The sequence below is a fragment of the Theropithecus gelada genome, unplaced genomic scaffold (genome assembly GCF_003255815.1).
Source record: "Theropithecus gelada isolate Dixy unplaced genomic scaffold, Tgel_1.0 HiC_scaffold_15883, whole genome shotgun sequence".
In the NCBI taxonomy this organism is placed as follows: domain Eukaryota; kingdom Metazoa; phylum Chordata; class Mammalia; order Primates; family Cercopithecidae; genus Theropithecus; species Theropithecus gelada.
The window spans coordinates 4043702-4187880 of NW_020257640.1; the positions used below are offsets into that span (position 1 = coordinate 4043702).

General features: G+C 43.8%; 1 protein-coding gene across 2 annotated transcripts; it reads right to left on the minus strand.

Annotated features, from left to right (window-relative positions):
- Nucleotides 1-12024: 12024 nt before the first annotated feature.
- LOC112617109 (macrophage receptor MARCO) lies at nucleotides 12025-71795 on the minus strand. 2 transcript variants are annotated; one of them, XM_025373823.1, is made up of 17 exons: nucleotides 71564-71795; nucleotides 38421-38522; nucleotides 37347-37571; nucleotides 36159-36194; nucleotides 31959-32066; nucleotides 31834-31878; nucleotides 28983-29027; nucleotides 28571-28678; nucleotides 24943-25041; nucleotides 24798-24833; nucleotides 24207-24305; nucleotides 24051-24113; nucleotides 16075-16119; nucleotides 14845-14943; nucleotides 14245-14289; nucleotides 13410-13586; nucleotides 12025-12296 (listed from the first exon to the last, which is right to left on the minus strand). In XM_025373823.1, the coding sequence occupies exons 1-17, from the start codon at nucleotides 71658-71660 to the stop codon at nucleotides 12163-12165; spliced, it is 1563 nt and encodes a 520-aa protein (XP_025229608.1). In that variant the 5' UTR covers nucleotides 71661-71795; the 3' UTR covers nucleotides 12025-12162. The 2 variants fall into 2 exon arrangements, with proteins under 2 accessions (XP_025229608.1, XP_025229609.1); XM_025373824.1 differs by lacking the exon at nucleotides 24051-24113.
- Nucleotides 71796-144179: the final 72384 nt, after the last annotated feature.

The window sequence follows — 144179 nt, forward strand, 5'->3', positions numbered from 1 at the left end:
GAGCCTACCAAGGGCTGGAGCACATGGCACTGTAGGATGGAGAGTTTGGGCCTTGGAGTCAGATACCCCTGGATTTGAACCTCTTTTCCTCTCCTCACCAACAGTGTGGGCTAGAACAAGCCAGTTATCCTTTCGGAGGGTGGTTTCTCCCACTATAAATTGCCTTCTGAGTGGTGGCACAGATTAGAGATGCTTCCTCTCAGGGATCTGGTAGATAGTAGATGCTCAATAAAAAAATTCATATGTTTGCACCAGAAAGTATGATAGGAGAGCACAGTGTGCCCTGCTTCCTCCCCTTCTTCAAGTCTTCTCAAATGCCCTTCCTCTAGGCATTTATGTCACCATCCTGTGACTGTGTGTGTGATGTGTGTGTCATGCCCTGCTGGAATTGCCTGATGTCCACTAGATTGTGAAGTCCTGAGGGGCCTGGATCTGGACTTTCATCCCTGGATCCCCAGTACCTGGCCCAAAGAAGCTGCTCAATACACTTTTCTTAAGTAAGTGCATCCCTGTGGTTTCTTGCCACACGTAGGCCTGAGAAGCCTGCAGTCTTTACAGGGTAATTTTCCCTCTGGTCTGCCTATGCCCCCGCTCTGTAAGTTAACCCTCTATGGATGCGAGTGAAGAGGGCTCTCTGGGCACACTGATGTAAGCAGTGACACCTTGGTCTCCTTGCCCCATGGGGATTTGGCCTTAGGCTGTTAGCTTCTGCAAGAGTCAAGTCCATTCATCCAGGAGATAGAGTGCCATCGGGTGCAGAGCTGGGAGCATCTGTAAACGCAGCCCGCCCGGGGAGGAGGCTGATTTTTAATTGCAGCCTCTTTTATCAATGGCAGCAGGGGCCACAATCAGCATCACAGAGTCGCCTTTATTGTCTCTGAGAACTTTCCACACTTGGGGTGCCATGGGAGGGCCTCCTCAGCAGGCCCAGGTAGCCCCAAAGGGTCCCTGCTGCCCATACCAATTGGACAGCTCTTCTCAGGCCCCGAAGGGAAACCCAAGCCTATCCCTCCCTGACTTGCCTGTCTCCCTCATTCTCTGTTTTGGTGACATTCCTGGGCACCGCAGCTGGGAACCTGGAATCAGCTAGGACCGTGCCCGCTGTTCTGTGCATTGCGGCCCTCCCATCCCACGCCCCTTGGCCTGTCCCTGCCCCATGCTGTCGTGGCTGGGCTGCTGGGCTGGCCTCCTCCCTGGTCGTGTCCCCCGAATGGCCAGCCCCATACTGGCTTATGCAGCTCCCTCCTCCTGTAGTGTCTGCTTCTCCCCTTGTTGCCTTGTACTCATTTTCCAACTCAGGTAGGGCTCCCAGGGGAAGGCTCTCCGCCCTTCACCAGCCCAGGCGGGTTCCCATCCTCCTGTGTGTCCCTGCGCCTCATACTAGATCATCTAGTTGTCTGTTGATGGTTCTGTCCCCGCAGTGGGCTGAGCACCTTGAGGGTCCGGCTAGCCCAGGTCACATGCCCAGCACCTGCTGCAGGCCTGGCACTTAGAATGAGCCCAGGTAAGTTTGTTGAAACATAATTAAACCAGAAACACTCCTCAGGAAAAGAGCTGGAGGACAGAGGCAGCCTCCAGCAGGGGGAAGGGGGCTATCAAATGCCAGAGGGCATGAGACAGCAGGTGGTCACCGAGACCATGGGTGAGTGTCCGCTGGAGTGGGCCTGTGCTGCCCTGCCACCCAGGCAGGCCTGTGGCTGGGGCCACTCTTCAGGGTCTCTGGGCCTCTGGTATCCAGCAACCTTACTTCACAGATGGCGCAGCCCAAAGATGGGTTGTGTGACGGCCTCCTCTTGGCTCCCTTCTCTTCTCACTAACCAGCCCTGATCCAGGAGTCTTCCGTGCACAAACTGTAGGAGATGGTGGTGGTGTTTAAATGACCCAGTCCCACTCTTCCTAGTCCAAAGGAGGAAAGGGGACCTGGAGGAGAAAGACTTGGCTTGACGCCATAACCCACTATTTGGCAGACAAGGGACTAGAACTCAGGCTCCTTGACTACTTCGATGCTTTCCCACTACAGAACTCCTAGTCTCCCCAGGCTCTTCAGAAGTCCCTCCAGCAAACCTGCTGGAGTAGCCACCTCCTCCTGCCCAAATTCTTTACCCCGTGGGGGTTGGCATGGGAAGAGGGCGACAGGTATAGGGGAAGACATGGCCTTCTGGGTCAACCTTAGGTTTCGACCACCAATTCTATTGCTTACCGGCTTGCTGTGTGGCCCTGGGCAAATAACCTAACCTCTCTGAGCTTGTTTTCTTCTTAGTAAAACGGGCACTCTAGCGTGTCATGGGATTGTTCTGAGGAATTAATGTCTATAAAGAACCCCACAGAGTACCAGTTCACAGTCGGGGGAGTTTCCCAGCGTCCTAAGAGTGATGGCCCCCTGCACGTAGCTTTTTGAATGCCATCTGACCAGGGTCAGCAGTGGATTTGTTATCACGGGGGTTCGGAAGGAGAGGGCGAGGAGGGGGTTTGGCGGAGCCTGGGGCCGGTACAGCTGAAGAGGGGAGTATCTCTTCCGAGGTGGGAGGGCTGGGTCCAGGAGGCGCCGGCCGGCCGCAGGAGCCTTAGCGGGGAGCCGCAGCCTCTCCCTGTCCCAGCGCCGCCCGCCAGCGCGGAGACGGGCCGGCTCCTGGAGGGTTGAGCACGGCCTGCAGCGCCCCCGCGTGCCGGCAGAGAGAAAGCAACCTCCTACAGCGCGGCCGGCAGCCACTGGACGAAACCCCCTCTTCTACTCTGCAGGGACAGGGGCCGGGCAGCCCAGGTCACGTTTGTGGAGCCCAGCGCCCCGAAACTCACCCTTCCGCAAGCTGTTCCCCAGTCTCCAGCCCTGCCACTACCTGCAACAGCCAGTCATCCGCCCAGGGTTTGCCAAGTTCCTCCGGGGCCAAGCACCCGTGTGTACCAAGCAGCTTCTGTGTGCCATGGAACACCTGCTACGTTCTTCCCAAGCCCCGCCAAGGTGTGGAGATGTAGAGAAAAGCTCTCATCAGCGGATCCAAGCACTGCAATCAGAAAATCCAGGAAAATACTGTTTTAACATGCATTTGAACAAATCTGCAAATTTCGCGTTTTATCTTTAATGTTATTTTGAGGAGACAAAATAGAGCAATTTTGTCCGTGTTCATTAAGGTTGTACTATATGGAGTTAGGGAGCGGGGTGCAGGAAGGAATCCCAATCTGGCCCTGGGCCTGGTAGAAGTTCACATCAGAGGGCCTGCTGGCTCTCACCTTCCTGGGCCACTCTAGCTCATCACTGTGCTGAAATCACACTTCCTAGTGGTTTTCTGTGGACCCCGGCCTTGGCGCAGGAACTGGGGTTCTGATCTTCCTATCAGCGGTGTTCAGCACAGTGCCTCATGGATAGCAGGCATGTGTCAATATCTGCTAAGTTGTGGTGGGGAAGATTCAAGCGTGAGATGGTGAGGTTGGGGACACGGTTGTGACAGGTACAAAGGAAAACAGAGGGGCGGCACAGGATGAAGCAGTGGAGAACCCTTGGGTTAGGACATTAAACTATCAGCAGCCATCAATGTATTAGAGCTCCCAGATTTGCCCTTCTTGGGAAATGGGACTTAACCAGGAGGCTAGCCATGGCAAGACTTGGTGCCTAGCTGGGTAGAAAGGAGAGGGAGCAGATGAAGGTGCTGCACAGGTGTCTTCTGCAGGATGAGTGGAGGACCACTCATCTCTACACACACCTGGGTTCAAATCCTGCCTTGGCCTCCTACCAGCTGTATAACTGTGAACACACAGCTCCTCATCTGTAAATGGTCCTTGCAGTATCTACCTTGCAGGTTGCTCTACAGATTACATGAGAGAGCGTGTGCCTGGCACAGGGTGAGCCCTCAAACGATGGCCTCCTGAGGATCCCCGACACTTTCAGGAAAGGCAGCAGCACACCCTCCCCAGTCTAGAGTTGGATCCTTCTCCCTTGACAACCCGCCAGCCCCTGTTCCTCCCCATCCGCTCAGCTGCTGACTTTGGCTCATGCCCTCTAAGAAAATAGAAGCAATTTTCAGATGAGAACTCCTTCATCCCTCATCTTCCCACCACCAGATCCACCGGTGACTGCATCTTTATTCATAGTTTTGTCTTCCTTACTGCTGTACTGGAAAAACTATTCCTGTTTCCACCGATTGCTCAGGATCCTTTGCCCTCTCGTCTTCATAACGACTCTGCTCCTGAAATTATGCCCTGTCTCTTGAATTATTGATTTCTTCCTCTCTATTGGGTCATTCCCATCGGCATACAAACAGGATGTATTATATTTTGCTCTAAAACATCAAGTTCTCTCCTCCACCCCATCTCTCTCTCCCCCATCTTCAGCCTCATTTCTCTTCTCAGCCCGCCCAGCATCCGTGTTCTCTGGACACTGTACCTTCTGTTCTGGAGTGGGCCCGCCCACCAGTGACACACAGCAGACCTATGGTGACCAAGACTGAAAGTCTGAGCTCAGGAGGAGGAGAAGGTTTCTGGGTTTTTTGATGATGCATATTGCACTTTTATTGTTTGCTTTAACTGGCATTTTTTTTTTCTGTTTATAAGCTTACACTCATGGTAGACAACCCCCAAGCCATGGAAAAGTATAAAAAATAAAATTAAAATCAATCATAATCTTTTTACCAAAGAGAAATATTTTGGTGTGTTTTCTTCCATTTCTTTGTAATTTTCCCCTCAGCGTGTACATTTTTTAAACAATTCATTTGTTAAATATGTATATATTCACTGTGTGCCATGCACTGTGCTCAACAATGGGGTTGCAGCAAGGTAGATACGGCCCCTGCCTCAGAGCAGAGAGAGACAGTGAGCAGTTCCAGACCTCGCTGAGTACCATGATGTTAGCAGAATCCAGGTGTCTGAGCCTCAGGACAAAAAGGGTGGAGGGAGAGATGAATGACCACAGGCGCTCTGAGTACTTAGACTAAAGCTGACATCAGGCTGGAGAGTAGATTCCGGATAGGTGGAAAGTGGTGATCTGAAAGCTGAGAGGTCATCAGGGCCAGATGACTAAGGATGTCTTACACTGTGGCTGGGAGTGGGGACTTCCTTGTAATGGCAGCAGGTGGTCTTGGAAGGGTTTTAAACAAGGGAAGTGACTAGATCTGAGGTCCTTCTGGCTGTTTTGGTCTAATGGATAGAAGGGAGCATGACTGAAGGGAGAGAGACCAGTTCAGAGGCTATTGCAGTCTTCTAGGCCACGAATGGTGTGGCTTGGGCATGGAAGGGGTAGGGGTGGAGTGGCTGGGGATGGGGAATAAGAGGACAGACCCAAGAAGCATCGAGGGAGACTCACAGGTCTTTGGTGCTGGATTGAATCTGGAGTGGAGACAGTGAGGGAGAAGGAGGAAACTGTTCTTATTTCATTGTAGTCCTTCTGTACATATTGTTTTACAACTTTTTCCTTAAATATATCGTGAATGCTTCCCCATATTCCTAAGCATCCTCTGTAATATGGTTTATAATAGTTTTGAGTCTATAATTACATTTAATGTACTATCATTTAGTTAACCAAACCTCTACTGTTGGTCATTGACTATTTCTAATTCTTCTCTAGAATAGAAGCAAATCTTCACTCATACATATTGTCAAATAAAGTGAAATACCTTGGAAAACCCCTTAAGTTATCCATAAAGTACAGTATTCATTGTTTCATATACACACCACATATACTAATGTATATGTGTAAAGATATAATGTGTAGCCTATAATAAAGAAGATACATATGAAATAGCACTTTAGACTACTGTTTAAATGGCCGCTTTCTTTACATGTTTCTGAACACAGGTGGGAGAATTTACATAAGTTAAAGACACATTTGTGTGACTCCACAGCACTCTTCATAATACTCCAAAGAGCTCACATATACTTCTGTGGGTTGGCAGATTGTCTCATTAGCCTGGTTCTGTATCCCTCCTGTCCACGCCCTTTTCTATGTGGCTTTACCATCCTTTCACTCTAGGTACAGTGAACTTCCTTGCTCTGACTTTGGGCTTGATCATGTGACTTGCTTTGACCAGTGAAATGTGCCACTTCTGAGCCCAGGCCTTAGGAGAAATCAATGTCTTCCTGCTTGCCTTTGTGTCCACTGCTTTCACCAGAAGAGCTCCAGAGAGATGACAGATGGAGCAGACCTGAGCCTGAGCCTGAGCCACAGCAAGGAACCAAGTCCAGCTGGTCCTGTGGCCTGAGGCAGAGCTGCTTAGTCGAGTCCAACTTAGCCAATCCCCAGCTGACCCAAAGATGTATGGATCAGCATAAATAATTGTTGTAACCTACCATCTAAGTGTGATTTGTTACACAGCAATAGCTGACCAATACAGTTGGCATTTTGATTAGTTTTTTTGTTTGTTTCAAAAAATCTTGGATTGCGGAAAGGATTCCCTATTTAATAAACGGTGCTGGGAAAACTGGCTACCTATATGTAGAAAGCTGAAACTGGATCCCTTCCTTACACCTTATACAAAAATTCATTCAAGATGGATTAAAGACTTAAATGTTAGACCTAAAACCATAAAAACCCTAGAAGAAAACCTAGGCAATACCATTCAGGACATAGTCATGGGTAGGGACTTCATGTCTAAAACACCAAAAGCAATGACAACAAAAGCCAAAATTGGCAAATGGGATCTAATTAAACTAAAGGGCTTCTGCACAACAAAAGAAACTACCATCAGAGTGAACAGGCAACCTACAGAATGGGAGAAAATTTTTGCAATTTACTCATCTGACAAAGGGCTAATATCCAGAATGTACAAAGAACTCAAACAAATTTACAAGGAAAAAACAACCCCATCAGAGAGTGGGCAAAGGATATGAACAGACACTTCTCAAAAGAAGACATTTATGCAGCCAACAGACACATGAAAAAATGCTCATCATCACTGACCATCAGAGAAATGCATATCAAAATCACAATGAGATACCATCTCACACCAGCTAAAATGGCAATCATTAAGAAGTCAGGAAACAGGTGCTGGAGACGATGTGGAGAAATAGGAACACTTTTGCACTGTTGGTGGGACTGTAAACCAGTTGAACCACTATGGAAAACAGTGTGGTGATTCCTCAAGGATCTATAACTAGAAATACCATTTGACCCAGCCATCTCATTACTGGGTATATACCCAAAGGATTACAAATCGTGCTGCTATAAAGACACATGCACACGTATGTTTATTTCGGCACTATTCACAATAGCAAAGACTTGGAACCAACCCAAATGTCCATCAATGATAGACTGGATTAAGAAAATGTGCACATATACACCATGGAATACTATGCAGCCATAAAAAAAGGATGGGTTCAGCCAGGCACGGTGGCTCACGCCTGTAATCCCAGCACTTTGGGAGGCCGAGGCGGGTAGATCACGAGGTCAGGAGATCGCGACCATCCTGGCTAACATGGTGAAACCCCGACTCTACTAAAAAAATACAAAAAAATTAACCGGGCGTGGTGGCGGGTGCCTGTAGTCCCAGTTACTCCGGAGGCTGAGGCAGGAGAATGGCATGAACCCGGGAGGCGGAGCTTGCAGTGAGCAGAGATCGAGCCACTGCACTCCAGCCTGAGCGACTGAGCGGCACTCTGTCTCAAAAAAAAAAAAAAAAAAAAAAAAGAAAGGATGGATTCATGTCCTTTGTAGGGACATGGATGAAGCTGGAAACCATCATTCTCAGCAAACTATCGCAAGGACAAAAAACCAAACACTGCATGTTCTCACTCATAGGTGGGAATTGAACAATGAGAACACTTGGACACAGGAAGGGAACATCACACACCAGGGCCTGTTGTGGGGTAAGGGGAGTGGGGAGAAATAGCGTTAGGAGATATACCTAATGTAAATGTCGAGTTAATGGGTGCAGCACACCAACATGGTTGCATACATATGTAAAAAACCTGCACGTTGTGCCCATGTGCCCTAGAACTTAAAGTACAATTAAAAAAAAAAAAAGCTTGGGTTACGTCTTGCCATTTTGCCCCTTTCTGTCACTGAAAATACATCTCTATTTCTATTCACAGTGGGTACTGGGGCCTGTTTTCTCCCTGTCTCGTCAACATCAAGGATTTTTTTAAATTGCCAATTTAACATGCAAATAAATGTTCTCTCTTTTTTGCATTTGTTTTATTATAAGTGAGAATAAACATTTAGAAAATATGTTTACTAGCCTATCGTCTCTCTTTCTGTGAGTTTTTGGTTTATATTCCTAGGACTTGGCCTTATTCACTTCTGATTACCCTGCCGCAAAGGGGAACTGAAGAGTGTTTCAACAAATTCCTTGAAGTCGGCTTAATCACCTGGCTAATCCCACAGACTTAGAACAACACCATCAGGTGAGTGCTATTTGTGTACAATTGTAATAATAAAGATTCCTATATACTGTCTGATTCATTTTGCAACAATGCATGTTTTCTGAATGCCTCTTGAATCTAGCATGGTGCAAGCAAAAATGTATTTAAAACTGAAAGACCAGAAGATGAGTTTTAAAGACTAAAGACAAAAGGAAAATCATTTTATTTCTCTCAGCCTCCGTTTTTACATTTTTGAAATGGAGATAATAATGGAATTTTTCACGAAATGTTGCTGAGAGGAATAAAAACAATCATGGGTATTTAGTGCAAAGATATAACGCATCTAGCATGTAGCATGTTACAAACCACATGGTAAGTAAGTCTTAGATTCTTGCTGAACTTTCCTTCTTTATGTGGGTGGGCTATATGGATAAAGAGAAAGGAAATATTTCTCTGAAGTGAGAGCAATCAAAAAGGTTTTCTAAAGGAGGCACAATTTGAACTGGGCCTTATAGGGTGGGGAGAATTCTGGAGTGATGGAAGGAAGAAGGGAAGGTATGCTGGGTGGAGACGTGGTAAGATTGAGGCTTGGTATCAGAAGCGATTCTAATCAAGCTATGGTTATTCAGTCCCCAGTATGTACCAAGAGCACAGCAGTCACTCCAGATGGCAGTATTTTCATTATCATTATTCCCACCTTACAGATGAGAAACAGAAACTCAGAGAGGCTTTGTGGCATTCCCAAAGCCACACAGCTGGTCACTAGTGCTGGGATCTGAATCTGATCTCAAATCCTATTCTCTTTTCAGCAAACCATCTAGCAGCCAGGGATTCTCTGAATCTCTCCAGTGTTTTGGAATCTCTGGCCTCTGGAGAGAACGTGCCTTCGGGCCACAGAGAGCATGGGAGCCTCCAGCCCCGTGGTGGCACCTTCAGGACTCCCTTCCACTCCCCAGGCAAGGCTGTGCATTTGGGGCAGCCCCAGGCCAGGGACCGAGCAGGGCAGGGCAGGGCACTAGGATCTGTTACTCCTGCCCACCCAGGACCCCTCTGAGAGGCCATCTTTGCTCTGCATCTCCTTGTCAATGTAGCCAAGTCAGGGCATGTCTGCATCACAGTCTGAGGCTCTCCTGTTCATCCCACTCCCTCCACTTTTTCTCTTTCACAGACACTACCCCCAATATGTCTCTTGCACTCCTCACTCCATCTCTGTCAGCTTCTGGAGGAGCCACAGACTCACCATCCTAGACCTCCCAAGCCTGGTGCTGGTGGGAGGGTCTGAGAAGACCTATCCACCTTGTGCAGAGGGCTCAGTGGGGCCAATGTTGGGGAGGGGTGAGCTGGGAAGGGTCTTAAAGGATGACTACAACAAAGGCTGAGTGCCTACTGTGTGCTGTCTTTTTGTTTGTGATTTCAATGAATCCTCACAAGAACTCTATGAGGAAGAAACTGTTACTATTTATTTTACAGGGAAGGAAACTGGGCCTGGAGAGGCTTGATGCCGTTCTTGTGCAGATGACAGAGCTGTTGTACAGCAGCACCAGGACCCTAATCTGGGCCATCGGAGTCCAGAACTTTTGTTCTCAGCCACACCACTATGATCTGCCCTGTGGGTTGCCCTGCTAGGCGAGGGAGTGGCAGGAGGGCTTGTGCACAGGGTTTCTTTTTGAGAGGCCCACCATCTCTGTCCTGCCCAGCCAGTCTGCAGAGAGCTGCAGGCCTCAGCCAGGAAAGGAGCATAGGAGGGAAGACACATTTCAAGTGGACAGTGCAGCCAAGTCTCCCGCCACAGAGTCATGTGGAGACCATGCTTCACATTCAGCGGCCCTAGATGACGTCGTAGTGCTGATTTTACCCAGTTGTTCACCAACTACAAAACCAGTGTCCTGACACATGGCAGTCATGTGCATGCGGTAGCCCCTGTGGATCTGAAAGAGAAATCTCTTCAGCTTAGCACAGCCTGAGAGCTTATGGGTGGAGTCACCTGGCAGAGATGCCAGCAGCAGCAACCCTCCTTTCTCTCAATCTTATTGGTGTCAGACAGACCTGAGTTTGAATCCCAGCCTTGCCCTTCCTAGCTGTGTGTCCTCTGTAAACTAATTTTTATCAGTTGCTGCATAACAAGCCACCCACAAACCTAGTGGTGGTAAGCCACAGCCATTTGTGATTTCTCAAGAGTTTGTGGGTTGGTTGGGCAGGTAGTTCTTCCGCTGTGGACTGAACTTGACCAACTCAGCTGGGCTTACTAATGCAGCCGTGGTTAGCTGTGAGCCAGCTGGTGAACAATGGTCTCAGCTGGGGCAACTGGGCCCCCTCCACCTGCTCACTCCCCCGCTAATGGGCTAGCCAGTCTTGTTTTCATAACACAGCTTGGATTCCAAGAGAGAGCAAGCCAGTGCAAGGTCCCTTGAGGCCCAGGCTTGGAACTGCTTCCCAGCACTTTTGCCACTTTCTGTTAGCCAAAGCAAGTCTTTGAGACCAGCCCAGAGTCAAGGTGTGGGAAGCAGACCTTGCTTCTTGGGAAAGGAGCTGCAGTCACATTGTTAGTGCCATGAATATAAGCTGGGCAAAGCACAGCCAGCATACCACATTGCTTCACCACTCTGAGGTTGAGTTTGCTCATTTATAAAATGAGAATAATATTATTTATATTATGTGATACCCTAGTGTAAGGGAAATGGCTGCACTTTAGTCAGGAATAGGCCGAGGCAGCCAGCCGGTGCAGCGTGACTCAGTGGGTTTGGAGTGCAGGCGCACACGCCAAACATTATGTAACCATGCCACGTGAGGCACATTATGTAACCACTCACACATGCTCATGTGAGGCTCAGAGCCACTGTTGTCTGTAAAAGGTATAACTACCTTGCTGACGCTGTACATATGGCTTGCACTCATGGCTTTCTTGTGCCCATGGCTCACTCATGCCCACAGCTGGCTTGTGTCCAGAGAGAGAGAATAAAACCATATCAAAACTCCTTACGATTCCTCGAGTTGTTCTTCCAGCTACCTGCCACTTGCCCACTGACTCCCCTCGGACCTCAGTCAAAACCTGACACCTAGCGTTCTGTGTTCTTTCAGTAGATGGTTAGTCAGTTGTTGCCACAAGAAGGGACACAGGATAGGCTCAGGAAAACAAAGTCTTTTATACCTACAGGTCCTAGAATGACAGAGTCACTGTATGCCAAGAAGGGGTCACATCCTCCCCACCCTTTAAGGTCCAGTTCAAATTGTGCTTTTTCAGAAAACCTTTTTGATTACTCTCACTCCAGATAACTATTTCCATTCTGTAAATCCCACTTGTGTATGGAAGGGAAGTTCAGTGAGACTCTAAGACTGATTTCAAGCTTACTATGTGGTTTGCAACATGGAGAGTGGGCTTAGCCCAGCAGGCAGGGAGCTGAGATAGAGCAAGGACCCGGGGGCAGGTGGAGTCAGGGTGGAGCACAGAGCACAGGGCATGAAGAGAGTTCATGTGTGTGCTGGAATGTTACCAGGTCACGGTCAGGGGAGGACAAAAAAGGGGAGAGAGAGCTCACCATGAGAGATGTATGTCTGAATGACTGAAGAGATGGTCAAGACTAAGGTTGACCATAAGTGACCTTCACCTTCTGTGTCACCACTTCCACCCTCTCCTTCCCCTGGCTATGGACATGAGAGAATTCAATGAAATGTTGTGGTGCATGGAGTGGGCACATCAATGGGGATGAGAGGTATGAACACACTGACACTCAGCCACAGTCAATGATGTTGAGCTTTATTAACGGCCCCTCTCCGGAGGCTGCTCAGTTGTCCCTAGGGAACTCCTCAGAGATCTTCTGCCTTCCCATGTGTGAGCCCGAGAACACTCAGGAGCAGAGCAGTGAAAGGGTTTCCCGGTCAGATGCTGCACTCCACGCCTGCGTCCTCCTCATGGCTGCAGTCGTGAGAGCCCCAGTTATTCTTGCTGCAGTTCCACAGGGTACTCTCCGTGCCCCGACACTGAACATTATCCAGCCAGATCTGCCCAGTGCCTTGATAAAGAGAAAGCAAGAGAGAGAGAGAGAGAGAGAGAGAGAGAAAGCAAGAAGGGTAGGATTAGTCATAGCAAAGCAGCCACATGTGTGCCTGGGAGATTCCATCCGGGATAGACTGCCGAATTTTCTCACAGTCATTCTGGCCCATTCTGGCCCAATGTGCTGATGGCTGGCTTAGCCTACCTTTTTTTTTTTTTTTTTTTTTTTTAACAATGACTCTGCCTCCATTCTATTCTCTACCCTTTGACGAAAGTCTCATGCAAATATTTAATACTTAAACCCCACACTATTTGAAATATCTTCCTGGGGGGTTGGGGGTATCCTAATGTTTAGTCTCCTCCCTGCTAATTCACTCCTACTGTGTCCACCTTTCTCACATGCCTCTGTAATCATGCCATCGCCCTGCTCTAAAGCTAGCATTTGCTTTGGGTTGGAGTAAGGACAGGGAGCACTTGGGGTTGGGAGCAAGCGGGGAAACAGGCCTCATGTCCTGCTGGGGCAGCTTCTATGGCCAGAGAAAAGGGCTCTGCCTGGGGACTTAACTCCTTTGCTCAAGGTTTGAACTTTTGGCTGAAAGACATAGGCTGAGTCTCTAGCATCTGAAGACATTTCCCCCAAATTTTAGTAAGTCCCTGCTCTGATTTGTTTCCTCTTCCCTTCCCATCTTCTCTTTAAACATGATCACAGCCAAGACTGCTGGTCAATCCAGGATGCTAGTTTGCAGATAGCTGGAGTGAACATCTGTGTTTGCCTGCCCTGAATCTTCTCTCTGTTCTTCTAGTTCCAGCAACTCATCTGTCCTTTGGAGAGCCATCTCCGGCAAACACCCTCAGCCATGTGGCATTCTGACTCCAGGGCTGGATGGACATTGACTGAAGCAAGGCCAGCCTTTACTGTCAGCGCTGGAGAAGACAGGTCATCTTTCTGCTGGGGTGGCCAAGCTGGAAGGACGCATACCTGGAGCCCTGTGCTGCAGAGATTTCTGGTTGCTTGGACCAATTCTTTTCTTTTAAGGCAAACCACACTGAGTCACTCGCCAACACCCCACCAGCGAGAGAAAGCCACATCCACACCTCTGAGGAAGAGGCCCTTGGCTGGTGACTCACTTACCAGCTCCCACTTTGTACAGGGCCCTTCCTCTGGAGTAACCCAGCATGCGGCAGAAGACAGTGGCGTCAGAATTGTGCCATTCATCATCGCAAATGGTCCCCCAGATACCACCGTAGTAAACTTCAGCCCGGCCTCGGTTACCACTGCCAACAATCCTGACGGACACTGCGTTTTCACCTGGGTGAAGAAACACACGTGGGAGAGGTGAGGAAGGCCCCTTGGCGCTTTGGGTAAGTGTGGGCTCTTTCTTTTCATTTTGGAGTTCTACAGTTAAGGAAAAGAAATACCCCTGCTTGACTGTCACCAGAGCCTGGAAGATCCCACTTTACAGCACCCACCCAACCTGGCATGCAGCCTCCGTGCACCTGGGGCCTGCGGGCACAAGGCCAGGGGGGCAGGTGCCCCTGTGGCTGGTTTGCAAATTGCATACACCAGGTCTTGTCACGTGTTGTGGAGAGAAAAAAAAGAAAAATTGATAAAAGAGAAGGAAGGAAGGAAAGAATGGAGGGAGAGAAGGAGGGAGAGAGGGAAAGGAAGGAGGGAGGGAGAGGAAAGAAAGAAGGAAAAGGGGAGGAAGGGAGGGAGAGAGAAAAGGAAAGGAAGAAGGCGAAAGGGGGAAGGAAGGGAGAGAAGGAAGGAAGTGAGAGTGGCTGGGGAGGGAAACTGCTAACTGCTGCTGTGTGCCGTGGGCACGCTCATTCACAGGACTAGACCCTCAACTCTTCTCCAAAATGAGAAATTTATTTGAGAACCGTCTTTTCCCCCAACACACACAATTTTCAGGTACAGAATTGACTTTAAAGCACACATTAAAGAGAATATAAATAGTGATTACCTGTTTCACCTTTTTCTCCCTTTACTCCTCTCTCCCCAGAAGATCCTGTCATGAGGAGAAAACCCACACGGTTTGAAAGAAATCCAGGCAGGATGCCTTTGCCTGCATTTGCAGGAGTGGGGAGCAGGTGGAGGGGTGGGGGTGGTCAGACTCTCCCTGGGTCTCGCCTGTGGCCTGGCATTGTGGGTATAGGACGTCCTGTGGGTGTCAATGATTAAGCAGGAAGAAACGGGCCTGAGCTATAGCAAGAGGGGTTGAAGTTAGATTGGTGAGGGACGCTTGGTCTGGTCAGGGATATGGAGTGGGATGGGCTCATCTCCTTCATGCAAACCGTCTAGGGGTGTTGGGTCATGGGGCATGGCTCAAGTGCACATTCATATCCCTGCCTCGGATTCTAGAGCTGTGCCTAATCCACTGCTGTGTGCTCCACGCCTAGGACAACCCCTAGGCAAGACTTGCCAATTAAAGAAATAAACCTCTACCCTCCTGGGTTCTGAAAACCCCCAAAACTCTTAAAACAGGGCGTTTCCTGTTTTCAGGTACAGAACTGGCTGTAAAGCATAGTCCTAAGAACCAAGGAATCAGATACAGAGGCCTTACCTTTCACTCCCTGGTCTCCCTTCTGGCCAGCTTGTCCAGGGGCTCCCTTGGAGCCTGCCAGCCCCGGGCTCCCCTGTTCTCCCTTCACACCTGCAGGGCCTGGAAGGAGAGACAGTGCCCTGGTCAGGTACCCTGCTTTGCCTTTCCAAGAGAGACCCAAGGGCCTTGCTGTTTAACAAAAGAGTTATTCTTAACTGCCAGACCGCCCCCATGGCTGGGCTATCTGAACGTTCAGCCTGTCTTTGGTCCATATGGGGGCTGCACTGGTCTCTCAACTCTTAGGTAAATGCTGTCGAGAACAGGCAGGCTAAAATAGCTGGTGGTATTCCACAGATTGTTGGTCCTTCTGGAATTACATAGTTATGTGGAAGTTCTAGCCACGCTGGGAGAATTTGCTAGAATGTTTCTAAGCCTCGATGTCTCCTTTAGTGAATTGAAATAGTAACAGAGGCCGGGTACAATGGCTTACTCCTGTAATCCCATGCTTTGGGAGGCCAAGGTGGGAGGATGACTTGAGGTGGGGAGGCCAAGGCTGCAGTGAGCTATCCTGGCACCACTGCACTCGGGCCTGGGTGACACAGAGACTTTGTCTCTAAAAAAACTGAAAAAACAAAACAAAACACAACACAAAATGGTAATAGAATATCTAGCTTAGCAGGAAGAAAAGTTGTTCAAGAAATGTGTCTGAAAAATTTCACTTTTGCACTCACAGGGGCAGGGCTGTCGAGAGGCCTAGAAACACCCTGCAGCTGGTGCCGGCTCAGGACCCAACTGAAGCACAGGCTCTGGAGGTGAGGATAAGAATAAGAAAGCCCAGTGACAGGCAGTGGGAGGCAGACAGGAGAGGCTTGGGGGCCAAGAAGAAGAGGCAAGTGGGCCACAGCTGAGGCGGGGAAGCAGCAGCCGTGGATGGAGCAGAAGGGGCACATCTCCATGGCAGCTGTACAGCCTGGAGCCTCCGCCTGCACCCCTAGCTCTCCTGACATTTTCCCCCTTTGCCATCCTCAGCCCCTGCCCCACAAGCTACACCCCTCAGGATGCTGAGTTCCTGTTATTCCCAGGTTTTGCAGTGGAGAAATCTGAGACTTGAGTGACAGAGCCCTGGAGTCTTAACCTCCACTTTGGAAGAAGGTCACAGCTGTGCGTTCAAAGTCAACAAGACCTGCCCTCTGAGTGGGCAGGCCTTCCCCGTCATCACTCTGAGGGATGAAAATGCAGTCAGCCCTTTACCTGGAACTCCTGGTTCTCCTTTTCTTCCTTGCTGTCCTTGAAGTCCTAAGATCAAAACAAAAAAAGGGGGGGAGGAGATAATAAAACTTAGATATTAGACATTTTTAATCTTAGACAACCTCTACCTTTTGTCTGATTAATGCAGATGGAAAGATACATTGGTTCTCCACGATTGTTTAAAGCCTCTTCAGCAGATCATAAAAAGAGACAGTCTGCAGATGAATGAGAACAGGTATACGGGGGGTGAAACAGCAAGGTACTGGATGAAAGCCTGGATTAGACAGACCTCAGATGCACCGCTGGCCTTCCCTGCCCACCAGTAACCTGACCTGGCGTCTAAACCCAATCCCGTTCCCTGCTGTTGCATTTATATTGGAAGAGAATTGGGAGATATCTGGTAAATAAAGTAATTGCCAAAATAAAGTTATTGCCAAAAGACTGTGGAGGGGGCTCAGTGGCCACCAGGAGCTTTGGGGGTCCTCTCCCTTAATAGATGCTCTACAAGTATTTGTTGGTTTATTTCATTGCGGCCCCCAGTGGCTAAAGATTCACATGGCTAAAGGGTCTAATGTCCAGAAAATGGAAAAATAATAACCACAATCATTGGTGATTATCCTATTGTAGTTAATGTTAAAGTTGCCCCATTCTTCCTTCTTTCTGTCCATTCATCCTTTTTTTTCAGTAAAGTTTCATGGAAGACCCACTGTCCCCAGCGCCCTGCTGGGTCACTGTGAGATAATAATTTGTCCATTTAGCAAGATCATGTCCTCTTGATTCTAAGTGCCAATATTTATTTTATTTCAGAGAAATAGGACTCCTCAAAGCAGTTACACAAACTTGGGAAAATGCAAGCTCATTATTGACTATCAATAAAAGTTACTAGAGGGTAACAAGGGGAACACCAACAGTGAGTCATAAGTATCTGTGCCCCTGGCCAAGCACGGAGCTCAGTCAACCTCCTTGCAGTTGCCTTGGGGAAGTTTCTGCCGCCCTGCCCCACCTCTCACTTCAGTCCCTGGATTTTCCAAGCACCTGCAGTGTGTTGGTTAGTGGAGGGAGAGGCAAGGGGCTGGCAAGACTCTTCAGGGCCCCTTCTTGGAATAATGAGCAAGAGCAGTTGTGAATGCCCCTGAAATCCAGGGGCATTTCAGATCCCACCCCCAGGCTTGGTGCTGCCTGGGGAGGAGGGCGGGAGAGCCAAGGCAACAAGAGAAGCAGGAAGCACCAGAAGATTCTGAGAGGGCATGTACTTCTGTTCCTCATGTTAGGGAAAGGGACAGAACTGAGGCTGGGATAGGTTTTTGTAAGAGCTGGAGGTGCTTAGAGGTCAGCCCCTGGCAGACGGGCCCTAGCTTACACTGGGCCATTTGTGTACACACCTGTCCCTCTGAATAGAATGCCTCACCCCTTTGGTTCACCTAGAGAACTCACATTTAGCTTGTAAACTCTGCAAAGATGATATCAGATGTCACCACCTGTGAAGCCTTCCCTCTCTCGCCCAAGACATGATATCCTTTCTCCCAAGGTATTAAAGCAAAGTGGTTCCACAGTCTGACAGCCTGGGCTTGAGTCCACTTCTGTCTTATACTGACTTTGTGACCTTGAACCAGGTGTCCCTGCTCTGAGCCTCAGTCTCCTTCTCTGAGTCTCCTTGTTGCCTCCTGAGGCAGTTGTGAGGCTGAAATGAAATTGTGTGTGTCAAGTGCTGAGCCTGGTGCCTGGCCAGTGCTAAATAAATGATGTCACAGGACCCTGTGCCCCCTCCAGGTGGGGGAGCACCTCAGGTACTGAGGTTGAGTCCACACATGAGCACCAGGATTGCTGCACAGCTAGCACCCAGCAAATGTCTTCTATTGACCTGAAGGGCTGAGCTGAGATTGTCCAGGAGAAGCGACAGATGTTTCCCTTCTGCTTACCTGCATCTGAACGGCATATGTCAAGATGGGTTAGGAGAAAGATCACATTCTATATGTCTATGATGGTGATGAAGTAGGAAACAGTCTACATCACAGTGTCTTGGGGTCCCTGAACCCTGTCTCTAGAGACATGCTCTTAAGGTAGAGATTTCTGCAACATGGCACCCTCTGGGATGCAGATAGAAGGGGCCGAGAGTCTGGATGTGGACTGTTTCCTACTTCATCACCATCATAGACGTATAGAATGTGATCTTTCCCCCTACCAGTCTTGACATACGCTGTTCACATGCAGGTAAGCAGAAGTGGCCTCAAAACACTGTGACCTCCCTTTATTGTGACCACCCAAAGAGATGCACCCCTCCAACTGTCCTCTAAAGCACTGAACAGTAAACGCCCTCTAAAGACAGGAATCATAGGAAAGCCCCTGTTCACCAGGTTCGTGGCCCCAAGCCTGACCCTCCCTCTTTGCTTCCCATACTCTCCCTTCCTAGCTCCTCACCTCCAGGGGACTCAGCATTTTCTGCTGCCTGCATTGTGCCAGGCACTGTGCCAGGGGCTTTACATACATTGCCTTGTTTGATCTTTCTGCCACCCTCCAAAGCAGTGTGATTTCCCTCCTTTACAGAGGAGAAAGTACACCCTCAGAGATGCTAGGTGAGTTATCCAGGGTCACATAGGAATGAATGGGGAAGTCGGGGCTGTCACCCAGGCCCAGCCTCCCACTGTTCCCTGAAGACACCTTTGTTCCACTAGTACTAGGCTCACTCCTCTCCAGAGTTTCACTTGGTCTATGCACTTGGTTCCCAAGACACCTCCAGCCTTCCTGCAACCATTTTTCCCCCTAAAAGAGGAGTAGTCAAACTAGAGTATACATCAGAATCATCTGGGTGCATCTTGTTGGTAAACAACTTGCTAGGGCCCACCCAGAGTCACTGATCCAGTGGGGCTGGAGTGGGAATCCAAGAATCCACATTACTAACAGGTTCCCAGGTGATGCTAATGCTGCAAGTCTCAGGACCACATTTTGAGTAGCACTGCCCTAAACAAGTCTCACTCATTCTTGAGGGATCAGCTCACAGCCCACCTCCTATGAGCAGCCTTCCTTGTCTCTACAGGAACTTACAGCCCCTCTGGCATCTGAACCCTCCCAGACCCACAGTTCATATGGCAGAGGTTGGACCTTGATGAAATGTCTTCTGATATGTGTTTAATGGGTATTGGAAATTAGCATTGAGGTTTGTGTGATTTCTCTCCAAGCCTCACTGGACTCTAAGAGAACACTGGCTGAGTGGTTGTTCATGGACTAATTGATGGAGGAACTAGTAATTACTTCACTATAAATCAAGGCAGCATCCTGATAGGATCAGCTCCTGCAGAGTAGAGGGAGAAATGGCCAAAAAAATAGGTTCCAGAGCTGCTTGTTGTAAAACTACACTGGAGAGCAAATAAATGCTGGATTTTTCTTCTTAACCATAAGTAAGCTGGCTTTCCCCGAGTATCACAAGCTTATCAAGCTGAGAGGGCTCCAAATATTTACTTGCAAAGTATTTTTACAGAAAAAATTTTCCCCCAAGAAACATGTGTTACCGTAGAAAACACATGCCTTCCAGTTGTTTAGTGTTGAGCTGGTATTCTGACTAAAGTCTTCAACTGTTCCTGCTCCCAGGGAAGCTGCCTATTTCAAACCTAGAATGCTGTGAAACTGTCAGGGATCTGGTGTTTTTCTACACTGCTTGCACGCCACAGAAAAGGAAACAGGATCAGCAAAGTCAAGTAGCTGAGCCTGTGGTCACCCAGCAGTCAGGGGTAAGTTCAAGTTGAGGCTCAGGTCTCCTGATTCTGAGTGAAATGGAGAAATTTCCAATACATTAAAATAACTTCCTTCCTTCTTCCCTCCCTCCCTCCCTCCCTCCTTTCTTTTCTTTCTTTCTTTCTTTCTTTCTTTCTTTCTTTCTTTCTTTCTTTCTTTCTTTCTTTCTTTCTTTCCTTCTTTCCTCTCCTTTCTTTTTCTGACAGGGTCTCACTCTGTTGCTCAGGCTGGAGTGCAGTGGTGCAATTATAGCTCGTTGCAGTCTCAAATTTTTTGGCTCAAGTGATCCTCCTCCTCCTCCTTCAGCCTCCTGAGGAACTGAGACTACAGGTACATGCCACCATGCCCAGCTAACTTTTTTGTATTTTGTAGAGAGGGGGCCATTGCTGTCTTGCCCAGGCTGGGGAAACCTTCCTAAATACCATGCCAACTTGGAGGCTAGGTGCTACCTGGCAAATTGAGGATTGAGTGAATAACTGACAAATTGGCCTTGTGGTAAGAAGTGACATGAAGGATAAGGGACTCAAAATTGGGGTATATGTAGACTTCTGCAGAGCTCTCTAAGAAACTTAGAGAAAAATGAGGAAGAGTTTTATAAATGACAATTTAGTGATTTGACTTAGTAGAATTTAATAAATTATTGGACTATCTCAGTACCTAGATATGAGGAATGGAATTAACTGAGAAATTATACCTGCTAATACAGATGAGAAACATCTTCCAATACAGATGAGAAAATGGATTTTGTGTTATTTGCACTTCGGTTTTGCCCGAAGAGGAAAATAAAAGGGCATGGAAAATTCACACTGTTATAGTTTAGACATAAAGGCCATTGAGATAAAGAATTTCCAATCAGATTGATGTTTTGGAGTTTAAATGTTTTGGCTGCTTCTAATGTTATTTCATGAGGTAGAAACAGTAAAAAGAGAAATGTCATGATTACAAGCTGAAATAGAGTCCTTTCTTATTTCTAAACAAATATTATATCAAAATAGCTAAGACATGCAGAGCTAAAATTGGATTATTCTTCTGCAATCGTTGAAAGTGAAAATGTTAGAAATACTAAGTGATGGAGACTGGACAGGGTCTGTTTCTAGCAGGTAAAAAAAGTGACCCTGAGAGAAGGTTCTGCATGCCTTGCTTGATAAAATGTGGAGGTTTTCTTCCCACCAGAATGGAAGGAATTTCCCCTTTGTCTTATTTAATATGAGCTGGCTCCTCTCTCTCAAGAGGGGCAAACAAGAGGAAGCATTTCACCTGAATAGGGTAGAGTATGGTCAGTGGCTGTGGGGGAGGTAGAAAGGCTTGGTGACCAAGCCAGGATTTACCCATTTATGGAGGAGTGGAAGGTGTGGCTGGGGTGGGGACAGGGTGAAGGTAACTGATTTCTCTCAAATCATACACTCTACATTCTTCCATAAAACCGAATCTGGAAAAGCACAACTCTGGAATCAGACTTTGGGATTCAATTCTGAATTCAGTTCATGCTCCCTGTGATACTGTGAGCAAAGGGTTTACTCTCTCTGAGCCTTTGCTTCCTCGGTTGTAGAGGAGAATGGTAAGTTCAGTGTGATCATAGGGGTCAAGACCCAGGCACAGTGCCTGGCCCAGAAGCACTGATAACAATGAACAGACCACTCATCTTTTAAAAATAATTAATGCACAGTCATGAAACCTAGCTGTCACCTAGGTCAAGTCAACACACAGTAATTTTTCTGTTTTCATTTAAAGTGGCTAGATATTCTCTTGAGAGATTAATGATTTTATTTGCAAAATGGGAAATATGTCAGTTTGGAAACCTGGCTTGATATATCAAAACTGGCCAAGCACTGCAGTGGCTTTAGTTTGGGGAATACCGACATCCGGACATTGACAAGTATACACTGTCCTCCATGATGGGGAGATCGGGCTTCCACTCTCCGCGTGCCCCTCCTTCTCCCACTTTGGAAGTTGTCAAATGTAATCTCTCCAGAAGTTTATTAGCCTGTGACTCCAGGATGATCTACAGACCCAGCCAGATTAGTCAGATTCCTATTGGAATTCCCCTCTGCGATGTGCATGTGGACTGTCAGCTACTTAGTCAAGGCAAACTTTTGGACTTGGGTGGGCAACCTGCACAGTTTTAGATAAATGGTAATTATCACAAGCCCCCAACTTGAAATGCAATTCCTCATGTTTACTTGGTCAGCCAGGGGTAACCCCTAGAATTTGCTGGCTGGTATTCACTACTAGGCCTAATTATTGGAGAACTCCATAAGAGTGCTCAACAGATATACAAGGTCTCAATGGTGATGAAATTAAAACAATCCCCAAGCTATGGGCCAAAAGTCTTTTGCTAAAATGGGTGTGGGGTCCTGGGTACATAACTAAGAACTGTGATAGGGCCTGAGAGCTTCATGTTTCCTCCCAGGAATGGAACAAGCTGCTACCTTCTGCTCTGATCCTTTCTGAACTGGGATGAAGGGAGGAGGTGTCACTCATCAGCACACCCTGATGGTGGGGCTGGGGAGGAAGACCTCATGATAGACTATACTAATAAGACCCCAAGCTTTGTCTTGTATGAGCTTAGATTTGAACCTGGCTGTGTCTCTTAATGGCTGTTTGACTGTAAAGTTGCGCTACGGAGAGTGCTTGTCCCACTGGTGTCAAGAAGATGCTCATTAGCAGGACTGCTTTTGTTCTGCAAATCCTCCCAAGATGCAAAGGGCGGGGCAGGATTCCCTACCCTCAGACTGTGGGAGACCCAGGCTTGGGGCTCGGAGACTGAGCACAGTGCTCCTGTGGGCAAAATCATGTTTTACCTCCAATACTCTTGGTTAGTCAAGAAACATTAGTCTAGCAGTCGGGGCGGGGACAGAGGGTGGCTACCATTTACAACCGAGAGATTAAAGCAATCATCTCCATGAAACCACACAGAAGGTTCAGGGGCAAGAGAGCATCAGGACTCATAGTCAGACGGATTCTGAGACTGGGGACCAGTGAAGATGGAATTATAAGATCAGAATGGACAGTGAACACGCCAGGAACGTCTGACGACCATACCCAGATGGAACCTTTCCCATGGTGAGACCTTGCTGGTGGCCTTCAGGTGGCATCCACATGGGATCAGGTAGCAGGGATCCTCCCATACCGACACACCATCCATAAAAAACACAACTGCTGTGGGGCTGGACAGATTACAAGGACGGAGAGGGTGTAAAAGCTGCCCTTGCCATGGCTCCCGACAGCTTTCAAAAAAACCCAAAAGTTCAGACCCAGGGTCCAAGGTTTGCCGGGAGGTGGTGATGAATGAATCAATCAATCAATTAGAACCGTGGAGGACCAGGTCCCAGTGTGGGTCTCTAGCACAGCATGGGGGGTGAGGGCATCCATAAGCATGACCTTCTTCTCAGGCAGAGGACAGGGGTGGAGGCAGACTGTCTACAGATGTCCTTGGCAGACATGCAGCTTTACATCATAACCCTGCCTTCCCCATAGCCCCTCCCGCCTGCTCCTGGCTTTCCAATGTATGCAACAGTTCTCCATAGAAATACCCAATCAGAGTGTGCCCACACCATCAGGCAACAGTCTCTCTGTTCACTGCAATACCCTGCATGTCTGAGGGCAGAAAGGCAGGAATTGGTCTTATGCATTGTGATAGTAGTCTGGACTTTCTAGACCAAGTGAGCATACTGCGACTGGACCAAACTGGCTTATAAAATAGACTATATTGGTACAATGGTTTACGACCTAGACTAAATGGACATGATGGTATATAACCTAGATTGGGTTGGCATTATGGTATAAACTCGTCTTTGTGAGTTTGGCTAGTGTGGGTCAGTGCTCCCAGGCTGCTCCCTTAGGAAAATGTGGAAGAAGAGTTTTCTGGATCCTCCAGCCTGAATCCAGACTCCTGGACCCCCTCCTGGGGGTCCCAATGAAGGGTCAGCAGGAGAGAGCAGAAACATACAGCTGGGAGGCAGACCAGGGAGATGGTATGAGCAAGGTGCTTTGCTCTCCTCCCTGATGCAGGAGGTTTGGTCATGGCATTCAAGGCCTTTCATGAGCCATGAGAAGAGAAAGAACAGCCCTAGGCCGTTGGGCTTAAGTGGTCCTGGCAGGGGCAACTGCCCTCCATAACCAGGAACCTCAGAGGCCAAGGCGCAGAAGATCCTCTGCCTCCTCCGTGGGCCTAACAGGAGGCGGTTTTTCTCCCTATCCATCCTGCCACCCAGCAAGCCCACCTACTCACCCACCGCACCCTCTGTTACCTGTGTCCCCTTTGTTTCCTTTCAGGCCCGCGGCTCCTGGACTCCCGGGGCTCCCTGGAAGTCCTGGACAACAGACACCACAGAGGGCATAAGGGCTGGACTAGGCAGGTTTTCACACATCACTCTCTTTGCTCGCCACGGGACCCAGGATCTCACCTGTTAGCCCACGGGAGCCAGCACTGCCAGGCTCGCCCTTGGCACCTGGCTGTCCCACTGCACCAGGAGGGCCTGGAACACCCTGCAGTCCAGGTTGTCCTGAAAGGAAAGTAGTGACTGCCAGGCTGTGGTGGTTGGCAGAGGGCCCGGCTACCCCAACCCCTGGTGCTTCTGTTCTCAGCAGTGAGACATGTACCTCTTAACACCTTAAAGTCCTCTTGGCAGATTTAACACCTCTCTTTAGAAGCCATGAGCTAGCCCTCTTAGTAGTAGGAAAATGATTCTCAGCAACTTACTAATCTTTTCCATCTGCAGGGTTTGGGACTTATGGACTTACTAGGAGCTCTGGTGTGACTGTCTAACTTCATGCCATGGGTGGCAAAATGGGGTGAAGTCTAGAAAGAAACATCAGTGAGGCCTGCCTCCCTCTGGCTGCTCTGTTCCTGTTAGTCAGGGCCAGGTTTTAAAGAAACCCCAGGTGCTCTGGGTGAACACCAAAATGAAGCAAAAGATGGTGGAGCCAGGTCCCCAGCTTCACTCTGCCAGGGACAGTGGTAGCTGGGATGACGCCAAGATTCCTGTAGTTCTTACCTGGATCTCCTTTAGCTCCAGGAAAACCAGCCAAACCTAAGATGAAAAAGAACTTTTAGGAATTTTTTTTCCCTTTGGCTCAACCAGCCAGAAGAAAAAAGAGAAATGCCTAGAGGTCAATGGATGTGACCACGCGCTGTCTTACCTGGTGGGCCTGGCCTCCCTGAGTCACCTTTACTCCCCTGGGCTCCAGGAGGCCCCATGACCCCTGCATCTCCTTTCATGCCCTTGTCCCCTTTGCTTCCTGAAAAACCAAAAAGTCTCAGTCAGGTGTGGGAGGAACGCCAATCAGGCCACCATGTCCTCCTCTGACACTTCCCATTCCACTGAAATCCTAAATCCTAAACTCCTTGGGCTCCTACTTGGTGCCCACAAGTGGAAGATATGACCGCTGCCCTCAAGGAGCGGACCACTCTGCCCCAGAGACAAGAAAGAAACTCATGAAAATTTGGTGAGGAGACCTGGTATGGCTGACAGTCAACAGAAAACCCTGGTCCCCTTGGGAGGGACAATAGCCCAGGCTCAACCAGCACTGTCTGGCTCATTTTCGTGTCTGCATTTTGGCAATTATTTGACTTCATTTCAAAAATTGAAACCTGAGTATTCCAAAAAGCAGATCCCAAATGCCGAGAATAGCAACTTTGAGGCGTCAACAGACAGAAAAACATTGCAACAGCTCATATTCCTGCCAGCACTTCAGACATGGGCTTTCCTGGTACCCAAGATTTCAAATTTTCCACTTATCATCAGAATTCAGAGCTCATCCTAGCCTGTCCCCTTCTGAGTCCTCTGTCGCTCCCTCGTCTCTTGCTGGTGCCTGGTGCATATCAATTGACAGAGGCTCCTCACTGGGGTAGGGCTCTGCGACTTCTTTGGTTTAAGGGTGGACTGCCTGGACCTTGCCAGGCACTCAATGCAGGACACTACTGGTAGGCTGCCAAAGTCCCACCATCAGCTGGGCGTCCGTGCTCAACTCCACTCCCCTGGGGTTGGGGAGAGTGGGGCAAAGGTCTAAAGAGGAACATCTCACTTCAACACAACCTTTTAGGCTTTCAAAAAGGCTTATTGGGAGGCAATTTTGTTAAAAGGCATTTATTGCTCCATTCTATGATTTTGATAATTCTGAAGCTGGGGAGGACTCAGGCATGACACCAACCTTCTCTCCAGTGACTTAGAAAAGGGGGCAGAGAGCTCTGAAGAGGTGAGGAAGAAGGGAGAGACCTGGGTCTTGGCATTGAGTGCTGTGAGTTCATGAGTTGTGAGGCTCATGAATCAGACCCCTTGAGATGGCTGAATGCTTGAAGCATGGCTGCTCCTTGAGGAAGACAAAGCAATCCTAAGGAACTTGGTTGTGGCTGAGCCGTCCTATAACAGCTGGAGGGGCAAAAAGCAGAGAAGGCTGTTCTTGGCCATTCAGAGTGTCCACTCTGGAGACGGGGCCAAAGGCACCTGTTAGAAAGCACTGAGAACTGTTTCCCTGGAGGAATCTGTTGGTGCCTTTTTTGCTGTGGGCCAGGACCATCAAGTTACAGCATCGCTGGGCCACATGAGGTTTCTTCAGAATGGTCTGGGCCTGCATCTGCATTGCTATAACTTCCACTCCCCAGCGAAGGGGATGGCTTTGGGAAGAGGGCAGTCAGAGGACCACATCAGTCAGAAGACCACACTCTGGCTCTAGCCAAGGAAGCACAGCTGCCTCTGACTTCAAAACTTTCCAACTGTAGCTAAGTAGTATGGTGAGGAAAATAAGCTTGTCCCCTGGGACTTCAAGTTGGTGGCTTATCTGTCTACTAGCAGGAAGAGAATAGGTAAAATCTCAGCACCATTGGGGTCAGGTCTCCCTTGGTTTGCACAGCCCAGCTACTGGCAGTGGATTGAGCAAGCCATGGGTAAGAGAGATCTCATGATCTTGGGAAATGAAATTTGGCAAGAGGAGGAGTGGGCTGGAGTCCTGAGTTTTGAAGAACTCAAACTGCTGCCTTTCTCTTCACCGAACACAGCGTTTCCAGGCCTGAGTCTTGGTGTGGATTCTATGCTTGCCTTTGTGACAGGGTGATTGGGAAGCAGCATAACTCAGACTCAGTGGGCAAAGACCTAGCTGTGGCCCCTTCTCTGGGGCTGGCGGGACCACTTTGAGAAAGTATGGGTTTCCCTTTCCCATCTATAGAGAGAACTATGTTGTTCCAGCTTTGGAAGGATCCTCAGAGTTCAACTGCCCAACCATCTTCCTGTGCCAGTATCCCCCATCAGCCCAGCCTAGGAGAATTCTGCAGCCCCTCCTCTGATCCCAGCAGTCAGCTTCCCGCTAAGACCAGTGCCCACCCAGTTCATCAGGGGTCAACCCCAGGTTCTGAATCATTCTTCCTCCCTTGCCTTAGCACAGTTGGTCCTCCTGAAACCTTAGTCCATTGGTCCCTTGGTCCTTATTCTTCTGCTGGGCACCACCCTGGGCAAGACCATTTTCTTTCCCACAAATGCCCTTTGAATATTTGAGGATGGCTGACACATCCCTGCTAAGGGCTGTCATCTTGAGGGCCAGCCTTCCCAGTTTTTTGTAAGGAATTCCCATGTGCCAGGTACAGTGGTACACATCTCATATGTCCTATATTCCTGCAGTAATTCATCCTCATTAAAGGTTTGTATTATTATTAGTCCCCTTTTCTAGGTGAGTAAATTGAGGCTAAGAGAGGTTAAGTCATTTGCCCAAGGTCACACAGTTAGTGAGCCATATCAGAACCCAGGTCTGTCTGATCTTGAAACTGAAGTCCTTCCCTTTCTACCTTACGGGATAACTACTACTACTGCTACTACTACTACTACTGCTACTACTACTACTATTACTATTACTATTACTATTACTATTACTATTACTATTACTAGCTGTCATGTATTTGATGCCTATTACTAGTTATCAGATATTTAATGCCTATCATGTGGCAGACAGTTTGAAAGCATGGTCTCTAACCCTTATTACTGTCTTGTAAAATATGTCTAATTTAATTACTATTTTAATTTAATTACCATTATTTTCTAAAATGAGAACATTAAAGCTCAGAAGGGTGAAGTATTGCCTTAGTCACACAGGTGACCAGGTGCAGAGGAGGGATGGGAACCAAGCCCACCTGGCCGCACAATCCTCACTCTCTGCCATTCACTGCAGAGCCTCCCCGATGGCTGCAGGAGGCTGAGAGGTGGAGAGCGTGGCATGCTCAGTCAAGTCCAGAGCCTCTAAGCCAGTGTTTCTCCGAGTTTGGTGCCCAGACCTTCAAGGTCTGAACCGTCCAGAGCATTTGAAACAGACCCTCGAGCCCTCCCTGCATTTTAAGCAAGCACCCAAACAGCTCTTATCATATTGGCCCGTGGCTTGAGGAACACTGTTCTAGAGATAGCACCCTCAGTCAGTGGGGGATTCTGGCTGCCTGGGGTCTCCCTCCTGGAATCAACCCTCTTGCCCTTGCCGCCAGTCAGTCTGCCCTGCTTCCCAAGGCCCAGTGCAGGCCCACCCTCCTCATTCCCTCGGCTTCCTCTCTGAGCTCGTAGCACTGCCTGTGCCCCGACTTGCCATAGTCATGCCTGGAATGACATTGTTCTCCCTCTCACGTTGCATCTCTTTGCTCACCCGGGAAGAAGAGACCACATGTGGTGCTCCAGAGGTTCCCATAGACAGAGCACTGCCCTGCCCTCGGCACTGAATAGACCCATTGGGACAGAAGTCAGGCCCCAGTTCCCTCAGGCCTCCTGGCAAGCACCAACACCCCCAATACGGCCCTCACCTGGGAGGCCCAGGTCTCCTTTATCTCCCTTAGTTCCAGTTTCCCCTTTTGGGCCAACGAGACCCCCATCGCCTTTGCTGCCCTTCTCTCCTTGGGGTCCTGGGGTGCCTGCAAAGAGAATGGCTGGTGAGGTGGGCTCCCACTATCCTTTTGGGGACAGGCTACTAGAGGCAAAGGGGCAGGAAGTGTTTGGGAGAGAAGGGAATGGGACCCCCAGATTTCTTCTGGGGGATGTGCTAGCTCATTTCTTGGGTGGTCTTGAAGAGGTGTGGCAGGACTCAAGAGAAGAGGACTGTACGGTGGGCGGTAACCTTCTGGGGCTGGGGTGGGGCTGTGGAGAGAGGTCGGGGGGAACTGCCCCAGTGCCTCAGGGAATGCATCATTTGTCCCTAGCAGAGCAAGCACAAGTTACCAGTGGCTCCTTGCTTCCCTGGAGCACCCTGGGGTCCTTGGAGGCCTGTGAGGAAGGGAAAAAGAGCTCAGTTGCTGTGGTCTGAGAATGTCTAAAATGTCTTTAATCAGCTGACATTCTAGATCCACTTAGCTGGGAAGGTGCCCAGAAGGAGATCTCTCTCTCTCTCTCTCTTGCTCTCTCTCTCTCTCACACACACACGATTGCACAAACACAAACAGCAGAGTCCCTGGCAGTTCCAGGCTGTGTTTGCTCTTGCTACGGTTTGAAAGCGTCCCTCAAAAGTTCGTGTATTCGAAGCCTGGTCCTCAATGCAACAGGTCCTAGTGGGAAGGTGTTTGGGTCATAGAGGCAGATCCCTTATGAAGAGATTAATCCCATCTGGCAAGATGGAGTGAGTTCTCGCTCTTGTGGGACTAGATTAGTTACCAAGAGAGCTAGTTCCATTTCTCCACCATGTTTTGACTCAACACAAGGCCCCCACCAGAAGCTGCCAGAGGGAGCTACCCAATCTTGAACTTCCCAGCCTGCAGAATCATGAGCTTCTATTCTGTGTGAATTACCCAGTCTCAGGTATTCTGTAATAGCGACACAAAACAGGCTAAGACAGTTCTCTTCCCAAAGGTCCAGAACAGCACCTAGGAATATGTCGTGCATGGCAGTGCAGGAAAGGCTTTAGAGTCAGGCAAGTGTGTTTGAATTGTAGCTCTGTCACTCCCCAAACTGGATGACCCTGGAAAAGCCACTTAAGTATTCTGCACCTCAATTTTCTCATCTGTAAAATGGGGCTGGTAATGACTACCTGGTCCTCAGCTGATGCATAATTAGTGCTCTAAGACAAAAATGCAATTGAGAATGGTGATTCCCACCCATGTGGCCCAGGTATCCAAGGCTAGCATGTGGAGTACAGACTGGAGGTGCTGGGTGTTCCTGGGGCCGGGGCAGGGGCAGGGAGGGATCTGTTGGGGAGAGAAACGGTAAGAGTATGAGGGGAAATTGAGGGATCCAGGAGGCAAAGTGGAAAAGGATGGGAATGAGAGGAGTGAGAGGAGGCGGGTGTATATAGAGAGGCTCTAAGTGAGTTACTGAATTACAAAAGTTTTCCTGAGGACACCAGTGGGGCCCAAGCAGAAGGTGCAGATGGGCTCTGGACTCCACATTCTCTATGGAAGCACAACAGCCTGCTTTGTGGATCTGTTTCAGTATGTGGGTTCCAGAGGATTTGGGCTGAAGAAGGGGTTGCCTGGTTTTAGTGCTAGTGATTGCACAGTCCTGCTCTGATCCCTCTGTCAGGGCTGTGTGATGTGCCTGCCTGTCAGAGTCCTAAAGAGAAGGGGAGGCTCCAGCTCTATTCCTTCTTGAAGGAAATGACTGAGCTCCTCAGGCTTCTGGCTTTTCCTTCAAGCCAGCCTCAATGGCTCCACTCTGGTGAGTTTCAGGCACCTAGCCTGAGTCCCTCTCTCTCAGAGGAAAGAGGATGGAGGGAGACCCACTCCCCTCTGAGTGAGCTTGTTCTGCTCAAGCCCCCACAGGCTGAGTGTGAGTGTGTATGCATGGGGGGTGTGAATGTCTACGAATGTGTGTGAGCATATGCATAGGGATTGTACTTGTGTAAGTGTAAGAATGCAAATATGCACATAGATGTGTGCTCAGACATGGGTGTGCATGAGTATATGCGTGTGTATGAGTGCATGTGTGTGCATGAGTGTGATTATGTTTGTGCGTGAGTGTGAGAATGCAAGTATGTGCACAGATGTGCTCTCACACATGAGTGTGAGTGTGTGTGGGGTGTGAATGTACGTGCACACCTCTGACTGCACCATAAACCTTCCTTCTTATGGTCTGCCTATCCTCCCCGCTTAAATCCTCCTCAGAAAACCCCCTGCTGGACACAGATCAATAGGCTCTTTGGGGTCCCTTCTATTAAATTTCTTCCCAAAATCAATTTCTGGAGGATTCTCCCTTCTAAAAAGTTTCCTTTCTTGTAACTGGTGGTGTTTTCTTTCTGCCTCAGCAGCCTGGCAGCTTAGAGCCCTGTTTGTTTACTCCCAACTCCCTTGTAAATCCTCTCGTCTGCCCTTTGTCTAGTAAAGGTCTTAATGTCTTTGCATCTTCACATCCCAGCAGCCTTGACCCCTTGGGGAATTTGCAAGATGGAGGTTCTAAATGAAGGGTGGATGGGAGCACAGTGGAATGGAAAACCGATGTTTGGGTTTGTCGCTGGGGAGGGACAGCTCTGGGTCCCCCATTCTCTGACTGGGCCCCGTGAACCCATTTATATTAATAAGATGGCTGGGCAGAATTAGGCAACAGTCTAAAAAAATGGAAACTAATACTTTCCCAGGAACAATCACGAGCTTTGGGTCATCGTCTCTAATCCCCCCACCTCCGGCAGCCCTCTGTAGCCCTCTCATCCCCAATCACAGAAAAAGAAACTGAGGCTCAGTTTCTTTGGAAACATCAGGAAACATTCCCAAGGGCACAGAGCTAGTCCAAGGTGGAGGTGCATGTGCCTGACAACAGAGTCCCTGTTGGACCAAGGAGGCCAACTTTCCGAAATGGCACTGGCAGACTTACATTCTCACACAGAGGAGCGGGTAGGAGTCACACCCACCAGCCCCACCCAGGATGAAGGCCATCTAGCCATACCTGCCCCTGAGGGCCCTACTCTGGCCACCAGAAAGGGTGCTTCCCAGCCTCTCAGCCCCTCTGGGGTCTCCCACCAGACCTCCGTTCACCTACAGACCCCTCCGAGGTCCAGACTCTGGAAGGGGGCTGAGTCTGCAACCCGCGGCAGTCACTCTGAGAAGCTTGCTGTGTATTTCTGGGCACACAACTGGCACCTACTCACCTGCCTCTCCCTTGACTCCTGGTGGGCCTTGGGGTCCCGGTGGGCCTGGAAGGGAAAGGGAATTCAGAGTGAAGCCAAAGAAGGAGGAGGAAAACTATTAAGGGTCAACAGACAAAGACCTGTACCTGTTGCTCCATCTCGTCCCGCAGCCCCCTTGGCTCCCTTCTCAGCAGGTGGCCCTGGTGGGCCAGGGGCACCAGGCATGCCCATGGCCCCCTTATGACCTTGAAGACCTGAGGAAGAGGAGCAGAGACACTAATGAGTCAGCCAACAGGATGGGGCAACAACGCCATGCCATCACTCACATGGTGATTCATTCAACAAACGTTCACTGAGCATGGAGATGAGCCAACTGTGTGGAAAGAAGGAAAGAAGACAGAGTTTCTCCTGCAAGAAACCCATGGCCTAGAAAGCAAAAGAGAGACACTGAGTCAAACAGTCCTGGAGGCAGGTATTAGCACTGCCCCTTTAGCTGGGTGACCTTCTGCAAGTTACATTATCGTTTTGAGCCTCAACTCCCCCATCAGTAAGACGGAATTAGTGTACTAGTTACACATGGATGTCCTGAGGTTACCATGTGGGGACAATCATGGAAAACATACATGGCAAGCTCTGGATAAATGGAGCCTATAATTTCTAGAACTCACATGATTCTCTACCATTTCCAAGGACCACTTGGAAATGGAGTTTCAGATGGAGTTTCACTGGAATCTCACAACAACCAGAGGGGGCATACAGGGCTCCTCGTCCCCATCGCCAAGGTGGGCAGTGATGTTCTGAGATGCCCAGGTCTTGCCTGAGATCTCACCTTTAGAGTGTGACCACAGATTCCAGGTCTCCCCAGGGCAAAGCCTGCACTATTGCCAAGACACTGTGGCGGTGAAGCCTGTGATGTGCTTTCTATTTCAAAGTAGAATCCCATCCAATGTGTGGGATCCATATGTCCTATCATTTTATATATACAAGGCTGGAAGGATGGAGTTCCAACTGGTGACTAGAACCTCTCACTTCAGCAAGGGATCCCTTTTGGATGTGTCTCTGGAGAGAGAATCATTTCAGGGTTTGACATCTGCTTCCACTGATGAGCGGCATGACCTGGATAGGGGTCTTCACTTGGCCTAGCCCTGGTTTCTTGCTCTGTACATGAGAATAGCACATCCACCCTACATGGTCTTCGGGAGGACTGCAGAGGCCATGGCGCATGGAAGAAACCCAGTGAAAGGGGCTCTTACTGTTGGCCAAAGGGAAGGGACAAGAACCTCAGACACCCCACGATGCCAGAGATAAGACCCCTCCCCTGCAGAGCTGTCCCTCCTCCCGGGTGATCAAAGCTGGAGGTTTCTGCCTCTGGCACTTCTGAGGGAAAGTGCCCCACTACTCCCAGGCTAGAAGGGGATTTTCAGGGTAAGCTCCTAGGATCCTGTGCCCATTAGTGTCAGAATCTGTACCATCCCTTCTCAGGAAGAGCAGTGCAAGCTGTTCCGGCTCCACTGTGGTGGCCTGGTCCCCTGGGGGCAGGGATAGGGATAGGGCTCAGGCTCAGGACTCTAATTCAGCTTCTCCAAACCTGCCTGCATCATCTTGAGTGAGTTGATGTGCCTCTGAACCCCAACAGTTGCTTGGGGTTAGTGTGAGCAGTCAACAAACCCTAAAGCAAAGTGCTTGTGCTTATCTAGGGGCGCCCTCAGGGCCTGCCTCATCCTTGCCCCTCCATAGCCTCATCTCCCCACACCATCCTGTTGCTCTTGTGCTTCAGACACATGAACCTTCTTTCTCTGTGGTCTTTGACTCACTAAGCTCCGTCCTGACCCAAGGGCCTTTGCACACATGGCTCTCTCTGCCTTGCCTGCAGGCAGCTCAGGCTAGCTCTCTGCCTTCTTACCCAGGGAACTGCCCCATCCTTTCAGAGCAGTGGCCAGGGCTGTGACTGCATCAGGCTCCAAATTGGTTGCCTCCTAAACAGGAAGGCTCACGAGGGCAGAGCCTCGTCTGTCTTCTTCATGTCTGGATCCCCAATGCCTATGGCAACTTCTTATCCTCATGGAACGTTCAATAGATCTTTGTTGGGAGGAAGGAAAGAAGTCCAGGATTGATAGGGGAGAGAAACAGAGAGACAGGTGGGTTTTGCAATCCTCTTCCCTGAAGCTTGGCTGAGGAGCAGTTCCCCTGACTGTGTCCCAGGCAGCCTGCGTGGGAAGGCAGTTCCACAGGCAGCTGCCTCCAGCAAGACCATGACTTCTGGGTTCCACACCCAGCCCTCCTCCCCTGCCCACCTATTTGTCACTGGGGCCTTTTCAGCCAAGGAACCTCCTGGGAGCCCTGACCAGGCAAGGCAAGCCATGGGGAAGGGGAGAGAACACAGCCTCCCTGGGTGGGAAAGGGCGATGGGCGGGGAATCTGGAGAGGCACGTGGTGCCTGAGGAGGAGCCGAGAATTCTATAGCCCCAGCTGCTGGAAGAAATTTCCTGTCTCTGGTTTCTAGGCACAAAAAGAAAGAGTGGGAAGAGAGAGACAGACAGAAGTCAGAGACAGAGAGAGACTGAGAAAGACATGGAGAGTGAGAGTTGGAGATTTTCTCTATGTACATACATCTATATTCCGAGAGAGAGGGAGAGAGGGAGACATGGAGAGAGAGAGTTGGAGATTTTCCTCTATGTACACATATATCTATATTCAGAAAGAGAGAGAGAGAGACATGGAGAGAGAGAATTGGAGGTTTTCTTTATGTACATACATCTATATTCATACAGAGAGAGAGAGAGAGAGACATGGAGAGACAGAGATGGAGATTTTCTCTGTGTACACATATCTATATTCAGAGAGAGAGAGAGGGAGACACGAAGAGAGAGAGTTGGAGTTTTTCTTTATGTACGCACATCTATATTCATACAGAGAAAGAGAGAGCCAGAGGGAGCCCATGTTCTGTGCTCTGGGATGAGATGGGCAGCACTGTGCCTAGGGTGGGTGACAGGCAGATTTTGAAGGTTGTACTGAACCCATTGGGTTGAGAAGAAGTTTAAGCATTGATTCTGTCAGCAAAAGCAATTGAAATTGTTGAAACTGCCCCTCCTTGAAGGAGAGGAGCCAGCATTCATCAGGCTGGAGGCTCTCCTAGTATTAACATTTAGTCTTCTCAAGAATAACAGAATAACAACCATAATAACAATAGCAAATAATAGTCATAATAATGACGAAGGCAAGAACATCATTGAGTACTTGCTCTCTGCTGGACACTCGACTAAGAGGTTTACATTTATTGTTTTATCCTGACACTAATCCTAGGAGGTCCTACCATTATCTCCATCTTATTGGGGAGGACATAGAGCTCAGAAATGTTAGGTGATTCGCTCAAGGCCATCCAGTTTACAGGGGCAGATCCAGGGTTTTCTGTACGTCCACCAGTCTCCCAAGTCCCTGCTTCCATCATTTTGCAAGGTTGCCTCAAAACCCTCCCTGGTCAATAGTGTGATCTGGGCCGTCCTTGAAATATTATGGCACCAAAGGATTCCGTTCAGAAAATGGCATGTATATTTATCCCCAGGGGGACATTTCAACCACTCAGCTGATGAAATGGAACAGGTCTGTGAGTGAAGCGTGTGTGCAACACAACACATGTGGGTTGAGGAGGGAAGAAAAGGCAAACAAGCCATAGCCTTGTCCTCAGAGAGCACATGCCATTGTCAGACAGCTTTTGCACAGCATCTCGCTTGAGTCCTACAGCAACTCCGTGAGGCGAGTCAGATTACCTCCACTGCTTCCTACACAGGTGAGTGGCTGAGGCTCCAGAAAACTTAAGCAACTGACCCAGTGTCATACAGCCAGTAAGCCCCAGACCCAGCATTAGAACTCAAGTCGGCCTAACTGCACAGCCTGTGCCTCCATGACACCTGCCTCCCATCATTACTGCCCTGTAGGAGAGAGGAGTCAGACACCATGGAAATGCGCACAGCACCTCTGGTGGGAAGTGCTATGTATGTGGTAGATAAGAGTCACCTGGAAGGAGTGCTTATGGGAGACCAGGAGAGAGGCTGCCCTGGCAGCTGGAATGCTGCCTGGCCTGGCCTGGGAAGGTAGCTAGATTTGGAAGGGCGGGGTTGAGAGAGGAAGCCACTTTAAGTAAGGAGGGGGATCATAGCCCAGGGGCTGGGAGTCCAATTAAGGTCCAGGAACAGAGAGGAGACTCAACTGAAGACAAAGGAGGCTGTGGGGACAGGGGAAGGTAAGCTGGGGTCAGATGTCCCGACCCAGAATGGCAGAGGCCAAGGGGACCTTCTGGGGAGGTTTTGTGGAAAGAGCAGGGTGGGTGTCAGTGGAAATGAACTTACCTGGAGGGCCTTGTTCACCTTTGATTCCAAACATCCCTGCAAGGGAAGGAGAGTGAGCTACGGCTGAGCTGTGCGGCACCCTTGGCCCTAGCCCCAGCTGAGAGTGCCCAGGCTCTGCAGAGGGAGGGTGAGCCCTCCCATGTGAGACTCCCATCAGACTGTGGGGGTTTGGACAACAGGAGCCAAACACCTGGCTGCTTTTTGGGAAAGAGTCCTTGGAAAGAGCCAGATGCTTAGCTGTAACTAGCGGTCTGCACCCTGAGACCTGTAGATCCCTGGGAGCCTTGGAAGTGGGGAAAGGAAGTTGCTTCAAACCAGCGTGAGGAGGTAGAACCCCTTCGTGTTGGTCAAAATGAGCTCCTTCACATTTCAAGGAAGAGACACTCCCATGGTGTCTGAGTGTCTGAACCTGGACTCCATTCATCTGCCCACAGCTATTACTCCTCTTCACACCCCCACTCAGCCTTCATCTTTGCTCCCAGGGAGGCTCCTCTGGAGGGATTTTCCTCCTGGGTCTATGCTGGGCGTACCCCTTGGTCACAGGACCCAGCCATGGGATCACCCTCCTAAGCCTCAGCTCACATGGGGCCCAGAACAAGGAACCCTGCTGGGGCCGGAGCTCTGTGTCACAGAGTAAACCCTACAACAGTTGGGCCACACCTAGCAGCTGGTTTTGCCCAAACTGTCTGAGGGCGAGGCTCTTCCCATTTTGGGGCAGCCTGAGAGAGGAGAGGGTAAAGCCGCAAGGCCCTGAAAGCAACGAGGGAAGGGGCACCCCTGGGGTTTTCACCCTTGGCTCAGTTTTCCCCAGCCTGCAGTCCTACCACCCAAGTCACCATGTTTCCCCCAGCAGGTCCGGTTGTCCTCCTCCCTCCAAAGTCCCCATATTGTCTGAACTAGTTTGGTGGCTTGAGTTGCTCTCTCCCCAACCTCATGTCAATGTAAGTCAGCTGTGGAAGAGTGGTCCAGAGAACCACCCCAAGCTCTGTGTTTTACCCTCCCTCCTAGACATTCTGGATCCATCTGGGGACTCTGGGTTCAGACTTGGCATTGAATTTGTTGCTGTAAGTCCCTGGCTCTTGGAGGTCACACTTTGCTTGGACAGGGTCGTTAATTTCCTGGTTCCTGATCCGGCTATCTCCCAGACCTCTGTTGAGAAGTCCCAACCCAGAGGGGAGGAGGCCAAACCTGGGTTCTGAGTGAAGTTGTCTACCCGCTGCAGCAAGTGCTCGTGGCTGACACGGACCCAGGTGAGTTGGGACTGCAGGACTTGCAGCCTCGATGCACCCTGAGCCAGGCGTTCTCCAGAGTGTGTTGACCGCAGAAAGGAGAAGGGCAGGCTGTCCTCAGCCGACAGAGTGTCATTGAGGAGATACATCTCCAGGACCCGGAGCCGCTCCTGCAGATTCAGAACTGGGCCCCACCCCACAGCATTCTTTTAGGGACTGAGGCATTTGAGCATATCCCTGACATTCTTGTGTCATGTGTGCATAACTTCTACGGGCCCTGAATTTGTAAACACAAATTCCACGTGCTGTCAGACCTAGGGTAAGCACAGAGCCTTTTCTACATCTTGACCATGTGTGCTCCACACTCAGGCATGATATTGCACAACCACAAAACATTTCTGCATGGCCTAAAGCTGTGCCTACTGCATCCATAATCAATCTCCAACCTTCAGGCAGTTAAGGCCTTCCTGCATGCTCTGGGTGTGGATGCATGACAGCTAACATGCTGGTCTGACATAAATATATGCAAGCAGCATTTGTGTGTGATCTTATTATACACATGATGTGTTTATGACAACTTTCCATTCAACGTTCTTGAGTGACTTCAGTGTCTGCTCATGGAATTACTTCATGATTCTAACCTTTAGATTGGGAATACTTCAAAAGTAAAATCATGTTCAAATGGACACTTGGATCAGCAAAGCCCTTCCCACTCAGAGGCTGGGAGTCTTAGATGTCAGACATGTGTGGCATACCCCGTGTGAAATTATTGTGTCTTTCACTGCTTAGACACATAGGCTCCCAAGTGCATTCTCGATGTCTCTCTCTCCCTCTCTTATGCACACATACACACAACATACACTACCTTCTTTGCTTCTCTCATCACTGTGGCTGCCAGGGGCTGAGACTCTCTCCCAGTGGATGGGAGGAGTGGCTTAAGGTTCTCCACTCAACCTGAGCCCTTCATCTGAGGGACCCAGCTGGGTCACTTCTCTCCCCCAGGAGGGACTACACAGGACCAAGCCTGCTTTACCTTGGACCACTAGCAGCCCAGCACCAGCGGTGAGCAGGATCAGGTAGATGACCACCACAGCCAGGGAGAAGTTCACCCCATTTCTCCTCTTGGGCTTTGGATCTGAAACACAAGCCAGGCAGAAGGTGGCTGCTGCAGAGAGCACAGCACAGGGAGTCCCCACCTGCTTCAGGCCCTACTCCATGTGAGCAGGGGCACCCTGTGAGGTCAGCTAGGAAAGACACCAAAAGCTCATGAGCCCCAAATCATCCCCTGATCCTCCTTCTCGCCACAAAGCAAAAATTGCCACTGTTGGTCACTCATCTGTGTGGCTGGGCAAGCAAACATCTGTGCCATATATCATTTGCTGGAAAAGGTGTTATATCAACCTTGTTCACCACTGAAGCCCCAGCATGGTGCCTGGCCCTGCTGGGTTCTCAATCTGTATTTGTGGAATAAATTATGAATTAATGTGTTTAAATTTCACAACTCTGGGAGGAGGAAGGTTGTTCCCACTTAGCAAACAAGTAGTGAGGCTTGGAGAAATTAAATAACTTATTAGGATATAAGAAGCAGATCTGGAATTCATGTCTAGATCTTTTATTTTTTTTCTTAAGATTTGTAAATTATAAAAGCAAAACATGCTTGATATATTTTATCAAATAATGTACAGGGCATGACAAGGGTTAATAATCATCCCTCAACCCCCTAAGGTCCTAACCCAATGAGATAAGCTCTATTAGCACTCTGGGGTATGGTCTTCCTCCCATCCCTCCTGCTCAGAAATCCTACAAACCCATAGAGTCTGAGACAGCCTTTTTTCCTTTTAATCTTACAAACGCTATCATAGAACATAAAATATCACACATTGCTTTTCACAATGAAAGATTTTCATGGACATTTTCCTAGTTTTCTTTGTAGAGAGAGATTAGCTGCCTAATATTCCTTAGAGACAAAAGCCATAGTTCATGCTAATATTTCCCTTTTGATGAGCTGTTTCCAGTTTGTGACATTACAAAAGAGGCTGTAATAATTCTTGCCTGGAAGTCCTGACTCTAGCCTTTTGTCAGCTGTTACTCTGTCTTGTTTAGGCGTATTAAAGGGAGGGTCCCAGATGCAGAAGGCCCTGCAGCTCCTACCACTCACATTAAATGAGCACCTATTCCACACCAGGCATTTACCAACATCATCTCTAACCATTGCAGCAACCCTGCAAGGTAGGCATGGTTACGCTCCTTTACAGAGGAGAGAACTGGGGTTAAAAATTAAGGTGGCAGGTGACACAGCAGGCATGTGACCCCAGGTTGGTCTCACTCCAAGGCCTGAGCTTGCCTCACTAGCCTGCACAGACCACTGCCCCTAGGAAAGATCCAGTTGAAATGGGCCCCAAGGGCACATCTGAAAGGGAAAGAGATTATAATTAAGCAGCCCAAGGGGATGTGTGCCCAACCATGTTTGCTTCTGTGATAGGGGCAGGTGGGTTTTAACTATTTTGACAGATGCACTTAAACCCCAGATCTTCTCCTATCGCCTGCAGCTCCTGTGTTTACCCTGCTGATATTCCTTCCAACCCCTGAACAGCAGGAAGCCCTGCTTGAGAATTGCCCAGATGAACAATGGTCTAGAGGTAGCTCTGGCAGCACAGAGAGGAGTGGTTTTGTTGGTGGGTTGGTTCTTTAGCTAGCGGTACTCGATTATACTCAGTTTAGTATGGAGTGCCCTGTCTCCTCTGCACCCCGCCCCCCAGAATCCAGGCTCACACAGCAGCCTGAGTAAGCCCCACAACACATAACCTGGCCAAGTCATTCTCTGCTGTCAGCCCATCAGTGGGGGCTCACTGCTCCCCACCTGGGACCTGAAGCCCCTCTGGCCAGCTCTCCTGCGGCTGCACTTCCATGTCACACCACCACATGGGTCCTGACTAACGGCCAGGCCAGATGACAACTGGTGGCATTTTTCTGACTTGGGGCAATGTATGTCCCCTGAATACTGGCTCTCCTCCTTCCATTTCACAAGACTAATTTCTGCTCATCCTTTGGAAGTTCAGTAGAGCCCTTCCTGTTTCAGGACACCTACTCTGGTTCCTCTGGGCTGGGTGGAACCCCTCTTGGCTCTCCCACATCACTCTGTTTCTCTCTTCCATAGCACAGATCACCCTGGATTGTGTATGTTTATATCTCTGTCACTCCAAATGGCCTGGAAGCTCTTTGAGTTGTATTCCAGCACCAATATGGTATCTGGCACACAATATGCTGGGAAGACGATGACAGAATAGATGAATGAATGAGTGGCTGCAGAGGTTTGGGTGCTGAACATGTGCAGAGTTTAGAAGTGTTGAAAGAGCATCAGGAATGCAACTCAGGGCCTCGAGTATTCATGCAACCATCATGATGAAGATGAGTAACACACGAAGGGAGCCTCACATTTAACACAAGGTGGTGGATGGCAAATTGGCAAATACAGTGTCATGGACAGCACTGTTTTCGGACAGCGCTAAATTTTATGAAACATAACATCATGGGAATGGAAAGGTAAACTGTGCTTTAGAGACACAGGTAATAGAGATGTCGGAGGTTGGAGCGAGCATGAAAAACACAGATATTTTAAAACCATATGGTCAGAGCATGGTGGAAGGCATGTGAGTAAGGACACAATGAGAAAAAATGAGTATGGTAATGCTGTGACAGTAGTTCATGGATAGCTATCCAGGCCCAGAATGCTTTTTAAATTCAGAGCTACCACCTGGCATAGAGGCAAAGTATTTTAGAAACTGGGAACGTTGAGCCTGTAGGCCTATCTAACTCATTCTGTACAAAATGGAGAGTCTGATGAAGTCTTTAGCCTCTACACTGTTCATTTCATCTCTTAGAGGAGAAACTATAGAGAAAACATCTGTTCTGGATCAGGTTTGACCAAAGAGGAAGAGCTGCTTGACATGAGAGGATAAAAACAGCCTCTAGTAAATAAGAATGGCCTTCCCTGGAGTAAACCTCGGTAAGTATGGGAAAGGATTTTAGGCAAGCAGGTTTCAGATATTTGACAGCTCTGTTGTCTGACCCACAATGAAAATGTGGCTCCAGAGGGAAATAAAAATAATGTTTCAAGTCTGCAAAAGATCTCAATGAAGAAAAAAAGGCTGCACACAAATTCTAGTCTTTCCAGGTCTGCCACCTCCTGGGGTAGCAGGTAGTGCTGGTAGGGTGTCCTCGTCCCATACTATAACACTAGTGGACATTGAGCAGGAGTCCCCACTCTACCCTAGCACTGGGCTGCCTAGTGAGCAGACCCAGAGAAGTGATGTCTTCCCTTTGGGCCTGATGTATCTCACTTCCTACCTGACAGAACCAGCCAGTACTGGAACGTGCCTTCTGCCCTGCAGGAAAGACCAGCAGGGGACGAGCAAGAACACTAATGGCACCACGTAAACAAAGTGGACCAGAATAACACTGACAGGGCTCTGAAAACTAAATTGTCATTGTACCGTAGCCCACACAAGTCAGCCAGAACATACCTAATAAACCTAAACTGTGTGACTATGTGACTGTCTACTAAAATAGAAGTTTTAAATAGGACCCAGAATCTCCCAACATACTATACAAAACATCTATTATATAATGGAAAATCACCCATCATACCAAGAATAGAGGAAATCACAACTCAGATGAGAGGAGACAATCAAGAGATACCAGCATTGAGATGACACAGATGTTAAAACTATTCCACAGGAATTTTAAAGCAGCTGTAACAAAATGGCTTAGTGAGCAATTAAAACTATTCTTGAAACAAATTTTTTAAAAGCTCACCAAAACAGTATAACAATAAAAAAAGAACTGAATAGAAATGATTGAACTAAAATATACCAGTTAAAGAAAAAAGACTCAGTAGATGGGCTGAATAGTGTAATAGATGTAACAGAGGAAAGAATCAGTGAACTCAATGATAAAACAATAGAAATTACACATCTGAAAAACAGAGAAAGTCAGCTGGGAAAACAAACAAACAAACAAATGTGAACAGAGCTTCAGAGACCTGTGGGCCAGTAACAAAACACCTACAATTCATATCATTTAATTCCTAGAAAAAGTGTGAGGCTTTAAAAATATTTAAGCAAATAACGGCTAAAAATTTTCTGAATTTTGTGGAAGATCTAAACCTACAGATTAAAGAAACTGTAAAAATCCCAAACATGATAAACTCAAAGAAATCCATATCAAGACACATCATAATTAAAAAATTGAAAACGTAAAAAGGCAGAGAAAATTAAACATCTAAAGAAAAAGAAAAGTCTAGAAAGCAGCCAGAGACAAATGGTACATTACTTATAAAGGAATACCTCTTTTTTTTTTTTTTTTTTTAAAGATGATGTCTCACTCTGTCACCCAGGCTGGAGTACAGTGGCATGAAGTCTGCTCACTTCAACTTCCATCTCCCGGGTTCTAATGATTCTAGTGCCTCAGTCTCCCAAGTGGTTGTGATTACAGGTGCACACCACCATGTCTGGTTAATTTTTACATTTTTAGTAGAGACGGGGTTTCTCTATGATGTCCAGGCTGGTCTCAAATTCCTGACCTCAAGAGATCTGCTTGCCTCAGCCTCCTAAAACTCTGGGATTACAGGCATGAGCCATGGTGCCTGGCCAGGAATACCAGTTTGAATGACAGAAAATTTCTCATCAGAAACTATGGAGACCAGATGTAAGAGGTGCAGCTTATTTTGTGTTTTTTTAGAAAAAGAATTGTCAACCAGGAATTCTATTGCCAGTAAAAATACGCTTCAGGAATGGACAAGAAAGAAAGACACTCTCAGAGGAAGAGAAATGAAGAGAATCTTTTGTGGGAGAACTAACTTTGAAGAATGATTAGAGGAAGTTCCCCTAACAGAAAGGAAATGATGTAGTAGACTAGAATTTCAAAAAAGAAAGACAATAATAGAATGAGTAAAAATAGGGATATATACTACACCATCCTTCTCCTCATGAGTTTTAACAATCACATTAGATTTTTAACACAAAAATTATACCACCTGATGTGGTATTCAGTGAATGTAATGGGAATATGACAATTACATTTAAAAAGTGGAGAAGGCTAAAGAACATAAATGAAAGTAATATTTCTACACTTGACTCAAAATGGTAAAATGTTGATATGTTCTGTATATATATTGCAATAGTCACGCTGTGATAACTTCCATATATATATATATATTGCAATAAGTAGAGAAACCCTTAAGAAAGCTATTCAATAAAAAACACTATAAATAAATCAAAATGGAATTCTAAAACTTGTTCAAATAATCCACAGGAAGGCAAGAAAAGAGAAATATATGAATGGGAAACAAAGAAAAAATAACACACAATAAGATGGCCAATTTAAGCCCTGACATATCAATAATTACTTTTGGTATAAATGGTCTAAATCAGAGGACAGATATTGCCAAACTATATTTAAAAACATAATCCAACTATGTGCTATAAGTAAGAAATCAAACAATAGAACTTCCAAATACATGAAGCAAAAACTGATTTAACTGAAAAAAGAAATAGAAAATACACAATTATAATTGAGACTTTAACACCCACTTTCAGAAATTCATAGAAACTCTGCAAAGTTAAAGAAGAACTAAACACTACCACGACTGACTGATAGTATCTAACGAATACACAGAGTACTCCAGGTAGCAACAGCAGAATGTACATCCTTTTCAAGGACACATGGAACATTCACCAAAATAGACCATATCCTAGGTCATAAAACAAATTTCAACAAAATGAAAAAAAAAAAGATCATACAGAATATGTTATTTGGCAATAATGCAATAAAATAAAAATCAACAATGGATAGGCAACAGGAAAATCTCCAAACATTGGGAACATTTAAAAAAGGACTTCTATAAAATGCATGGGTCATTAAGAAAGTCTCAAAAAAAAATTTTAAACTAGAAATGAAGTTTTGGAGAGGTTCCAAGATGGCTGAATAGGAACAGCTCCAGTCTGTAGCTCCCAGCATGAGCGACGCAGATGACAGGTGATTTCTGCATTTCCAACTGAGGTACTGGGTTCATCTCACTAGGGCTTGTCAGACAGTGGGTGCAGCTCCCCCATGGAGCAGGGCAGGACATCGCCTCACCCAGGAAGGGCAAGGGGTTGGGGAATTCCCTTTCCTAGTAAAGGAAAGGTGTGACAGATGGTACCTGGAAAATCGGGACACTCCCACCCTAATACTGTGCTTTTCCAACGGCCTTAGCAAACAGCACACCAGGAGATTATATCCCATGTCTGGCTTAGAGGGTCCCATGCCCATGGAGCCTCACTCACTGCTAGCACAGCAGTCTGAGATCGAACTGCAAGGTGGCAGTGAGGCTGGGGGAGGGGTGTCCGCCATTGCTGAAGCTTGAGTAGGTAAACAAAGTGGCCGGGAATCTCGAACTGGGTGGAGCCCACCACAGCTCAAGGAGGCCTGCCTGCCTCTGTAGACTCCACCTCTGGGGGCAGGGCATAGCTGAACAAAAGGCAGCAGAAACTTCTGCAGACTTAAACATCTCATTCTGACAGCTTTGAAGAGACTAGTGGTTCTCCCAGCATTGAGTTTGAGATCTGAGAACGGACATACTGCCTCCTCAAGTGAGTCCCTGACCCCCGAGTAGCCTAACTGGGAAACAGCCCCCAGTCGGGGCTGACTGACACCTCATACAGCTGGGTGCCCCTCTGAAACAAAGCTTCCAGAGGAAGGATCAGGCAACAACATATGCCGTTCTGCAATATTTGCTGTTCTGCAGCCTCCGCTGGTGAAACCCAGGCAAACAGGGTCTGAAGTGGACCTCCAGCAAACTCCAAAAGACCTGCAGCTGAGGGTCCTGACTGTTAGAAGGGAAACTAACAAACAGAAAGGACATTCACACCAAAACCCCATCTGTACATCACCATCATCAAAGACTAGAGGTAGATAAAACCAGAAAGATAGGGAGAAACCAGAGGAGAAAAGCTGAAAATTCTAAGAATCAGAGCACCTCTTCTCCTCTGAAGGAACACAGATTCTCATCAGCAATGGAACAAAGCTGGACAGAGAATGACTTTGATGAGTTGAGAGAAGAAGGCTTCAGATAATCAGTAATAACAAATTTCTCTGAGCTAAAGGAGGATGTTCAAACCCATTGCAAAGAAGCTAAAAACCTTGAAAAAAGATTGAACAAATGGCTAACTAGAAGAAACCGTGTAGAGAAGTCCTTAAATGACCTGATGGAGCAGAAAACCATAGCATGAGAGCTACATGACGCATGCAGAAGCTTCACTACCTGATCTGATCAAGTGGAAGAAAGGGTATCAGTGATTGAAGATCAAATGAATGAAATGAAGTGAGAAGAGAAGTTTAGAGAAAAAAGAGTAAAAAGAAATGAATAAGAAATATGGGACTATGTGAAAAGACCAAATATACATCTGATTGGTGTACCTGAAAGTGATGGGGAGAATGGAACCAACTTGGAAAACACTCTTCAGGATATTATCCTGGAGAACTTCCCCAACCAACAAGGCAAGCCAATATTCAAATTCAGGAAATACAAAGAATGCCAGAAAGATACTCCTCAAGAAGAACAACCCAAGACACATAATTGTCAGATTCACCAAAGTTGAAATGAAGGAAAAAATGTTAAGGGCAGTCAGAGAGAAAGGGCAGGTTACCCACAAAGGGAAGCCCATCAGACTAACAGCAGATCTCTCAGCAGAAACTCTTCAAGCCAGAAAAGAGTGGGAGCCAATATTGAACATTCTTAAAGAAAAAATTTTCAACCCAGAATTTCATATCTAGCCAAACTAAGCTTCATAAGTGAAGGAGAAATGAAATCCTTTACAGACAAACAAATGCTGAGAGATTTTGTCACCACCAGGCCTGCCTTACAAGAGCTCCTGAAAGAAGCATTAAACATGGAAAGGAACAACCGATACCAGCCACTGCAAAAACATGCCAAATTGTAAAGACCATTGATGCTAAGAAGAAACTGCATCAACTAAGAAGCAAAATAACCAGCTACATCATAATTACAGGATCAAGTTCACACATAACAATATTAACCTTAAATGTAAATGGGCTGAATGCTGCAATTAAAAGACACAGACTGGCAAATTTGATAAAGAGTCAAGACCCATCAGTGTACTATATTCAGGAGACCCATCTTACATGCAGAGACACACATAAGCTCAAAATAAAGGGATGGAGGAAGACCTACCAAGCAAATGGAAAACAGAAAAAAGCAGGGGTTGCAATCCTAGTCTCTGATAAAACAGACTTTAAACAAACAAAGATCAAAAGAGACAAAGAAGGCCATTGCATAATGGTAAAGGGATCAATTCAACAAGAAGAGGTAACTATCCTAGATATATATGCACCCAATACAGGAGCACCCATTCATAAAGCAAGTCCTTAGAGACCTACAAAGAGACTTGGAGTCCCACACAATAATAATGGGAGACTTTAACACCCCACTGTCAACATTAGACAGATCAACGAGACAGAAAGTTAACAAGGATATCCAGGAATTGAACTCAGCTCTGCACCAAATGGACCTAATAGACATCTATAGAACTCTCCACCCCAAAGCAACAGAATATACATTCTTCTCAACACCACATTGCACTTATTCCAAAATTGAGCACATACTTGGAAGTAAAGCACTACTCAGCAAATGTAAAATAACAGAAATTATAACAAACTGTCTCTCAGACAACAATGCGATCAAACTAGAACTCAGGATTAAGAAACTCACTCAGAACGGTTCAACTACATGGAAACTGAACAACCTGCTCCTGAATGACTACTGGGTATATAACAAAATGAAGGCAGAAATAAAGATGTTCTTTGAAACCAATGAGAACAAAGACACAACATACCAGAATCTCTTGGGCACATTTAAAGCAGTATGTAGAGGGAAATTTATAGCACTAAACGCCCACAAGAGAAAGCAGGAAAGATCTAAAATTGACATCCTAACACCACAATTAAAAGAACAAGAGAAGCAAGAGCAAACACATTCAAAAGCTAGCAGAAGGCAAAAAATAACTAATATCAGAGCAGAACTGAAGGAGACAGAGACACAAAATCCTTTCAAAAAATCAGTGAATCCAGGGCTGGTTTTTTTTGAAAGGATCAACAAAATTGATAAACCACTAGCAAGACTAATAAAGAAAAGAGAGAAGAATCAAATGGATACAATAAAAAATGATAAAGGGGATATCACCACCTACCCCACAGAAATACAAACTACCATCAAAGAATACTATAAACACCTCTATGCAAATAAATTAGAATATCTAGAAGAAATGGATAAATTCCTGGACATATACTCCCTCCCAAAACTAAACCAGGAAGAAGTTGAATCCCTGAATAGACCAATAATAGGTTCTGAAATTGAGGCAATAATTAATAGCCTACCAACCAAAAAAAGTCCAGGACGAGACGGATTCACAGGTGAATTCTACCAGAGGTACAAAGAGGAGCTGGTACCATTCCTTCTGAAACTATTTCAATCAATAGAAAAAGAGGGAATCCTCCCTAATCATTATATGAGGCCAACATCATCCTGATACCAAAGCCTGACAGAGATACAACAAAAAAAGAATTTTAGACCAATATCCCTGATGAACATCGATGCAAAAATCCTCAATAAAATATTGGCAAACTGAATCCAGCAGCACATCAAAAAGCTTATCCACCACGATCAAGTTGACTTAATCCCTGGGATGCAAGGCTGGTTCAAAATACGCAAATCAATAAATGTAATCCATCATATAAACAGAACCAAAGACAAAAACCACATGATCATCTCAATACATGCAGAAAAGGCCTTCAACAAAATTCAACAGTCCTTCATGCTAAAAACTCTCAATAATTCAATACTGATGGAACGTATCTCAAAATAATAAGAGCTACTTATGACAAATGCACAGCCAATATCATACTGAATGGGCAAAACCTGAAAGAATTCCCTTTGAAAACTGGCACAAGACAGGGATACCCTCTCTCACCACTCCTCTTCAACATAATGTTGGAAGTTCTGGCCAGGGAAATTAGGCAAGAGAAAGATATAAAGGGTATTCAATTAGGAAAATAGGAACTCAGATTGCCCTGTTTGCAGATGACATGATTGTATATTTAGAAAACCCCATCATCTCAGCCCAAAATCTCCTGAAGCTGATAAGCAACTTGAGCAAAGTCTCAGGATACAAAATCAACGTGCAAAAATCACAAGCATTCCTATACACCAAAAATAGACAAACAGAGAGCCAAATAATGAGTGAACTCCCATTTCACAACTGCTCAAACAGAATAAAATGCCTAGGAATCCAACTTACAAGAGATGTGAAGGACCTCTTCAAGGAGAACTACAAACCACTGCTCAATGAAATAAAAGAGGACACAAACAAATGGAAGAACATTCCATGCTCATTGATAGGAAGAATCAATATTGTGAAAATGGTCATACTGCCCAAGGTAATTTATAGATTCAGTGCTATCCCCATCAAGCTACAAATGACTTTCTTCACAGAACTGGAAAAAATGACTCTAAAGTTCATATGGAATCAAAAAAGAGCCTGCATTGCCAAGACAATCCTAAGCCAAAAGAACAAAGCTGGAGGCATCATGCTACTTGACTTCAAACTATACTACAAGGCTACAGTAACCAAAACAGCATGGTACTGGTACCAAAACAGAGATATAGACCAATGGAACAGAGTAGAGCCCTCAGAAATAATACCACACCTCTACAACCATCTGATCTTTGACAAACCTGACAAAACAAGAAATGGGGAAAGGATTCCCTATTTAATCAATGGTGCTGGGAAAACTGGCTAGCCATTTATAGAAAGGTGAAATTGGATCTCTTCCTTACACCTTATACAAAAATTAATTCCAGATGGACTGAAGACTTAAATGTTACACCTAAAACCATAAAAACCCTAGAAGAAAACCTAGGCAATACCATTCAGGCCATAGGCATGGGCAAGGACTTCTTGACTAAAACACCAAAAGCAATGGCAACAAAAGTCAAAATTGACAAATGGGATCTAATTAAACTAAACAGTTTCTGCACAGCAAAAGAAACTACCGTCAGAGTGAACAGGCAACCTACAGAATGGGAGAAAATTTTTACAATCTACCTATCTGACAAAAGGCTAATGTTCAGATTCTACGAAGAACTTAAACAAATTTACAAGAAAAAATCAAACAACCCCATCAAAAAAATGTGCAAAGGATATGAACAGACACTTCTCAAAAGAAGACATTTATGCAGCCAGCAGACACATGAAAAAATGCTCATCATCACTGGCCATCAGAGAAATGCTAATCAAAATCACAATGAAATGCTGTCTCACACCAGTTAGAAGTCAGAAAACAACAGGTACTGGAGAGGATGTGGAGAAATAGGAACACTTTTACACTGTTGGTAGGACTGAACTAGTTCAACCATTGTGGAAAACAGTGTGGCTATTCCTCAAGGATCTAGAACTAGAAATACCATTTGACCCAGCCATCCCATTACTGGGCATATACCCAAAGGATTATAAATCATGCTGCTATAAAGACACATGTGCATATATGTTTATTGTGGCACTATTCACAATAGCAAAGACTTGGAACCAATCCAGATGTCCATCAATGATAGACTGGATTAAGAAAATGTGGTACATACACACCATGGAATACTATGCAGCCATAAAAAAGGATGAGTTCACGTCCTTTGTAGGGACATGGATGAAGCTAGAAACCATCATTCTGAGCAAACTATCACAAGGACAGAAAACCAAACACCGCATGGTCTCACTCATAGGTGGGAATTGAACAATGAGAACACTTGGATACAGGGTGGGGAACATCACACACTGGAGTCTGTCATGGGGTGGGGGGAGGGGGAAGGGATAGCATTAGGAGATATACCTAATGTAAATGACGAGTTAATGGGTGCAGCACACCAACACGGCACATGTATATACATGTAACAAACATGCATGTTGTGCACACGTACCCTAGAACTTAACGTATAATAATTTTAAAAAACTAGAAATGAAAGGAAATGAAAGTACAATATATTAAAATTTATGGGATAAAACAAAAGCAGCTCTGAAAAAGAAAATTTATACCACAAACTGTTTACACTAAAAATAAAAAGGGCCTCCAATCAACACACTAAGTTTTTTCCTCAAGAAATTAGAAAAGAACAAAATAATTCCTGATCACCAGAAAAAGGAAATAATAAAGATAAGAATATAAATAAATAAAATTTAAAATAGGAAGATAGAGAAAAATCAATGAAACAAAACTAGCTCTTTGAACAAAATCAATAAAATTGACAAATCTCTAGTAAGACTGACAAAAATTAAAATGAAAGAAGACACAAAGAGCCCATATCAGAAATGAAACAGGTGCTATTACTACAGATCCTGCAGCTATTAAAAAGAAAATAAGAAAATACTATCACTAACTTTATGCTCACAATTTAAAGGAAATGGGCCAGTCCCTGAAAAGCCACAAACTATCAAAACTCAGCCAAGGTGAAATAGATAATCTGAATATCTATAATCATTAAATAAATCTAAATTTTAATTTAAAAACTCCCAGAAAAGAAATATTCAGGCCCAGATAGTTTTACTAGCATATCCTAATAAACATTTAAAGAAGAATTAGCATCAATTTTACACAACCTTTTATAGAAAAGGAAGAAACACTTTATAACTCATTTTATGAGGTCAGAATGATCCTAACACAAAAATCAAAGGCAGTCCAAAAAAAAAGAAGGAAAGAAACAAACAAAACTCTCTCATGAACTTTGACACAAAAATCTTCAGTAAAAAGCAAGCGGAGAACAAAATCGTGAATGAACTTCCATTTACAATTGCTACAAAGAGAGTAAAATATCTAGGAATACAGCCAACAGAGGATGTGAAGGACCTCTTCAAGGAGAGCTACAAACTGCTGCTCAAGGAAATCAGAGAGGACATGAACAAATGGAAAAACATTTCATCCTCATAGATAGGAAGAATCAATATCATGAAAATGACAATACTGCCCAAAGTAATTTATAGATTCAATTGCATTTCCCATTAAACTACCACTGACATTCTTCACAGAATTAGAAGAAACTTGAAATTATGTGGAAACAAAAAAGAGCTTGCATATCCAAGAAAATCCTAAGCAAAAAGAACAGAGCTGGGAGGCACCACACTATCATACTTCAAACTATTCTACAAATCTATAGTAACCAAAGCAGCATAGTACTGTTACAAAAATAGACACAGACTAATGGAACAGAATAGAGAACTCAGAAATAAGACCGCACATCTACAACCATCTGATCTTCAACAAACCTGACAAAAACAAGCAATGGGGAAAGGATCTCCTATTCAATAAATGGTGCTGGGAAAACTGGCTGGCCATATGCAGAAAACTGAAACTGGACCCCTTCTTTACACCTTATACAAAAATTAACCCAAGATGGATTAAAGACTTAACTGTAAAACCCAAAACTATAAAAACCCTAGAAGAAAACCTAGGCAATATCATTCAGGATATAGGCATGGGCAAAGATTTCATGATGAACTTGCCAAAAGCAACTGCAACAAAAGCAAAAATTGACAAATGGGATCTAATTAAACTAAAGAGCTTCCGCACAGCAAAAGAAACTATCGTCAGAGTGAACAGGCAACCTACAAAGTGGGAGAAAATTTTTGCAATCTATCCATCTGACAAAGGTCTAATATTCAGAATCTACAAGGAGCTTGAACAAATTTACAAGAAAAAAAACAAACAACCTCATTAAAAAAGTGAATAAGGGATATGAACAGACACTTGTCAAAAGAAGACATTCATGTAGCCAACATACATATGAAAAGAAAGCTCAACATCACTGATCATTAGAGAAATGAAAATCAAAACCACAATGAGATACCATCTCATGTCAGTCAGAATGGGGATTATTAAAAAGTCAAGAAACGACAGATGCTGGTGAGGTTCCAGAGAAATAGGAACACTTTTACACTGTTGGTGGGAATGTAAATTAGTTCAACCATTGTGGAAGACAGTGTGGTGCTTCCTCAAAGATCTAGAGCCAGAAATACCATTTGACCCAGCAATCCCATTACAAACCATTCTATTATAAAGATATATGGCACATGTATATTCATTGCAACACTCTTCACAATGACAAAGACATAGAATCAACCCAAATATCCATCAGTGATATCCATATGGATAAAGAAAATGTGGTACATATACTCCATGGAATACTATGCAGCCATAAAAAGGAATGAGATCATGTCCTTTGCAGGGACATGGATGGAGCTGGAAGTCATATCCTCAGAAAACTAATGCAGGAACAGAAAACCAAACACTGCATGTTCTCACTTATAAGTAGGAGCTGAACAATGAGAACACATGGACACAAGGAGGGGAACAACACACACTGGCGCCAGTCAGGGAGTGGGGGTATGGGGAGAGCATTAGGAATAATAGCTCATGCATTCTGAGCTTAATACCTAGGTGATGGGTTGATGGGTGCAGCAAACCACCATGGCATATGTTTACCTATGTAACAAACCTGCACATTCTGCACATGTAACCTGGAACCTAAAATAGAAACAATTTTTTTAAATTTTCATTAAAAAATTAGTAAATAATACCAAGCAATATATTTTAAAAATTATATGCCACAACAAAGTGGGATTTATTCCAGATATGCAAGGATGGTTCAATAATTTAAAATTAATCAATATAATCCACCAAATCAGCAAGCTAAAGAAGAAAAATCATAAAATTGATGCAGAAAAAGCACTTGCCAAAATCCAATTCATGGTAAAACTATCATCATTATAATTCATAAATATGACTCATAACAAATAATAAACTCACAATAAAAATTCTCAGCAAACTAGAAATGGAAGAGAACTTCCTCAACTTAAAAAATTGCATCTACAGAATATCTAAAGCTAATATCATACTTAATGGTGAAAGACAGGGCACTTTTCCCTTAAGATTTGAAACAAGGCAAGGATATCTGTTCTTGCCTTCTTATTCAACATAGTACTGGAAAGTTCTAGCCAGTGCAATAAATAAGGCAAGAAAAAGAAATTAAAGGCCTACAGATTGTAAAGAAAGAAATTAAAATGTTCTTATTTGTAGAGTACATGACTATCTACATAGAAAACTCCACAAAATCTACAAAAAACTTTTATTTTTATTTATTTATTATTATTATTTTATTTTATTTTTTCATAAGTTATTGGGGTATAGGTGGTATTTGGTTACATGAGGAAGTTCTTTGGTGGTGATTTGTGAGATTTTGGTGCACCCATCACCCCCACAGTATACATTGCACCATATTTGTAGTCTTTTTTCCTTCAACCCCCTCCCACTCTTCCCTCCAAGTTCCTAAAGTCCATTGTATCATTATTATGCCTTCATGGCTTAGCTCCCTCATATCAGTGATAACATATGATGTTTGGTTTTCCATTCCTGAGTTACTTCACTTAGATTAATAGTCTCCAATCTCATCCAGGTCACTGAAAATGCTGCTAATTTGTTCCTTTTTATGGTTGAGTAGTATTCCATCATATACACACCACAGTTTCTTTATCCACTTATTGGGGTTCCACGATTTTGCAATTGTGAATTGTGCTGCTATAAACATGCAAGTGCAAGTATCTTTTTCAAATAATGACTTCTTTTCCTCTGGGTAGAGACCCAGTAGTAGGATTGCTGGATCAAATGGTATTTCTACTTTTACTTCTTTAAGGAATCTCCACACTGTTTTCCATAGCAGCTGTCCTAGTTTACATTCCTATTAGCAGTGTAGAAGTGTTCCCTGATCACCACATCCATGCCAACATCTACGGTTTTTTGATTTGTTGATTATGGCCATTCTTGCAGGAGTAAGGTAGTATCACACTGTGGTTTTGGTTTGCATTTCCCTGATCATTAGTGATATTGAGCATTTTTTTCATATGTTACTTGGCCATTTTACATCTTCTTTTGAGAATTGTTTTTTCACATCCTTAGTCTACTTTTTGATGGAATTTTTTTTTTCTTACTGATTTGTTTGAGTTTGCTGTAGATTCTGGACATTAGTTCTTTGTCAGATGTATAGATTGAAGATTTGCTCCCACTCTGTGGGTTGTCTGTTTACTCTGATGACTGTTCCTTTTGCCGTGCAAAAGCTCTTTAGTTTAATTAGGTTCCAGCTATTTATCTTTGTTTTTATTGCATTTACTTTTGGGTTCTTGGTCACGAAATCTTTGCTTAAGCCACTGTCTAGAAGGGTTTTCCCAATGTTATCTTCTATAATGTTTACAGTTTCAGGTTTTTGGTTTAATTCCTTAATCCATCTTGAGTTGATTTTTACATAAGGTGAGAGATGAGGATCAAGTTTCATTCTCCTACATGTGGCTAGCCAATTATCCCAGCACCATTTGTTGAAAAAGGTGTCCTTTCCCCACTTTATATTTTTGTTTGCTTTAAGTATTTGGGTTTATTTCTGGGTTCTCTGTTCTGTTCCATTGGTCTATGTGCCTATTTTTTATACCAGTACCATGCTGTTTTGGTGACTATGGCCTTATAGTATAGTTTGAAATTAGATAGTGTGATGCCTCCAGATTTGTTCTTTTTGCTTAGTCTTATTTTGGCTATGCATGCTCTTTTTTGGTTCCATATGAATTTCAGAATTGTTTTTTCTAACTCTGTGAAGAATGATGGTGGTATTTTGATGGGAATTGCATTGAATTTGTAAATTGCTTTTGGCAGTATAGTTATTTTCACAATATTGTTTCTACCCATCCATGAGCATGGGATGTGTTTCCATTTGTTTGAGTCATCTATGATTTCTTTCAGCAGTGTTTTATAATTTTCCTTGAAGAGGTCTTTTGACTCCTTTGTTAGGTACATTCCTAAGTATTGTATTTTTTTTTTTTTTTTGGCGGCTATTGCAAACGTGGTTGAGTTCTTGATTTGATTCTCTGATTGGTCACTGTTGGTATAAGGAAGAGCTATTGATTTGTGTACATCAGTCTTGTATCCAGACACTTTGCTGAATTCTTTTATCAGTTCTAGGAGCTTTCTGGAGGAGCCCTTAGGGTTTTCAAGGTAAACAGTCATATCATCAGCAAAAAGGGACAGTTTGATTTCCTCTTAACTGATTTGGATGCCCTTTATCTTTTTTCTCTTGTCTGATTGCTCTGGCTAGGACTTCCAGTACTATGTTTAAGGGGAGTGGTGAGAGTGGGCATCCTTGTCTTGTTCCTGTTCTCAGAGGGAATGCTTTCAATTTTTCCCCATTCAGTATTATGTTGTCTGTGTGTTTGTCATAGATGGCCTTTATTACATTAAGGTATGTCCCTTGTATGCTGATTTTGCTGAGGGTTTTAATTATAAAGGGATGCTGGATTTTGTTGAATGCTTTTTCTGCATCTATTGAAATGATCATGTGATTTTGTTTTTAATTCTGTTTATGTAGTGTATCACATTTATTAACCCGGGAATGTTAAACCATCCCTGCATCCCTGGTATGAAACCCACTTGATCCATGGTGGATTATCTTTTTGGTATTCACCATAACTAGTATTTTGTTAAGGATTTTAACATCTATGTTCACCAAGGATATTGGTCTGTAGTTTTCTTTTTTGGTTGTGTCCTTTCCTGGTTTTGGTATTAGGGTAATGAAGGCTTCATAGAATGAATTAGGGAGGGTTCCTTCTTTCTCTATCTTGTGGAATAGTGTCAAATGGGATTGGTACCAATTCTTCTCTTAATGTCTGATAGAATTCTGCTGTGAATCGGTCTGGTCCTGGACTTTTTGTTGTTGTTGTTGTTTTTCTTGGGGAGGTGGGGTAATTTTAAGCTAGGAAGGTTGCATTTTTCCAGGAATTTAGCCATCTCTTCTTGGTTTTCTAGTTTATGTGAGTAAAGGTGTTCATAGTAGCCTTGAATGATCTTTTGTATTTCAGTGGTGTTAGTTGTAATATATCCTGTTTTGTTTCTTAGTGAGGTTGTTTGGTTTTTCTCTCTTCTTTTCTTGGTTTATCTTGTTAATGGTCTATCAATTTTGTTTATCTTTTTAAAGAACCAGATTATTTTTTCATTTATCTTTTGTATTTTTTGTTTCAATTTTATTTAGTTCTGCTCTGATCTTGGTTGCTTCCTTTCTTCTACTGGGTTTGCATTTGGTTTGTTCTTGTTTCTCTAGTTCCTTGAGGTGTGACCTTAGATTGGCTGTGCTCTTTTAGACTTTTTGATGTAGGTGTTTAGGAGTATGAACTTTCCTCTTAGCAACACCTTAGCTGTATCCCAGAGGTTTTGTTAGGTTGTGTCATTATTGTCATTCAGTTCAAAGAATTTTTTAATTTCCATCTTGATTTCGTTTTTGACCCAATCCTCATTCAGCAGTAGGTTATTTAATTTCCATGTATTTGCACGGTTTTGAGGGTTCCTTTTGGAGTTGATTTCCAGTTTTATTACACTGTAGTCTGAGAGAATGCTTGACATAATTTCAATTTTCTTAAATTTATTGAGGCTCATTTTATAGCCTATCATATGGTCTGTCTTGGAGAAAGTTCCATGCACTGTTGAATAGAATGTGTATTCTTTGGTTGTTGGATGAATTGTTCTGTATATATCTGCTAAGTCCATTTGTTCCAAGGTATAGTTCAAATCCATCTTTTCTTTGTTGAGTTTCTGTCTTGATGACTTCTCTTGTGCTGTCAGTAGAGTATTGAAGTACCTCACTAACTATTGTTGTGTTGCTGTCTATCTCATTTCTTAGGTCTATTAGTAATTGTTTTATAAATTTGGGAGCTCCAGTATTAGGTGCATAAATGTTTGGGATTGTGATATCTTCCTGTTGGACAAGGATTTTTACCATTATGTATGTCCCTTTTTGTCTCTTTTAACCTCTGTTGCTTTAAAGATTGTTTTGTCTGATATAAGAATAACTACCCCTTGCTTACTTTTGGTGTCCATTTGCATGAAATGCCTTTTTACACCCCTCTATTTTAAGTTTATGTGAGTCCTTATGTGTTAGGTGAGTCTCCTGAAGGCAGCAGAGAGTTGATTGGTGAGTTCCTATCCATTCTGCAGTTCTGTATCTTTTAAGTAGAGCATTTAGGCCATTTATATTTAATGTTAGTATTGAAATGTGAGGTACCCTTGCATTCATCATGCTTTTTGTTGCCTGTACTTTGTTTTGTTTTTTGTTTTTGCTTTTTAACTTATATTTTTGTATTATAGGTCCTGTGTGATTTATGCTTTAAAGAAGTTCTGTTTTGATGTGTTTCTGGGATTTGTTTCAAGATTTAGGGCTCCTTTTAGCAGTTCTTGTAGTGGTGGCTTGGCAATGGCGAACTGTCTTGGCGTTTGCTTGCTGGAAAACGACGGTGTCTTTCCTTCATACAGGATGCTTAGTTTTGCTGGATACAAAATTCTTGGCTGATAATTGTTTTGTTTGAGAAGACAGAAGATAGGGCCCCAAACCTTTCTAGCTTGTGGGGTTTCTGCTGAGAAATCTGCTGTTAATCTGATAGGTTTTCCTTTATAGGTTAACTGGTGCTTCTGTCTCACAACTCTTAAGACTCTTTCCTTCATCTTCACTTTAGATAACCTGATGACAATGTGTCTAGAGGAAGATCTTTTTGCAACGAATTTCCCAGGTGTTCTTTGTGCTTCTCGTATTTCCATGTCTAAGTCTCTAGCAAGGCCAGGGAAGTGTTCCTTGATTACTCCCCCAAGTATGTTTTCCAAGCTTTTAGAATTGTCTTTTTCCTCAGGAACATCGATTATTCTTAGGTTTGGTTGTTTACCATAATCCCGGACTTCTTGGAGGCTTTGTTCATATTTTCTTATTCTTTTTTCTTTATCTTTGTTGGATTGGGTTAATTCAAAGACCTTGTCTTTGAACTCTGAATTTCTTTCTTCTACTTGTTCAATTCTATTGCTGAGACTTTCCAGAGCATTTCACATTTCTAAAAGTGTGTCCAAAGTTTCCTGAATTTTTAACTGTTTTTTTTTCCTTTAAGCTATCTATTTTCTTGAATATTTCTCCCTTCACTTCTCATATAATTTTTTGGATTTCCTTGCATTGGGCTTCATCTTTCTCTGGTCCCTCCCTGATTAGCTCAATAACTAACCTCCAGAATTTTTTTTTTTTTCAGGTAAATCAGGGATTTCTTCTTGGCTTGGATCCATTGCTGGTGAACTAGTGTGATTTTTTTTTTCTGGCAGTGGATTGGGGGGTTTGGATGAGCCTTGTTTTGTCATATTACCAGGGTTGGTTTTCTGGTTCCTTCTCATTTGGGTAGGTTCTGTCAGAGGGAAGCCTAGGTCTGAAGATTGCTGTTCAGATTTTTTTGTTCCACAGGGTGTTCCTTTGATGTAGAACTCTCTCCATTTTCCTGTGGATGTGGCTTCCTGTGAGTCAAACTGCGGTGATTTTTGTCTCTCTTCTAGGTTTAGCCACCCAGTGACTCTACCCAACTCCAGACTGGTACTGGCGGGTGTCTTCACAAAGTCCTCTGATGTGAACTGCCCAAGAGTCTCTTAGCTGTGGATACCAGCACCTGTTCCAGTGGAGGCAGCAGAGGGTGCAGTGGACTCTGTGAAGGTCCTTAGCTTTGGTGGTTTAATACTCTATTTTTGTGCTGGTTGGCCTCCTGCCAGGAGGTGGCAATTTCCAGAAAGCATCAGCTGTAGTAGTGTGGAGGGGGACTGGTGGTGGGTGCGGCCCTAGAACTCCGAGTATCACATGCCCTTTGTCTTCTGCTTCCAGGGCAGGTAGGGAAAGATCATCAGGTCCAGGGGTGGGGCTAGGTGTATATGATCTCAGAGTCTCCTTCGGCAGGTCTTGCTGCACCTGCTGTGGGGTATAAGGGTGAGATTCCCAGGTCACTGGAGTTGTGTACCTAGAAGGATTATGGCTGCCTCTACTGAGTCATGCAGGTTGTCAGGGAAGTGGGGGAAAGCTGGCAGTTACAGGCCTCACCCAGCTGCCACACAAATCAAAGGGCCAGTCTCACTCCCACTGTGCTCCCAGCAACCACCCCAAGTGTGTTTCCAGGGGGAGGGTTAGACAACCTTGAAAACTTGCCCAAAGCTTTGTCTGCCTCCAAGCTGCCAAAGAAAAGGACTTTAATTCTTCCCCTGCCTGTGAAGTCTGCAAGCTGGATTTGTGCCCTCCCCTGAGTTCTGGTCAGGAGGCTTCTCACCCTGTTCAAATTGTTACAAAGTTCAGCTAGAGAATCCCTTCTCCCTGTGGAGTTTTATCCCCTGCTCCTCTGGCCACCTTCCTGATGGATCCCTGTGGTGCCAGCCAGGAATGGGCTGCTTGGGGACCCAGCAAGCTCCCAGGGCCTTTCTGCTGCTTCCCCCACCCCTATATTTCACTTGGCACTGCTCTTTAACTTGATCAGTTCCAGGTAAAGTTGGAAAGTTCTCCTGCAAACAGATCTTCAGCTTCTCCAGTGGGGATGTGTGTTCAGGAGACGAGGGTCTCCCTTTCCCACTTACATGGCTGGGGCACTTACAGTATTTGGAGTGTCTACTGGGTCCTCCAGGAGCAGGCCACTTCCTTCAGAGCGTCTGTGGATCCTCTCAGGATTGCTGATTTGTTCTTGCAGTTGATATGGAGCTAAAGTTCACAAAGCAAGCCTCTGCATGCTGCTCTGTCTGGAGCGGAAATCTAGTCCCACCTCTCATCCACCGTGATCCCCCCCGCCTCCAGAAAACTTTTAGAATGAATAAATAAATTCACAAAGTTGGAAGATACAAGATCAACACATAAAAATCAACCACATTTCTATATACTAACAATAAATGGAAACCAAATTAAAAGCATAATAGAATTGACAATCACACCAAATGGAGAAAGTAAAAAGTTTCCTCTTCAAAGTTTTCCTTCTTGTTGAAGAATAAATTGTGAGTGTTAGAAATGATGGTTTCTTTTGAGGACTAACTTTCTTCAAGCCTCCTTGCTTTGTGTTTAATAACTTTTTGTTAAGCCCTAGCCTATGTAACTGCTGAATGTGCTCACAGGCCCATTCCAGCTCACAGCCTATGCCCCTTCTTTATTTGGGAATGTTATTGCTTCCTTAAACCTTTTGTAACCAACTTCTTTGTTCTTCCCTGTACTTACCTACTTAGGAAAGTTTTAGGCTATTAGCAAATCGGGTATCAGTTTAAGATTGTGAGGTCCTGCTCCAGCCAATGGATGCAGGACACACAGTAAGGACGACCCAAATGCGTAAGGGATAAATATGTCTGCTTTTCCTTTGTTCAGGTGTGCTCCCGCCCTTGTTCCATTTGCAATTGAGCACCCGTTCTGCAGAAAGTAAATATGGCCTTGCTGAGACATCTTTTGTCTCTGTGCTGACTTTCCTTTGTGGCACCAATTATCTATTTCTAACAATTTTGATATTTCTAACAATTTTTGTGGCAATCGTATGGGGATACATTCTCCTCTAGGGGCGTCTCTAGTCCTCTTTCATGAGGAGGCACCACACCACCTGTTGCCGTGGCCTCAGACATAAGGGACCAAGACCTACCTGGTGCGAGGAATAACCCGAGCTCTCAGCAACGCAGAAAGAAACTGGCCAGCAACCTAGCTTAAAATATCCTCACATACTGCGGTAACGACTTTGTGCACAGACCAAGGAAGGAAAGCCACAGGAGCCGGTAAAGTACTTCCTTGGTGATGAAATTCTGGAGGGCTAAATGTGCATGTGCGTGAATGATCACAGACAACCCTGCTTGCGGTGTTGTTTGTGTGGATGGTGACAAGTCCTACTGCTGGATGGAGTGAGTGTGTCCTCTCTGCGGTTCCGTCGCTACCTCATATGGCTTAGGGCGGATCCTGCCATGGGATTTATACTGGCATGCCAACACTAAGAGGCGCCTAATTCTCCCTTGGGGGAGCAGCCAGAGAGGACAGCACAAGTGGGAAGTCTGCAAGGGACCTTCAGAGGGGGGAAAGGGAGAAACCAGGTCAACCTCCCAAGGCAGGCAAGGCAAGACATCCCCTGGTTTGAGGGGTTGAGCCTTCCAGGACAGGCAAGGCAAGACATCCCTGGTTTGAGGGGTTGAACCTTCCTCAAATTTCAGATGGTTGAACCTCAAACAAACTTCTGGTAGTAAGAAAAATATTCAGAACTCCCCTTTCCCTTCTTCTCGGGGGTAAGAAAGAGGCTAAGCTCCACTCCTGCTGGTTGCTTCCCAGGGGAAGGGGAAGGAGAAGGGAGAACAGCAGCATAAGCGGCTGGCAGAGGCAGGGAAAGACCAGCAGAGAGGAAAGAGAAACTGGGAGAGGAAGTAAGGGAGAGAAAGAGAGAGAGACAGAGATACAAAGAAGGAGTCAAAGAGAGAGAGAGAAAGAGAGAGACAGAGAATCAGAGAGAGAGCGAGAAAGAGAGAAAGAGACAGAGATAAAGAGGGAGTAAAAGAGAGGAAGAGAGAGAGTCAAAGAGAGAGAGAGAAAGAGAGATAGAAGCAGTAAAGAGAAAACAGTATACCCTATTCATTTAAAAGCCAGGGTAAATTTAAAACCTATAATTGATAATTGAAGGTCTTCTCCATGACCCTATAACACTCCAATATCACCTTGTTGTCAGTGGGAACAAGGGCGTAGCCCGAAAGCACTGAGGCCACTGACAACCCGTAGCTTTTCTAATAAAAAATCCTTAACCCAGTAACCCACAGATGGCCCAAATGCATTCAATCTGTAGCAGCAACTGCTTTGCTACCAGAACAAAGTAGAAAAATAACTTTCAGAGGAAACTTCATTGTGAGCACACGTCATCAGGTCAGAACTATCCTAGGTCAAAACAAACAAACAAAAAACCAAAAAAAACCCAAAAGCTAAAAGGTAGATCACTGACTCAAGAACCTTAAGGTATGAGGCTATTCTGTTAGGAAAAAATGATTTGACATTAGCCACTGAAAATTCCCTTGACCCAGTAGGTTTCCTAACAGGGGATCTAAATCTTAATTACCAAGAAAAGGTGCCACCAGACCTAGGAGGAACTCCCTTCAGGACAGTATGACTGATGGTTCCTCCTGGGTGACAGGAAGATAGATGGTTCCTCCCGGGTGACTGAGGGAAAAAGACACAATGGGTATTCAGTAAGTGATAAGGAAACTCTTGTAGAAGCAGAGTTAGGAAAATTGCCTAATAATTGGTCTGCTCAAAAATGTGAGCTGTTTGCACTCAGCCAAGCCTTAAAATACTTACAGATTCAGGAAGGAGTCATCTATACCAATTCTCAGTTAAATTTGGATGAAATTAGGTTTTATTAATAGCAAAGGATAATTGAAACCCAAAACCTACAAGGTTTTCAACAAAAGTAAAGTTTGCTAAATGTTAACAGTGTAACGCGTATTATCCTAACTTCTAATCTTGTGGTCTTAAACAGTCTAGTCCACAGACATGAAGTAATTTCACTTTGGAAAAGAATGGTTATCACCTTTGAGGAAAAAAAAAGGGAGGGGGGAAAAATTTATGTAAAAAGGAATGTTATATGGTTAATTCTTGTCCTAAAATAAATTAACTGGTTGTTTAAAGAAAGGGATGTTTGCAACAACTCAGAAAGTTGAAGTATATCGAAGAATTTTCTGTGAAAGTCACCAAAAAAAAAGTTGTAAAAGGGAATTTATGCAAGAAATGTTGTATAATATAAAAGTGATTAGGCCTTCTGAATGTGAAACTATTGAAGAAACAGTTTATATGCAAGGTGTGTAAGGGAAGTAATATATACTTTTGGTAAAAGGATTATAAAGAGGCATAAGAATGTGGATTTTCACCTACATTAAAAGGTTAAAAAAATTTTGTTTTGAAGGTTTAAGCAAGTTTTGAAACTTAAATTGTAAAGGAAATTCTATGTGTAAACATATTGGCTAAAGTTAAAGGGGTGTCATCCAGTTTTTCTGTGAACTGTACATTAAAATAAAAGCACAACAGGTTTTCCTTAAAGCACTAACCTGCTCTTTAACAAAAAATTATAAAAGGTTAAAAACAGTCTATAAAAATCTTACCTTATGGTCAGACATTAAAATTAGATAAATACGTCTACAAAGTTTTATTAAAATTAAGTTTAACATTAATAACACTAATATAAAGGTAAAATTTAGCTTATGTGGTATAAAATCATACAGGAAGCATTGTCAAATATAAAATGATGTTTGGCTTTCTTTGGTCTAAAAACTAATAAAAATAGGTGCTAAAGAAAATTTCTCAGCAAGAAGGCACCAAGGACTATAAAGTCCACTGTTGATGTCCCCACATTTTAAACAAAAGATCAGTTTCTTAGAAATTATATACTTGGTTTATCCTCCACCTTCTCTTCCCTTAAAACAAAAAGTCTTTTAGCACAGGTGCCACCCTTGGAGTTTCCAGTACACCAGCACCAGCCTGGGGATCACATTCTCCTCAAAGGGTGGAAAGAAGGGAAACTCGGGCCAGTGTGGGAAGGACCGTACCTTGTGCTACTAACCACTGAGACTGCTGTTCATATAGCAGAAAGGGATGGACACATCACACCTGAGTCAAGCGAGCACCATTATCCTCAGAATCATAGGCCATTGTTCCTGGATCAAACCCTATCAAATTAAAGCTAAGGAAAGCTTAGTCTATCTATCTTTTCCTTTCGTTTCCTTACCCAGTGCTTATATCCATTACTATTCCTACCACCAGCAACTCTAACCCCACTGTAGGGCGCTTCTGTGGTTTAGGAACAGAGGTCACTGGAAAGGATCCTATAGGCACCTCCTACAGCTGCCCCTTTTCCAAACCTACAAAATCAAACTATGACTCGCCTCATGCCAAATGACAAAAGCAAGTTCTCAGTAGTATAAATGGGAGACCTACGGCAAACCATAGCCATTGAAACAGGGTATAAAAATGTAAATGCTTAGTTAAAATAGATTAAATATTCTGTTTGCACTTTAAACAAAAGTGACTGTTACGCTTGTGTGCATGGTAGGCCAGAGGCCCACGTTGTTGCCTTTCCACTAGTATGGTCCTCAAATCAAGCAGACATGGAGTGCATGGTAGCTCTTTTTCAAGATTCCACCTCCTGGAATAAAGAATTGTGCCAAGCTCTTTTTCTGCTATTTCCTGAAGTTCAACACCCTGGGGGTCAGCCCTTGAGGGCCATCCAGCCTCCAATTTCCAAAACCAATTTTACCTCATATCACCAATGACAAGGGGGAAAATCTGGCATTCCTTGGAGACATAACAGGATGCAGTGAAGTCAGGCACTTCCAAGAGCTGACCCATCAGTCTGCCCTTATTCAACATTCGCCCTGAGCGGATGTACGGTGGGATTGTGGAGGACCGTTGCTGGACACTCTGCCAAATAACTGAAGCAACACTTATGCTCTAGTTCTATTGCCTATCCCTTTTACTCTGGTATTTTGTCGACCAGAAAAGGAAAACAACAACAAAGTAGCTTCAATTCTTACCTCTTTAACAACTATAGTAAGTATACTCTTTCTTCTTAGGTATTATGTTGTACCATATATCCAGGAGTTAATCCAAACAATTAAGCCAAGACATGTTAAGCAAGTTTGAAGAGGAAAAGTAAAAAGTAAAAGAGGAGGGATTATAGAAAGTAAAAATTTCCTCTTCAAAGTTTTCCTTCTTGTTGAAGAATAAATTGTAAGTGTTGGAAATGATGGTTTCTTTTAAGGACTAACTTTCTTCAAGCCTCCTTGCTTTGTGTTAATAACTCTTTGTGAAGCCCTATCCTATGTAACTGTTGAACATGCTCACAGGCATGTTCCAGCTCACAGCCTATGCCGCTTCCTTATTTGGAAATGTTATTGCTTCCTTAAACCTTTTGTTACTAACTTCTTTGTTCTTTCCTGTACTTACCTATTTAGGAAAGTTTTAGGCTATTAGCAAATCGGGTATCAGTTTAAGATTGTGAGGTCCTGCTCCAGCCAATGGATGCAGGACACACAGTAAGGACGACCCAAATGCGTAAAGGATAAATATGTCTGCTTTTCTTTTGTTCAGGTGTGCTCCCGCCATTGTTCCATCTGTGATTGTGCACCCTTTCTGCAGAAAGTAAAGATGGCCTTGCTGAGAGATCTTTTGTCTCTGTGCTGATTTTTCTTCGTGGCACCAATTATCTATTTCCAACAACTTTGGTATTTCTAAGAAATGAAATATTTAGATATAAATCTAACAAAACATGTACAGGATCTGTATGCTGAAAATTTTTTAAATTTAATTAAAAGAACCAAAGACCTAAGTAAATGGAGAGACGTACATGAATTGGAAGTCTGCATATAATAAAGATATCAGTTCTCTCTACATTTGTCTATAGATGTAACACAATGCCTATCAAAATTTCAGCAAGATCTTTTTGTAACCGTAGACAAGCTGATACTTAAATTTATATGGAAAGGCAAAAACCCTAGAATAGCTAAAGCAGTTTTGAAAAGAAGACTAAAATTTGAGGAATAACTCTGCCTGATATTAAGGCTTACAATATAACTATAGTAATCAAAGCACTGTGGTATTGGCAGAGGGACAGTCACATAGACCACTGGAACAGAATAAAGAATGCAGAATGAGATGCACACAAATTTACCCAAGTTGTTTTTGACAAAGGTGTAAAAGCAATTCAACAGGGAAAGGATAGCCTTTCAATAAATGGTGCACGGAATGATGATATATCCATGGTCAACAAAATGAAACAAATGAAAACCTTGGCCTAAACCTTATACGTTATACAAAAATCAATTCAAAATGGATCATAAGCATGATCTGGGCATGGTAGTATGAGCCTGTAGTCCCAGCTACTTGGGAGGCTGAAGTGGGAAGATCACATGAGCTCATGAGTTTGAGGCTGCAATGCACTGTGACCACACCTGTGAAGAGCCACTGCACACTCCAGCCTGGGCAACACAGTGAGAGCCTGTCTCTAACATATAAAAATAAAAATAAAATAGAGCATGAACTTAACTGTAAAACATAAAACTAAAAAAATTTTACGATAAGATAGAGAAGAAAATCTTCAGCAACAAGGGCTAAAGAGCTCTTAGACTTGACACCGAAAGCACAACACATAGATGGAAAAATTGTTAGGTTGGACCTTATCAAAATTAAAAACTTTTGCTCTGTGAAAGATGCTGATATGAACATAGCAATGCAAGTTACAGACTGGGAGAAAATATTTGCAAACCGCATATCTAGCAAAGGACTTCTATACAGAATATATAAAGAATTCTTAAAACCAAACAGTAAAAAACAAAAGATCCAATTAAAACATGGGCAAAAGACACAAAGAGTCATTTCACTGAAGAGGTTATACACATGGAAATTAAGCACATGAGAAGATAATCAACATTACTAGCCATTAGGAAAATGTAAATTAAGTCTACAATGAAATATCACTATACACCTATGAGAATGGTTACATTTAAAAATAGTGATAATGTCAAAGGTTGGCAAGGTTGCAGAAAACAGGATCAGTTGTACAATGCTGCTGGAATGTAAAATGGTATAGTCACTTTGGAAAATATATTGACTGCTTCTTGTAAAACCGAACATACACTTAGAATCCTGCAATTACACTTTTGAACATTTACGTTGGAGAAATGAGAACTTAAAGTCACACAAAAGCATTTACAGAAATGGTCATGGCAACTTTATTTGTAATAGCCCCCAAACCGAAAACAACCCAAATGTCCTTCAGTGGGTGAATGTTAAACAGTCTCTGATACATTCATATCAAGGAATGCTACTCAATAAGAAGAGCCAACTACGGATGGGTACAACTTGGATGGGTTTCACTATATGAAAAAAAATCAATCTTAAAGAAAGTCACATACTGTGTAACTTCTTTATGTAACATTCCCAAAATGGCAAAATTATAGAGATGGGAAGCTGATTAGTGGTTGCCAGGGGTTGATGATTGCTGGTGGGGGAGTGAGGGGTATGTGGGGTTATTTAGTATAGAATTGGTAGAACTATATACATACCCACGGATGAGTGCATGTAAAATTAATGAATAAGCTCTATGGATTGCACCAATATCAATTTCCTGGTTGTAATTTTGTATTAATGCAATGTAAGATGTTACCACTGGGGCAGAATGAGTCAAGTGTCAGAAAAGCTTCTTCTCTGTACATTTTTTTGCAACTTTCTGTGAATCTATACCTATTTCACAATAGAAAGTGAAGACAGAACTCTACATTAAAGCCAGATTTTAAAAGATGTTGAGAAATATTGGTATGATAAAGAGCAAAGTCAGAACAACGACCTGAAATAATAGCAGTCGTGTCAGCAAGACTGAGCCTGAATGGACTTGAGGGTTTGGGTTTGTTAAAGGTCGCTCAAGAGTATCTTAAGGGTGGGAAGAAAGGATGGTTAGGCTCACTACTGAGACACAATGGTTAGTGTTAATTAAAACAACAATAAAAACCTTAACTTTTCTTCTTGTATTTTGTTTCAATCTTCTCTCTCAGGAAGAATGTTCTTCAGACTGAAGTTGGTGGGAAGCCTGAAGTAGTTGAGAAGCTGGGGTAAGAGGTCCCGACAGGGCCAGGTGTGTGGCTCATGCCTGTAATTCCAGCACTTTGGGAGGCCGAGGGGGGCAGATCATTTGAGGTCAGGAGTTGGACAGCAGCTTGGCCAACATGGTGAAACCCCATCTCTACTAAAAATATAAAAGGTAGCCGGGCATGGTGGCGGGCACCTGTAATCCCAGCTGCTAGGGAGACTGAGGCATGAGAATCACTTGAACCCCGGAGATGGAGATTGCAGTGAGCCGAGATTGCTCCACTGCACTCCAGCCTGGGTGACAGAAGAGACTCCATCTCAAAAAAGAAGAAAAAGAAAAAAAAAAAAAAAAAGAGGTCTCGACAGATCACATTGCACAGCCTAACCAGTGCTTGTTGGTGTGGTAACAGTAGTCTTCCTTGAGAAACCAGATGTACCAGAAGTGTGACAGGAAGCCTAAAGCGAGACACAGGTTGCTAATTTTCAAAAAGGTAGAAAGAGACACATCCCAGAAAGATATTGTCAATAGGTAAATCCTCTCATTCAAGCCCAAATGTTCCATTGTTGAGGTGGATGATGGGGCTAAAGAGCAGTTTCTATGGCTCTGAGGAGAGACCTGGGATTGTGTGGGACCCTGAGGGCCACAGAAGCCCACCCTATGTCAAGTCCCTTCAGGAAACTAAAGTAGTCTTTGTGGTGGTCATTTGTCAGTGGATACATATATCAAATCATCATGTGTACATCATATATATATACAGTTTGTATTGTTAATCACAATTCTAAAAAGCTAGAATGAAAAAGAAAGAAAAGAAAGAGTACCTTAATTCTAGTGCAGATAATGGAATGAAGGAAGCTTGTTCTAATGAGGGAGGCTGGAGGTGATGTCAGGAAAGAGGGAGGTAAGGTGCACTGTGCTTCTAGAGGGTATACTGTGAAATTTACACTCATCATCATTTTTTTAGATTAATTTTAGAAAAAATGAAAGTTATATTCCAGAAGTTTCCCAAACTCACTTCTAAAATTTTCTTCAGCATGTGGTTAAAACTTTCCTAGTCCGGTATCCTTGGATAATAATAAAAAACTAGTTTAATATTTTGTCATCAGGGAAAAGCAGCATTTTGTATTTCAATACAAACAATAGAGAAAAATAAATGGGGAAAAGGACATTAGAAATGTTTTTCAGCTGTTTTTCATGAACCATATGAGGAAATTTTAAGACAGTGCATTTTCAAAAGAAAATAAAACTATATATGGCCTAAATAAATAAATCTTCAGCAAACAAAAAATAAATAGGGTGCGTAGAGCAGGCCCTGAGGGGTCACTGTGTTACAGAGCCTCACAGTGATTACCTGCATAATGGCACTCTTCTAGGAAGTTTCACATGTTCCACAGTCTTTGTATTAGAAGGCAGGAGGTTGTGAATGCATTTAAGAAAATGTTTCATCCAAATTGGAGTAGTTTTAGTGTTTTGGTAAGACACTTTTAAATTTTTTATTTATTTATTGGTGGAGATAGGGTCTCGCTATGTTGCCCAGGCTGGTCTGAAATTTCTGGGCTCAAGGAATCCTCCTGCACTGGTTTGGTTACATTTTTAGTTGGTGACACACACAACCCGGGTCAGAAATCTGGGGTTCACCCTTAACTCTTGCGTCTTCCTCCCCAGCCCTGTCCTGCCGTTGTAGTCCAATTGATCTGATTTCCAGGGTTTCTCCAGAGCATTCCTCTCTTTTCCTGCCTTCCATCCACTGCCCCTCATCACCTCTTGCTGCCAAGTTCCTCTCTGTCCTCAGCTTCTCTCCAGTCATTCCCATGTAGGACTAAGAGCAACCTCACATACACATTAGTGCCTTTCAGCCCCACATCGCCCCCTTCCCGCTTCCCCACTGACTTCAAGATGAAGTCAATGTTTTTGGTTCCGGCCTCAGTCCCCACTGGTCTTTCCCTCCCAATTATGGCCAAACAGTATGGAATTATTTATATTTCTCCAAATATTTCTTGTGAATACAATACAAACATGTGGCGCCCACCCCTGCCCCAGGCACTCACTTCTTTCTCTAACGGACCCCCTTTATCCTTTAAACTTTGGAAGAGGTGTCAGCTCTGCCCTCCAGGGCCCTACACTCAGTTAGATCCATCTATCATGTCCTGTGGAAGTCTCAGTCACAACATGGAAATTGTCAGTTCAGGGGCAGCTCACCCTGTCCCCTGTCCCCTCCTGCCAGAAGCCAGAGGCCAGAGGCTATGTTTATTCAAGCCTGTTTCCTTGGCACTGAGCGCAGTACCTTGCTGGAAATAGGTGCTGAGTATGCTTGAACATCTTCAGTCTCTTCAACAGTCGTGTATCCAGAATGTTACATTCTGAGAAGTTCTAAATAGACAATGATTATTATAGTCATCAGCACTCATGCCTTTCTCTGTTATTACACTGTAAATTCCTAGAGGCAGAGCCCCAGACGCTTCATCTTCGTACCCATAAAAATTCCAGGCAGGGGCCCGGCGCGGAGGCTGAAGCCTGTAATCCCAGCACTTTGGGAGGCCGAGACGGGTGGATCACGAGGTCAGGAGATCGAGACCATCCTGGCTAACATGGTGAAACCCCGTCTCTACTAAAAAATACAAAAAAAAAAAAAACTAGCCGGGCGAGGTAGCGGGCGCCTGTAGTCCCAGCTACTCGGGAGGCTGAGGCAGGAGAATGGCATAAACCCGGGAGGCGGAGCTTGCAGTGAGCTGAGATCTGGCCACTGCACTCCAGCCTGGGCGACAGAGCGAGACTCTGTCTCAAAAAAAAAAAAAAAAAAAAAAAAAAAAATTCGAGGCGTGAACCTGGACAGACAGGTGTGGGATAAGGACACTTTGGCCAGGAGACAGAGCCACCAATTTTCCTGCATAGACATCTTCCAGCAAAGCCTGGGAGTGGAAATGACTGATCCACTTGGAAGATGATCCCAAGAGAATGTTCTAGAACTAGGAAATCAGAGATCATGTGTGGAATGCAAGCCCACCCATGACTTCGAATGCTACAAATTCTAGAAGATTTTAAAAATGCATCACCTGTTGAGCACTGAGTGAGAAAATAAACACGACAGAGTTGACTGAATATTACAGATCTGAGTTTAACCTAAGACAAACTAATTATGAAACTATGAACATATTTCAGTCAACATGAAATACCAAATGTTTCCTGACCAGCATATCAGTTATAACAGAAATCCCCTTAAACAATTTTAAAGAAGCTGTGTTTTGAAAACTGTCATGCTTGACTTCAGTTTTGTGGTCCCCTTTCAGTGCCCCTGTTTTGCGTTTTCATTTTTATTACCCAACCTGTGTGTCAGAATAAGACACTCATAAACAAAGGGAACATTTAATAAGCATTGGCATTTTTTCAAGGGAAAATATTTAAATATGATTAAAACAATAGTGAAGCTAAGAAAAACCTGACTATATGCTAAAGATACAGCATCTATTATTAGCATTCCAGAAATTCCAAATTGAAGCACTCCCGACACATATTAGTGATGGTTACGTGCAAAATGCAGCAATAGGCCAAACCCAGACTTTCTATTGACTTGTCTATTTTCGTATCTCACTAGCAGAAAGACTACATTTCTGATCAATTCCATTATGGAGGAATAGTACTTTACCACTGATTTCGAAAGGCTCCATTGCAATTTGGTGAAAAACTGCTTGTTGGGTCTCACTCAAGAGCTCGTCCTCCTTGAGAATTTTCTTATTTCTCATTGCCAAGCTTTATAGATGGCCAAAGTCCTGGAGCCAGCAGAAATGCTCCCCTCAAGAGGAACCACTCGGAGAAAGATCCTTCCCATCGAACCACTACAGCTGGTTGTATACCTCGCAGCACTTCCCTTTGGCTCTGATTTCGGAATTTGCAGAATGTTTCCTGACATGATCAGGATTGGACATTTCTCAAACACGGGGTATTCACATGTGGATCTCCTACACAGTGCTGCTGCTTGTTAAGGGGGATGGAGGAGGCTTTGGGGCACAGGTTACGGGCCTCTGAAAGCACCCCCTCGCTCCCAGGTCCCTGAGACCCAAAAGCTGCATGGCCCCAGAGAGAGCCAACCAAGCCCTGCCATGGGCCCAGACTCAGCTCACCGTCCCAGGACCTCTCCAGCCCACAGTGAAATCTCCCTTCTCTGACCTGCCTCAACCTTTAGAGTTCATCCTTGCTGCTCAAAGTGTGGTCCATGGACCAGCAGTATCAGGATCACCTGAGAACTTGTTAGAAATGCAAGTTCGCTTGTTCTAACAATGAGTCTCTGGTCCCACCCCATCAGATCAAATCCAAACCTACAGTTTAACTAGATCCCCAGGTGATTTATATACACATTACCGTTTGAGAAGCACTGCTCTGAACCACATATTTTAGCACTTAGTATTTCTTCTTGGAGTTTTCCCATGTTCTCTGTGTGTGTGTGTACACATGTGTGCACATGTGTACATGTATTACAGGTGTCCTTTTCCAGGCCCTAGTGAGATCTGGGCTCCTTAAGGAAAGTAACCTCTTCCCTCTCTCCCTCCTGGCAGGCATCGCTACCAGGGATGCCGTATAGCATGGTGGTTAAGACACAGACACTATGAGCTAGAAAGCCTGGCTTCAAATTCCACCTCTTCCACATAGGAGCTGTCTGGCAGTGGGCAAGTCACTTGAGCTTTGAGCATCTCACTATTCTGTTTGTGAAAGTAAGGAAGACATGAATTTTGTGAGCCTTAAATGAATTAAATCAGGTAAGGTGGCTAGGATGGAAGTATTAGGTAATAAACACTATGATTATGTTGTTATTATTATCACTGGAGACATTGTGAGCCTGCTGGGTGCCCAGGAGATGAAGAAATGGCCTTTTTTTCATTAAAGATATTCACAGTCTAGCATGCAAGATGGATGCGGCTACAACCAGATTCCAGAAAGCTGCTGAGAAGTGCGGCAAAGGTTGATGTCCCTGAGAAGACAGAAGTGCCTGGAGGCAGGGGAGACAGGGCAGAAATATGACAAAAAGCTTTATCATCTGAATCAAGGGATGCCAGAGCTGGGCTTAAAGGGATAATGGGGGATTGATCCAGATCAAGATGAGGAAAAGGCCCTCCAGGGAGGAAGGAGGGGAGGCACAGCCTCTCAGAGGTGGGACGGCCCGGAACAGGGGAGCCATAGACTTTTGGCCTATTTGAAATGTAAGAGGTGAGGAAGACGGGTGGCAGGAGGTGAAGCTGAGCCAGGCTAAGTCACTTTCTTTGGCCTGTGGTATGTCAGAAAGTGAAAAGGGATGAAACTCAGGAAAGTGAGTTCCTAGCAGTGCCCTGAAAAGCAGAGGTCCCCCGTGGTGCCCACAATTTCAACATTCAGGAAGTCACTGGTTCCGCCAGAGGACAAGCAGCAGAAGCCAGGACAGAAAAATTTAAAGAGGAGAATTGGAAATGAGGAAGTGATGGCTCCAGCCAGAGTCTGAGGGGTAGATAGGAACAGATAACAGGGGATTTGCTCATTGGAGGGCAATCCCCCAGGCAAAGGAACCTGCTCACTTAGCCTGGCAGAGCTCCCTGCTCTGCCCCTGCCTCTGCCTAGTCAGCTTAGCTTTGATTCTCGTGAGTGTGGGGAGGGGACTTATTAGAAAATGTCATGGGCTAATTATTGAGGATCCCTGTTCTTAGAGGAAGCACTTAGTGGATATCAAGTGTAGTCACTTCACCTCTGGCTATGGGGCCAGAGAGACTTGGGTCCCAAACTCAACTCTTTCATTGACTTGCTGTGTGACCTTCAATGACTTACTTCTCTGAACTTCCACACAGAGTAATGGCTTGTACAAGCATTAATTCTTATCCGGGATTTACTGTTATGCCAGACACTGTGCTAGACTAATTTACATACATTGCTCAACACTCATAACTTGCAACTTGCCTCAAATTGTGTGGTTATAAAGAGCTACACCAGAATTTGAATCCAGACTCTCTGCCTCAGACTATAGACAGATTTAATTCTGGTTTAATCCAGGGGCTCCAATCCAGAGGTTTGCAGCAGAGGAGCTTTTTGATAACACACATGCCAGTTTCCCATCGCAAGCCTGAGGCTCTGGTTTTAATAAAAATTTCAGAAGGAGCTCTAATGTGCACCAGGCTTAGGACCATTGAGCAGTATAATTGAGGCACTCACGTGCAGTGTGGCCTCCTGACTCCATCCTAGGAGGATCCATTAGCTTGAATGATATGAAATGACTGATATCATCCATTTTTCATATGTAATAAATGGATACGTTATATGATTCAAGCTAATCCATTCACCTTGCAGGGCCTGAGACTCAGGGATTAGGACGAAGCAAGTAATTCACTATCCTTGAGTACAAAAGATTCAATAATCAATATAAATAATATTTTAGTGCAATATATTTAAAAAATCAAAGGTAATGCAAAAATTCTGTGATGAACAAAATATCAACATCTTAAAGAAAGACAGAATCCCACTTTGCACGTACAATGACTCTCCTCATTTGCTTACCGTAGTCCTAGCCCTCTCATTAGCTCTGTGTTTCAGCATCCCCATTACAAAATGGGATACCCAGAGTTGCCCTGTTTGCCCATGGAGTGGATGTGTGGATCAAATAAAATAATAAATGAGCAAGTACATGTAAACAAAAGGGCTATATATAGAATAGCATTTTATATCAAGAAAGCATGTCATACAAAACTGCATTGTCAATGAATCCCTTACAAATCCTTTAAATCTTCTATAAATAGAAAACACACAATTTAGGAAATATGGTACAGTCTCTTCTGAAGTCTTACTCAGACACTTTTATCTCCAGAAACACAGATCCAGCTGTTTCTTCCCAGGTGAAGTGGCATTTGGAGACCAAGTTGTCCAATAAATGCAGGGTCTAGTTTTATTTGTCTAACGGCATGCATATAATTGGACTGGAGTATTTAAATGTGCGTTTGGAGAGGGCTCAATGCCCAGTGTAGTTACATCAAGTTCTGATATTCTCTGAAGTGATGGTCAAGTGGCTCCCAATGCTTAATCACACAGGAGTGGTGGGGCTGCAGTCCCAGGCAAGTGTGGCCACTCTTGATGGTCTCCATGGAGCCTGATTTCCTATCAGCTAGTGGGTTCCAAATTAGTTCAGTCAGTGAGCTGCCTGGCAGATCATCAAGAAGAATCCTTGAGCAACCCAATTCCAGCTTAAAACTGGGGCAACCAAGTTAACGCATGATATAAAAATTACCAGCGCAAACCCATGTATCCGAAACGAACCAACCAATTCACAGCAGACAGGCGAACCGAGCCTTGGGGACCACTCTGGAGTCCCTTCCACGCATCTGCTCAGTCATCTGCCTATGTCCACCAGCAGAAGGGATGGAGAGCCTGGACTGAAGGGAATGTATAAGAGAGAAACATTTTTAAAAGTTTTATCTATTGACTTCATTTTTCCTGCCGGTTGTGAGTGCCCAGGCTTACCTAAGCTCCTGGTACTTAATGAAGCTCAAGAAGTGTTAATCATTTAAAAATTAGAGAAAATCAACAACAAAAATGACCATCAACAGGCAAATGAATTGTGTCCTATCTATGCAATGGAATACTAGTCTGCAGTAAAATGAAATACGCCATGTGAATGAGTCTCAGAACCCATTATGCTGAGCAAAAGAAGCTAGACTTCAAACAGGACATACGGTATGATCTCATTTATACAGGCTTCTAGAACAAGCAAAACTCATTCAAAGTGTCAGCAAATGGAACCATTGGGTCCTGGGGTGGGAGTAAGGGGGACTCTACCACAGTGGAGCACAAAGGAAACTTCTAGGGAGAGGAAAGTGTTCTGTATCTTGTTTGGGGTGTTAGTTACAAAAGTCAGTAAACTTTATACTTGAAGTATGTGCATTTTATGGTATATAAATCATGCCTCAATAAAGTTAATTAAAACAGAAGTTAAAGGACAAAAAAGAATCATTGTTATTGGACCTTGGCCCAACTCACAGAGGTTTGTCTTTTGAGAGCCATTGGAATGAGAGGGTGACAGTGCCAGCCTCCCAGTGACAGGTGTGCACTGGCCACCCACACCCTCTCTTGCCTGACGAGGATCCTTACACTCGCTGGTGTGGTAGGTCAGTTCTCCCTGACAATCACACAGACAGGCAGGCATGACAGTCACACAGACAGGCCTGCACAGCACCCCAGTTACACAGACAAATTTCCACAGAGCTGCCTTAACATTGAACAAATAGTTAAACCTAGGGAAATCAGTGCCCAGACATCAAAGCTAAAATTGAAACATGGTCAGTAGGAGCATTGCATGGGCTTCTTCCTAACCTAAAGCAAGCCAAAATAATAGAGACAGTCTTACATTCCTAGTGCCAGCACCCGTCTCGGGTCGATGACATTTGAGACCACTCAAGGTAACCGAGGCAGCTGTTTGAATAGATTCATTGGAGAGCCTAAGGCAGCTCTCTGGACCAAGCGGTAAAGGAGATAACATAGAAATAATCACTCGGGTACCATAGTAGACAGGGCTTGAAAGCAATAGGGACCTTTTCATTGGACTTAGCAAGCATTTTTTGCCTCTGACCTTCTAGCTGAAACAAAATTAGTTACCAATAGACTTAAGTGAACGCTATACTGCATGTAGGCACATAACCCCAACCTATATAAGCACTAAAAAAATGGCAATACTTTGGGTTGGTACGATGGAATTATCTCTGTCCATCTCCCTGTAACCAGCTACAGCAATAAATTCCCTTCTTTCCTAGTTTGTTTGCTTCTCATTATTGGGCCTTGAGAAAATGCAGCCAGACCCGGCTTGGTTCCGGGAACACTGGGATTGCAGAATTCGGACTGCAGACTCTGCTGTGAGAACATAGGAAAGAAAAGAGAAGCAAACTGGTCTCTTATGAGACTCTTCCACTGACTCAGCACTCCCAATTCTGGGACCATAAAGGGCAGAGGCTGGGAAATCTGCAGCCTTCCTGGTCTGATTTCAGGAACACAAGTTCTCCTGACCCCAGACACCATGCCCTGCCTTCCTGACACCTGCAATGTTTTCATAGGGGACCAAACCTTATATTCCCTCAATTAGAAATGAGATGTAAACATACATCCCCTCTAGGAGAGGAAACAGAGACATACACCGAAGTGTAAATGAGCAATATTATTCTTTTTCAGAGCAGGTTTGGAGGATTGAAGGAGATGGGAGCACAAGAGAGAGTGGGAGCACCCAGGCCCTAGAAGCTCTACACAAGAGAGTGCTATAAATGCATGGAAAGAAAAGCAAGAGCCACGAATAAAAACTTTACGGGTTTCACAGTTCTACCAAGGGTCACCTGTGCTAATTTGCATTGACCTGAAACCATTTTGCCTGACCAATCCTGGATTGAGATCATATGGATGGAATAGAGAAGCCAGGAATTCAATTAGAGCTGCTGGGGAGGTGATAGTCATTCCTCACTCATTCATTCATTCAACAGATGTATAATGAGTGCCTACTACGTTCCAAGCTCTGTGCTAGTAGGAAAAGAAAACAGAACCTTACCCTTTCCAAAGAGCTTGCTATTCACCCTCCCTTAGTCATGTACTCGTGGGGTTGTGCCCTATCTTGTCATTTTTAGCAACTGTAACTCCTTCCTAATTGTTCATTTATTCCTCTTTCTGGCCATGCCTCCTATCTTTCCAGCTCATTTCTTTAGCGCTAACTCCAACAATCTTTTGACTCTAGGACCTCTTATCTATTATTCTGCTACTCTGCCACTGCCCATCATCTACTTTATGTCCTCTCTTCCCTACGTAATCAGCTTAAATTTATGGTTACTCACCCCCTTGCACACATCCTTAACTCCTTTATCCCTTTTTTGCTTCATTGTCCTCACTTGACTAAACCCACAACCCTGGTTAGATCCAACTCTCAGTGCAGCTGAATGTAACTGGAGAGAACGATGTGGCCCTGTTGATGATCTTACTTTAATTTTGTGATGTGAACTGCAAATAAACCTTAATCCTATCTGGGAATAGTATAATAGTCTTTATTCAACTCACTCTCCCAAATAAATCTTTCATACCTGTCTTCTCTTTAATCTTGTCTTCGCTCTTACCTTACTTTCACTGAGGAAATCCGAACAACCAGAAAGAACATTCTCTGCACCTCCACCATCACCAGTATCTATGCTAAGGCTTCTGCCTGCCTCTCTTTGATGCAGATGAACTTTTTAAGTTTCTATCAAGAGCCAGTACTTCAACCTGTGCACTAATTCCATCCCCTCTCACCTACTCATGGGCATTTTCTCAGTAGCAATTCTTCCTTCAATCTCCTCTACAACATTGATTCTACAGTCTCTACTGAAGTTATTTCCAACTGCTGAACACACATACCATTTCTCATATTCTAAAACACCTACTCTTGACACGCTGTCCTACAACTTACTACCTAATTTCTTGCTCTCTATTCAGGTAAATTTTCTCAAAAGAATTGTCTATACCCACTATCTTCAATTTCTCTCCTCCCATGCTCTTTTAGAGCAACTCCAGTGGAGTTTTCATTTCCATCACTCAACCAAACCACTCATGTTAATATCACCAGTGAACTCTGCATGGTGACATCCTATGGTCAAATTCAAGTTTTCATTTTATTTGTCAGAAGCATTTCTTAGGGTTGCTCACTCTGTCCTCCATGAAATAATCTCTACATTTTCCTTTAAGACATAAAAGTTTCTTGGCTGGGCATGATGTCTCAGGCCTATAATGCCAGCACTTTGGGAGGCCAAGGCAGGCGGATCACCTGAGGTTGGGAGTTCCAGACCAGCCGGACCAACATGGAGAAACCCTGTCTCCACTAAAAATACAAAATTAGCCGGACGTGGTGATGCATGCCTGTAATCCCAGCTACTCAGGAGGCTGAGTCAGGAGACTCACTTGACCCACAGAGGCAGAGGTTGCAGTGAGCCAAGATCATGCCATTGCACTGCAGCCGGGGCAACAAGAGCAAAACTCCGTCTCAAAAAAAAAAAAAAAAGACATAACAGTTTCTTGATAGTCTTCCTATCTTACTGGTTACTCTTAGTTCACTCTGCTCATCCCTTCTCTTTTCCTCACCTCTTAATGTTGCAGTGCCCCAGGGTTCTAGCCTTTGTCATCTTTTCCATTCTTACATACTTTCTTGGTGATGTTACCTAGTCTCATGGTTTTAAATTCCATGATTTTCAAATTTCTACTTCTGGTAATCTCAGAAGGAGAAAAGAGAGGAAAGGGCAGAAATAATATTTGAAGAATTATTGCCTGGTAAGTCTCCAAATTTGATGAAAGACATGAATTTACAAATTCAAGAAGCTTGATAAACAAAGAAGTGGGGTAGACTCAAAGAGACCCACAGTGATGCACATTATAATCAGAAGACAAAGAGAGAATCTTAAAAGCAGCAAGAGAGAAGTGACTAATTACATAGAAGGGCTCTCAATGAGATTTCAGCAAGCCAGGCATGGTGGTGTGCACCTATAGTCCCAGCTATTCAGGAAGCTGAAGCAGAAAAACGGCTTGAGCCCAGGGGGTTCAAGTACAACCTAGGCAACATAACAAAACCCATCTCTAAAAAAAAATTTCAGCTGATTTCTCATCAGAAATCTAGAAGGCCAAAAGTCAGTGGTTTGATATATTCAAAGTACTTAAAGAAAAAAAAAACCTATCAACTGAGAATTCAATATTCAGCAAAACTATTCTTAAAAATAAGAGCGAAATTACAATATTCTCAGATAAACAAAAGCTGAGTTTATTACCACTAGACCTTCCCTACAAGTAATCCTTAAGGGAGTCCCTTCAGGGTGAAATGAAAGAAAATTAGACAGTAACTGGAAGCCACATGAAGAAATAAGGATCTCCAGTAATGGTAAATACAGAGGCTATTATAAAAGTTAGTATTATTGTAATTTTGGTTCATAACTATATTTTTAATTTTCTCTGTGATTCAAAGACGAATGTGTAAAAATGAATTATTAATATACATTATTGGGGACACAATTTGTAAAGACTTAATCTGTGACACTAATAACAGAAAGAGAAGACTGGGCACTATGAAAGCAAAGTTTTTATGTTACTGAACTTAAATTGGTAAAAATTCAAATTAGACTGTTACAGCTTTCGTGTATTCAATGTAATCCCTGAAGTGAGAACAAAGAAAATATCTATTGAATTAACACAATAGAAAATAACAGTTAAATTCATTAAAAAGAAAATGTATTTTAAAGTAAAAATAGACTTTTAACCCAAAAAGGTTATAAGGGGCAGACAGCATTGTATATTAATAAAAGGTTCAATACAGCAAGAAGATATAACAATTATACAGATTTACAGACTGCTATGGTTTGAATGTGTCCCTTCCAAAGAAAATGACAAGGGAATCATATTCATTAGGGTTCTCCAGAGAGGCATAACCAACAGGAGATATATATGAGAGAAGATTTTTAGGGGAATTGGCTCATACAATCATGGAGGCTGAGGAAGTCCCATACGCTCCCTTGATATTCCAGAGAGTGGCCCAGTCCAAGCCTGAAAGTTTCAGAACCAGGAAAGCTGATGATATAACTCTCGGTCTTAGGGCAAAGCCCTGAGAACTCAAAGGGCTGCTGGTGTAAGTCCTGGGGTCCTAAGGCAAGAAAGCCTGGAGTTCTGATGTCCAGAGGCAGGAAAAGAGGAGCATTATAGCCAGAAGACAGAGAGCTAGAATGCTCCCTTCTTCTGCCTTTTTGTTTCATCTGGGCCCCGAGCCATTTGAATGGTGCCTGCCCACATTGGGGAGGATCTTTTTCACTCATTCCACCAACTTGCACACAAATATCCTCTGGAAATGGCTTTATAGACACATCAAAAAGTATACCTTATCAGTTCTCTAGGTATTCCTTAATTCAGTCAAGTCCACATTCAAAACTAATCATCACAGGAATCAAAAAGTTTCACTACAAAAAAAGCAACTAAACACAAAGGTGGTAATGGAGGAAATGAGGAAAGTAATACTACAGGGCATATGGAAAACAAATAGCAAAATGGCAGAAGTAAGTCCCTTCTTATCAGTAATTACCTTAAATATAAATGAATTAAATCTTCCAATCAAAAGAAAGAAAAATGGATTTTAAAAAATCCTACATGATCCAACTATGAGACTCACTTTAGATTCAGATACAAGTAGGTTGAAAGTGAAAGGATGGAAAAAATTATTCCATGTAAATAGTAACCAAAAAGAGAAGTGATGTGGCCATACTAATATTAGAAAAATATAGACTTTAATCCTAAAAGGTCACAAGAGACAGAAAAGAACATTATATTTTAATAAAAGACTCAATAAAGAAAAAAGATGTGACAATTATAAAGATTTACAGACTGCTATGATTTGAATCTCTCCCCTCCAAAATTCAGGTGTTGAAATTAATGGTGAATGTGATTAGGTCATAAGGGCTCTTCCTTTGGCAATTGTGATTAAAGTCCACATAAAAAAGTGTTATTTTCATGCAGTGTTCCACTTGCTTGCCCTTCCACTATCTGCCATGTGAGAACACAGCATTTCTCCCCTCAGGAGGTTACAGCAACAAGGTGCCATCTTGGAAGCAGAGAGCAGCCCTCACCACAAAACCAAACTTGCTGGCACCTTGATCTTGTGCTTCTCAGGCTCCAGAACTGTGAAAAAATTAATTTCTCTTGTTTATAAATCACCAGTCTCAGGTATTTTGTTACAGCAACACAAATCAACCTAATAAAAGACTCTCAAAATATACGAAGCCAAAACTGATGGAATTGAAGGGAGAAATGGATACTTTGATACCACATTTTCAATAATGGATAGATTAGTCAGACGGAAGATAAGTAAGGAAATAGGGGACTTGAAAGACACAATAAGCCAACTAGACCCAACAGACATGTACAGAAACTCCATTCAACAATACAATGCACATTCTTCTCAAGGGCACAAGTAACTTTCTCCAGGATACACTCCGTTAGGCCACAAAACAAGTCTCAACAGATTTTAAAAGATTGGTGTCATACAAAGTATCTTCTCCAACCATAACAAGATGAAGTCAGAAATCAATAACAGAAGAAAAACTGGAAAATTCACTAACATGTGAAAATAAACAGCACACTCTTAAACAACCAGTGGGTCAAAGAAAAACATCACAAGGGAAATTAGAAAATATTTAAAGATGAATGAAAATGAAAACACAGCATATCAAAACTTACACTTGTTTTTTGTTGTTGTTGTTGTTGTTTGCATAAAACAACACAAATTTATTCTTTCACAGCTCTGGAGACTAGAAATCAAAAATCAAGGTATTGGCAGGGTCATGCTCTCTTTGAAGGCTCTAAAAGAGAATCTTTCCTTGACTCTTCTAGCTTCTGGTGATTGACTGGCAGTCCTTGGCTTGTAGATGCACATTCCAGTCACATGGTCACCTTCTCCCTGCATGTCTTCACACTCTCTTCTCTCTATGCATGTCTGTCTCTGTGTCCGAATTTGCTCTATGTCTTTATATATCTCTTCTCCTCTTAATATAAAATCCCTGCATACTGAAACTTTTTCTTTGCTGTCCACTATCATATTCAACATTAGTCTTGTATTTCCACCTAATTATTATTAAATCAGGTGCAGATTTAATTTCTCTTCAGGTCCAGAACCTATTCTTTGCACAGGAACCATCAAATGTGTCATTCCCGGCTAATTTTATATCTTCCAGTTTCAGCAGGCTGTGCAAGCATGATGCCAGTGTCTGTTCAGTTTCTGGGGAGGCCTTGGGGAGATTTTACTCATGGTAGAAGGCAAAGGGGGAGGAGGCACATCACAAGGCCAGAGAAGGAGCAAGAGAGAGACAAAACATATATACATTTATAAATGGTTAAAATGATAAATACTATGTTTTGTATATTTTACCACACACAAACAAACTGTAAGTCAGATTGGACAAAATGGCCTAGTACCATGGCTTGCTAAAAAACAGAACTTTACGCCCAGGAAATCTGGAGGATGGGTGTGTATTTTGCCTTTTCTCTATCCTCAAGCCTGTTCCTGCCCATTATCTCCAAGAAGTCTGGGTTCAGATGGACACTGACTTTGGAGAGAATCAGTGTTCATTCACTAACCATTCAGGGTGGTATGACTCCTTGGGAACCTCAAAGATGAATGGCGTAATCTGAGCCTAAAAGATGGAAGAAAGTGCATGTGAAAGAGGACCTGGGTCAGAAAGAATTGCTTAGGTTTCTCTTGTCTTTCTGACTTTCATTTCTGAACACTGCTAGCAGTGAGGCTCTGAATGGAGAGGGGTAAATGGTCATGTAAATTGGAAATGTAGGGTGAAGAATGATCCATTTACAATCTCGTGGAGATCCAGAGAGCACCTAGAGGGCTTTGAGAGGAAGGAGAGTGTTGAGTAGCTGGTTGGTATACCTGACAGATGAGTAGCTAGATGATTGATGATTGCTGCATCATGGTGGACAGCTGGCTGTGCAGATCCAAATGTATTTCTGGTGTCACATTGTCTCTGACACAGTTTGGATATCTCATGTTGAATTGTAGTCCCCAGTGCTGGAGATGGGGTCTGGTGGGAGGTATTTGCATCATGTGGGGAGATCCCTCATGAATGGGTTGGGCCATTCATGGTGATGAGTAGAGGGTCTCCCTCTCAAAGATCGCTTAAGAAAGGACTCAGAGGCAGCTCATGACTTGGTGTGAAGTCAAGAATGTGCCAAAGGCCCTGGATAAGGCAGTTTTATGCTTGTTTCTTTATGACTAACCTGTTTTTGAGCACCGTTTCAATGTTTTGGGTCTTCCCTGCCTTTGGAGAGTTAATGGGAGGCAAAACCCCTAGTCTACTAAAGAGGCCAAAGGGTTGAATTGCTTGAGTTCTCAACCTCACTTGCAGACAGGCATGGGCATGAGGCAAACCAGACATGCCACCACATTCCTTTAAAGAAGAGGGATTGCTGCACACCAGGGAAGGGGCAGCAGCTAGACAATGCCTTTGGTCCTATGACTTCGCCTGCATAGGCAGCAGAGGCAGCCACAGCAGTAGATGGGTCCTCACTGGATGGGTTCTGTGGCATGATTTCAGCTGTGACCTGTTATCCTTGTCCCTGATCTTGTCTAGACCCTCGTTTGATGGTCTTACCAGTAAATCTGTGAGATCCCAACAGTCTTCCAGGAATTTCCTTCTCAGCTTAAATCAGCCAGTTATCCATTTCTGTTGCTTAGAGCACACTGCAGACTGACACAGAGAACAAAGAGATGTGATCAGCAATTCAGACCCTCAGGAGGCCCAGGTGATTAGAGTTTTGGAGAATAAAAAGGTCCAAATTCCTTAGCTTGGCAAATAACGGCCTTTGTGCTTGTCAGCACCACCCTCTCCTCTACCCAATCCATATTTCTCCTGTCATCCTGAAATTACTACAGGTTACCACAGCTGCTCCTTCAGCTTGAAGACACTTTCCCATTCCTGCATCTCATCTGGGGAATGCCTGTCACTCAGTCTAAAGGTATACTTCTCCATAAAGCCTACTGCCAAGTGGAGCTGACCCCCACACTCCCTACCTGCCTTTTCCAGGTATATTCTGCATGGACGTTCATCCATAGCACAGTAACTCTGGAGTGCTAGTGTTTATTAGTCTCCTTCCTAAACTGTGAGCTCCCCAAGAGCAGGAACTACACATTACCATCTCCTCAACTCCATTTCAACCAAGACTGAAGTCAAGGCATTACTGGGAAATAGCCAGGTGCCAAGGAGCAGCTCCCATGCTGCATTCCAGCTACACCAGGGTTTGTGTATGTCCCCTAGAAATAAGTGGAAGGAAAGAGGAGGAAAGGGCAGGCCAAAGTCCCTTTTATTCTCCTGTTAAATCTGTTAGATGAGATCTCAAAGAATAGCGATCCAGAAAGGCTCTGTGGAACCTGTGATTTGTTTTTGTCCAGCACAAAAACTTATGCTGTGAATGCTCTAAGGAAGTTTATGGCCAAGTGCACTCGAGATTCATTCTTCAAGGCTCTTAACCTCAGCCCCTAATTGCCAACAACTGCTACTGACCCTGGGTATTCATCTTCCCAAGAACTACACATTTTAATAGGGAACTTAAACTATAAATTGGTTAAATTTTTGTAGAGAAGAGACGCTGAGGGCTAAGGGCTTTGGTGGAGGCTGTACCTCCTCACTTCCCTGCCCCTGCTGGGAAATTGTGTACACCTAAGGACATTTCTAGCCATTCAAAGGTAAACTCTGCCTCTCTCCACATTTTAACCATTTTTGATTGAAAGATGTGCAATAAGCAACACAGCTTGATTCTTTCCATCCTTTGGACTGATTCTTTGTCCTTTCTTCTAGATGAGGCTGACATCTGGGGGCTCACAATTCTAAGAGCTGACTACAGTAAAATGATCTAAAACATAAATGCAAGGAGTGATGCAAAATTCCCAGTCTACTATTATCTCTCTTTCTGTGTCATTTCTGATCACAGAAAGAAGTTAACTAATGGTGATTGTGCAAACTGGTTACAAATAAGAAGAGAAGCAAAATCCCGATGCAGTTTTTAAGAGCTGGGTGGAGGGAGCTGAAGTGACTGCATTTCCGTAGACTCATTTCCAAAGTGGCGTACAGGATAGAATCACTTCCCCAGGAAGGAGAGGTGAACAGTTAACATTTTAGTGCCTACTCCAGGCCAAGCTTAGTTAGCCTTTTAAACAGGTTCTTTCTCTACAACAATCCTCTTTAATGTAAATACCATTTTTTTCCTTTCTACGAATGCAGAAACTGAGACACAGGAGCCATTAAAAGCCCCCTGTCCAACGTCACACAACCAGCCCCAACTGGCTGCAGAGTCCAATGTGTTCACTGCATCATCCTGAATGCTGGAGTGACTGGGGCACTGAAGAGGCACCAAACGTTTTCAAGTGGTGTGTTTATGGGAGGAGTTTTGTCTGAAGCAATATAACTGATGCCACCAACTGTTTAACAACTTTAACCAAACTTTAAAAACAAACACAGAGTGTTAAGGAGCTGGTGAGTCCACAGGAAACTTGTGAATTAGGCAACATATATCTTTGACGTGTTCTTTTTTAAAATTTATACGTTGTTTCCCTGGCTTGAGGTCCCTGTTCTTCCTCCGCAAGAAGCTGTGCACTCAGCACTTCCCCAGCCTGAATTGCCCTAAAGAGATACTCACAGAATTCACTGTGATCCGAATACATTGCCGTATTATTTGCCATAGCAAAAACCTGGAATTAACTTAAATGAGCTTCAGTGGGGAACACAATCAGTACATTCTGGAATATTATGAAGACATTAATAGGAATATGGTAGATCTGATTAAGTAAATATGGAAAGAATTGCAAGAGTTATTATTATGCAGAAAACAGAGGAGTGGAACAAATGGATAATATGATTCTGGTGATGCAAGTTAAAAAGTATATATGTATGTACACCTATATGATGGGTTATTTATAATTTTTTAAAAAATAGAATAGTACACCAGAATTTCAGCAGTAGCTGCCTTTGAGTTAAGGTGGGAAGAATGTCTTTTAAAAAATAATTTTGTTATCACTTTATTATAAGAGCTGTAATTCTTATATCATATTTACATCACCCTTGCCCTGTCCTGAGCTTTTTATGAATTTTTAATGTATTTAGGTTGGGTATGGTGTCTCATGCCTGTTATCTCAGCATTTTGGGAAGTCAAAGCAGGAGTATCGCTTGAAGGCAGGAGTTTGAGACCAACCTGGGCAACAAAATGAGATGCTGTCTCTACAAAACTCTTTTTAAAAAATTATCTGGGCGCAATAGTGCCCATCTGTAATCCCAGCTACTCAGGAGGCTGAGGCAGGAGGATTTCTCAAGCCCAGGAGTCTCGAGACTACAGTGAGCTATTATCATCTCACTGCACACCAGTCTAGGCAACAGAGTGAGACCCTGTCTCTAAAAAAATAAATTTTAAAAAATGTATTTAATCCTCATGACAACACTACAAAATTGGTACCATTGTTATCTCCATTTTGCAGATGAGGAAATCTGGGTACAGGGAAGTTAAGTAACTTGCCCAAGGTCTTACAGCTTTAAGGAACAGGGTAGGTATTTGAACTCAGGCATTCAGGCCCATAACCACTACACAATACTGCTTACTAGAATAGCATAATACAGTTGGGTATCCCGTGCCTGAAATGGTTGAGACCAAAAGTGTCTCAGATTTCAGATAGTTTCGGATAGTTTTGGATTTTGGAATATTTGCATATACGTAACAAGATATCATGGGGAGGGGACCCACGTCTAAACACGAAATTCATTTATATTTTGTATACTCTTTATACACATAGCATTAAGATAATTGTACACAATCGTTTTAATAATTTTGTTCATGAAACGAAGTTTGTGCACATCAGAAAGCATAGCTGCCACTATCTCAGCCACCCGTGTGGACAACCTGTGGTTGTCTGGCATCACCATCATCCTGACTGAATTTATATGCTATGGATAAGCAGTCCTTTTCCAACACTACTCACACATAAGTAGTTGAGAGTAAAAAATATTACATCATTAATAGAGTGAAAAAAATAATGTGTTCATGGTAATGAGGCAGCACAATGGCATCATCAGATACCTAGATCTGCTGCAAAACAACAGCCACAACAAACAATGGCAGGTTTTCGGTCTCCATTTACAATGCTGTGCTTCAGTTGAAGGATTACGGTATGGTGTATTTTACTCTTTAGGTGACGGAAACATCAGGAACAGTTGGGGCACCAGGCAGTGGGTCCTTGAGGGATGAAGAGGCATTCTGCTAGATGGCTTTTAAAAATGTTTCCTCCAGAGTCATCTGCCTCATTAGCAATGGTTTTTGTCTTAGAAGTCTGTCTTTGATTTTATAAACAGACTGTACGAGTTGAAGAGGAAAGAAACACGAAAAGTGGCTCAACAGTCAAAGATAGGCCTTTTTTGGAGAATAAACCTGTGAGGGGCTTCTGGCTGATTTCGGTCAGGAGTACTCTCTCTTACAGACTAATACTATTTATTGGTTTTAGGGTGAGAGAGTTTATTACAGGCTTGGAATGTTTCCATGTTGGGGAGAAGTTTATGGCAGGGTTGGAATGTCTCTGGTCAGAGGGGAGGTTATCTTGGGGCTGACATATCTCTGGCCAGAGGTGAAGTTATCTTGGGGCTGGCATGTCTCTGGTTGGGAAGGGGTTTACTTTATGGTTTTTGAATGTTTCTGGTTGGAGATGTCGTTTGTGGTTTATGGTCATGCTGACCTTAGCCATCAGGCTGATGCCCTTTGGATTTAGGCAGTTTTTGATCAAAGTGAACTTTAAGATAGCAGTGCTTATCCAAGATGGTGATGCTCCTGCTCTGCCACAGACATGATTTTTGTTCTGTTTTACTGCTCTAGTCTTTCAATAAGCCCATCACATATTTTGACCACATCATCTATAAGCACTTTTTTTGCAGTATTAACATCATCTTCATCATCAATATTATCACGATCCCCTTGTTTCAGAACCATTTTGGCTACTTCACCATTGGTCAGTGAATGAACAACTGGAGTCTCCTTGTTGATGTCAAACACTTCTTTGATATCCAATTCTTCCAGCTTACTGACAGACTCTGAAGGTATATATCTGCATATACGAGATCAAACATCATTTTATTCTCACTTGACTTGCAGACTCCTTCAAAGTCACTGCCTTGTTCATTGTCATCCCTGAACACAGTCACAGGCCAGAGGTTATGCCAGGCAGGCACAACTGTGTTTTTAGTCACTGTGTTCCAAGCTTTGGCAACAGCATACATGGTATCTTTCATGCTAAACTTCTTTTGAAAACTGTCCACACCCACACTTCTGTTCGCTGCTGCTGGGATGCTATTCAAGAACGTGTTTTTATATTTACTCTTTATTTTCCCAAGAATATCCTGGTCACATGGCTGAATTAATGAGGTCACATTTGGGGGAAAGTATATTACATTAACATTATTTTTGATGAGAATTTCAACCAGCAGACAAGCAGAACAGTTGTCAAGATACAACAAAATCTTGCAGTCATCATCCAATCCAGTTTTCCTGCGGTGAGCACAAGCCACTGATACAAAATGTTGTGAAAACTATTGGAAAAGATGTCCCTAGTGATCCATGCTTTTTTGTTAACATAGTAATGAAGTGGTAAGAAATTCACCCCTTGAAAACAGTGAGTACGCAAGATTTTTCTATCACAGCAACTTTACACTTATGCAACCCTGCTGCATTTACACATTCCAGCACGGTTCTGCCCTTGGCATCCTTAATTCCTGCAAGGATTGTCTCATCAGCTGTAGTCAGTCTTTCTGGGGCAGTAATGCCAACACATTGATGTTTTATCAGCATTGTATAATAGATTTGTTCTGACATCAGAGTTTCATCAGGCATGACCTTGACCTTGGCAAACTCATCAATGAATTTCTCTCCTGCTTTGTGATCAGCAGATGCTTCGTCACCACAAACTTTAAAAATTAATGCCATGTCTTTTCTTAGATTTCTGAAACCAGCCTGTTGAATATTCACAGTTCCCCTCAATTTGCAGTTCATTGTGATAGATCTTTGCTGTTTTATGATCAGCATACCTTTTACAGGCATGTGTTCACTGTGATGCTGATGAATCCAATCTTTCAATACATGATCAAGATCTTCATTTTTAGCTTTATGCAGTGTTTTTCAATATTTCATTAAGTTCTGTTGATCACTACAGAGCTTCAACAGTTTATCCTTCTGTGTCTTCGGGTCATATATGGTGGTCATTCCAACACCATACTCTTTTGTAAGACGTTTCACACTTACACTGCTGTCCAGGTTCTCCAACAGCTTGATTTTCTGTGTTATAGATAAATATAAATGCTTCCTCTTATTCTTATCACTGGGTTACCCATAGGGGTATCTGTGTGGTTTTCAATACTGCAATTATCTTTACACCACAGAGCAGAGATGAATGAAAAAAACAGAACAATGCACATAGGTCTTGGCCCCACATGGGGATTTATGGGAACCTGCTGTTGCTGTGTCCAGCCTCCAGTGCCATTTTATTTTCCTTTGTGGATGTCCTTCTGTCAGGGAATTTAGGCAGGCATGGAAAATATACATTGCAGCTGAAGGGGGCTGAAAGGTCTTTCTTTCTTCCCTTGGGAATGCCACTTAAACTGTGTGTTGTGTGCCTGGATTTTCACTGTGACCTGACACACGAGGTCAGGTATGAAATTTTCCACTTGTGTTATGTCAGTGCTCAAAAGTTTTGGATTTTGGAGCATTTTGGATTTGGAGTTTGGGGATTAGGGATTTTTAGCCAGTACATGCATGTAGATTACAACAGAAAAATTGATAAGATACTGATATCTAAAAGGAGGAGTCTGCTGCCTGACTCTCCCTCCCCAGAGGCAATCATTTCCAAACTCTTCTGTTTCTTTTGGTTCATTACCTCTTTCTCTTATGTAGGTTTATGCTGCTATTTTTGATTTACCTATTTTAGAGCAGAATCTTCCATTACAAGCATGACTTCTTGTTATGGAAGATGAGGCATAGCTCTCTTCTACTGCCACCTCTTATTTCTCCCACTCCTGCTCTCCCAACACTTAGTGAATGATTCGTAAATTTATAGGTAGTGCTTAAATCTTCATGACTATATATATATATACACAGCTGAGCCCAGTCATCTACCGTAATTGTCTTTCCTTTCTGGTATGATTTTTAAAAAATTAATACTTGGCTTTTTTCCACATTGTTTTCATTTTCTATGAATTCATCCTTAAGTTTTTCCAAATGTCCCAAAAAATGTTTAATTAACAGATATTCATTTTCAAATAATCAGACATACTCGGTACTCTCATAATTCCATTTTTCTTAGAGAACTCCTCCTGAAATTTTCAATCAAATAATTTTCTATACTGCTTGAATTTTTGTATCATGTGCTTATATTGCCTTAAAAATACTAAATAAAGGTTTAAAGCAACTTCATTGAGATATGATTGACATACAATAGACTGCACATATTTAAAGTGTGCAATTTGAGATGTTTTGACATATATATACACCTGTGATATAATCACCACAATCAAGATACCCATTACTCCAAAATGTTTCCTTGGGCGCCTTTGTAATGTCTCCATCCTGACCCCATCCCCAAGTAACCACTCATCTGCTTTCTATTATTACAGATTAGTTTGCATTTTCTAGGGTTTCTATAAATGTAATTATACGTATATAGTCAGTTTGTCAGGCTTCTTTCACTCAGCATAATTATTTTGAGACATATCCATCTTGTTGCTTGTATCAATAGTCCATTCTTTTTATTACTTAGAGTATTTCATTGAATGGATATACCACAATTTGTTTATCTGTTCACCTGTTAATGGAATTTGTGTTGTTTTCCGTTTTTGGCTATTACAAATAAAGCTGTTTTGAAAAAACATATATACAAGCCTTCGTATGAACATTTATTTGCTTTTCTCTTGGGTAAATACCTAGGAGTGAAATGGCTGTATCATATGGTAGATTTATGCTCAACTTTTCAAAAAATTGCCAAACTGTTTTTCCAAATAATTGTACCATTTTACATTCCAATTGGCAGCGTATGAAAATTCCAGTTCCTACACACTTTTGCCAACACATGTCTTATGGTGACTTTAAAAAATCTGAGCCATTCTGTTAGGTCTACAGTGGTATTTCTTTATAGCTTTAGTTGGCATTTTCTTAATGACTAATAATATTTATTTATTTATGTATAGTTACTTATATTTTATTACTACAAGTCCCTTATCAGGTGTACAGTTTGCAAAGACTTTTCTCTCAGACTTGGCTTGCTTTTGTTTGTTTCTTTGTTTTTTGTGAGACGGAGTCTTGTGATTCTCCCACCTCAGCCTCCTGAGTAGATGGCATTACGGGGCACATCACCACATCCAGCTAATTTTTAATAGAGATGGGGTTTTGCCATGTTGCCCAGGCTGGTCTTGAACTCTTGGTCTCAAGTAATCCATCAGCCTTAGTATCCCAAAGTGCTGGTATTACAGCCATGCACCACCATGTCCGGCCCTTGATTTGTTTTCTCATTCTCTTGAGATTGTTAAAAGAGAAAAAAGTTTAAAGGAAAAACTATGTGGTTGTCTCAGATGCGACAAAAAACACGCGACATAATGCAACATCAATTACTGATAAAGGCTCTCAACAAACCTGTAACAGAAAGGAATTTTTTAACCTGATAAAATATATTATAAAAGTACTTAAATTAAATATGATATTTAATGATGAAAGACTGAAAGATTTCCTCCTATTATAAGGCAAAATAAATAAATAAATAAAATAATCTCAGTTGGAAAGAAAAAACTAATTCTGTCTTTATTCACAAGCAACATAATCATCTACATAGAAAGTTCCGTGGAATCTACACAAATGCTTCTAAGACTAAAGAGAAGTTTAGTAAGGGTGCAGAATACAAAAGAATACAGAAAACTCAATTTTCTATATGCTAGTAATAAGCAATCACTAAAATTGTTTAAAATTATACAATGCGCAGCAGTACCATAAGTATGAAATACTTAGGGATAAGTCTGAGAAGAGATGTATAAAGCCTATAGACAAAAATCAATAAAATATTTTTGAAAGAAATAAAATAAGACTTAAGTAAGCAGAAAGGTATACCATCATCAAGGATCACAAAAACTCAATGTCGTTGTTACTCCTTCTCAAACTGATTTGTAGATTCATTGCAATCTCAAACAAAATTGATAAGCAAATTCTTAAATTTATATGGAAAAGTCAAGGGCCTAGAGTAGCCAAAATAAACTTGAAATGAAGAATCAAGTTGGAGGACTTACACTTACTGACTTTAAGACTGATTTTAAAGCTAATCAAGCTAATCAAGACATTGCAGTATTTGCAGTTTGGCAAAGTGTTCACGTTTTTCTCATTCTACTTTGAGTCTTTACTTTTTTATTATTTAGTTTTGAGAGTTGTTTACATATCATAGACAGAAGTCCTTTATCAGCTATGTGATATCCAAATATTTTCTTTCAGTTTATGATGTGTATTTTCACTCTCTTAAGAGTGGCTTTTGATGAGCACATGTTCTTAATTTTGAAATTCAATTTACTTATTTATTTTTCTTTGATGTGTCATGCTTTTGGTGTTCTATTTTTAAATTATTTGACTAACCCAAGGTCACAAAGATTTTCTCCTATGGTTTCTTCTAGAAGTTTTATAGCTTTAGATTTCCAATTAAGGTCTATGATCCATTTGGAGAAATTGAGAAGTCTGGGGCGCTTTCTAGGGATTCTGACCTAAGACCCAGGCAATCTTTAAGGCCACTGAGCTTGACTAACTTTTGATAGTGGTGTGTAGACCACAGTGTGTTCAGTTGCAAGTATCAGAACACCCCTCTTAAATTGGCTTACACCATAGGGGAGCCATTGGTGCATCAATTGCAAGTTCAAAGTGAGGGTGGCCTGTAGAGTTGGTTTAGTTCAGTAGCTCAATGATGCCACCAATGTGCAGTCTTTCTGCTGCCAGTTGTATCCTGATTTGGGTTCTTTTGGGGGTTGAAGGTTGCTAAAGCCTCCTCATTGCCTAGAAAGAGTGATAGACTCATATCCAGAAGCCCCCATCATACTCCAACTTGGACCACGTGTCCCACTCTGAGTGTTTATCTGTGACCAGGGGTGGTAGAGAGATTGTCATGGTTACTGTAGGTGTGAGCCACATGCCTCACTGCCAGAAGCAAGGGAAAGCAGCTTTTCCCAAAGCACATGGACAATGCAGGCAAGGTGGGTACGCTGAAGGGTCAATTGCGGGAAGAGTGAAGGGATGCTGAGGAAGCCATCTCAGTGGCTATTACAGGTGGATTTAAGGGCAGAGAAGGGGATGAGTTTAGTGATATATGTAAAATAATTAACAATTTTATAGAAATTACCATTATTTGCAGATTTGTGATTACTTACCTGGAAAGCTCAAAAGAATCAACTGAAGTAATAACAAAAACATAAAGAAAATCCCGTAAGGTGGCTGGTAGCAAAATTAATATGCAACTGTAGCTTTCTTTATAGAAACAACTATCAATTAGAATATATAATAAACATAAGAAAATACCTCATTAAGACTGCAAAGAGATGAAATACCTGGAAATAAATGTAACCAAAAAAAGTTAAGACTCAGCCCAGCATGGTGGTGCATGCCTGTAATCTCAGCACTTTGCGTAGCCAAGGTGGGAGGATCGTTTGAGGTCAGTAGTTTAAGGCCAGCTTGAGCAACATAGTGAGATCCTATTTCTACCAAATAATTTTTTAAAATTAGCTGGGCATGATGGCTTGCCCCAGTAATCCCAGCTACTTTGGAGACTGAGGTGGGGGCATCGCTTGAGTCCAGGAGTTTGAGTCTACAGTGAGCTGTGATTGCACCACTGCCCTCCAGCCTAGGTGACAGAGTGAGACCCTGTCTCTAAAAACAAACGAACAAAATCTTAAGACTCCATGTGAAAAAAACAACTTGTAAATTCTACTGAAGTATATTTTTAAGAGACATGAATAAATGTCTTCGATAATGATATTCAATGTTATAACAACACCAATTGTCCCCAAATGAATCTATAAATTGAATGCAAGCTCAATAAAAACACTAACAGAATTTTTTTGAGAGAAGAAAATTAGATACAACTTTTTTCTAAAACTTATGCGCAAAAAAAAAGGTAAGAATGAAAAAAATGAAAATGAAGAGTTATGGAGGGGGAACTATCTTACCAGATATTATAAAGTACTATAAAGGTACTGCAACTGAGTTTTCTCTTATCTGCCTATGACTAAGTAACAGCAATGGAAGAGAAGAAAGAGTCCACAAATACGAAAATAAACATTAAAATTCAAGGTGTGGAATAAAGTAGGCTTTATACCAGAAAAGATAGATTATTTAATAAATTACGTTGGGACAACTGGTTAGGAGCTCCTTACCAAAAATTAAATGCTGGTGAGTCAGATATATAGCATTAAAATAAAAAGTGGGAAATACCGGAAGGAAAGGTGGTCTGTTTTAGTTTATTTTTTGCATTCTGGAGTGGGGAAGAATTTTCCAAGCAACACCAAAACATAGAAGCTATCAGTTTGACTACATAAGAGATAGCTGTATGGGAAGAACATCCTGTAAACAAAGTTTTACTTTAAGAGGATAAGACACTAGGTGCGGTGGCTCACACCTGTAATCCCAGCACTTTGGGAGGCCGAGGCAGGTGGATCATGAGGTCAGTAGTTCAAGACCAGCCTGGCCAAGATGGTGAAATCCTGTCTCTACTAAAAATACAAAGATTAGCCAGGTGTGGTGACAGGCGCCTGTCATCCCAGCTACTCGGGAGGCTGAGACAGAGAATTGCTTGAGCCCGGGAGGTGGAGGTTGAAGTGAGCCGAGATCACACCACTGCACTCCAGCCTGGGTGACAGAGCAAGACTCCGTCTCAAAAAAAAAAAAAGAGAGTAAGACAAAAAAATGGTTAAAACACATTTCGCAAAGGGCTGATGTTCTTAGTATGTTAAGAGTTCACAAACAAATGAAAATACTACTAGGAGAGTGGACAAAGCACATAAACAGGGAGTTTAAAGCATGGGAAGTGGGTTATAAACAAATGATAATGCAAGTTAGAGTTTCATTTTTTTAAATCTGTCAAATTGGAAAGAATTTTAAAAGCATGACAAAACATTACTGGCAAAAGTATCAGGAGAATAGGCATTCTCATGCAAAATTGATGGGAATGTAAATCGCCTCCTCCTTTGAAGAACAATTTGGCCATATCTGTGAATATAGCTGTCTTTTGGTTCAGTGATTCCTCTTCTAAACATTTATTTTACAGGTATTCTTATATATGTGGTGAAGAATGTTCATGGAGGCAGAGTTTGTAAGGAAAAGACTGGAAAAACCTTGAATGTTTCTTAATAGGAAGCCAGTTAAATAAATTATGATCCATTCATACAACGGAGCCTTTTTATAATCCAGTAATGTTTCTGAAGTATCACCCTGTGTAATTTCCATCTTTCTAATTCTCTCTCTCTCTCTTTTTTTTTTTTTCCATTTTCTTTCCCTGACCCTGGGCCATCAAGTCTAGTCCGGAAGCCCGGGGCTTGTGCGGAGTGCTTGCTGTCCCGTCAGGGTGGGGGACGGTTGAATCAGCTTAGAATAGGGAAGTCTTTTTCAGTTCTGATTTCTGGACCTTATAAGGTTCAGAATGAGCACAAACTCTTGAAAGTTCAACACTTCCAGAAATAAAAAGGGGGTGCGTCTCACAACTCCCAAAGCTGGATTTTCATATTTCAAGAACCGAAGTTTGGAGGGCAGGCCTCAGAGTTATTGACAATAAAATGATTAAAGTGATCAACTAAGGGGTGGCCCTTCCTAGTGCTAAAGGAGCAGCCAGCCAGGAGGTGCTGGAAGGAGAGAGTGGTTGAGCAGAGTGAGTGTTTAGAGGTGCACTCCCCTTGCGGTGCACCAAGACAGGAATGTGGGAAATCGGACCAGCCAGGGGCTCTTGTGGTACTTTTCCAGGAAACACCTAGAGAGAGATGAGCCTTCAGCTTAATGTCATGGCTCACCTGGTTAAGCAGCGAAAGGGGACCACATGGGAGAGGCAGGTAGACCTGAGGGCAGATCTTGACATGATGTTGTGAAGGCACGTGGGCTTCTGGGGCACCAAGGAGCTATAAATACACCGGGGACTAGACCCAGGCACTAGGAGAGGCTTGGACTTAGAATAAAAGGACACCGAAGGCAAAATCTTGATGCTGAAAGACTTTGCAATCTCTGAGGTCAACAACAGAGGGTGCCAGCACTTTATGGGACCAGTCACATCTCAGTGGATATCAGTGCAGTTGCTTGGGACACTGCAGCAGATGATACAAAAAAAAAAAGTGTCTAATTTGCATTGCCTGCTTACACAAGAGACACAAGAAACTGATGGCAGTGTGTATTCCCCAGAGAAAAGGCTTAAGGAATAGAAGGTGTGAGAATGTCCAGGCACACTCAGAGTACTATGTGAGCTCCCCAAGAGAAGGGTCCACATTGTCCCCGTCAGACTAGGCACTCACCAAGGTTAAGGCCAGTGACTCCCCTATCAGACTAGGGGTTCTGCAAAGGCTGGGAATATGCTTTCCCCAGCACGTGCAGGATCTGAGGGCTTCCTGATTATGCCCACAAGGGCCTTAGGAATGGCCTTATTGAGTCCTGCCCCTCCGACCACTGTTCTGCTCCTCCCCAGACTTCAGCAAACTTGTGTTGAAGAAAACGGGAGATGAGCTGAATGGGAGATGACAGATGACTGAAGAGGTGGCCCCCAAGTAGACTTCACATGCTTTGTAGAAAGGACAGTCCCAGTTTATGCCTGTCATTGTGCCTGTTATTCCAGTGTGATTATTAGTAGTGTCCTCTTTTACTCTTAAGAGTGACCCTGTTTTGATGGTAAATCATGTGGTGACTATTTCTAGATCTCTGAAAACAGTGTTTCCCTCAGCTCCCAGAAGGGAGAGTCAAGACCCAAATTCCTCAGCTCTCCATCAGCAATCATGGATTTATCATCTCCTGTGAGTCTCACGGGAATGCATCAGACATGTCCTGGGACTTAAGGAGGCAGAGACAAACACCACCAGTTGGGAATTGTTGCATGCACAACAAATGTTCCAAGAGCCCCAGAACTTCCCCTATTCAGCTTCCTCCTGGCTTTTCCCTCAGATGGAAACAAGATGATTGCAACAATGGTAAAAATAACAGTAGCTACTTATTTTTTGGAACTCTCAAAATGTTAGTGCTTCCCTTAGAAAGCTCCCTGACAAGTATGGGGAAATGAGTTTGACTCTGCTCATGGGACAGCCCAGTCCTGTGGGCAACGCATAGCTACAATCCTTTTAAGAAGAAGCAGGGACCCCTCTTAGGGGCCTGCCATGTTCCCCACCCCACCCCTCATGCATGGAAATAAAGAAAACATTTTGAGTCCCTTCAAGGGAATTCCAGGCATCTAGCTAGCCTTGAGAAGTAAATGAACAGCCCAGTAAGCAAGAAGAGAGTAGAAATAGCTTAAACGACAGCCACCCAAGTAAGCCAGAATCATGAGATGTTTGCTTCCCCATAGAAACTAAAAGATAACACCTTAGCATATGTTCTTGAGTTTTCTTTCAGAAAACACGACTCCCACTAGATGAAAATTGCCAACTGCTGTCATGCAGACATTAGATAAGGGGGAGCTGAGGACTGAACTCTGACCACTGTTTTTTGTTCTAAATTTCTTCCTGAGAGACACAGACAGAGTCAGGCCTACAGGCCATCAATCTTGCTAAGCTGGTCACTCTGGCCCAGTATATCGCAGCTTGCTTGCATGACCTGACTCTGGCATAGTACGTGATAGTTTATGGGTTTCTTTTTCCTAAGTAACCTATGTTAAGGCCAAGCCTTAACATTTCTTTCTACTAACCCCAAGCTTTTACATAAAGTCTTGCTCACTTAACCAACTGCAGTTCAATGAATCTCTGAATTTATTTGTGACCTGTAAGCCCTGCTTGAAGATATTCCGGGCCAGGTGTGCTAGCTTATGCCTGTAATCCCAGCACTTTGGGAGGCCAAGGTGGGCGGACAACCTGAGGTCAGGAGTTCGAGACCGGCCTGGCCAATAGGGTAAAACCCCATCTCTATTAAAAATACAAAAGGCATGGTGGCGAGGGCCTGTAGTTCCAGCTACTCAGGAGGCTGAAGTGGGAGAACCACTGGAACCTGGGAGGCAGAGGTTGTTGTGAGCCAAGATCGCGCCACTGCTCTCAAGCCTGGGTGACAGAGAGAGGCTCTGTCTCCGAAAAGAAAGAAAAGAAAGAAAGAAAGATATCCCACCGTTTTGGGCCAAATCAATAACTTCCATGTATTGATTTATGATTTTGCCTGTAACTTCTGCTTTCTGAAATGTATCCCTGCCCTTGAAAGCCCTTTTTTGTAAGCCATCGAGAAGCTCAGATCTTAAGCGTTAGCTGCTGATTTCCCTTGCTTGGTGTCCTGCAATAAATGCTTTCTTTCTCTCCCTGAAAATCTCAGTGTCAGTGTTTGGCTTTGCTGTGCTAGGTGAGCAGACCCAGCTTCAGTTCAATAACACTTTGCAGTTCCCAGACTGAGGAGGAAAATCAGACATGTCACTCAGAGAGTGACAGGAATTCTTTACAAAACCCTGCAGGACAACTGGTCTCATGCCCATTTTGCGGATGAAAAAGCTGGGATTCAGCAAGGTGATATAACTTATTAAGGTCATACAGCAATTTGGTGGCATCGCTGGCTTCAAGCTACAAATCCTATTATGATGCGATGCACCACGGAATATGGTAACAGAGTTTAGAAGAAGGAGGGCGGCTTTTAAATCTACTTCCATTCAGAAGGGCACATATTATTCTATTCCCTGAAAGTGGCTTTGGTTTCCATGCCCAGGAACATTGTGGTGGCACCTTCATCATGTGCCCTGTACACATGGGCATCCTGTGCCACTTCCTCTGGGTTCCACCTCCCACATGTTCTGTTTGGTGCCCTGAGCAAAGCTAGGCCACCAGAGGCACCAGGAACTGGGGACGGTCCTAGATGCTCTGCCACAAATGCAATGTTAATAAGTTCTGTGATGCTGACCGGGAGTTCCTTTTAGAATAATTCAGTATTCTCATCTTGTCAATTTTTTAATGTTCAATTTTCTGTGTATCTTACGAAACCTCAAATATTATGTGGAACAAGTTGAAAGAGAAAGAGACAGAAAGAGAAATAGTTAATGATGAAGCTTGGTGGTTAGGGAAGGGTCAGAGACTCCCATGGGTCTAGCCTGTTTACAAAAGCCCCCTCTTTACATCTCTGACCAGCATCCTTGACTAGCACCCATGATACATAATCATCCTGGTCACTAATCCATATCCAGACATCAGCCCTGTGGTGCTCTGGTCATACATGCATGAGTCAATGAACAACACCATCCTCAGCATTTGCTGTTGTCAGAACAACTAACAACATTGTTCCTACTCAAGGAACTTGTAATCTTGCTAGAGAGACAAGAATCTAGATTCTGAAACAATCAAGGTTATAAACAAGCGACAATCAGAGGATGATACACAGGAGCAAATAAAAACCATTTTCCTTTTGAGAACATTCTTTCTTCTATAACACAAAGAAGTGGACTTTGGCAATGATCTATGCAGAAACCTCAGGCCACAGATCACTGGGAAATTAAGAGCCCTTCTTTGGCTTCCTGAGGACTCAAATTGGCTGTCCAGTAATAACTCAGATGAATCAGGCTTCCTCCCTGTGAACTGTGTAGACATGGCTCCAGACTTGGAGGCCTCTGGTTGAGGATTGGCTGCATAGAGTATCCAGGTGTCTGGCTGAACTTTTCCTTATTCCAGCAGATGTTCCAGAGTCAGAGACTGGATGAAGATGTCTTGGAGTTCTCCAAAGGTCCTCAGCCTTTATAGGAGCTAGATCCTTTCCAGACCAATGCTCAAATATCTGGTTCTTCTCTTCTTTCTAGATCCATGGAAGATTTACTTCTCAGTCACTATGATTTAGTTGGAACCATGTGACTAGTTTTAGCCAATGCCCCAAGAATACAAGTTACATGTAGTTAAAAGCAGGTGCAGGTGCTCCATGCTCTCTGTTGCTCTGCTACAGTGACTCAGGAAGTCACACATAAAGATAGTAGAAATATAGGATAGAAAAAGTACCAATTTCTTAGTCATCACGTAGGACAGCTGCCCACTAGAATTCTACAAGCAAGATATAAACTTTGGTTGTGTTAGGCAGTTGAGATTTCAGTATCAATTTGTTACTGTAGCATGACCTAGCCTGTCCTGACTCTTTGCAACATCCCAGAGTACTGACTGGGAGAAGAGGCTGGGAGAAGGGGAGAGCTTGGATGGAAGTCTTTTGTCTGTCTTTAATACTCTGGCTTTTCATTTGATGCTCTTGTTCACCCTCTTCCTCCCCTTCCCTCTCTTCTTCAGTTATCCAAAGACCTAACTGGCACTTTTCCTCTGCTCTGCCACTACAGAAAGAAGGACTTGTCTGATGGCCTTGCTTCATAATCCATTGTAATTCAGAAAATATTAGGGCCAAAGGTGGGAGAGGTGCAGAGCCTACCCAGTTCAACATTCTCAATGAGTAGAGAAAGAATCTATGGCTTAGGAGGTAATTTGTGTTGCCCAAAGCCACACAACACCTGGGCGACAGGACTCATACCCAGGTTTCCTGGCTCTGAGGCCCAAACTTTCTCCTCTGTCTCTATCCATTAACCTGAATCCTAGTCTCATCTGGAGGGTTGATTGTCATGTTATTCTACATTTCTTGTGTCAAGAAAAAAGTATTGAAATCTTGTAACTAGAGAGGAAGTACAGTATGTCCTTCAATGTTTTACCAGGGCATTGTTTAAGAAACCATTTTTAATTCTCAGGGAGAATGTACTTGTGCTTGACTATGCTATATACTATTTGATTAGAGCCTAGACACTGGGAAATTACATGTTTAGCTGCAGATTTCTGTCTGGTAGAAGAAAAAAAAAAAGATAACCTCAAATATTATGCTGTTATTGCCCCGTAGGACATTAACCAGTTTTGATCTAACAATCAACCTACCTTCCTTCCTTCCTTCCTTCCTTCCTTCCTTCCTTCCTTCCTTCCTTCCTTCCTCCCTCCCTCCCTCCCTCCCTCCCTCCTCTCTCTCTCTTTCATACTTTCTCCTGTATGAAAGATGGACTATATCATTCTAAGTCATCAAGTGCTCTTGGAACCAATTTTACCATATTACTGGTCTCTCATTATTTAATTCATAAGTTGAGTACAATCTTTGGCCCACATTCACCCTATATTGGTAGGAAATTTGACGTTTCTAACTTTTTGAAAATTGTATGTTGACACTTGAGAGAAGCGTCCATGGTTTTTCAGCTTTGTACCACCAGCACCTAGCATAGTGTGTGACCTAGAACTGGAGGTCATAATGTTTACTGAATGAACAACAGAACCTGGGCCTATTCATCTAGGTTATAGATCTGCATATCAGCATCTTTTTTTTTTTTTTTGAGACGGAGTCTCGCTCTGCCGCCCAGACTGGAGTGCAGTGGCCGGATCTCAGCTCACTGCAAGCTCCGCCTCCCGGGTTCACGCCATTCTCCTGCCTCAGCCTCCCGAGTAGTTGGGACTACAGGCGCCCACCACTGCGCCCGGCTAGTTTTTTGTATTTTTTAGTAGAGACGGGGTTTCACCCCATATCAGCATCTTTAAAGTCTGGACTCAGAAGTGAAGCTCTGATGTGGGAGTCTTGGGGACCAGGAGAGTCTGTTGGGGGAAAGGTTTGGGCTCTCACCAGCCATGTCTGATCTTCCTCATAGGCATTAACTCCATCTTCACTCAGGAACGTGGCACTTCTGTCCTGATGGCCTTGGAGACAGCTTTTTCTCAGTGGGAGAAGTTGGGATGGGTGTATCCCTCTAGGACCCCTCTTGGACAGACCCAATTGCGACCTCTACATTCCTTTAGCAGTTACGAGGGAGGAGGAGCTGCATTCCATTCACTCCTCCCTTCCCCCTGCGCTCCATCAGCTAAGCCACCACCTCTGATATTCAGGGGAGCCCCACCAGGGAGCCCGAAGCCAGAATAGCTTACTCTGCACCCTCTTACTTGTTCTAATTATAGCCTTTAAACCCAAAGACCCCAGTCCTTTAAGACGAGGCTTATAATGGCGTCATTCCCCAGAAACTTTTATGGGGACTCCTTGGTTGGTTTTTCCTTCCACCTAGAGGCACCGCCAGGTCCTCAAAACCTTAAGGCAAGCTAGCTTTCCATCTCCAATAAGCAGACCCTTCCACCCGGAGGAGGGTCTTCCAAATGTCACTGAGTACGCTTTCTTCAAAAGGAGCGGTGTCCTTCGCTTGTCCAGGAACTTCACTTGGGCTGAAGGAAACAGTTCATTCTGCCTTTCATGATTTCTCCCTTTCCAGCAGCAGCCAGTGTTTATCATTCAGCACGGGGCTTGGGATGGGACTGAGTGGATTGGAACTAAAGTAGCTGATTTATATTCAGAGTGGAGTTTAAATTAACTGCACAGAAGTCAAATCTCGCATTGCTCGTGTTTACTTTTTCTGAGCAGTGCTGAGGACTTATGCTCTGGTCCATCCAAATTCCTAATGGGCCAAGTGCTCCAATTATAGATGATTTTGTGAACATCCGTAGCTTCTGAGCTGACGCAAGGATGATTCAGGAGAAGCTTTGGTGTCCTTCAGCCGGCTGTGGGCAAGTGACACCGCTGAAGCACGGCTGCTCCGGGCTTAGAATGGCTTTGGGCAGGGCTGGGTGACTTTCGCAACTCTCCATGCCCCTTTCCCCACTTGGGTCTTCAGAACACAGAGGGCTTAAAAGGAATTGGGGTCCCTATTAGCACTTTTCAACAAAATGGACCCTCGGTGGGGGAGTGGACGGTGGTATAGATGAAACAGGATTGGCCTGTTTGGGTCCATGTATTGATAAGGTTGAAGATACTGTGGGAGACAGATACATAAGGGTTATCGCACCATTCTCCCCACTTTGAATATGAGTGAACATTTCCATTGTCAAAACTTGTGTAGTTTTTTCTTCTTTGATTGGAGAAACCTTCTTTCTCTAATCGGAAATACCTTTTTATGTACCAGAGACCTGAGATCGAAGCAGCTTCAGAGAAGCCCCCATGGCCCAGGCAGACCCTACTTCTTCCCCATGCCCTGACTGTGATTAATACCCTGTCAGAGGAGCCAGGGGTCTGAAGCCAAGCTCTGCCACTGATGTCAAGGGGTAAATGGCTTGAACGAGAACTTTCTGAGCGGCTGACACTCTGCGCATGTATCCAGCAGTCACTCTACCTTTGTTCTTGCTGACAGAGCACCACTGAGTTGAGCACGTGCTTGGGGGAGGTGCACTCAGACCCTGGAAATGCATCATGTCAGTGAATGGTTAGGGGTGGCCATGTGACCCAGTGAAATGCAAGGAAAAGTTTTGGGGTGGGCGAGACTGCTGGGAAATCCTCTCTGTTAAACAAAAGGGTGGCTTTAGGGGAGGCCTTCCTTCCCTTGGTGCTTTGGCAAGCTGTCATTCCTTTCAAGGACCTGTGGCCCCCTTCGTTCCACTTTCTACAACATTCCTCCTCCATCACACCCCCCAGCCATCCTGGCCCCTGTGCTTTTCTAGAACACGCCAAACACTCTTGCCTCAGGGCCTTTGCACTTGCTGTCTCCTGGGCTTTCCCTCCAGGTCTTCACTGGCTCCTCTTCCACATACTCCAGGTCTTTGCCCAGACATCAGCTTTGCAGTGAGACCTTTCCTTGCCAAATTAAAACAAATCCTTACCCTTCTTCTCCTCCTTTTCCCTTTTTTATTACTCTTCATAGCATACACCTCTAATATACCGTGTTAGGTCCTTCTGGCACTGCTATCAAGAAATACCTGAGGCTGGGTAGTTCATAGGAGAAGAGGCTTAATTGGCTCATTGTTCTGCAGGCTGTACAGGAAGTATAGCGGCCTCAGAAAGCTTCCAATTATGGCGGAAGGCAAATGGGGAGCAGGCGCATCCCATGGCTGGAGTGGGAGCAAGACAGAGAGCAGGGAGGTGCCACACACTTTTCAACAACCAGATCTTGTGTCAACTCAGAGTGAGAGCTCATTCATCACCAAGGGGGTGGCCCAAGCCATTTATGAGGGATCTGCCTCCACGATCCAAACACCTCCCACCAAACCCCACCTCGCATACTGGGAATTACAATTCAACATGAGATTTGGGTGGAGACAAATATTCAAACTATATCACATACTATGTAGTTTTAGTATTTATTTTGTTCATTGTCTCACCCCATCTCCAGAATAGAAACTCCGGAGGGCAGGGATTTTTGTCAGTTTTATTCACAAATGTGTCCCCAGGACCTAGAAAAGTGTTTGACACACAGTAGCACTTATTAAATATTCGTTGAATGAATTAATGAAAGTTTGCTATGGTTGGAGCTTCAGCAGCCATTTTGTGACCGTGAGGAGGAATTGAAGAGAATCACAGAGAAACAGACCCACAGCTGTCACTGAGCTGCTGTATTAACAACCCTGTCTGCTGAGTTATTCTTATTGAAGAAATAATGTCCTAATAGTTTAAGCCACTGTTGGTTGGGGAATGTTTTACTTTTGTCTGAAATTATCATAAATGATACACCTTTCAAAGTTGTTGGGCTAATGGCCAAAGGATCCTTTTTCATTCTATCCTAGGAGGACTTAGGCTGAGGGCTCCAAGAGAGAGACAGGGAGCCCAGAGTTTGGCATGTCTGGAATGTCATCAGCCGAGGAGGTGGGCAGTCTGGCCCCAAACTGCTCCTTGGTGTACTCAGGGTCTCGGTGTTTCCATCAATACAATAGACATTATAATACTTTCAGTAGAAATCGCCTTGGTGCTCAAGGAGTGACCTGCCTGCCAGCATGTCCATTTTGTAAAGGAAGTGGCAGAGGCTGAGTGGCATTGCAGTGAGTCCCCTTTAGCTACACAGCCTGGTATCAAGACTGGGACACATGCCCAGGACTCGTGCCTTCTACATTAGTCTTCTTTCTCCCACTAGCTCCTGAAGCTGCAGTCATTCCTGGGAGGGCTGGGGATTCTCAGAGTACCCCCGTCTCACACAGGGGAAGTGAGGAGTTGACAATCACCTGGTCATCTCAATCTGCCTAGACGAGTAAAGCAAGTCACTGGCTGAGACTTGTGCCCAGTACAAACAAGGCTGAGAAGATGGGACTCAATCTGGTTGCCACACAGTAACCAGAGCGTCGTTTTACAAGCTAACCATGGATCCCTGGCTTGAGAATCTTCCATTGATTTTAATTGCTCGAAAAATAAAACCCAAACTCCTTCACAAGACCTCCAAATCCTCACTGGTCTGGCCCTGCTTTCTCTCAGATTCACATCATCCCCCCTTCTTCATCTCACCAATTCCAGGCACAAACCTCCTCCCTGAAGCTTTATAACCATTTTTCTCTCTTCCTGGGGTGCTCTCCCCAGCCCTTTGCATGACTGACTGATTCTCAGCCTTGAGGTCTCCACTCATGTATCTTTCTCTTTGGAGAAATAGTCTCCAATCTCCCTACTCAAAGTGGCAGTGTCCCAGTTCCTCAATATCATCACCCTGTTTATTTTACTCACAGCACTTATCATGGTCTGTAATGATCTCAGTTACCTGTTTACTTATTTATTGACTGTCTCTCCAATTAGACTGTCCAGGAGGGCAGGGACGGTCCTCTCCTCCTAGCTACATCTATAGTGCCTCACTCAACACCCAGCAGGTGATAGGTACTCAATAATTGTGTGGGGTGAATAAATGGAAGAAGGAATGGATGCTTGTGTTCACCTCAGCCACAGTGCCAGGTGGCCAGGCCCCAGCACAACACTGGCCTAAAGACCCTGTGATGGCCCTGGACAAACCAGATATGCCACAGCCACCACAATATAGTGATGCTCCAGCTCACCCCAAAAGAAAATGGGTCCAACAGACAAAGTTTGGATGTTGCTTTAACCAATGAAATGTAGGGGGAGTAACACATGTCACCCAGGGAGAAAACAGAAAGTTTCAGTTGGACAAAAACAGGTCCAACCCAACAAACCAGTCTGCCCTCCAGGGTATGGAGCCACATCAAGCCAAAACCCCAGGTCCTGCCCTGGGCAATCCTGAACCTTATGACCACAAAGGAGCTCTGTCCCCCGAGGTTTGTTCACCACTATTTGGGGGAAGTCATGCCTGACCTCCTGCAGCCAACTGGGCAGTCGAGCAGTAACTGAGGCGGAGCCAATGCGATGTTGGGCAGCACTGAGCAGCTGTCCTCCCGGGAGCCACCTTGGTCTTTCCTGCGCTGGTCTGATTCATGGAAACTTAGGCAGAAGAGTGTCCCACAAATCAAGTGTGTTTGGGGATTTCTGATGACAAGGGAAATGGAAACCTTCACCTTATATAAAGGTGGAGTTTGCAGTATTAGAAAGATAACCAGAAAGGTCACATGTACCATTCCTCCTCACTCCACCCTCAGCAAGAGAATGGAAGCACAAGCACACACACACACAAATATACAGACAAACATACACATGCACGCATATACACCATGCACGTACTCACAAATGCATGCAAATAAACTCACATATACACAATATACACACATAGAATCACACAGTTACTCCCACAAAAAAGGCACATCTCCCTTCCTTCAAAACAATTTACTGTTTTGGGGAAAGTTATTCTGAAATCAGAAATTCCCTGGCCTGTATCCTCAACCATTAAGGGGGCCAGAATTGCCACACTGGGTCAGCTTCTTGACTTTACCCAGGCCAAATTTCTGTCTCTGCTGGAGGTCCCAGAGAAATGTTTAGTGGAAAGATGGGGATGTTTTTCCTGATATCAAATTCTGAGTGTTCCCGATGTGAATGTATTAAGTTTCCCTTAATACGTTCCAATCTGGGTCTGTCATCCTTGTCTTAAATCTAGTTATAATTTCAGCTGTCAGTTTATTTCCCAAAGTGAGAGTAGCAAACAGGACTTTAATGAATCAATCAGCAAGTGCTGTTGTGCAAACAGGAGCTGGGTAAGGAATGGATATTGTACTGGGAAGCAGCAGTCCTTGTTCCCGGGTCTCTTGCGCCACTAACTGGCTGAGAACCCAGGAGTCACGACTTCCGGAGGTCTCGGTGTCCGCATCTGCACATGTGAAAAATATTAATACCTCCCTGCCTGAAGATGGGCCTGAAGGTTGTCCCTGAGGCTGAACCATCTACCTAGCACTGTGTTCAGTGCTGAGGAACTCGTGAGTCTCAGCTCCTCCCCTTGAAGCTCTGAATCTTTCTGTGCTTATTCATAAAGTGTCAGGGGTGAGCACGGACCATCCTCTTCTAACTCTTGAGGGGAGTTTTTGGTGTAAGGGACTCAGGTTCTTGAATCAAACTTACAGCAAACACTACTAGGGACTTCACAACTGTGCCCCTCCCCTTTCTTGACAACAGAATTAGGTGACCTTGTGCTTCAGGGAGGATAGGTCCCTCATCTGCCCCAGGGAAAGGAGCTCAATCCGTCCTGCAAATCAATGTTGATTTTGTTCCCTTGGATACTTGAGTGGGCGTGTGACACAGATCTGGTCAAGAAGGCTTGAAGGAAACTCCACTGGGGGAAGGAGACTAAGAATGAGCACAGGACATGTGAAAGGGAAGCTCTCTCTCTCTCTCTCTCTCTCTCTGACCCTTGGATATTTCTGTGTGAGGATATGATGGCTGGAGCTGCTGACGCTATTTTGCCCCTCTGAGGGGAGGAAATGTAGTGCTAGCCACGGTAGGTGGAAAAACACCTGAGTCCTCAAGGACATCATTGAGCTTCAGAATTGTCCAAACTTGCAGTTACTCTGTTTTCAGACTTTTTTCTACAGGAGATAATGCATGTCCTTACTGTTGAGCCACTTTCTGATGGATTTTCTTTTCCCCACAGCCAAAAGCATCTCAACTGTATCAGTCAGGTTAAGTTAGGTTATGCATGATGACAACAACCATGCTTGCACCCTAGGAGTTTTATACAAGTTAATTTCTCACTCAGGTGCCATGCCCCTTGGGGGTTGGCAGGGGAGCTCTGCCCATCTCAGCTGCTTGGGGATCTGGTTATGGGAGGCTGGGAAGAGAGTCTTGGGAATGGCACACTGGCCCTAGAAGCTTTCTCCCTGAGTGACATGTGTCACTCCCCACATTTCACTGGTTAAAGCAAGTCAAACAGATTGCTGTATTTCAGAAGTGTGCCATCTGTCCAGAGAGTGAAAGCTGGAATGATGTGGGGGAAGACACTAATTCTACCACAGTAACTGACATAAACTGTAATAACAGCAAGTCATATGGTGCCAGACCAACAATTTAACTTCCTGGAACTTTGGTTTCCTCATCTATAAAATTTAATTTCTTTGAATGCTTCCTGTTTTTCCACTGTGGTGAGGTTACAATGAGTAATACATATGAAGGTGTTTTTAAAAACAGAATAAAGCCTATGGGAGCGGGTGGCTGAGGGGGTGTTTGTGCCATCTCAGCACAGATCACCGGATATCTCCATCAATGCTTCGATCAGATGTGCCACTTTCTCAGTCTCTGCCACATGTCCAGCCAGGCCACTTTGGAGACACTGGATGTGTTCTATGTCCAGGATAAAAAGAGAAAGATGTTTATTCTGGAGGTGGAGGTAGAGGTGAGAGATGGTGGGAGAAAGGAAATGGGGTAGGAATTATTTTCCCTATGGCACTTCTGAGAGGCTGGAACAGTCAGCTCAGGCTGCCATAACAAAAGACCACAGACGAGTTGGCTGAGACATCAAGAATTCCCTTCCTCTCAGTTCTAGAGGCTGGAAGTTCCAAAATGAAAGTGTTGGCAGGTGGCTTTCTTCTGAGGCCTCTCTCCTTGGCTTGCAAGCGGCTGCCTTCTGACTGCCCTCACTGGGCCGGCCTTCTGTGCACTCACATGGTAGGGTCTCTTTTTGTCTCCCAATTTCCTTTTCTTATGAGGACACCAGTTAGACTGTACTGGGGCAGCCTTAACTGCCTCATTTAACTTAATCACCCCTTTAATGACCCTCTCTCCAAATACAGTTCCATTCTGAGGTCCTGGGGTTAGGACTCTGATATCTGAGATTTGGGGTTGGGAGACACAACTCATCCCGTAACACAGGCCGTTCTTTTCCTCTCGGTGAGATATCCGCAGGAAAACACATGCTAACTTCCACTGTAAGTGAGAGAGAAGGAGCCGATCAGGGAGAAGGGAAGGAAGAGAAGAAGAAAAGAGGAAAGAGCCCTGGGAGGGGCAGGGATGAGGCACTCAGCTGTCTGCAGAGGGCTTCAGTGGGTGTGGGCATCACTCAGCTTTGAGGGCCCACCCACCCAGACATCAGGGTCAAATCTGCAGACAACGACAGACACAGAAGCAAAGAGTTCACTGAAGCCACTTCAGGCCAGGGGATGGTGCCAGCTTGCTGTGTGCAGAGGGATTGGTGGTAATGAAAGCCAGTGCCGAGAAGTTTACTTACAGCTATAGTTGTAGAAGATATTCATAATTAATTGTGTAGGTTTAAGTGCTTATGAAAGTTTATTTATAATCTTAACTGTAGTCCCTGCATTAAGTTTATCTTAAACAGAATCCTAATTTGGGAACTCAGGAAGATATGCATCAGCTGGTCTGTTTCAGTCTGGGTGAGCTCTGCTTTTCCTCTGGGCTCTTACGGCCTCTACCTGAGGTGGGCAGATCACAAGATCAAGAGATCAAGACCATCCTGACCAACACAGTGGAACTCTGTCTCTACTAAAAATACAAAAATTAGCTAGGTGTGGTGGTGGGCACCTGTAGTCCCAGCTACTCAGGAGGCTGAGGCAGGAGAATTCCTTGAACCTGGGAGGCAGAGGTTGCAGTGAGCCGAGATTGCGCCACTGCACTCCAGCCTGGCGACAGAGTGAGACTCCATCTCAAAAACAACAACAACAACAACAACAAAACAACAACAACAACATTGTGATGATGATTTGTTCCAGGTGGAGAGTGAATGTGGTGCTAACATTGGCACATTGACTTTTTAGACCCTGTTATGGGCTCAATGGTGACCTCTCAAAATTTATATTTTGAAATCCTAACCCCCACTACTTCAGAACATGACTGTATTTGGTGTATTTAGAGATAAGGTATTTAAAGAGGAAATTAAGTTCACACAAGGTGATTAGGGTACCCTCTAATTCAGTATAACTGGGGTCCCCGCAAGAAGAGATAAGGACACAGACAAACACAGAGGGACGACCGCATGGCGAAGAGGGCTGGCTGCAAGCTAAGGAGAAAGGCATCAGGAGAAACAATCCTACTGACAACGTGTTCTCAGACTTCCAGCCTCCAGAACTGTAAGAACATAAATTTCTGTTGGTTAAGCCACCCAGGCCATGGTAGTTTGTTATGGCAATGTGAGCAGACTAATACGGTCCCCGAGATTCCAAGACCTAAAAGAGAGGATGATGCACAGCCAAAGAAATAAATTCAGAGCTATGCAGTGGTTGTGTCCATTATCTGAGCTGCCCCCATGCAGAGCTGGGTGGCCCATTGTGCAGAAGCAGCACGGGCTTGGGGAAAAACAGAGAGAAGAAAAAAGTAATTTTAAAAATACTTGAGCCTTTAATCTTTCCCCCAAATGTCATTCAAGTAACCAGCAGGGAGAAAAGAGAATTTTATTGGACCTTCTTGCTGTTATTTTACAAATTACTGTTGGGCCAGGGACATCTAAATCATCATTCAGGACTTTAGAAGAATCTGCTCTTAAATGAGGCAGGTGAGTCTGTACCTGTCACATGAAGTAGAGACTTGGAGGCAATGATTTGGTTAAAGGAGGCCCCAAACACTGAATATGTAGAACGTCTAGATGATGGATGTAGAGGTAATTCCTGTACAGTCCCGGTATTTCCCTGCCTTTCGGTCACAAAATCCAGCCTCAGCCTGATGCTGCCTCACAAAGGACTTTGTCCAACTGCAGACAGAAAGTGAGGATGAAACGATTTTTATTGTTATTGTCATCATTAATCCTTTAATTAAGGTCTCCTTTCTTCGTGTCAATATCCTGCCTTTTTCTCCCCTCCCGCTCTTTTAAATCTCATTCGTTGGGCTGGTTCCTCCAAGCTCTACCAGCTCAAATTTTAATTAAATTGAGTCACAAGCCTTGAATCTCTAATGAGGCCCTCTTCCAAATTCCATTAGAAATCAGAGTTGCTGCACTCTCTGTGGTGTTGTTCATTAGCACAGTATTATTTTTTGAATACAGACACCCTTGTTCTGAGCCTTTTTGCTGTTAGTTGATATTCAGATATGAAATTACCCCTTTCTCACATTTTGCAAAGGTGTAAGGGCAATGGCATTGAAGATATCAAAATGAAATAAGCAAAAAGTACATGAGCGGAACCTACCTGATCCTGAGAAAGGATTAGCTATTTATCCAGCACCATCAGAGATGGGGGCCTGGGGAGTGGGGAGGCATACTGGGGATCTTTTCAGATGACTGAGAGCTCTCCTTCTCGACACAAGACTTCTTTTGTTTGAACCAGTTCAAAATGACAGTTTCCTAAAATGCATTCTCTTCTTAAACAGAGGGTCTGAAGCCTAGGTCAATACTCTCTTGGTGCTTTGGACACAGCCTCATGATGAATGAGCAGCTGAGGTTTGGTAGAGGGATTGCTCAATCATTTGCTGGGTTACAGTCCTGCTCTGGAAAGTTCAGATGCCTCAAACTGGACTTCCAGAAAAGTCTGGAGGAGTGGGAAGAGAGTGGTTCACTGCATTCACTCTTCACCCTGCTGTAGAATGTGAGAGAACCTCAACGGTCATCAAGTCCAGTGCCATAATTTCACAGACTAGAAAGACAAGGAGGTGTTTGGTCAAGATCACAATGGAGTTGTGGCAGAGGTGGGCATGGAGCCAGCCCTGATCCAGAGCCTGTGCTTTTCCTGATCTGGAGCAGGTGGCTCACCACACAGGTAGCTTCCGCCAGGCACAGTCTCAACACCCATCCAGTTCTCTGCAGCCACAAGGAGAACTGGATCACCTGGGGAAAGAGACAAGAGACAGGACCGTATGACCTGAACCAGATGATCACTCTTACTGGAAGACAGTGACATTCTTCCTCGTTCTCTCGTCTAAATACATTTCCTCATCCCCAGGTCCCCTCCACACACTCACTCTTATGACTATTCACCAATGTTTTATATATTTATTATCCACATAGTCCTTTCATCCAAGTTCATTTTTAATTTTTTTTTAGCTTTTCAAAGACATATTTTTAAGCATATGCAAACACGAAAGAATGGGGTAATGAACCTTCACGTGCCTTCGCCCAGGTTCAGGAATCACCCACTCATAGCCAATCCTCTCTTTTGTCTCCCCACCTGCTTCCCAGCCCAGCCCAGAGATTGTGTCACTTCATCTAAAAATGTTTCAAATGTTTCAGTATGCATCTCTAAAATGCTACCATTGGCCAGGCATGGTGGCTCATGCTCGTAATCCCAGCACTTTGGGAGGTCGAGGCAGGTGGATCACCTGGGGTCAGGAGTTTGAGACCAGCCTGGCCAACATGGTGAAACCCTGTTTCTACTAAAAATATAAAAATTAGCTGAGTGTGGTGGTGCACACCTGTAGTCTCAGCTACTCGGGAGGCTGAGGCACGAGAATCACTTGAACTTGGGAGGTGGAGGTTTGCAGTGAGCTGAAATTGCGCCACTGTACTCTAGCCTGGGTGACAGAGCAAAACTCTGTCTCAATAAATAAATAAACAAATAAATAATGCTATTGTTGGCTGGATATTGTGGCTCATGCCTATAATCCCAGCCAACACAGGAGGTCCCTTGAGGTCAGGAGTTTGAGACCAGCCTGGCCAACGTGGTAAAACCCCGTCTCTTCTAAAAATATGAAAATATAAAAAATATTTTAAAAAAATATAAAAATTAGGCAGGTGTGGTGGTGCATGCCTGAAATCCCAGTTACTTGGGAGACTGGGACATGAGAATCGCTTGAACCTGGGAGGTGGAGCTTGCAGTGAGCCCAGATCATGCCACTACACTCCAGCCTGGGTGACAGAGTGAGACTCTGGGAAAAAAAAAAAAAAGCTACTGTTGTTAGTATTGTCTTGTTTTCTAATATTAATTTGCTTTTTAAAAGATAAATATAAGAATCTTTTCTCCTTTTTTTTTTCTTTGGTTTAGCTTTTTTCCTTTTTCTAGCTTTTTGAGTTGGTCTTTAATTCATTTATTTGTGTGTTTTTATTTTCATTGATAGAGACACGTAATGCTGTCAATTTCTTTCTGATTCCATAGCATCCAATACATTTTCATTATTATTTTTAAGAAATTCTGTAATTTTGTTTTATATTTCTCCTTTGATTCAAAAATTATTTAACAGTAAGATTTTTTTCTTTCTAAATTTCTGAGTATAAGAGCCTTTGCTTTGTTATATATTTCTAGTTTCATTGCATTGTGACCAAAAAATGTTGTTTTTATATAAGTTCAGTTTCTTAGAATAAATTGAGGTTTCTTTTTGAGTCCTAAAACATGGTCAATTACTGTGAAAGTTACATGTACATTCCCTATTATCAAGATTCAGAATTTGATACAGATCTTTAGATATATCTTATTGATTCTGCTGTATAGGTCTTCTATATTATCACCAATTTTTAAAAACCATTTGATTTTCTCGTACTGAGAGTGTTATATGAAAATCCTCCTAGTATGGTGTGTTTGTTTACTTCTTTCATCTCTGATAGCTTCTTCTTTGTAAAACAAACAAACAAAAAAACCTGCTATTTGGGTGTGTGGATGTTAAGAACCTCACTAGCATTGTAGACTTCAGCACAATAAAGTGTTCATCTGTGTTTCTTTTAATGCTTTTTGATGTGAATTCTACTTTGTTAGGTATTAAAAGTACAATTCTTAATTTTTTTATTTGTAGTTGCCTGTTATGTCTTTGTCTAACCTTTCACTTGAACTTTTCTGAATCTCTTTGTTTTAAGTGAATCTCTCTTATGATTTCACGGCATTGGGCTTTGTTTTATTAGCCAGTTTGAAATCTCATGAGCCATGTGTCAACTCTGTCCCACTGCATGCGTGTTTGTGTGTTTTAAGAGTCTTTCACTATGTGGTCTATTTTGTTCGCTCTCTTTTGTTAATATATATATTTTTTGTTTTTAGGAAAGTTTGCATTTTTGTTCTAAAGGTTACTATGACTAACATCCTCATATCATACTTTATATTAGCTGCCCCCCTTTGAGATCTCTTCTTATTTATTGGTTCCCTCTTATAAACAATATTGAAACTAGCTAGTTACGTTTTTTATCCCTTCTTTTTGTCTATACTTCAGCATTGATCTGAAGTAATATCCTTCTCCTTTCGGTTAATAACTCTAAGAAAATTAGCACATTTATTTTATTTTTCACCTATTTCCCCCTTTTAATGATTGTATTGTATCTACATTGGCAGGGTACATAGCCATTACATACAATACTGTCTCCCTTAAAAGCATCCTTTATTTTAGATCCACAGTAAACATATATTTAATATTTACTACCAGTCCTCACTTTGATGACTCTTTAGTCAACCAACCCTTTTGGTTGTTTGAAATTGTTTGATGACAAATTCCTGAGAAAAGAACCATAAGAACAAAATTTCCTCTGTTCTTCCTTCATAATAATAATTGTTGTGGTATTTCTTATACTTAAAAGTTAGTTTGCTGAATATGGAAGTCCATAGAGTGTTACTGTTGAACTCTGAAGACAATCTGATTTTCCTTCTCTTAGAGATGAGATTATCTTTTTGTCTGAATTCCCACTGAATGTATTTTATTTTTCTTTTAAAGTTCAATAGTTTTATCATACCCTGTCTCAGTGCTGCCATTTTGGGTCAATTTTTCTAGGTATGTTCTTGCAATATGTGCTTTAAGTCTTCTGTTTTTTAATTTTATGATTTTTTATTTATTTATTTATGGATTTTGGCATTAGCTCTGTTCCATTGCTTTGGCTGTCTTCTTTGTGAACTCCTCTTATATGTAGGTTGGATCATTATTTTCGTATTTTCTATATCTGTTACATTTTCTTGAATACTCTAAAAACTTCTTTCTGTTTCTTCTTGATACTTAAAATGTTCTATTTTTCACCTTCTGTTTATCTTAAGGCATTATCCACTGTCATTTGTCAGCCTTGTGTTCATTCTAGTTTAGTTTTTATTTCCTGTTTTTTTCTTTTACTTCTAATTATTTTCTGAATGCTAACTCCCCCCCTTTTCAAATCTTCCTTTTCTCCAATGACCTCATTTCCAAGTCTTTCTAATTTATTTTAATATGGTCTTCTCTATCCTTTAAAATATTTTTAGCACATTTGGAATATTAGGGTGTCGTCTCACATGATTTATGGGCCTATCTTTTTAGTCTGCCTTCATCATTTGTGTAGGGACATGATTCTGTTCCTGGTGTGTGTTTTCTTATAATGACTTTGTATGTATTCTTTGGCAATCCTTTTCTGTTGCTCAGTTTTAAGGGAAATGACTCTTCTCGTACTTTTTAGGAGGGTGCATGGGCCAGCATTTTACAGCTCTGGTCTCCTTGTTCTATTGTCTTTGTGAAGAAATAAAAAACATAGTCTTCTACTTTGTAGTACCTGCCTCCTCTAATTATTTTCCTTGGATATTTTCCTTCCTTTGCCTCTGTTGTCCTTGTCTTGCTTAATTTGAATTCTACCCACAGCAGCTTCTTCTCAGGGCATATTTCATTTGGTTTTTATGAGTTCCCAGGACCCACTCTATACCAATGCTCTTAAACCTTACCGAGGGCTCTGGGTGCTCACCCATTAATTGGATTCTGCAGATCCCCACTTCTAGTTTCAAGCACTGTGGTCAGATGGGCGAGCTGTGCATTTAGTGAGTACCTATGGGGACTTTGGAGTTCTCCTGTTGCCAGGGCCATCAGAGGCGCCCCTTGTCTTCTTTCTGCACAAATGCTCACAGCAAGCAGGGCTTGTAGCTGACAGTGGTTTGTCCTTACCTATTTATATTTTGGAACTTGTGAACATATCTTTTCACTCAGTTTTGTTGTTGATAGAGTCCATATGTTTTTAATTTTGCTATCCTGATTGTTATATGTGCTTTCATATGGGAGGCTTAGAAAAGTTTTCAAACCCTACTGCTACAGCTGTCTTCCCAGAATCCCTCTCAAGGCATGTGAACATGGCTAGGCTGCTGGTTCCAATTCTAAACTCCTTGAAGACAGGGAGACTGATCTTCTGTGTCCAGGAGCACTATATAAGGATAGGTTTAAAATTTTGTTAACCGATCATAAAAGTAATACATTATTATTCCTCCTAATTTAGAAAATACAGAATAGTGTATAGGAAGAAAATTAACATCACCGAGTATACTACTACCTGAAATAGTGATAACCCCTGCTAACAGTCTGGTGTTTTCCCTTCAAGTCTTTTATCCAAAGAAATTTTAAAAATATATGTTTTTATATATACGCATACATGTGTATATAGAGAGATGTGTGTGTGCACATACATATACATATATATACATATATACGTGTGTGTGTGTGTGTGTATATATATTTAATTGAGGTCGTAGTGCAACAACCAGAGACTCACTCAGTTTACTCTGGGGAAAAGGAGATTATTGTAAAGAAATTTAACGGAATGTTACCAGCAACAGTGGCTGCTTTAGGAACCAGAGATTCCCACGGTTTCTCTCCTGGGTCACGTACTCTTCTCTCTAGCTTCTCTATTTCTCTTATGTCTATTCCATTATAATTTCATAATTCTGTGGTGCATCTTGGCCTCTCTCTACACCATAGTCTTCCAGGCTTAGCTCCTACTAGTCATGGACTCGTTTTCTGGACATTTCTTAGTGCAGATTCCCCAGATATGGCATCTGATTGTCCCACCTTATCTCATCATAGCATCCAGAGGCTCATCTGTTTCCAAACAGTTATTACTCAGAGGAGGCAGTGCTACATGATAGGGAACAAGGATCCCTAAGGATTTGTAGGGTCTGCAAGTGATGCAAGTACAGTGATGGGTAACAAACTATACACACATTCTACACTCACATGCATATACACCTACACAGATGTGTATATATAACATATATATATTGTTTGGTATGGCTGACATTTCTTAGTAATTAATTATAATTCTAGCACATATATGTGTAGCTATGATTCTTTACAAACTTTTTTAATGAAGGAAAATTTTTTATTAATACCTATTAGATGTACATACTTTGGGGATACATGTGATAATATGGTACATTCATATATTCAAATTAGGGTAACTGGGATATCTATCGCCTTAAATATTTATTATTATGCTAGAATATTCAAATTGTTCTAGCTCTTTTGAGATGTATGATCGATTAAGGTTAACTATACTCATGCTGCTGATCTATTGACAATCTTTATATCCATGATTTGAAAATAGCAAGTCACAGTTTTTGAACTATTTTTTACTGTGAAATGTAACACATGTACAGAAAAGCATCAAATATAAATCTGCAGCTTAAGAAATTACTATAGCATAAACACCCATTAACCAACACCCAAGTCAAGAGACAGAGCCTTGTCAGCAGTCAGAAGCCCCTGGCTACCCCCCAACTTCACTAAGTCCCCAGCTTGCTTTGTTGCTCTGAATCCCCAGTATGACATGACATCTTAGGTGTCAACTTATTATTCTTTTGGGGAGATACTTTGATCTCCTCATGGTAAAGACAGAGAGTGGCATCTAAATCTGCAGCCAATCTGTGCCCTGCTGCTTAATTCAAATGTCTAGACTGAGGGACTTGCTTCTGAAACCCCAAAGGAAACAGAAATTCTAAGTGAGGGTATTCCAGATATTCCTCACTGAAGAGGGATTATTTAGAACAGTGGTTCTCAAAACTTGGCGGGTCTCAGGACCATGGGATTGAAATCAGCTTGCTAAAAAAATATTGATGCCTGTGTACCAGTCCTAGAGATGCTGACTCAGTAGGTCTGGGTTGGACCTGGGCAACTGTGTTTTTAAAAAGCCTCCCAGGTGAGCCAGATGTTCATGAAGTTCTGTGCATCACTGATTAAGGAGACTGCATCTTTTTATCTCCAGGGTCGGCTGCTGAGACAGTTGCTTGAGAGGTGAGGTGCACCCATGGGCCTGGTGCAAGGCCAGAGTGCCCTTTGATGAAATGATAACATTCTTGTCTTCAATTGGTCATAAATATGAAAGATACACTTTATGGATGTTAGTGAAGGTGCTGGTTTCAGAAGTAAAGGCACCAGAAATGCTTCAGAGATTTTACCAGAAAACCGTCTGCCAACTTCCTAGTGGTACCTAGAATGCTTAAGGGACTGACTCCAATGGTGCAATGGTGTCTACCTGCTTCAGCCACAGAGGTTTTGGCAATGGCTCTTCTGACAAGAGAGGAAAGTTATCCTTTGAATTGGTAACCCTACTTGGGAGGCTAATACTGAGGGGAAAAAATAAAAGCATTGGAAACATGGGACAAGTCTGATGCATGCTGATTGTTGGAGTTGTATTCCCTAAACAACAGAGAAACCAACAATCTAAGTGTCAAACAATTGGGGAAGGCATCATTACACCAAGGGTCATTTCTCATTTTGATAGCCATCAATAATGAGCAGTTGTTACAACCTTAAAACTGCTTATGATAAAATGTCAAATAAAAAACAGATTGTGGTTTCAGAAAAATCACGGTTTCTCAACTTTGGCACTATGGACATTTTGGATCACATAACTCTTTGTGGTAGGGGGATGTCCTGTGCATTTTAGGATGTTTAGCAGCGTCTTTGGCATCTACTTACTAAATGCCAACAGGTTCCCTCCCAATCAAAAATGCTTCAGACATTGTCAAATGTCCTTTGACGGACCAAGTTGGCTCCAGTTGAGAGCCGTTGGATTAGATCAAACAAAAGACAAGTGAAGAGCTTGCTTACCTTACCAGACGTGTGAGAAATTTGGCCTTAACAGAAATGTCCTTAAAGTGCTTTGGTTTAAGGAAATGCATGTAGTTAATCTGCATTCACCATCGGCCAGCAGAATAACTTGTCTTCAGAATCCCTAGTCCTTCCTTCAAAATCTCCTTGTATTTTTCTTGTATGAACAATGAACATACCCCCACCCCATCCAAGGAGTACAGTAGCTTCTCTTCCTACTGCCATTCAAATATAATATAAAGAAAAGAACTGACAGAGAACTTAAACATTGGTACAAAAGCAATATGGTGTGAGAAACTGAACGAGGACCCAAGCATCCTGGGTTCTAGTCCTGCTTTTGTCATAATCAACTTTGCAGTTTTGGGCAAGTTGGCTAATCATTCTGGGCCTCCATTTTCTCCCCTACAAAGGTGGGATATTGGATCAGATGATCTTTCTGCACTCATTCTCACTAAAGGGTAAATGACTAACACAGTAAGCTGTGTTGGCCTTCCAAGAGGTGGTTGCATATTTATTGGAAATGATGCTTTCACTAGGCTAAGAAACAACTCAGCTTGAATGCCAGACTGATGATTATACATGTGTGGATAATTAGAAAGTACAGATGTTTCTGGAACATACATCCAGCTATAGAATTTCAGACTCTTACAGCTGGACAGTATGTTAGTGATGACCTTGTCCTACCCTCTCATTTTACAAAAGAGAGATAGACAAAGAAGGAGTCAAAGACAGAGAAAGAGAGAAATAGAAGTAGTAAAGAAAAAAACAGTGTACCCTATTCCTTTAAAAACCAGGGTAAATTTCTGTTTACCCAGCCAAGGGATATTCTTCTTATGTGGAACTTCAACCTCTATCTGCCTCTCAGACAGTTTGCAATAAATAACAAAATGTATCCTTACTCTACAATCCCAAACAGACTCTTTGGCAGCAGTGGCTCTCCAAAACTGCCGAGGCCTAGACCTCCTCACTGCTGAGAAGGGAGGATTCTGCACCTTCTTAGGGGAAGAGTGTTGTTTTTACCCTAACCAGTCAGGGATAGTAAGAGATGCCAGCCGGCATTTACAGGAAAAGGCTTCTGAAATCAGACAACGTCTTTCAAACTCTTATGGAGTAGAGTGATATGGCTTTTCTCCTTTTTGCGTCCCATGACAGCCATCTTACTATTACTCACTTTTGGGCCCTGTATTTTTAACCTCCTTGTCAAATTTGTTTCCTCTAGGATCAAGGCCATCAGGCTACAAATGATCTTACAAAAGGAGCTCCAAATGAGCTCAACAAACAACTTCTACTGAGGACCTCTGGACCGACCTGCTGGCCCTTTCACTGGCCTAAAGAGTCCCCCTCTGGAGGACACTACAACTGCAGGGCCCCTTCTTCACCCCTATCCAGCAGGAAGTAGCTAGAGAGGTCATCTCAGAATTCCCAACAGCAGTTGGGGTGTCCTGTTTAGAGGGGGGATTGAGAGGTGAAGCCAGCTGGACTTCCTGGATCAAGTGGGGACTTGGAGAACTTTTGTGTCTAGCTAAACGATTGTAAATGCACCAATCAGCACTCTGTAAAAACGCACCAATCAGCGCTCTGCATCTATCTAAAGGATTGTAAAATGGACCAATCAGCACTCTGTAAAATGGACCAATCAGCAGAACGTGGGCAAGGACAAATAAGGGAATAAAAGCTGGCCACCCCAGCCAGCAACAGCAATCCCCTTGGGTCCCCTTCCATGCTGTGGAAGCTTTGTTCTTTCGCTCTTCACAATAAATCTTGCCGCTGCTCCCTCTTTGGGTCTGCACCATCTTTAAGAGCTATAATACTTGCTACAAAGTCCCACAGCTTCATTCTTGAAGTCAGCGAGACCAAGAACCCACCGGAAGGAACCAACTCCGAACACAAAATAAGATCCTGAGGCCTAGAGCGGGGAGGTGACTTGCCCACTTCTTGCTGCCCAGTGGCATAATCAACATGGTGTTTTAAACCCTGGGGACTTGAAGACACAGGGACAATTGCTTTGGGGGAACCATACACATTGCTCAGTTCTGCACACTTTCAGGGTCAGCTATCTGAAACCACTTGGCATACTCACTCATGTCTCCTGAATTTGGTGGAATGAAAGAATTTATTTCTTGATGCAATTCCACAAACAAGGCCCTTGAAAAGCAGGACAAATACAAAAAAAAAAAAAAAAAAAAAAAAAAAAAAAAAAAAAAAAAAAAAAAGCCAAAAGTAGATAGATGTTGAAAGATGAAAGAAAACTTTATCAGACAGACAAGAGACCAAAACTACACAGAATTTTAAGTGGGAAAGTTAGGAATTATTAACTAGTAACAGGGGAGTGTAGTATCAGGGTATTGGCTACTGATGGTAAAGGGAGCACTTTACAGAGGTAGCAGATATGCAGGGCAGGCACTAACTTAAGGCTAAGCGAGTGCCCCAGGAGAAAACAAATCTGGGACACTCCACCCGCTCCCCGCATCACTACCAAGGATGAGAATCAGACTTTGTAGGAGAGTATGGGGCTGTCCCCACTGGAGGATGAAGTTTGCCCACGTGACAGGTGGAGACTGTTCAACAGGAAACTACCCCCTGGGGTGACAGCAACCCTTTCCGGGAAAAGCTGCTGAACTTTCTGAAAAACCAGCTGGGGGACTGGTAGTACTGGGAAGCCCTCAAGGGGTGCTTTTGAACTCACTGGAAGCTGGGCGAGGTGCCAGCAGAACTCACTAGAAAGCTGCACACAGGGGTGCCACTGAAAATCCTTGAGGGAGGCTGCAACTGAGTGCCCGGAACCCCGTGGAAGAAAGAAGGAAGCAGAGCACAGGGAAACCAGCGGAGAAGCACTTCCCTCAGCAGTGTGCCTCTAGCACCCTCTACTGGCAAAGCTCAGCATCGTGCCAGTTGCAAAAGAGATGTTTGCAAGATTCAGCCCCAGTATCACAAGCAGTGCAATGAAGGATGGGTTGGGAGAAGTGAGGCAATAAAGTGATAAGTGACACACTCATACCCTGAAACACAATTATTGAGGTAGTGTGCCCCTTTGGTCCTAGGCATTGCCCCCAAGGACTCAGTCTTTCAAGTTTTCTCACTCTCTTTCTTCCCCCAGGTCTTCCCTTATGGCTACACTGGATGATGTTCATGAATGTCATGGAAGCTGAAAACAGTCCCGCTTGAGTCTCAGAAGCTTAGGGTATTAGACAGGAAGGGTCACTTAGCCAGGCTGACCTCATGTCCAGGTTTGCACCTGCTATCCCAACCACTGTCCTGTTAGTGCTCCCTCTCATTCTCCTAAGTGTCCTGCTCAGGTGATAAATTACATGGTTCCCTAAAGGCAACCAGCATCGAGTCCAGTCACCTGACTTTACAGATGAGGAACCTCCTACGCTGATGTCGAAGAAGTGGCTCTGTGGGGAAGTGGGGGAGGACTGGGCTTGGCTTTACTGTGCAACGTTGGCTTGTTGCTAAGCGTCTATCTAAAATGGTCCACCAAGAGGTAAAATGAGGTCATGTGTCCAGAGCATCAGGCATACATTGTGACCTGAGGGATGGGATGCGCCAACCTCTGTCATGTACCTCTTCCATCTGCCCACCTCCCCAGTCCCTGTCTCACATTCTCCAGTCTGTCTTTCAGACAGAAACAACAGGGCACATTTATAACGGTGGAGCACTACACCCCTTCAGAATAGACACTACTAACAGAAAAGTTCCAGGGTACAAATCTCAATTTGTTTGGAAAGGAGGATCAGGGCTGTAAACGCCCAGGGATTACTAAGCAAGGAGAGGATATTGAGCACTCTCTCCAGTTCATGCCTCTCTCTCCTCAAAGTCCCTCTTCCTGGTGGCTACCAGAGGCTTAAGCAAGCAACCAGAAGCAAACGCCGCTCTCTGGGTAGGCAGGTCCAGCTCAGGTGTGCCTGTTCCATGGGAAAGAGCATCCCACGATCTCCACCTGGTGGTCAAGCTATAGAACACACTCCCTGGCCAACTGTTGATCAACCTGTTGAGCAGCTACCCTGTGGCCATTTACAAAAGAAACCCAGGCTGGGACCTTCTCTACAGGTGACCTGATGGTGGCTGCTCCTGGAGGCTGATTGGAAGCATGTGTCTGTCTCAGGCCACACTTTGACATGGCATGAGAGACTTCTCTGCCACACTTGCTGCCCTGGATCCAGAACAGGTTACTCAGGGTTTCTCAGCCTCAGTACTCTGAACATTTGGGGCTGGATATTTCTTTGTTGGGGGTGGGGGTGAGGCCATTCTGTGCATTGCATGATGTTTAGCAGCATCCCTGGCCTCTACTTACGAGATGCCACTAGCAACCTGCTCAGTTAGGACAACCAAAAATGTCTCTAGATGTTGCCAAAGTCCTATGTGGGAGAGACAAGACACAAAATCACCCCCAGTTGAGAATAACTAGGCTACTTAACCAGTCAGCTGTTCATTTAACAAACATCTCAGTTCTTAGCAAAATGGCAAGGCGAGCAGTGGTGACTCTGTCCAAGTCAGACCAACAGCAGTCCCTGGGCACCCACAATGTGCAGGGTTCTAGGAAGCAGTGATGAATCATGATGAATCAGTCCCTAGTCTCAGTCCTCTAGAACCACCCCTGATAAAGTTTTGGCCACAAGCTCCCCCATCCCCTATGCAAAAGCACAGGCACACATATTTTGAGGCTGACCTCTTGTAGGTCTTAGCCCAGGAGCTGACCTCTGGAAAGCAAAACCTGTTCACATGAGGTTCAGGTAAGTGCATGTGGTCTCCATCTCAGACTCGGAAGATCCCTTGAGTAATCATAAGAACAGCTATTATTGTTTTCAGCATAAAATACATGTCCAGTCCTGTGTTCAGTGCTTCTCCAACTTCAGTCCTCACTACAACTCTGAGAGGTGGTGCCCTTTTACAAATGAGAAAATTGGACTCAAGATTTATTAACTTACCCAAGGCTTCAGTGCTTATAATGATAGAGACTAATTTTGGACTTGGATTCCACACAGCCTTCTGCAAGCCATTGCAGTTTCCAGTGAGCTGCTTTCTTGGATGCCATTTAGAACCTGTCATCAGTAGCTCATGGTTTAGGCTTTGAGGAAGGTCTCCTTTTTCTCTGCTTCCAGCATGCCATTTTTTTTTTTAATTTTTTTGAACAAGCTAATGGCATCTCAAGGAAAGGGACCATGTCTTTTGCTTTCCTTGGGCTGCTTTCAGAGACAAGTATGGTGCTTGGAACATAGGTGCTCAACACACAGGTGCTCCAAAGCGCCTGCAGGTTCACAAAGTCAGTCCCCTTCCACGGAGAGCAGTGTCTCTCAAAATTATGACTTATGACTGCCCTGTCTGGAAACCTCCTTGGCCTCTTTTCCTTGGAACCATAGCTAATGAAGAGATCCATCTCATCTCCACCTACATCTCCCGCTGGTGGGCAATCTAATTAGGTTCTTTGTACAATTAACTATTCGTAATTAAAGAGGAGCAAAGCCCATGTGTCATTCTTTAACTCTATCCATTAAACAACAATGTCCAATTTTGAAATCCCTCTTCAGACAAGGAGAAGTGGTGCATGTGTGGGCTAAGAATTCTCCAGATATGCTAACCTAAATTTAATTATGCAAGGAGAACAGAGGTTTCACTTCATTTTTCCTGGAAGTACTGTAATTAAAACTCAATTAGGGGCAGCAATGGCCAGCATCATTATTCGAGTGTCACCCTATTGAAGATACAAACAGCTCAGTGCTGCTCATGCAGACATCATCCTGAAGCCTTTGCGAGTAAAGGGGTCATCCGGATCATCCTCTGTCTTTCAGCATCTTCTAAAAGCACCATTTGTTTAATTGATTTCTCTTCATTTTTAACTGTTTAAAACTGTTCTAGTCAAGCTTCCAGGTCAAAAGATGAAACAACCATTCAGATATCTTGTCTAATCATAGTTCACCAGGTACTTACTATGGGATGGGTGCTTCACACACAGTGTCTTATTTGATCTTTACATTAACCATAGGAAGTAGGCATCATTCTTATGTAAAGATAAAGGAATAAAGTCTTAAAGAAGTTAAAGAATCTTCCCTTGGCACCAGTGGAAAGTGGTGGTGCCAGGATTTAAATGGACAAGTCTGCTACTAGAGTCTGCACTCTTACACATTGTGTTATATTGGTGTTTTGAAAAAGTTTTCCAAAGATCTGATATTTGACATCAGAGAGAGACTTCTTCTGTCTGGTTTTGGCTGTAAATCCAACACACACATATCAAATACAGGGGATCCTGAATTCTTCTTGCACACTTTGTGTTGGCAAGAAGGCTGATGAGCTAGAAGGCTTTGCCTGGCTCCAGTCAATGCACCACTGCCAGAGAAACACATTCCAAGCCCAGTCCACAACTTTATAGTGGGGCTGTCTGCACAGATCACCCACACCAGCAGACAATCCGCATGGCTCCTTCTCAGGAGATCCACCAAGAGTGCCTGCCAATGAGTGAGGCATCTTACCTGGGGCCATCACGTGCCGTTGGCAAGTTGTATCCTTCTCAGGGGCACCTACCAAGGGGTGAGTGTACCTGAGTGTCAGCTTGCACTGCACCCCAGACAAATAAATGGTAACTCTTCTACTCCTCTTTTCTTTCTTTTTTTCCTTGAGACGGAGTCTCACTCTTGTTGCCCAGGCTGGAGTGCAATAGTGTTATCTCGACTCACTGCAACCTCCACCTCCCAGGCTCAAGCGATTCTCCTGCTTCATCCTCCCAAATAGCTGGGATTACAGGTAACCACCACCACGCCCAGTTAATTTTTGTATTTTTAGTAGAGACAGCATTTCACCATGTTGGCCAGGCTGGTCTCAACCTCCTGACCTCAGGTGATCCACCTACCTTGGCCTCCCAAATTGCTGGGATTAAAGGCATAAGCCACCGTGCCTGGCCCCTCTTCTACTTTTCAAAGGTTCCAGTGGGCTACCAGTGACTTGACCCTACTGTCTTTAGAATGCTCAGGCTCACAGTCCACTGGACATACTGCCTCCTGCTCTTACCACACAGAATACAGAGTAAATTAGAACTCTCTGAGGGCAAGCCTCTGAGTCGGTTCCAGAAGAAGGGGCAATACATATGAGGACCTGGAGGGAAGGGCCATATCCCTCCCTTTCCCTTTTCCTGAGGACCTAAGACCCTTTTTACCTATATCTGCTCTGTTCCATTACTTCATTTATTTCTCCCCTACCACCTTCTGGATGCCACTTCTCTACAGACAAACAGATTGTGTAATAAGAAACTCTCAAGGAATCAAGGTCCCAGAATGAGGACAGGAAGAGTTTGTTGTTGAGATCATTGCTTCCTCCAATATAGAGAACCATGGTCTGACATTTCAGAAAGCTTCGGGTGCAGCTGAGCTGTCAGGGAGGGGTGGAGCATGAGGGGTGGCTCACACGCTGGGTTACGGGATAGCTGAATTGTTGGGTCATCCATCCATCATTCATTCATTCCTTCACTTAAAACTCACCTATTTCCAAAAGATATTTACGGCAGCTTAAAATACATCTAATACTGAAGGTTAAATGAAAGATAACATAACGCAACCACTTTAGAAAACTGTCCGAAAGTTTGTAACAAATGTAAACACACACCTACCCTTTGGCTCAGCAATTACATCCCTAGGTCTTTACCCGAGAGAAATGAATCTATATGTTCCCACAAAAGACTTCAGAATATTTGCAGCAGCTTTATTCATCATACCCCCAAATTAGAGATGTCGTTGTGTCAATCAAAGGAGAACAAATACACAGGCCATAGTATATTCATACGATAACTTTCTATTCAGTAATGAAAGGGGACAAATTTCCAAATATGTACAACAACATGGGTGACTCTTACAGAAATTATACTGAGTGAAAGAAGCCAGATGCAAAAGTGTATGTTGAGTCATCCCTTGGCATCCTGGAGGAATTGGTTCCATGATCCCAGTGGACACCAAACTCCATGAATGCCCAAGTCCCTTATATAAAATGGCGTAGCATTTGCACATAACCTACGCACATCCTCCCGTGTGCTTTAAATCATCTCTAGATAATGTATAATACCTAAAACAATATAAAGGCTATGCAAATTATTATTATTATGTATTTTTTATTTCTATAGTTTTTATTGTTGTATTGTTATTTTTTATTGTTTTCTTTTTCAAATATTTTTGATGCACAGTTGGTTGAATCCATGGATGTGGAACCCATGGACAGGGAGGGTTGATTGTATTTATGAGTCCACTTACATGATGCTCAAGAAGCAGCAAAAGGAATAGATGGAAACAGCATTTAAAATGGTGGCCACCTTGGTGTGATGGGGAGCAGGAAGGGAGTGAGTGAGAGGAGCCTGTGGGACTTTCTGGGAAGATAGAGATGTTCAATATCTGGACTTGGGTGGGAATCACACAGAAGTATACATTTGTCAAAACTCATCAAAATGTGCACTTAAAATCTGTGCATTTCAGTCTCTGGAGAATATACGTAAAGCAAAGCAGAACAAGTAAAAACAACAGCAAAAACCTCTGTGATTTTCTTATAAAACAGGGAGGCAGTCTAGAGCCAGATGGGCTGGATTCGAACCCCGTTCCAGCTCTTACAGGTCGACCAAAAGTTGACCCAAGAGCTGGTTAATCCAAGTGACATTACCAAGCCTTTATAGATAACTTCATGGTTTACAAACCCCATTCCAGCTCTTACCCCGTTACAGCTCTTACCAGCTCTTTCCAGTGCCCATAGTCACACCTAGTGGATGGCAAATTCTGTTTAAAAGAAATATTAACCATTCAGGAAATGGGGCACGATAAATTGAGGGTCTCCAAGATGGGGCTTTGGGAAAGGGCTCATGAACCTCTAGAAAGTAGTTGAAAATTCAATGTGCATAATGTATGTTTGTGTTGGGAGATGGTGTATAGCTTTCAATCAGACTCTAAGCTGATTGCTCTAGGACTCCAGAATGAGATGATTAATACAAATGAACATCAAAGTTAAACCTCGAGGCTCCTGTTTTTCTTTTCCCTAGAAGTGAGTTCCTAACACCAGCTCACCCACAGGGGAGGGAATTACACAGTGCGTGGGTCCCAGGAGGTGGGAATCCCAGTAGCCACCTCAGGGGCTGCTCTCACAGGAGGGGATGAGTAAGTCGCAAACGTGGCTTTCTTGTGATTTAACAAAAAACAAGGGTGAGGATTGAGCTTTCATAGCTTTGTAAGGGAACGATGCCCATCTGTGTGGACTACTGGACCACAGACATAGCGGGCAGGTGACAGGGCTGGGTCAGGGGAGATGGAGGTAAGAGAAATCCCTGAGCTTGCAGATAAGTTGTGCTTCAGATGTTCGGGGAGGGAGGAAAGGGACTTGGGAAGCAGGACAAACTATGGAGTGGGAGCTCCTCACCCCCACCCCCCCCACCACCACCATTTCGCCTTCTCTATCATCTCCTCCGTCCTCACTTCTTGACTTCTTGCAGCAGGAGAAAGTTGTTGGTGTCTCTTTTTGAGACCCTAGCAGTTGTTTCTACTCAGAACATGAAGAATGGTGGTGGAGCCTGGCCTAGCCCCGTGGTGGGTCAAGTTGACAAATGGATTGTTCATGGGCAGCAGAGCAGGATGGAAGTCAGATGTAAAGTCTGGCTCCACTGTGTGGGTGGCCCAGGGGACCTCGAAAAAGGGTTTTTCCTTCAGTGTGCCTCAACTCGTTGCCTATGAAATGAGGGTAAAAATCCCACCTTCACATAGTGTGTTAAGGTCTAAACTATATGGGGGTTGGCGCATAGCACTTAGTAGGGCTCTGCATACAGTGGGCACTACAGTAAATCTCCCACAGCTACTGTGGACCCACTGGTGATTCTGATCATTTTACCTACTGCTGTCTGGCCAGTTAAGTGAATGTTACTTGGGTTTATGAATTCATTCAGCAAATAATCTTTGAGCTGCTATTAAGTGCTAGTGCTGTGCTAGGGCCCTGGGCCACAGCAGAGAATAAGATGGATACACAGTCACGTCCTTCTGGGATCCAGCCCTCTCTGAGCCACTGGTGTCTGCTGGGTAACAGCAGCCCCTGCTTCTGTGCCAAGGACTCCTCAGGCAGACACTCTGGCTCTCCCCTTCCCTTTTCAGATTGATTGACATTCGGGGACCGGGAAGGGGTGGGACAGGGCTGGGGTGTGGGGAGGGCTGACAAGCATGGCAGGTTCATGAGTCCTGGCTGAGAGTGCCTTTGATGAAGGTGCCAGAGGTAAGAGCCTTGTTATCTGATTCCCAGTGATTCATTACCGCTGGCGTTGACAGCTACCTTGGCATCCTCCTTGGTCCTGCCTGGGGCTCAGAGCCACGGTACATCCTGAAGCCCAATGGGAAAAGCCACCACCTGCCTTTGGGCCAGGAAAGCAAGCATAGTTTTAGGGGCTTCTGTGTGGGGAATTTTTCCTGGTCACAGCTTTGAGCCATGGCAATGATCCGGCCTGAGATGGAACTGATGAGGTCCAACCAGAAGTGGACAGCAGTGATGCCTGAGGAGAAGCAGTTCCCAGAGGAGCAGTTTGAGGGCTGGGGTGGGGGGCGGTCTGGGGGAGCCTTTAGTCCCAGCTCACCCTTGCCACTCTTAAACAGCAGCAACAACAGTGAGCATTAACATAATAAAGCGCATTACCCTGTAGCCAAAACTCTGTGAGCCAGAAGCATTTGAAAATTCAGAATGTTAGGGTTTTGAAGAAAGTAAGACAGTATAAAAATGGAATGGTTCCTGACATCCCCAAGGGGTCTGGAGCAGCACCTCTGTAACCTAGCACACAGGATGGATGAGTGTTCAAACCAAGCCAGAGAGATAAAGATGACAAATGGTTTCACATCCACTTAGGAAGGGTTTTGCCACCAAATAGGTTGTGCAAAAACGTGATTTTTTGAGCTTTTGCATCCATGATCATAAATAAGGGATTATAGGAAAGAAGTCCAGTAACAGTTATAGCACTAATAGTATTGTTTCAGCTCTACAATATTTTCTCAATCTTATTCAAATGGGAATAAAATACCTCTAGGAAACTGCATTTTTAGATATCTACACATAACATGCAGTTTAAGTAAAAAACAGCATTTTGTTAGACCCCAGCCCCTATCGCCACCCCAGTTTCCCCAGTGTGAGAATTCTGGAGCCGTCCCTGCGGAAATGGTCGCCCACGGAAGGCCTGAGTGAGGAGATGCCTGGAAGGATGTCAGAGTCCAGAGTCCTGCTTCACAGAGAAGCTGCCCCCGAGGCAGGCAAGGGTGATCTGCAGCCTTGGTGCAGCCCTTCTGGAGCGAAAAGCCAGGATCTGAGACTGGGAAAGAAGGCGCTCTCCCTTCTTCCTGCATGGCTGAGGGTTGCTCCTTCCTGGCTTTCAGCTTGGGGTGTGGGTGATGGGCTACACAGACACAGAGTTAGGTGGAAGGGGCCTGAAGGGGGCCTCTTGGCTCTGGCTGGATGGGTAAACTCCACATCCCTCTACGTAAGTCCTTTCCTTTATCCTTGAGCCATGGATATGGGAACTACGAGGGGAAGGCAGAGTTCACGCTGTGGCCAGAACCTCAAAGGACAACCAGTGTCCTGGAGGCATCAATATGACCATAGGTCAGGGGGAGACAGTCGGTGTCACAGGTGCATTTCAATCACTGGGGATGCAGTCCAGGGACTGACTTTTTAATTGAGTTACCAAAGCGCATTTGCACACTAAAGTCCAGGAACATGAGATCAAAGAGAAGAGCATCTCAGAGATACAGGGAGTGGAAAATGGCAGGCTCAGCCTCCGCAGCTCTGCACGGATTTTCTCCAGCATCGCCAACCTTGGAAGATCAGCACTGCCTTAGCAAGGATTATGACTTCATGAGCAGACACTATGTTCACACAACTATTGCATTGTATCATTCATGTGGCCCTCCCAATAAGGTGTCATTATCCCGATTTCATAGATGCACTCAGAGAGCAGTTAACCAGTGATGAAGCTGAGATTCAAACCTGGGTCTGCTAAGTCTGAAGTTCATACTCTCTCTCTGTGCCAGGGGACTTGGCTGCCGGACTTGCTACCTCCTGTTGCTGTTTGTAACATAGTAACCACAGGAGCAATGTTAACAGTGCTTTTACTGTATCCAAGAGAACAAGGGATTTTAGGATACAACCAAAAACACCCTAGGAACTTGATCCTCCCTTAGCCTTCCCTCTTGTTTTGAAAAGTCGACCCAAGGTCTGGTTAATCCAAGTAACATCACCAAGCCTTTGTACATAACTTCATGGTTTACAAAGCCCTTCTCCATACTGTGCCTCATTTTGATACTCTGAATGAAAAGGCAAGATCTGTAAGGAGGCCTTTATAGCTCTATTTTATGAATTTTGGAACAGAGGCTCACTGAGAAACACGCCTCCCACAGCTGGCAGGCAGACAGCAAGGACCCAGTGCCAGATTCCTTTATGATATGTGTGGTGCTCCAACAGTCCCCCCATTCTACTTCAGACTTTCTTCCAAGGTTTTCTGACATGGTCAGCCTCTATCCAATTCAGGGAAGGTTTACCATTTTGAGTTCCAGGAACCTAAAGATTTATATTGCCATAGTTGGTTTATATTGTCATAAATAGCCCTGAGAATTAATTTCAGGAAATTGACATCAAAGGACCCACCTGAGATGAGTGATATTTCCTGACTCCAAGGGACAAGGAAACACCCACTGGGGGATTGTGCCTTCATCAAACAAACTTCAATTCCAATTTTTTTTTTGTTATTTTAATGGGGGGAAAAAAATAGCTCATATGAAGTCCAGAATCCAGGCGCTTTCCCATATGTTTATATCTGTTTACCAGTTGATGGATTCATTTACAGCCTTATTTATTAGCTTTTCCACTCCAATTGAACCTCCGTACTGCAAACTATTAAGGGGCACACGTATTGACTTAAATACATGGAAAGCAATAGCTTCTGTGCATGTTCTTACTCGCCAAATGGAGGCAAGCCTCAGCTAGGGACAGGGTGCATTTTATAACCTACCAATGAATTAAGATCTGTTTGAAAAATACTGGCCTAGGAGTTCCCAATGTATATGCATACATTTTGACCTACCATTTTCATTTTTAGAAATTTTAGTCCCCTAAATAATGATTGTGTATTGAGAACTGTGTGCAAAGATACCCACTATAATAACAGATATAATCAGAAAAAAATAGCTATCTTAATGCCTGACAGTTACTTAAATGATTGTACATTTATGCAGTAATATAATAGATTTCCTTTAAAATTATGTACTAGAAAAATATTTCATGATAGATATACTGAATGAATAGAAGATGTTATGTATCAGTATTCTTTATTTTTCAGCAAATATTTGTTTCCAGGTATGACAGTGAACTAGACAGACATGGACTCTGTCTTCACATGGCTTTCAGTTGAAGAGGACACAGAAAATAAATGGAATTACAGACAGAGTGATTGCATTCAGTGCTGAAGAGGTGAAGAAGGAAGTGCTAGGGGAACAACGAAAGGGGGGGCCCAGGTCAGACTTGACCTGCACTTGCTATTCAGGTTGAGTCAGAGCTTGCACAGCAGTGACTTCTTAACTGGGACATGAGGACGTTCAGGAGCTCAGCAGAGGTAAGTGTGGGGCTGGGATGAAGGGAGGGAAGAGGCCTCAGGTGAAGGCAACTGTGTGACCACAAGTCCCAAGAGGCTCTTGAAAAGTTTTATGCTAAAGAGTGACCTGGTCAGGTTCACACTTTAGAAGGGCTCCTCTCTAGGGTGGAGAATGGACTGTGGGGGTTCATGCTAACAGGCAAAAAGTCAGACACATAGAGGAAATTCAGAGATGATGGTAGACTAATGCAGAGGAGCTGGAAATAAGTAGGTTGATCCAGGAGATATTTAGAGAATGTTGACTAGGGCTCATTGATTGGATATGGGTGGTAGGGGAGGAAGGAGGTCGATATTAAGTGCTAACCAGCTTTCTGGTTTGGTCACGTGGATTAAGAGTGATTCTCTCAGGTGACAGAGAACACAGGGAGGGAAACTTTGTTGGAGGAGGAGGAAGAGGTGTTGGGTTCCACTAGGGTTCGTTCATTTAGAGTTCTCCATTGGGGACACTTAGCAGGCAGGTGGAGATGAAAGTTGGTAACTCAGGAGAGAGATCAAAACTGGAAGTAGAGATTCAAGAGTGACTCACCATCAACTGGGCACAATAAAAGGCAAAACTGGACTGAAAGAAATAAAATCAGAAGTTGTGAGGGGCTGAGGGTAGGGGAAAGTGATTGCAAAGAAGCACAAAGGAATATTGGGATGGGATGACACAGTTCTCTATCTTGATAATCATCATGCTTAGACACTGAATACATTTGTCAAAAATTATAAAGTTAAAATTGGTTGATTTTTTGTACATAAATTATACCTAAATTAAGCTGCTTTTTTTTTTTTTCCAAAACAAAGAAGAAAGAAAATCCAATGCCTATCATAATCTAGAGATACAACTTCTAGGTTTATACCCAACATACAGGTGCACACATGTGCACCAAAACACATATTCACTGAAGTTCATAGCAGCCTTATCTGTAATAGCCCCAAACCTGGAAACAACCAAAATGTCCATCAATAGTAAAATGATGAATGTGGCAGATCATACGATGTGTCATCACGCATTCATCATTTTACTATTGAAAAAGCAAACTCTGGCTACATACAAGATCCCAGATGAATCACAGGCAGAATGTTGAGCTAAAGAAGCCACATGCAAAAGAGTACATGTGATAAAGCATTCCATTTACGGGAACTTCAGAAACAAGCAAAACTAATCTGCATGATTGAAATCAGACTAATGGCTACCTCTGCAGGGAGACATGACCAGGAAGGGCATGAGAGAGCCTTCTGGGGCCTGGAAATGTTAAATATGCAGGTTTAGGTGGCAATAATACAGGTGTACATATATGGAAAAGTTTCATAAGCTGGACACTTCAGATCTGTAAAATTTTACTGAATGTAAGTTATACCTCAATAAGAAAATAATCTAAGACATATCTGTAAGATTAAGTTCCTGTTCATTTCAATTCCTTGAATTTATATTTGGCAGACATATAGACAAGATGAGTTGGGACTTTTATCTGCTCTCTGTGAAAACAAGGAAATTAGTAGTATATACAGTGGCCATGCTGAGTCTCCTTATGAGTGAAGAGTTGTTTGAGAATTGTCTTGACAGTTTGGAAAATTACAATCTGTGCAATCACGTGTATTTCACATTGAATGTGCTAATTATAACCATTTCTTATCTATTCACCAGATCAGATTTCCCAGTCACTGCCACCAGGGCCCCTGGAGTCTTGAGAAGACTTAATTGCCATCTCCCAGTGTCCTTGACTGAAGACCTGTTTAAAAGCGCTTTAGCAAATGCTTGAGCTGCAGGAGGAGTGCTGAGCTGTCCATTTTGCAGTGCTTAGAGGGTGAGGGCCCCTTCTGCTGCTGTCCTGTTACCCTGGGTTCACTGGTGGATGTGCAAGCTTGCTGTAGCCAGAAGCCCTTATTACATTATGGTTTTATGTTTAGGAAAAGTGTTATTGAAAGCAGAAGATTGTGAGCCCTAGCTCCCCTAGAGCCTGGAAAGGAAGGGGGATTCAGAGTCACAGTCTCACTAAATTGATGCTGGGGGCTAGGCCAAGCATATTTCCTGCATTATCTAATGTTCTCCTCTTGGTGACATGGCAGATGGCACTCCAGACCAACATAGGAGGAGGCAATAGGGATGGGAGTACTGGGCATCCAAGTAGAAAAACATAGCATCGAATCCTTTCCTCCTCCACGTACTCTGTACTTTGCAGTAAATCCCGGGTACATGGAGGACTGACCGATGAAAGGTAAGACTTCAAAACTTTTCAAAGAAAATATGGAAGAGTATCTTTCTGACTTTGAGTTCAAGATGATTTCTTAAACACAAGAGAGAAAAAGCACTAACTGCAATAAGGAAAAATTAATAAACCGGAATACATTAAAATTAACTCTGTTCATCAAAAGACACCAAAAGAACAGTGAAACGGCAGGCCATAAACCAGGAGAAAATATATGCAACATCTGTAGCTGGTAGATTAGTATCCAGAATATATAAAGAACTCCTGCCCACGCATTAGAAAAAAGGACAGCCCAGCAGAAAATGAGCAAAAGCGGCAAATAGGCATTTATCAGAAGAGCGAAGTAAAAAATAACCCAGTGAGATACAGTTGCAGTAAAAATGCTAAGTTCTGGGCAAGACATGGACTTCAATGTTAATCCATTTCTGCTATTTCTGATGAATGTGTATTTGATGCAGTACAACTTGATGCTTTCCACCGCAACGTGACGGAAATGTGTGACCTAGCACTTTGACGTCACTTATATACACGAGAGCAGGGGTTTGCAAACTGAGGCCAGTGGACTTTGTTTTTGGTAAATAAAGTTTTATTGGAAGTCAGCCACACTTACTTGTTAATATATTGCTGATGGCTGCTCTTGTAACACACAACAGCAGAGCTGAGTAGTCGCAACAGAGACCTTAAGGCCCCAAAGCCTACAATATTTACTAGCTGATATTTTGCAGACAAAGTTTGCAATCTTGATCTAGAGACAGTTTTAAGGTATCGTTTTCTTTTTACCTATAACTTTCTAGAACCCATACCATTTTAACAGACTTTATTTTTAGAACGGTTTTAAACTCATAGGGAAATTGAGAAGACAGTAGAGAATTCCCATAAACTCCCTCACCCAGTTTTCTCTGTCATTGACCTTAGCATGGTACCCTTGTTACATACTGCTACATGATTAACTAAAGTCCATAGTTCATTCACATTTTCTTAGCTTTTATCTAATGTCTTCTGCTCCAAGATCCCACCCATTTACTTGACATATTTCCTTAGGCTTCTCTTGCCTGTGAGAGTTTCTCAAACTTTCCTTGTTTCTGATGACCCTGACAGTTCTGAGGAGTACTGGTCAGGTATTTTGTAGAATGTTTCTCTGTGGAATGTATTTGATGTATTTCTCATGATTAGACTGGGGTTATGGGCTTTGGGGAGGAAGACCACTGAGGTAAAGTGCCATTTTTATCATTGTATGAAGGATATGTACTAACATGATTTATCACTGTTGCTACTGACCTTGATCAGCCGGCTGAGGTAGTATGTGTCAGATTGTGACACTGTAAAGTGACTCTTTCCCCTATACTCCTTGGAGGAAATGAACACATTATGCACAGCCCAGCCCACACTTAGCAGGTAGGGATGTATGCTCATCCTTGAGGCTGAAATATACATATATATCAGAATAGTTTTACTGCCCTAAAAGTTCCCTGGGCTTCACCTATTCACCACCACTCTCCAAGCGCCTGGCAACCACCAATCTTTTCACTGTCTTCTAGAGACAGTTTTGTGCATGTATACCAAGAGACAAAAACAAGAACGTCCACAGAAGCAAAGAGCTAGGAACAACCCAAATGTCCACTGACAAGGGGATAGATAAATAAAATGAGATTTTTTTCCAACAATGAACTCTTATACAACTGGGAACCTGACTCAAGCCCCGTTACACGCATGCAACAGTGATGAATCTGAGAAAAGTAATTCTTAGTGAAAAATCTAGTTCCATAGACCATAGAATGTCATTTTTTTATGAAACTCAGATACAAGTAAAACTAAACAAAATGTAATAAAACCAGTTTTTAAAAGGCAAAGAAGGCCAGGCATGGTGGCTCACACCTGTTATCTCAGCACTTTTGGAGGCCAAGGTGAGTAGATCGCTTGAGCCCAGGAGTTCAAGACCAGCCTGGGCAGCATGGTGAAACCCCATCTCTACAAAAATATCAAAAATTAGCTAGACATGTTGGTGTGTGGCTGTAGTCCCAGCTAATCCAGAGACTGAGGCAGGAGGATCATCTGAGCCCAGGAGGTCAAGGCTGTGGTGGGCCATGATCTTGCCACTACATTCCAGCCTGAGTGACAGTGAGACCCTGTCTGAAAAAAACAGGCAAATATATAAAATTTAGGATAGTGATTAATTTGGGCAGAGGCAAGGGAATGGGACAGAGAAGACACGTATACATAGACGATTTACCCAGCTTGGCCTCCCAAAGTGCTTGGATTACAGGTGTGAATCACCATACCTGGCCTTCGTTGCCTTTAAAAACTGCCTTTATTACATGTTGTTTAGTTTTACTTGTATTGGAGTTTCATAAACATAGAATCACTGTTGTTCTAGTTCTTGAAATTAGTTCCTGAGTATTTATGATATGATTTTAAACACATTCATTTGTAGGTATGCATATACATCCACATACATGGATATCTCTTGTATGTGTTAAATATATTAGGTATTTTTCATTGTGATAATGCCTAATTTATGGGATTTTTGTGAGAATTAAATGACATAATATAGGCAAAAATTGACAACAATTGCATTTATGAGAATTATCATCTCCTAAGAAATCATGGTTGGTCTCCAGAGACAGAGATCCAATATTTTTTTTAAAAAAGGAAGGAAATCACATTTGGCCACTTCAGCTCCATGTTTGGATCACCTTCTGAACTGTGTGTTAGACTCGAGACTGGGCATTTCTTGTAGGTCACTACCAATGAGGCAGTATTTGAGTCTTCTTCATTAGTGTCTCAAATTCTACTGTTATATTTATGAACTTGGGGAGCCATAAGTGACTTTAGAGGTCATCCACTATAATCTTGAAGAGGAGGAGCCCAGAGATGTTGAATGGTTTTCCTAAAACTACTCTATTCTACTCAGGGTTCTTCCAACCCTGAGTCCACAGCCATTTCCCGTTTTTAGTGTGACAGGCCCAATATTATAGATGTGGAAGAACTGAAATGAGGTGGACAGGAGTGAGAGGAGAAATAGAGGTTGGAAACACAAGCCTTCTACAAGTTTAGGATTTCTGACATACTGGCCCACTCAGCAAGAGGTGGGTGACATCAGAAATGGGGAACTCAGGACTGGCACACAGCCTGTGACCTGTGTAGTACCAAGAAGTGGCCACACGATGTCACCAGAAACCAGTATTTAGAAATTAGCAGGGCCTCCAGGCTTACTCGCCCAGCCTACTCTCAGCCTTTTGGCTCCTGTCCAGCAGAAATGAAATTTTACTGAAATTCTGAGGTGCTTCCGAGCATGTGATTAACAAGAGAAGGAAAGTAATGATCAAGTTCTCAAAGTAGTTTCAGAAGAGACAGGTAGGCCTACCTGCTCAGAGGACGCTCGCTGCAAACTTTTCCTTCTCAGAAAAGAAGGAAGGCTGCAGGACCTCTCTAGATCAAAGGGCTCCTTTCCAAAAGCGAATGAGATACTGTGTAATATATTTTCTTCTTGTTAAGCCTTTGAAATCTGGTGTGCATTTTATGCTGACAACACACCTCAATGCAGACCAGCCACATCTCAAGCACTCGACAGCCCCAGGGAGTGAGAAGCCACCATCCTCGGGGGAGCAGACACAAAGTCACATCACATGGAGTCAGGTCTGAGAAGCAGTCTCCATACAGTACAAGGATATGAGGGTCCAGGGGTATCTATTCTGAGTGGAAGGATGATTTGTCAGGCAGCACCGAGACAGCCTGGACTCGCCCAAATTCTGTGCCACCTGCTAGATAATGCCTGAAATTCCACGATCTGCTTCTTTTAGGTCTCATATCCTTTAACCTCTAAATGGGACACACCCTTCTCTCTCTTTTTCACTCACAGGGTAGAGACCCAGATCTGAATTTATGGAGGGATGTAGGCTACGAGGTCTGTCCTTCATGGGAAAAGTCGCAGACCAAGAGGACAGAGGATCCGCTTCTTTGACCCATTGGAGACTTACCTGATAGCTTCCCTGACTGCACATGGAGGGGTACTCAGCAGCCAAGGTCACTAGGCCTCCCAGCAAACTGACTTCCCTGCGGCCAGCCGTCTGACTCTCGGAGCCCTGGAGCGCTGATTCCTTCCACCACTCTGGACCCAGTTTAGCCTGCCCACACTGGGAGGGTGCCTCTCATCTACACAAGCTTGAGGGGTTTCTGCTGTACAGAAATTGGGATTGTCTCCAGTTTGCCCCTGCAGGCTTAGGAAGGATTTCAGTTTGGTGATTTCTACAGGCCTTGGACCCATTTTACTCTATGGACTTCTGAGATAAACTCGGCCCCTTGTGCTATTGTGGGACCTGATGACATGCTAATATCTGGGAGAAATGATGAACATTTCAGCTCCCAGATCCCACACCTGTGCCAAAGAGCCTGCAGTGTGGAAGAGGCTGAATGTAGGGGGAGAGAGTTTGGCAGCCCATGAAGGGGGTAATTTTGGCAGCCCTTGGAGGGAGAGAAAGGCTCTCTACATCAGAATAGAAGCTTCTCTTCCTAAACATCCTGTGGAAGTAAGAGTGTGTTCTTAAGAAAACTAACCAAAATTATTACACAAATTCTTGGGTTCCCACAGTCCATGGCAAACACAGCAGCCAGTGTGGAGCTACAGATATCTAATAAGGATTGGGAGTCATCTGAGTCCCCGATGTTGAAAATCGTCAAATAAAATGGATTTATTTGATGCAGTTCAGGGCTGCGCAGGGCAGCTTGAACCTCCCTATTCTCCCCATTAGAAGGCTCCTCTCAGGTGAGCACAGTGGCTCACGCTTGTAATCCCAACACTTTGGGAGGCTGAGGTGGGCGGATCACCTGAGGTCAGGAGTTCAAGACCAGCCCAACCAACGTGGTGAAACCCTGTCTCTACTAAAAATACAAAAATCAGCTGGGCATGTTGGTGCCTGCCTGTAATCCCAGCTACTCTGGAGGCAGAGGCAGGAGAATCGCTTGAACCTGGAAGGCGGAGGCAAGTTGCCATGAGCTGGGATTGCACCACTGCACTCCAGCCTGGCTGATAGAGAGACTCCGTCTCAAAAAAGGAAGAAGAAGAAGAAGAAGGAGAAGGAGAAGGAGAAGGGGAAGGGGAAGGGGAAGGGGAAGGGGAAGGGGAAGGAGAAGGCTTCTCTCATCCTGCTCCAGCCTCTCCTTGCTTCTCTGCCTGGTCCATCTCCATGTCCCCAACAGCACTCTCCTTACTCCCTTCCCACCAACCAAAGGGACCAAAAGGTTTTTTTAAAATTTTCAATTATTTATAAAATTCCTAGGAAAGGAAATGCTTTCTAGTGAAACACATCTTCATGAAAGCGAAAAGGCTGAGTCAGCAGCTGTTGCTAAAATCTTATCTTCACTATCAAGTGTGTCTCACTGGGTGGCTTATCCAATTTGGAAGCAAATCTTTCATGATGAAGCAAGAATCTTGGCTGGAGCTGACTAAAGCAACAACAACAGCAAAACAAACTTGTTAGAAAGTTACCAAAGTGATGTGTGCATATGAATTCCCCACTTTTTCCTGAAAGTTCTCAGACCTCAGCTCCCATTCATGTGTGGGGAGGGGACATGGTTGTTGACTGGCCCATTGTCCTGGGTGTGTAACTGTATAATCTGGCATGGAAACTTTCCGCACACTGGCAAGGTTGCCTGTGAAATTGAGGAGGTTTCCAAGGGAAAAGAACCATATTTTTGAATTGCAGGATTTGCATGTAGATTTTCCTTTTTATCCAAAGCAGCAGCAGGCAGATGAGCTGGCAGAAAGGCCACTGACCCAGAAGCCAGTCCCTGCCTGCCACTGACTGACACTGTGAGCTTGCTAGGACTTTCCCAACCATCTCCCTGTGCTAGGACTTTCCCAACCAGAAAGCAGACGAGAGGCTGGGCACAGTGACAATCAGGCATCTCATTGTAAAGAAGAAAGGAAAAGCAAAGCCTATATTTGGACAGGAGAGAGTGAAATGGCAAACTCCAAAATTCCTTTCAACTGTGCCTGCCTATTGTGTGTGTGTGTGTGTGTGTGTGTGTGTGTGTGTGTGTGTGTGTGTNNNNCTGCCTTGTGTGTGTGTGTGTGTGTGTGTGTGTGTGTGTGTGTGTGTGTGTGTGTAGGGGGGAGGTGGGTGAATTGTCAGTGTCTGACCCTACAAACCTCTGATCAGAGTGCAACCGTGAAGTCTCACGTGGCCTAAACCCAAAAACCCAACACTGCCACTGTTGATAGCATTCTTATTTGAGTGCCTTTTTAAAAAAGAATTACCTGGGAAACCACCTGTTTCTGTACGATATTAAAAATATTTTACTTTCAAAGTTAAGGTGTATTTGAGTTATTGTTGCCTAAGACAAACAAAACAAAGTATTTTGTTTTTAAAGTTTTTTTTTGTTTTTCTAAAGCTATGCTCTTCTCAAATGGGGAGGGCTGTGTCATCACGTAGAAGGAAAAGCTGAACTTTGAACCAAATTGGGAAAGACAATAAAAGGTAGCTGAAGGAGCTCGAGTTTGTCATTATTCTCTAAGTCATTAAAACACAAAAAGGACACGTTCAAGGATAAGGAGTGTCATTAAAATATCTAGGTGATTCTTTAAAACCCCTAAAAGACCCAGAGGTTTCTGGGGTGGAAATTCCCAAAAGCCTCAATCATGAGTCACTGCAATTTGTTGCCCTCAGAGCCTCCACTAGTTTTGGCAGAACTCAGGGCCCCAAATCTGGAGTCCAGCAACAGTAGGGAAACTTTTTATGGGGAGAGGATGGTGGGAAGGGATGGGTGGTGGGGAGAAATTGCCTTATAAGGAAACTCTTAAGTCCTGGGGAAGGCCTGGTATTTCACCAAACTGAAAAATTGTTAAGGGAAGATCCTTGAACCCCTTACTCCTCCCATCAAGAATTCAGAGAAAGAGGAGAGTGAGGGATACGTTATTCCCCAACACAGACTTGTGCTATATCCATCTGTTTAAATGTGAAGGGGTAACCCACTTAAGGGCAACATAGCAATTTCCTAGCCAAGCTACAGAGCATAGAAGACACTGAACTCACAGAGGCCAGACAATGAAGGTACATGGCTGAAGCCACTGGACACACCACAGAGCCTGCCAGAGCCTCTGAGGCAGCTGGACCCAATGTGAGGAGCAACCACACCCTGGAAGCCCCAGGGGCAGGGAGGCACAGACAAGCCAGTCCAAGCCTTCTTCCAGAGCTTGACTGCCCGCTTTGCCATCAATCCTCTCCGCTCCCCCTCTAGCCTCTGGTGACAGGGAGCTTACTCTTTACAGTCTTTCTTCACTGCACGGAGGACAGATGCTCCAGATAGTTCACAGTCAGGGTGACAAAAGAGTCCCCAAGCCTCTTTTGGGTCCCCCAATCTAACACTGCCTCTCAATGGAGTGGGTAAGCAGTTGGGGAGAAGGGGCAGAAACCCTGGGTGGGTCACAGGCTCAGGGCCTAAACAAATCCTGAACTCAGTGGCACTGGGTCTTCAGTCCTTTGGCTGACCAGCAACGTGACAGTGACCTTCTGAGAGTGCAGATAATAATGGACTGGAAGTATCTCCACCCTGACCCCAGCCAAGTGTGTATAGGAAAGGGGTCTGGGATTCCACATGACAGATCAGAGCTGAACAACGTGAGAGTGGGATGGGCTTTGAAACCCTTGTCTTGGTCATGCAGCTAGGGCTAGGTAAACTTAACTGGAGGAGCTGCTACCACCTACCCAAATCTTTCTACTTAGCTATTTGCCACTTTCCCTAAGTGCTTTACACACATGATGTCATTTAATTCTCACCACCATCCTATGCTGCAGGTATTATGACTCCCACTTTATAGGTGAAGGGCTGCAGTAACTTGCTTAAGGACTTCCAGCCAGGATTAAACCTGCTCTGCCTGCTGGGTGTTGGGGACACGACCCAGCTCCCACCTTCCACATGGCCAGGCATAGCCAGTGCTCAGCGGCACAACGGGTGGGTGTTTCCGGGCTCCTCCTAGACAGGCAGCTCATATGGACTCAGTGCTGGGCTGTCTTGGAATGTGCTTCCTGGGACATAATTACCACCATCAAGATTATTATTAGCATTAGGCATTTACATGACACTTAATATTTTCAAAGCATTGTACTACCATTTAATTAGTTTTTCCTTGCAACATTCCTGTCGAGTCCACACTTGATAGCTGGGCAGACTGACGGGGAAGAGATAAATGCTAAAGGTTGATGTGGAAGAGGGCATGGCAGCACAATCTCTTAGCTTCCATTCCTTCTGGTGACCAAGCTAATATTAATTATCTCCCCTACTCCTGCAAATCCTGCACCTCCAATTCCCAGTTCTCCACCATCAAGGTGACTGTGACTTCTAGGAGTTGAGGTGCAGGGATCTCTTCTTTGATGTATTTCGGCTCAAGATCCAAACACCTTCCCCCCCTGCAAAAAACAACAGCAACAACAACAGCAACAAATATCATGTTCCAGTTCGCATGTATTTAGAACAAAGGGCACCCTCAGTCTCTTTTCAAACTTTTCCATTAAAGCTACCTATAAAATCTCAGGACTGTAATTCCCAAACCTAAGGCATTTTCTGATAGGAAGGTTTTATCTAGCGTTTGGCAAATCCTAATTGGGTCTGTTAAAATAAAGGAGTATCCCTTCAGAGTAGAGAAGGGAAACAAAATACAATAAAATGGAGGAGAGGGGCAGGTCAGCAGGCTCTGCTCCTTGCTGGCAGCAGGGGCTGTGAAGGGGTGGTTTACCCCATATCCTGAGAGCCCTGGCAGAGCATGAGAAGCTGCCAGTCCTACCTAAGATGTTCTCGCTGCAAGGCCTACTTATTCTGCTCTTTAGGTTAAAGGAGAAACCGCAGGGAAGAAGAAGGGGAGGGGATGCGAGGCAGCTAGGGTCCCGGAAAACTACGGGAGTAAGGAAAAGGAAGGAGACTGAAATCTC

Coding starts and splice junctions, on each gene's coding strand:
- LOC112617109 (XM_025373823.1), bottom strand. CDS start 71,660: ATGAGAAATAAGAAAATTCTCAAGGAGGACGAGCTCTTGAGTGAGACC. Junction 31,879..31,958: donor GGGACGAGATGGAGCAACAG/GTACAGGTCTTT, acceptor TTTCCCTTCCAG/GCCCACCGGGACCCCAAGGC. Junction 16,120..24,050: donor AGGAAACAAAGGGGACACAG/GTAACAGAGGGT, acceptor TTTTGATCTTAG/GACTTCAAGGACAGCAAGGA.